Below are 144,179 nucleotides of genomic sequence, written 5' to 3'. Positions count from 1 at the left end.
AGCCTGAAGCAAACAGGGGAATTTATCAAATGCTACAAATTATGTATTTTACAATTGTACAATGATCATAATCATGTAAAATGGAGATGATGTTCAGGGCAACTGTATCTGTGTTTCCCCTCAAAGGTCCAGCAAGGGCACCCACTGGCTCCCCAACCATTGACTTTGGGGACCTGCATCTCTCTCCCTTCTGACTGGTTATGTCCAGGCTATACAGTTGCCTGCCTTCACTGTGTTATTCCCAGCACAGACCAGCTGCCAAAGGCACCTGCTTGCTTCCTCCTTCAGAGAGACTTAAAAGGTATAATTGCTACAGCTGTAAGTACCACACAGTTCTGTCTATGCAAGCCTATTTTATTATTAAGGTAAAAAGCATTACAGAGAAAACACCAAAAAACAATAAAAGAAACTACACACATGCTAATAAGTTTCATAGAGTTAACCTCAGCCCTAACATGGATTCTGGTGGGAGTCCTTCAAACCGCCACCCAAGGGGGATTCTTTGTGGTTAAAAGTTCATCACCATTTCACTCACAACAACCAGAGTCTTATGGGACCTCAGTAGGCCAAGTTCTTCCAATCCTTCCCAAAGGATTGGGGACCTCTGTGCACAAGGGGCCCTGATCAGGAAGGAGGCCCTGAGCCAGTTTAAAGCCAGGCTATTTATCCAAAAACCCCTTTCTTTGTCCGTTGAAAATTGGATTCTCCAGAGACAGTTAGTATATGCAATGGAGATGGCTTCTCTGGAGATTTCACAACATGAGTGAATTTGCTTGCTCGCCCCTGCTGTTCTCCTATTTACCCTTCTCATGGAAGTCATACAATTACTCAACAGCACATACACAAATGCATCTGAATACAATGTACACCAAAGGTATTAACCCTAATTCAATAAGGTTAACGTAATTCAATAATGTTTATCTTAATTCCATACAGTTTGTTCAGGATATTGTCAGTGTCTCACAGATGCTTACTCACCATGTGAAGCATTTTGAGATCTATGGATGAAAATTACAAATCCCCTACGTTAATATTTCACGACAATCCCCTACATTAATATTTCACTGTTCTCCACAGAACACTAAGCATTTCACAATACTGAAAGGAAAATAGGAGCACTACCCCAAAGAGCTCACAAACTAATTTCAGACATAACAATGAAGGGAGGCAACACACGCAGTGTAGAAGGGTTGAGAGAAGAAGGACAAAGGCAATATCAGTAAGGTTACCTGGTTACTCAGGGTCACTATGCTACTAATGCACATAGCATGAGAGATATCAAAGTATATAGGTGCCTAGTTTGCCAATTTCTTGTAGGTATCAAGAGGAACTCTGATGGAGCATGGTAGCCTTATGAACCAGCTTAAGTAAGGTGTTCCATCTACAAACTCAGTGTGGAATTAAACATGGAGCATCCTTGTACATCTGCAGAGAAACAATGCCAGCACCACCACCAATGCTATAGGAGACTCAGGGGTTAGTGGAGGAATAGCCACCACCATGTGGAACTAAACACAGTAGGAGCCCCATGAAAGCTCTACATGCATGAAGGGGTCCCTCCAACACTACCTCTTCTGGGATGGCAGAGATTCTCCGTAAGCATAGGGGATTCCATCACACCAACAGAGAGCTCAGCTGGGACAGTGGCAGTATACCACTTCACCAGAATCCCTCAGAATCCTCCCCACCCCCTGCCCATGTCAGGGCACTCCGCTTGATAAGGTGGTCACCCCATACAAGAGCCTTCTGTCAGGGAGACAAGCAGAGGGCCACCACTCTTTCAGGCTGGCCAGGGCCTCTCCAGACCTCAGCGCACCTTCCCCTGTTTCTGCATGGGCTGGGGTCCCATCTAGGAGGAGGGAAACCTCAACCTCCATCACCGCAACAGAAGTCTATATTTAGGGACAACAAAAGTATTTATAGTGCAAGAGGGTTGCCCCGCATTAATTTCATTTGTGGGTGAGAGGGTGTGGCAGATACAGCATTAGTTAATTTATTTACAGGCATCATAGTATTCATTTTTCATCCCCTCGACACACACAAACACACACACACACACACACACACACACACACACACACACACACACACACACACACACACACACACACGTTGAGTTAAATAGTTTGTGCAGGGGAGGGGACATTAACTGGCAACTCACAGTTCAGCCAGCAACAGACCAAGGAATGTTGTGATACCTGACCACTGGGAGATTGGGCGAGGGGAGAATGGCATAAGGCACTGATGCATTTCAATCTGGTAAGTAGACTTTGGGCACAGGTGTTGGGTAATTTTTTCAAGCCTTGCTGAAGTAGAAGTGAGACATGTATGGCCACAAAGGCTGGGACAGCAAAGTGGCAAAGGCATAGAAAGAAGGGCTGTTCAGTGTTGGAACGTTTCCAGTTATCACCTGCATATAATTTATAACAAAACATTTTCCCCAACAGGCAGTTTAGAACACAGTCCAGCTACTTTAAACTTCTCAGGCCTAAACATTGTAACTCCGATTAAAAAAAAAAAGATGCTTACTTTAGGAACCTCAGCAAGCACATGAAATAGCCCATGAAAGAGATTTGTTTAAATCTTTAAACAAGCTGTTTCTGAGTTTTAAAATGATTAGTCTTCAACCCATTTCCGAACAACCATAAGTACTGAGGTGCAAAAGATTACCCACTTCAAGATATTCTGATCTGGAGCCCCATCATCTGGGATTCTTAACAAATTAGATCTTTCTTAATTGACATAATTGCATATTTCAACTCAATTAATCACTTCATCTCTATTTAATTCCTCATCTAGATGACATAAAATGAAGGTCACAGAGGAAAAGAAGTGGATAGAGAAGGGAAAATTCCTATTTGAAGGTTTGATTCTAACCCCTGTGTTAACAGGGACCAGGTATGTGATATGAGAATTCCTCTGACCTTGTTTACACTTCTCCACAACAATGTAATAACAATGAAACAATGTAACAGGCAAGATACTTGATACAATATACAAGTGTCATACATGTAACAGTTTTAAAACACGGCATGCACAATATAATAGAACAAAGAGTCCATTTTGTCAGTCTTTTCCTAATCTTACAAAACAGAACTCATGTCAGTTATTTTTGCTACCATCCTCTTTCGCAGTTACAAATCTTCTGCATGTCAGTGTGCAAGTGTATTAACTCATTTTAAATAAAGACATTAAGCATAACAGGCACTTAGAGACACCCCTGGAGTTTTTCCAGTGTCTTTTTGTTAAGCAATATGTACCCATCAAGGAATTCAGTTATATAAGCAAACTTTGGCTTCTGTTTCAGTTTATTTGACATGTAAGTCTTGTTAGCCAGTAATGAAGTCTTCACCTTTAAAAAACAAACAGTCTTAAAATGTAAGCTTGGTAATATAAGTACAATGTCCTTTTATCAGGCTCTGGCATGCAACAAAGGTGAAAAGCTATTTCCTCTAGACAAACTCATGTAATTTAATGGCATCAAAAGTCTTCAGAAAAATGACACTTGTTTGCAGCAGGCCTGCATCCCATTAGCACAGGTGCAGTTCCCAACACACAGGACAGGTACAAGTTCCCATTTGGCAACTATCCCAATTCCCCATCAAAAGATGCTGATCTCTCCTTACCCTAGCCTTGTCTAGTCCACCCTAGAAAAATTAGCATCCATGTTACAGAACTCCAGGCATAGTTGCTGAACAGATTTAGATGACAGTGGTAAACACTTGATTCCTGTCTCTATTACAGCTTCCATCACTACCACCATTGGCAAAGCTACACCAGTGGTATCTTGCAGCCAAGAAGCGTACATAAGACCCAATGAGGCAGGACAATGGTGTAAGTACTAGTATAGACAAAGCTCAGATGTTTTACCCACCCCTCCCCCATCCTGAAAATCTGAATACTTGCCCCTGTTTACACTAGCAATTTAATACCAATATAGTACAGCATTTACCTGAATCTACATTTAAATTTTAAAGCCATAAACCACCACCAGGCCAAGTCCACCACAAGCAATAGTGTAAACCAAATGATTAAAATGTTAGCAGTTGCCAATGGCCTGAATACACTAATACTCCAACAGTTGCTGCCACCAGAGATAATGTAATGGTGGGAAGTTTTGTGGAAAATACTACTCTAGACAAAGCCTTGTACTTGTGTTACTTTCAACTCATTTCCTCACATCGCTACAACTACCTTCTTTTAGCTTCAGCTGCATAACTGTGCTTCAGGTAGCACAGATTCATTTTCAGTGGCTTCCTACTTTGTAGACCAGCACCTTATATACAGTAGCATCAGTTCCCCCCCACCCTCCAATCAATAATAGCCCTGTTGAGCCTCCTGCATTGCACTTTTACCAGCAGCCATCAATGCTTTGCTGTTCAGAGACAGGCATCTGATGCTTTCTCCCACTAATAGATGTCAATTAGGATACAGGGGAGGCATAATGGTTGTATTATGCACTCCCACAACTGGTTAGGCCCTTTATGCTAGTCTCTTGCTCCCTGGGCTGAGAGCACTGTGCAGCCAATATCCTCACCTCTAGAGAGGATATGTCTTGTGTCTTTTGACAACAACAAAGTTACAGTTGAAAGGATGCTGGCTACAATATGGAACCTCTCAAGAATCTGAACATGGACTTAAGAGTCAGATTAGGGGCTTTGAAGACTAATGTTTTAGGGAAGGAGGTGAAGGGACTTAAGTAGAGAAGATGTTAGTTAGCTTCCACAAAGCTTTAATGTGTAGTTTTGCTGACACTCTTTCCTTTCCCTGAAATACTTTGTACAATACCTTAGGCATTATGTCTATATTTTTAAAAAATGCCTCAACACCAATGCCTTTCAGTCATCGAGACCATCCTGTCTGCTCTCTCACCTAATTAAAATCTAAATTAGTTAAGTAACACAAAGGATTAATAAAAAAATATTCAGGACAGATACTTAGTCTTCTCACATTTTTTAAAGGATTGCACACCTCTATGGCTCTGCATAAATGGAATATAAATGGCTTGCCACCCCCCGCCCCCCAGAAGTTTCCCCTTACATTCTTATTTGTTATTCAATTTTTTAAGTGTAGGTAGGTTAGGGCTGGCCAGAAAAGGAGATTTCCTGTTTGCAAAAAAAAAAAAAAAAAAAAAAAAAAAAAAAAATCAGGTTTCAGAAATTATTTTGGTCTATATTAGAATTAAAACAAAGACAGTTTGAATTTTTTCCATGAAAAACAAAGCTCTCTCTCTTACATACCCATACGCAGAATAGCCAGTGCTGAGGACAGTCACCTAGGATGTGAGAGGCTCAAATTCAAACCTCCGCTCTGCCTGATTTGCTGTCTAGCTTAAAGAATATTTAGTAAGTCCCTGTTCCGCCTGATTCAGGGCAGAGACTAGTCTCCCACATCTCAGGTGAGTGCCCTAACTACTGAGCTTATCTGGTGTGTCTCTCTGGTTTTGACCAAAAATTCCATTCTAGACTGAAGAAACTTTCCTAATGAAATTCTCATAGAAATGGATTTATTTCCACAGAAAGTTTCAGTTTTGAATAATTGGAATTTTGTGGCAGAAAAACATTTAATCAAAACATTCTCCACCAGCTCTAAATCTAGATTACCAAAATACTGTTCATATCCAGTCACCTCTACTGAAACCCTACCTCATTTGATACTAATGCACAGTGGTGCTTCCTTAAGATCAAAATCTGCGTGTTGTTCTTATTCACAGAACATGTTCAATCTGGAATTTGTTTCTTTTCATCCAAATACATTATGGATTAGTATTATATCATATGAGGGGGAAATGCGGCAGCAATCTTCTTACACCATAATAGGATTTAGCCCTCCTTCTGGAGCAATTTATCTAACTTTCAGGGCCACCTTTGGGGATAGTTTACAAATGATGACAATTCCCTTACGATTAACACCTTGGCTTCTAGGAACAATTCTTCCCTATATATTCCTTCTTTCTCTACTTATGTGTCAAGCGAGTGAAAGGAGGAAGTCAGCTGCTGTTGAAGTTAAAGAGGATGCAGTAGTCATGGTAATGAGCAACTGCATCATACTCTTGAGTGACTGTAATCAAGAAAAAGCTTGAAATGAAAGTCTATGTTCCCTTCCAACCCCCTCCCCATTTGGTTTCACTTAATTACATTCCATAAAATGAAAGAACCTTCAGACATTACCAAACCAGCACATTTTCCATTCATATGGCAATATACTGTATATTAGCAATAAATCCCCAGTAATACTCAATCTGGCAAATTTCCCCTCTGATGTTCAGTTTATCCACCAGCATGATGCACCCCTTTGCGCTTTCACAGCTCCCTCCATTTGAGGATCTCAGCATGCTTTGCAAGTGCTCATTAATCTCACACCGATGGGAATGAGGTGCGGGTTGCAACCACTGTGCTACAGCGGTGATTTAAACCAAGCCCCAAGGAGGCTCCGTGGCTAACTAGAGGCCACGCAGCCAATCAACTGAACAACCAGCACTCCTGGCTCCCAGCCCCAAGACCACGGCTGTCCCCCGGAACTAAGAAATGGTCGCGATCCCCTCAGCCAGCGGGAGCAGGGCGCTGGGGATGAGCCCGAAGTAGCTCTCGGTGCAGGAGCGGTTCCTGGCCACGCGCACCGGGGTGGAAAGTCACCACAAGCAGCAGCAGGACACTAGAGACACCACTTGTTGCGACTCTCCCGGCCGTCGAAAAAGCTCCAGCTGCTCCCCAGCCCTCTTCCCCAGGCACGGGCGCCGGCGCCAGCTCCAGCTCCTGGTAGTACGCTCCAGCTCGCCGGGCCTGGACGCAGCACCGCCCCCGCGGCAACAGCGGATGCACCGCGCGCCCTTTCATGTTCTGATTTCCATGTATTTATTTATTGCGTGCAGCCGCAGGGTTGCATGAACGCTGCCTGGAAACAGCACCGGGCTCCCTCCAGCACCCGGCCGCCGCTTCCCCCTGCCCGCACAGTCTGTCAGCGGCTCCCAGCCCAACCACCAGCCGCTGCTCCCACAGGCTGCTGCGGCCGGGGGCCCAGCTCGCCACCACCCCACGGGCGCCACCGCGGAGCGGGCAGCACAAGTTGCCGTTCCCCCTGCAGGGGCAGCAGGGACCCGGCCCAGAAGCTGTGGGGAAGTTTGCCCGGCAGGACTTTACCTTCTCCTCACTCCGCGAGCAGCCTCGGGCGGCGGCAGCTGGTGCGGGAGGAGGGAGGCAGCGGCTGCCGGCCGGCGCTGTCACGCTGCAGAGCGAGGCGGTGAGGAAAGGGCCGGGCGCCGCGCGGAGGAAGGCGGGGGGAAGAGTGGGAAGTACGGTCCCCTGAGTAAATCGTGGGCTGATTGTGACGTAACAATGGTGCTAGGGACAAATGAGAAGCTGTCTGGAAGGGGGGCGCTATGACGTCATGATCGCCAGGACCAATCCAGGGTTAATGGAACGTTCGGGACTGGGGAGCCCCACAGGGACAGGAAGAGACGGGGCGGGGAGAAGGGGGCGAGGCTGACTGGCAGTGGAGTCCTGGGAGTGAAGGGCAGAGACTCGCCTGCTGACGGGCAAAGCACCGGCATGGGGACAAGTGAAGCATGAGCCCGAGGAGCGGCTGGGGTGGCGAGGTCCGATCCAGAGGAGAAGGGGGTAGTGGGGCTGCGGGAGGGACGGAGAGAGCGGCGGGGCTGGGGATCGGTTGCACCCCATTGCAGCCTTCCCCTCTAGCCCCCCAGAAAAACTACACAGCCCGGCCCGGGACCGTTATGTCTCCCATCCAGCCGGGCCGCTCAGCCCATGCCCCACCCCGTATGCGGGGCGGATCCGCGCTGAGCTCATCGCTCTCTGCTGCTGGAAACGCAAACTCTCGGCTCATCACCCCAGTCAGCCGGCGGCCGAGGCGGCCAATCAGAGCGGTTGTGGGGAGGTGCTGCCCAGCTCCCCCACTCCTACTCATTGCTATTGCGGGCCGCTGACCTGGCAGCTCCCGGCGTGGCTGCAGCCCAGACACTGGCCGACCCCCCCGCCCCCCTTGCTAGGGTGATCTGATGGCAAGTCTGAAAAATCAGGACAGGGGATGGGGGGTAATAGGCTCTTGTATAAATAAGAAAAGGCCCCGCATAGTGGGACTGATTCTATAAGATTGGAACATCTGGTCATCTTACTCCCAGTAGTGAGAGTGTGTGGCAGAGCGGGCCCTGCAATGGTGCAGGAGGTCAGTGCACTGAGCGTGGCTTGTATTCAGGACACTGCACAAGGGTTAATGACTCGTGGGCTCCTGCACAAGCGATGTCTGGAGCAAAGGGGTAACATGCAGGGCAAGGGAGGACTTTGGCCCAGCCTGGCAGTAACCATCCCATACATTCTTCTTTCACTGTCCCCTGCTGATGTTTGCTGATCACATTAGTGCTGCTAAATGGAGAGGGTTTCTAGAACAGCCTGTTATTTAGGTTGCCTGACCCTTCCCTGCCAGTGTCAGGAGCACTTGTACTCTGGTCGCTAGCCCTGCTGACACATCTACACTGCTGTTACCCTTGTTGCCTAGATTAAAAGCAAGGGTTTGCCTACCTGCACTACATTCACACCTTCATTTGCATTGTAGATGTACCTCATAAGACCTTGTTTTTAGTTGCTTATAACTTTGCTGAACTTCATCAGTTTGGACTGACATTTTTCATGCCAAGTGTCTGCCTCAGGCTGAATTTTTGGGGAAAATTTTAAACCAAAACAGTTCAGCTGTGTCTGAGAATGAGACTAGGGAAAATATATTATCTTTCCTATGTTAACTAAGTGTGACCCTTTATTTGAAAAGCTGTAGCCTGTGCACTGAGTGAGGCATAGGTCCTGTGGAGAAATATCATGTGATCATATAATTAAAGAGTGTATCATTCATATGCATAAGGGGTTGAATTCATAGGCACCTGTAATTCTGCCATTTTCTAACATTTGAGTGCTTAACTGTGCAACCTTAATCACATTACAGTAGTTTAATGTAGTTTTTGTGTAATATAATAAATACAATTCTATATAGCTATTCTTTCTCTCTCTCTTGTTACCCAACTCCTCACAAGAATATCGGAGTGCTTACAAAAGTTACAGTATCCACAGTTAAATTATATTCTGACTTTCTCTCCAGAATAGGGTACTTAATAGAGAAATAAAATTTCCCTGCCCCAGGGGTGTTGGCCATCTAAATTAGATAGTCTTTAGGACAATAAACAAAGCGAGTGAATTGGAGATAAACTAATAGTAAGGCTGTCAGTTTGTCACAAAAGTCATGGATTCTGTGACTTTCTGTGACCTCCATGACTTCTGCAGCGGCCAATGCATCTGGCTCAAGGGCAGCTCAGGCAGTCTCCACGCAAGGCGCACCGGCTGCTCTGGGTCAGTTTCGGGCCACTGCCAGCAGCAGAGTTTGGGTTTGGGAGGGGGTTGGGACATGGGATGGGGTGAGGTGGGCTCTGGGCAGTGCTTACCTGGGGGACTCCCCAGAAGCAGCTGCATCCCCCTCACTTAGCTCCCAGATGGAGGCATGGCCAGGCAGCTTTGTGCACGGCCTCCGCCTGCAGGCACCGCTGCCGCAGCTCCCATTGGCCGTGGTTCCCGAAGAGAAGCCAGCGCTCTGGGTGGAGGCAGCGTGCAGAGCTGCCTGACCACCACGCCTCCACCTATCAGTTGAGCGAGGGGAATGATGCTGCTTCCGGGGAGTCTGCCAGATAAGCGACGCGGAGAGCCCTCCTCACCCCATCCTGTGCCCCAACCCACTGCCTCCTCCCAAACCCAAATTCTGCTGCTGGGGGAGGGAGGGAGGCGCGGAGTCAGATAGGGAGCCTGCTGGCCCCGCCAACACCAGCGGGGGTCCCGGGCCGTGCTCCATCAGCCACCCCACTTCCCCCAGGCAGCCAGGCCACCCTTCCCCAGCACCCGTGGGGTCTCCAGGTAGCCCCTCTCCCAAGTTTTATTCACTGGTATTTTTAGTAAAAGTCATGAACCAAGCCAAGAATTTTTGTTTATTAAAAATACCCTTGACTAAAATGTAGCCTTAACTAATAAAGGCAGCAAAGAATCCTGTGGCACCTTATAGACTGACAGACGTTTTGGAGTATGAGCTTTCGTGGCTGAATACCCACTTCGTCACATGCATCTGACGAAGTGGGTATTCAGCCACGAAAGTTCATGCTCCAAAACATCTGTCAGTCTATAAAGTGCCACAGGATTCTTTGCTGCTTTTACAGATCCAGACTAACACGGGTACCCCTCTGATCCTTAACTGATAGTAATGTGTAGATCGGGATAGAGAGCGGGGTCGGGGGCTGCACCACATGGCTCAGCCCTGCTTTGGTGCTGGGTTGGGGGCTGCACCATGCGGTTCAGCCCCGCTGTGGCTGGGGTGCAGGGTCAAGGCTGCACCACGCAGCTCAGCCCTGCTCTGGCGCTCTGGCCAGGGCGCAGGGTTGGGGGCCAGACCACGCAGGTTGGCCCGCTCTGGCACTCCATCCGGGGTGCAGGGTCAGGAGCCACACCATGCTGCTCCCAGAAGCCACGGCATGGCCCCACTCCGGCTCCTGCACACTTCAATGGCCCCCTCCAGTGCTCCAATGGGAGCTGCAGGGGCGGTGCCTGCATATGGGGCAGTGTGCAGAGCTGTCTGGATGCGCCTCTGCATAGGAGCCTGTCTGTTACAGCTATCCCCCTACTCCATTTTGTTTCTTACAGCTGTCCCCATACTCCATTTTGTTTTTGTTCTCCTCCTGTGGCCACCCCTCCCTGGCTGTTAAGTTGTTTACCAGGGCCACTGCCCTTCTCAAAGGGAGGGCCCCTTAAGTTGTTTACCAAGAGCCATTGCCCTTCTCAAAGGGATGGCCACTTGTGCTGCGTGCTAAGTGGGACCACTGCCCTATTCAAAGGGTTGGTCCTGTTATCACCTTGTTAAACCTGGGCTTTGTGTAGAGTAGGCAGTGTCCAGAGCTGCAAGACCTAATGTGTTTTTAAGATCCTGGGCATGAGTCATAGGCCTCATGTGCTTTTGAGTCCCGAGATGTGAACTCACTCCTATTGTTCAGGACTCTGCCCAGACACGTCTCTGTGCTCACCTGCAGTTTTTCCCTGTGTCTCCTCCCCTGTGAGAGAGGGAGCCTATCAGTATTACTGGCGGGAAACTGCCTGAGTCTGCCTTTAAAAACAGGCATTTTTAAAACAAACATCGGAAAGGTTCCTGCATTGCTGCCTGGTCTGATCAGCCAGGGGTTCTGGAGGGTCCTTTCTCCGCTCTCGTTTTATTTTGAGCGTACCCCCGTTTTTTAACCCCTCCCCCCGAAGAATGAATTGCTGCCTGAGAGATCTCCTGATTATCGAGACCATACCGAGCCCTCCTTGCTTCTTCTGATGTTGTTGCTGCTTCTGCCTTTGCTGCTACCTTGGGGACTGGTAAGAATCCCTCTGTGAAACTTTCTATACTTTTATTTTATTATTTTAGCTGCTGGCTCTGTTCCCCCAGCACACAGACTCAAGCTAAACCTTGGTCTGTGTCTTAAAACCTCTCTTAAACTCCACGGCACTTTGCCCCTAAAAATAAGTTTGTGCCGCCGCTAAGCTCTGCTCCTGTGGGCTTTGCTTCGGGGCTCACTGCTTTCAGCCATATCCACTGCTGCAGCCACCATTCCTTGGCTTCCTGGGGGGCTGCCTTGGGAGCTGTATCCTGGGCACATACTACTCTGCCCTCTATGACTTCCCCATAGCATAAGGTGCACCATAGGTTTTGCTTTTTAGTTTAATAAGTCATAGTTTGCTAAGATTGTAGCACTTGTAAGTTTCACCTGCCTTGCTATAGGCTGTTTTGTTGCTCCGTATAGTTACTTGTTATAGTTTGCTTAGAATTGTGATATTTGTTATTTTGCCTAGCCGTTGATTAAGATAGATTTAAAAAAGCCATTGCCTGGTCGTATTCTGTACCTGTTTTGTTACTTTGTATAAGCTGCTTGTCATTTTATATAAATTTGATTAAGTTAGACGATAGATAAGGTTTTTGCTGTTTGAATTCATCTTCCCGCTGTCCCAATCTCTCCCTGAACTTTCCCGTGTCTGTTTTTCCCCCGCTCCAATCTCCCCCTCTGTGTACTTCCCTGTGTCTCCCTGTTGTAACCCCTTGCTGCTTCTCCCCCTGTGTAACCTCCCAAACCCTTTGCTGCTTCTCTCCCTTTTTTTTTTGGGTGTCCCTCCAGCCCTTCCTTACACCTCCCTGCTGCCTCTCCCTGTATCTCCCGTGTTCGTGCTCCTGCTTCTCTGCTGCCCCTCCCCTACCAAAGATCGCCATCACACTGCTCCGTTTGTCTTCACCCCGCTGCTCCGCAACTTCCCTGAAGTGCTCTCTGCTGCTGCAACCTGTTTCTTCCCTCAGCCGTCTCCCCCATTCTCCACGTGCCTTCCCATCACTTGCACGTTCAGCGCCCTCCCCTCTTGCTGCTCCCAGACTCCCCTTAAGTGCGCTCCAGCTGCTCTTGTCTCCCGTACGTCCAGCCCGCAGGCTCCTGAAGACTGCTCTGGGCTTCACCCCGCAGGGCTTCAGAGTCTCTCGCTGCTTGCAGCTGCACTCTCCTCTCATCAGTTGCCACTGATCATTCACTCCCCTCCCCACTCCTGTTTCTTGACTCAGCCTTTAGGTCACTCTTGCAGATTATCTGCTATTACAACCTCACAAATTAAGTCATTAATTTTCTTCTATGCTGTTACATTGCATAATTTCACTTATCACCCATATTGTATCATTGCACTGTGATTCACATCTTACTTGTGGTTATAACACCCCATTGGTCGCCTCCACTTTTCTGATATACTTTGTATTTGCATTGATGCCACTGTGTTACATTATATATATAGCTATTAACCACTTAATGCATTCTATCTGAGATTGTTGACCATTTCATATAGAAGCTACCATTTTACTTTGCATTTCTTTTTGGTACATTTTGCATTCCACACTGTATCTAGAGTTGTTCCTATATAAAGTTGAGTTGCTTATTGACTGTACTGTATCCCATTGTGCTGAACCCCACTTACTGCACCCCACTGTTAGAACTCCCTACACTGTTCAGTAAGAAGAAACCCCCCCATCATTGTCTATTGTAAACACCCTACACACCCCATCCCATCATATTTCATTGTTAAATTCCCACCACTTCCCTTTTCCTTTAATAAAGAAATTAATTGGCACCCCACCTGTGTGGTAATTGCTCCCCAAGATCCCATATACCTGTAGGCAGGGACAGAGCCGTAGAAGGGACATGCTGCTGCTTCCAGGTGCTGCTTGGGGTAAGTGCTGCTCGAAGCCTGCACCCCTGAGCCTCTCCCCATGGCCCAACTGCCTGCCCCATCCCTGATCTCCCTCCTGCTCTCCAAACCCCTCAATTCCAACCTGGAGAACCCTCCAGCATCCAAAATCTCTTATCCCCAGCCCCACCACAGAGCCTGCACCCCCACCTGGAATCTGCCCCCTTCCTGCACTCCTGCCCCAGTCATGATCCCCCTCTCAGCCCAGAACACTGTCCTACACCCCAAACTCCTCAACACCATCCCCATCCCACAACCCACACCCCTAACCCTCTCCTGCAGCCCAACCCCAATTTTGTGAGCATTAATGGCCCGCCATACAATTTCTATTCCCCAATGTGGCCTTCAGGCCAAAAAGTTTGCCCACCCCTGGTGAGAGTTTGCCATCTCTTTGGCAATAACGTAAAATACTAAAATTTGGGGATAGTGACTGGCTTGGAGACTAGAATGGAGATCAATATTTGCCTGATGTGTCTCTTCCTCCTCAAAAAGGAATTTCACAAATAAAAGTAAACGATGGCGTCTTACAGCAGCCAGCTGAAATTGAGTGAGTGTGAGTGAGCTCACCTGAACTGTTTGAATGAGTAGGTTGTGAGTCTCTGCTAGTTAAGATAAATTAAACAAAAAGTTGCACATTCCAAGAAGAGCTTCACTTTAACAGGGAAGGGAGAAAAGCAGACTTCATGAAATTCACAGAGGATCAAATTTACCTGAGAGCACTTAAATCGAGATTCACAAAGGTACTTTGTGCAATGCCTAATCTCTACGTACGCTGCTCCCTAGTGGAATTCTCGGCTGCAAATTAGGCACCCAGGCTCCCTTTTCAATACGTGCGGGGAGAGAGGCACCGAAGGAAGGGATTCTCAGTAGCCAGCAGGGAGCTGAGTTACTGAGAATCTGAGCTGAGCAGGGAATCACCTAAACTAGCTGGAAGTGCTGAGCAAAGCAGCAAGGCATAAGGCTCAGATCCTCAAAGGACGCTGAGGGATCTAACTCCCATTGATCTAGGTATTAGCCATCTGACTGACAGACCAGAGATAGATGCCGCCTTCCAGATGGGATCCTCAGCCAAGAACACTCATGAAAAATCTCTGGTTAGGGCACTTACTTAGGGTGTGGGAGACTCAAGTTTAAGTCTGTGCTTCAATGGATATTTATACAAAGCAGAACAGCTCTACCAGGAGATACTGAGAGAAGACCTGTCCCAGAATACTCAATAACCTAGTGGTTAAGTTAGTCATTGGGGATGTGAGGCTTGAGTTGAAGTCTGGAGCAGGGACAAGAACCCAAGTCTCTCACATCCTAGGTGACTGTCTTAACCACCAGGATGTGTGTACATTTTTCCAAAAAATTCTTGACCTGTTTGCCTCCAGCTGTCTTTTGTACAGATTGAAAAACAATAAAGAGTCCCATGGCACTTTATAGACTAACAGATGTATTGAAGCATGAGCTTTCATGGGTGAATACCCACTTTGTCAGACTCATGCAGGGATCATGCGTCTGATGAAGTGGGTATTCACCCATGAAAGCTCATGCTTCAATACATCTGTTAGTCTATAAGGTGCCACAGGATTCTTTGCTGCTTTTACAGATCCAGACTAACATGGCTACCCCTCTGATACTTTTGTACAGATGATATACTGCCTCCCTTCCCCCCATCAGTGGTCTGCATCCAGCCTACCTGCTGGGGGATGTGGCAAGTATTAGGTCCTTGATGTGTTCAGAGCATGCCTACAGGATTGGGCCCCATGGGCAAGGTAGGTGTATCCCCACAACCCAGTTTGAGAATCACCCTTTGGGGCCATCAGGGCATTGGCTTGTACTAGCACTCGAAGCAGCCTGTTTGCTGTGGGGAGAAGTCAGCACTTGGGTGGCTTTGCAAATGCTGACCAGTAGGAATATAGGCACCTAGGAGATTTAGGTGCCTATGGGATTAGGCAACAGTTGAGTGGCAGTTTTGAGAATGTCAGTGGCACCTAAATGAGACCTAAAGAGGCAGATAGGCACCTAAGTATCATTGTGAATTTGGGCCTTAGTTATTAGGGTGGTGGGTGTGATTAAAATCCCCAAGACAGATGGAAAGCAGTGATTTAGAAAAATCATATGTTTTTAGTGGAATTGGAGGGAAGAGGAAACCATAAAAAGGGTGGCAAAGATCAGGGGCATAGTAAAGAGTATGCTGTAGCATTTAGAAAATAATAATGGAAAATATAGGAGGGTGCAGGGGAAAATGCATTCTCCAGAGTTGGAAAGTTATTCAATAGTTACATCAGAGATTCTCAAACTGTAGTCTGTGGATCACTGGTAGACTGTGGAGAGCGGGCTGATAACATGTTACTGGCTCCTAAATACTCATACTTGATAGAAGCAATTGCTGTAGTTGCCACAATGATTTTATGCAATCATGACTAGGAGGTGAAATGATCCATGGAAATTACAGTAGAAGGGGGAGATAATAGAGGTTGTTTCACATCCACACTATTCAAAATGTTTGTGAATCTCTGAGTTAGAGGCACAGACTAAGAGGTCCAGGAGGAAGGAAGCATAGCGTCTTAGCATAGAGTCTACACAGATAAAACAACTTTAAGGGCCCATCTAAAGTGCGGGACTAGCTGGGCTAGACAATTGGATTGACACAGTTTTTTTTGTTTGGGACAATCATGTTTAAGCCTATGTCACAATTCCCTAATGGTTCTATTACATAGACTGGCAGAATTACACTTGTAAACAAACCCCAAGTTTAGTTTAAACTTTTGCAGACAAACAAGATAATAAGAATTTGGTTGGCTAGAGTGGCAAGAGTGGTTTATTTTAAACCAAATAAAAAACGAACAAAATAAAATGGCTTTATCTAAAGTAGAGTTGTAGGTTAAAGGATGTATGGGTTTTTACCCTTGGTTGTCCACAACCAGCTTTAAACTGTTTTGCCACTATGTAAGGCGGGCCTAACTCACTCAGTTTTTCAGTCCTAACTCACTCTGACAAACAATTATTATAATCTGCAAATTGACCATCAGCAGACTATTTAAAAAACAAAAACTAGGATTTGTGTGGATGGTAAGAGAGAGAGCAATTGCATCTTCTGATTATTGCTAGTTAAGAAGCTTTAAAACAAAACCTGTTACTTTGAAAACCTGCTAAAAAAGGATTTTTACTGAAGTAGTTTCACTTACATTATTTTCTCTGATTCTGTTACCCAGTTTAGATTTTGAAGTAAGCTAATAACTGATGGAGTAATTCCATTGGTACTGTAATTATAAAATGCCCTTCAGGGCCAGTTTTCAGCAACACTTTTGTCTATCATGGCTCTTAACTGGATGATATAAAGTACATGTTGGTAAGATTCCAAGTTTTATCTGCCAATTCATGTCTCAGTATTGGACTGAAATATCATTGTAGATCTCTATTAAATAAACTGCCAAAAGTAATACAGGTTTCAAATTTAGTTAGTATTTTATTGTGATGAATAGATTGCACAAGTGTAGAAGAGAAAAGGGGGATGGGTGGTATCTTCCCTTTTAAGATTCCATACGCGCACACACACACACATTCTCTCTCTCTATAATCACCTGCTCCTGCATCACTGATCACTCTTTTATTAACAGAAAAATTAAAAGGAATCTATAGAGAACATTGTCAGAGTAAGGATTTTGTCTTGAACCCTACATTCACAAGGCACATTATGTCTGAAAGACCAAGGCCTACATTTTTAAAAGCATCCAGTGACTTTGGGTGCATGACTTGAGACTTGGCCATAATTTCCAAGGAGGCGAGCTCTCACATCCCTCTTTGACTTCACCTGGAACTTGGTGTGTTCAGCACTTCTGATAAATCAAGCTCAAGACATCTCAGCTGCAGCACTTCAAACAAGTTGCCACTTAAGAAGCTCTTAAGTTTGAAATCCATTTCTTTTAGACATTGGAGGAATATTCATTTCAGCCTATGGCCCCAATCCTGCGGCTAATGAAGTCAATGGGAGTTTTGCCATTGATTTTAATGGGAGAAGGAGTAGGGCTGTTTTTCCACTTTAGCTAAGTTGTCTTTGCATGCCTACAGAACGGAACAGGTGTTTTCCCACCAGTAGAGCTAAAATTGGCTTGAAAATGTGCTTTAGATAAACTCACTCCTTGGGCCCCGGCGGCAGTCTGCTGTCTAACACATTTGTGTCTCTGGTTTATGGATGAATTACGATTCCTTAAAGTGTTACTTTCACAGCCAAAACAGCTTTTGAAATCTGAAAAATACTTAAATAATTAAGACCCAAACTAGTATTTTTTAAAATAAAAGAACCACTCCAGAGCTGCATGTAAAAAGGAGAGAAGCAGAAGGTAGGTGAGCAGAGATACTGCTTCCAAGGATAGATAGGCGGAGCCCTGTAATGCCCTCTGAGGAAGAATGAAGGTGCTAATGGGACTATTCCAATAGCAGATATATCAGGTGTGAACTCCATATCTCTCAAGTGCCCAGTCACTGTGGTACAAAAGTACTAAAATGACTCAGAACCCACTATAGTCAACTGGAGTTTTCCATTGCCTTCAATGGGCTTTGCATTAGGCCCTGTGTGCCTATGGGCTGGCTGGTTGTCTCCTTCTCCCACAGCTGCTAGCACTCAAGGGAGGGAGTGACCATTATTCGTTAGTGGAGGGAGATCCTTTTGAGCACCAGGATGTGGGAAAGTGCTAGCTCACCCACTGCTAAGCGCCACTCCTCCAGCCTAGGCAGTGTGGGGAGATAGGGGAGAGGGGTTTTGTTTTTGCTAGCAGCTTCCTAGTGTGAAAGCCCTGCTCACCCAGACATCTCTAGAGGGTGCCCAAGCAGACCTTGTTATCAATCAGAAAAAGAGTACAAGGTCATTAAAAGTGAAATGCAATCTCAGAATTGTCCGGTAATCAGAATTAAGCAATCAAACAGATTGTGGTTTAATTATTTAAGAGCTTTTCAGATTTGGAATGTAGCTTTGGTATTAAGAGTAATACTTTAACCAAAGGCTCAGGCAGAGGTCAGATTTTTGGGCTATGTATACTGAGGCATGACATCATAGGTCAGGGGTTTGGAACATGCATCACAACTGCACCATGAGTGAAGATATTACTCTTATTAATGACACGAAGGCTCCTTTCTGAAGAAATCCACTGACACTGGAGGTAGAATGCTGTGTTCAGTAAACTACTGGCACCTCATTATCAGAAAGATGTAGATGAAGTAGGAGGAAGTCAGAGCCGAGCAACAAAAATGATCAGGGACTTGGACAGACAGACTTGAGGAAGTTTTAAATAATACTTTGCATTCATATAGCATCTTTCATGCAAGAATCTCAAAGTACTTCATAAACATTAGTTCTCACAATGCTTTTGCGAAGGGCTGAGCACATATGGAAATCACGAATAAGTGATTAGTCCTTGATAAAAACAGAACTCGAGTCATGACATGCCAGCTACTGCTGTAGTCACTAGACACACTCCCTCCTTAAATATGTACTACAGAGCTTGGCTAAATGAGGATTAAGTGGGACATAATAAATAACTACTAATATTTAAGGGTCTAAATACCAAGGAAGGAGAGGAATACACCTCTATCCCGATATAACGTTGTCCTCGGGAGCCAAACAATCTTACCATGTTATAGGTGAAACTGCGTTATATCGAACTTGCTTTGATCCACCAGAGTCTGCAGCCCTGCTCCCCCGGAGCACTGCTTTACCCTGTTATATCCGAATTCGTTTATATCGGCTCGCGTTATATCGGGTTAGAGGTGTAATTTGTTAATATTAGGCAGAAATCTCTGACAATAAGAGAACCATGAAACAATCTAAAGATGTAGTGAAAGCCCCATCCCTGGAGATATTAAAAGTAAGGGGGACAAAAAAATGAAAGATATATTTGAAGGAACAACTCCACATTGGTATGGAGCTGGATTAATAGATATTTTTTCTGTTAAAATTTTATGTAAGCTTGCAGCCCTAGGCACTGCTAGATATACATGGATCACATAAATGCTAAAGAAATGTTTAAAAATATTATTATATTTTATTTGATTAGAAGGTTATAGAAATCACCATTCATTATTTGCCACTCTCCCATTTAGTCCAAAAGCCTCAATCTTGTGTTTCATTGGCTTCTGTCCAGGCTTACTTAGGCAGCTTCAGGTGTTTTATCAGCAAGGTAAGGGGGATATGATTACAGCTCCCTTTAAATCAAATATTGTACTAAAAGTTTTAGGTTTAAATTTCAATATCTACTCCCTCTACTGAATACAGTATTTTCTTCTTTTGTACCAACCAGTAATGCTTCTCTTCATGCTGTTTGTACAACTGTGTCCAACTACATAATTACTTGATCCTTATGGAAAAAGTTTCTGACCAAGTTTCTTTTTGCTTCAGTGTTTCTTGCTTGGCAGGTATTATAAATAGATGTTTGGCTGAAGTTTTGTTCTGACTATTTTCACACCACAGCACAAGACCAGCTGTGAACAAACTAACCCTCCTTTCCTAGAGATGAGCTATTTATTTTATTCCTTCAGAGTGCTTTTGCTATCCATCTCATCCCAGTGTCATTCATGGCAGGCCAGTGGCCAATTTCCCCCCCATTACAATGTACTATCATGCCCTGTCTGAATATTTTTAATACAGTCCCTGTGATCCACATTAACACAGAAACTGCTGCCCTAAGAGAAACTGAAGACTTACTGACAGGTTGTAATGGGATTTTCATTCTCACTTACTCTTTGCATCTCATCACAGTACTCAGTGCTGCAGGCAAATGATTACTTTCTAAGGCCTGGATTTCAGCTAAATATTAGATTGACCTAGCTCTGTTGCTCAAACCTGGGTTGAAATATCAAACTTACTGTGGACTCCCAGAGCCAGCTCTACCATGTAGGTGGAACAGGTGGTGCCCAGCAACAGGAAAATATATAGTTTCAAGACAACGAAAATCCAGGTCCAATAATTAAATTTGTATTTCCCATTCCTGCTAGTACATCTTCCCCTCATGTTATGTTTCCTTCCCATTTCAGACAGAAACTGTAATTAAAAACCTCTAAGTGTTGACCTTTCTTATCCTAGCCATTCAGGAGCACATACATATTTATTTGGTATAAGTGTTAGCCCTGCCACCTTGTGATTGCCTTGATCCAAGAAAACAGCAAGCTCTGTGGATCTTTCCATCAGATACCATCCCCCTGGCCCTTGTTGGCAGCCAGTGGAGCTGTCCATGGAAAATGCAGAAGGAGAATTTTAAAATGGAAGGGGTGGCTAGAGCCAGAAAAAGACAGAAGAGGCATGAAGATAAAAGAGAGGATGAAAGGCAAATAAGGAAGATAAAAACACTGAGCACTCAGCATCATGAAAGCACTTTACACAGAATAAACTAAACCTCCAACCACCCCTCTGAGATTAGGAGGTATCATCAGTAGTTTTTCTATCCACATTCTATCCACCTATATGGCACAGGGAGGTTAAGTGACCGCCCAGTGTGGACAGCACTGCATCAGCAGGAGAGCTGCTTTGCCAACATAGCTGCTGCCACTCGATGGGAGTAGATTAATTAAATCGACAGGAGATCTCTCTCCCATCAGCTTAAAGCAGGTCCACTAGAGCAGTGGTTCACAGAAGTCTTGCAGGGAGTACATTAACTCATCTAGATATTTGCCTACTTTTGTAACAGGCTACTTAAAAAGTACTAGTAAAGTTAGTACAAACTAAAATTTCATACAGACAATGACTTATTTATACTGCTCTGTATACTATACAGTGAAATGTAAGTGCAATATTTATATTCCAATTGATTTATTTTAGAATTTTATGGTAAAAATGAGTAAGTAAGCCATTTTTCAACAATAGTCTGCTGTGACACTTTTGTATTTTTATGTCTGCTTTTGTAAGCAAGTAATTTTTAAGTGAGGTGAAACTTGGGGTACGCGAGACAAATCAGACTCCTGAAAGGGGTACAGTAGTCTGGAAAGCGTGAGAGCACCGCCCTAAAGAGCTTACAGCGGCACAGCTGCATCAGCGCTGCTGTAAGCTCTAGTGTAGCCATAACCTAAGTTGGAGATGAGAAGAGGAAAGCTAAAACAGATGCTTAGGGCTCAATTCTCATTTGCAGTAAGGCCCTTTTACAGTGCTTTGCCCTTAAAAGGTGTGCAAATGTACTTTGGCCTGTCACAGGTCCTTAGTGAGAATCAGACTGTGAAACTGTATTTCAGTGAAATAAAGAAACAAAAAAAAGGAGAGAGACACATACAGGAAGGAAGTGTATATTTTTAGAGAGAACAAAAGAATGAGGTGAAATAAGAGAAGCAAAATACTTAACTTTTTTATCAAAGGGTAAGCAGTAGAGAGAAAGATCTCTAATGAACACAAGAGAGAAACAGAGAAATTAGAAAAGTCCCATTGGCTTACCCAGTCCACCTCTCTGCAAATGCAGGATCTATAGATTAGGCACTGGTATTGGCAATGTTGTTTGGTGAGATGAGTGTATCCCTCTGCTTTGCACTGGAAGGTACAGAGCTTTGGAAAATTCTGGCATTCTGTTCTATGCTTACCCACCCTCTGTGCATGTCCAAGAACCTGCTGTGATGATCCGCTAGGGCCTGCATCACTCTGAAAGCCTGGGCTGGTTGTGGGAGGAAATGGGGTGGGGGACGGGGAATGGAATGGCCATACAGGTGGAATTGATAGGTACAGCCTTTAATTGTTTATATCCCTCTGTGATATCTGGCACACTGTGCACTTTGACCACATGCCTCGGCAACAAGCAATGCATTGACATGCCAGCTTATGTGAGAACAGCACCCACTTTGGAAATCACAAAACCACATTGGTGTGCAATTAACTGATAGGGTAACCAGTTTAGATAACTCTTATCAGAGATTTTATCCTTTTGTTCTGACTCTGCAATTTTGAGGCTAATTCACCACAGAGATACAGAAAGAGCCTTTTTCCTCATTCTAACCATAATACAATCACTTTGCCATGGGTGTAACATGAACCGCCATCTGGGGGAGGCTAGCCCCCAGCCATGCCCCTTCTGCCTGAGGCCTCACCCCTTCTATGCTCCCCCGCCAGAGCCCAGAGTCCCTCCCCCCACCACGGCCACAGGCCCCCACCCGAGGCTAGAACCCCAGCCCCGGAGTGCCTGGAGGGTGGGTAGCATGACCCCAGCCCCAGCTGGGGACAGCACTAGGATACTGGAGTCACAAATGGAGTAGGAAGCAGCAAGGGAGGGGCTGGGGGGTGGAATGTGGGCAGGACCACACCTGACTATTTGGAGAGGCACAGCCTCCCCCAGATTATGGTACCTGCTGCCCATGACTGCTGCTCATCTTAGGTCGAGAACAACTGTGGTTGTGGTCAGGACACAAAAACAGTACTCCATCAGCTGAACATCGTCCTCAATAAATGCACGGATGCAACTGTTGCAGCAGGGGAGGTTACATAGCCCTTTGCCATGAACAGCTGCTCTCTCTCTGTCTCTCTGTAGGTACCTGCAGTATACCTCCACCACCTGGCTGCAGCCACTGACTGGTTTTCTAAAACCCAGTAGAACCCTGAGCAATAGCAGAGCATGCATCCTGGCCTCCTGTTAGAGAAAATTCCCTGGCAACAGTACCCAGGGATTGATGGGAGTTTGTATTGTACACCAACCCCCCAAAGGGGGATTATTGTACACCAAACCCAAACACCCAGCGAGGAGTGTGCCAGGTAGACCACAACTTAGAGAAAGCACTGCAGATGCTTCCGCAGCTAGGTCTTCGGGGGGAGGAGGGGACAGTGTCCCAATAACCTCTGAGAAACATGACTAAGTGAAGGGTATTTTACGAGGGCTGGCAGGAGAGGGAAGGTTGCAAGTATCCCAGGTACAGAGGATTACACAGTTCAAAGTGAGTAACAGTAGTTCCTGTTTGGACAGAGACAACCCGTGCCTGAAGATGGTGGGGTGCAGAGTGAGGGCAACCGACTTCAGCAGTGTTACTGAGCATGTTCAGTCTGTGTGAGCATGCTCAGTACAAGCCAAGCAACAAATCGGGGTGGGGGGGAATGTGACCCCTATGCGTCGTCTCTGTGTTTGGGTTCCTGGGCCGAACAATTGAGAGTCACAGCTCTTCAGTCCTCCTGCCTGGAGTGCCCTCTCCAGTTCAGTCTCTCTCTTTCAGCACATAGGCACTGTCCACACTTCCAGGACTTACCTCTGGCTCCCTGTGGCCATGCAGCAGCCACTCCCAAACAGCCCAGCCACTTCCTGGTTCAGGATCTTTTCCCTTACTTGGCCCGGGGAAAGGGAAGTGCAATGGGTGTGTTAGTCCTCATCTTTGCAGATCAATCACACCATCTTGCTCTCTGAAAAAGAATGCAACCTCTCATCTTGTGCTAGTCCGTGTGGAAGTTTTGGTGTCAGCAGGGGGCTCTGCATTCTCTGTGTGGCCTTAGGTTCCATCTTAACTCTGGGTCCATTATAGGTGCTCCTCCACTCTATGGGGGCAGTTCGATTGGTGGGGTGACCTCCAGCAGTTCTGTCTCTGTGCCTGACTCGGTTCCCTCTGATACCTCCCTAATCCTGTCTTCCAAGAAATGAGGCCTCCCCCATGTTTAATTTCTCATGTCAAGCCAGGCGTATCTTCTACTGCCTTTCTTTTTTTTCCTTTTCTTCATAATCATTTCTCCCATATTGTTATATTTCTATCTATGCCTTCTTTTTAAAGTTTATTATCCAGCAACACATTCACAAGACCACTGTAGTTGTAATCATTTGAACCACCATAAATACTAGGCTGAAATTATGAACCAGGGGATGCAAGATCACCACCTCCAGTATACCAGGGTATAATCCCACGTTATATAAGCTTGCTGTTCCTTTAAAACATACTTCTGTAATTTTAAATTTGTTTTTATTTTAATTACACAATAAAAAACTGGTACAAAATAGAAAAATCTTTCCATTTATCACCACAGGAAGTTTAGGTATGAAACAGAATATAAGCCAATTAAAGTAACATTCCCTGAAGTGGTCCTCAGTGCTTATTATCACCAGCATAGGCAGTTTTTACTTTCCAGTGTCCCAGCATCTCAGATCTACTGTGCAATTTGGAAACTGTTCCCTAGAGTGAACGCCCATACCAGCAACTCTGTAAGACATGACTCCTGCATGTGTAAGTGTCCCCCAGGAACAAACAGTGGTACAAGTCTGGGGCTTTCCAGACCCTGCATTGCTTTGCCACAGTATTTGAGTAGGGAAAACAAACTTCTTCCACACTGTCTGGGCTGCAGTGGTTTCACTTTTAACTTCATGATGTTGGTCCCTTGTTAATTTTCTTACCTTGCACCAACTGATGTCACCTCTTTTGTATCAAATATTTAACTTTTCTGTGGTGATAAGAGGGCCAGTTTTCTTGCTCCATATTGCTTAAGGCCGCTCTTACTTCGCATAGCATGTATCCACCACAGACAAAACATATTAATATTAAAATACATTGACTTAATATCATACTTTTAAAAAAGCAATTACATCATGTATATTATATACAATTAACAAAGCTTCATTAATGTTCTTGGCTTTGCTCATTCAAGGGATGCAGTACTTTTGCTGCAATCTTCTGTTAAAATGCTAACAGTATATCGATGTCAGCTTGGTTTGAGAATAGCATACTAATTTCAAACAGTCCAGTGTCTGTGCCAATCCTATTAAAGCTGTGATTGTACAGTGATTAGTATTCTATGGGTATATCTAAACTGCATTTAAAAACCCATGTCTGGCCCTTGCCAGCTGATGTAGGCTCTCAGGGCTCGGGCTAAGGGGCTGTTTAATTGCTGTGAAGTCACTCAGGCTCAGGCTGGAGCCTGGGCTCTAGGACCTTGTGAGATGGTAGCCTGAGCCCCACGAGTCCAAGTCAGCTGGCAGGGGCCAGCTGCAGGTGTCTAATTGCAGTGTAAAGATACCCCGTGTTGTGGCTGAAGCAACCTCAGTTCAAATCTCAGTCACAGCACCACTTTGTTGGTATAGCCTGCAAGACCTCTTCCACTTGGTTCCTCAAGAGCTCAGTTTGACTCTGAACTGGCCACTCAGGTTCCTTTGTTTGCCATACAGCAAAACTACGCTGAGTTAATCACACTCAAATGTAGAGGGTGGGTATAGGGTGTACCACATATCCAAAGTTACACAGAACTCCCCTTACTTTATACACATTTACACATCACATTACATTTCCTAGACATTGCATCACATGTTTGGGGATTGGCTTGGTTATTTTGCAGCAACCAATCTCTGTGCAGCACCCACTGCCCAGAGGCTGTCCCTGTTCAACTTTACTCTTTACCTCAAATTTATGATCCCAACTTTGCTTGCCCATTATTATCTTTTTCTTAGTAAACGGTGCCCTCGGTGTTCTCGCTGTAATCTTAGCTAGCTCAGGCTGCTTTTAGCTTATTGACCCACCTACTTAACTTGGCACAAACATTCCATTTTCAGCCTGCTGATCTAGTTACCTCCCTCGTTCTGTCTGCCAAGAAATGATGCCTCCCCCACATTTAATTACTTACATCAAGCCCAGGCCTACACATGCTAAAGGGCATACCCAAAATTGCCGACAGATTCTCCTTTTTCTTGTCTCCCATTGTTGAAAGTTGCTCATTTCTGCTCAGGATCTGTGGTCCCATCCAGAGACTGCTGTAGGGCACCCCTGACAAAGGCATATTCTCCTGAGGTATCATGTGTCAGTCTTTCAAACACCCCTGGGCTTTGTTTTGGAGCAACAGGCCAAGAAAATCCAATTGGGTGGCCTCATCCCAGCCATTTGGGCAGCTTGTTCACAATGGGTGATCCAGCTGGACCAGATGTGGCCATCCCCTGTATAAATTCCATGCATGAAGATGGGCCACTATGTCTCTCTATCTGCCGTGCCCTGTCTATCGGGGCTTAGGGGAACACAATGAGCGTCAGAGTTGATCATTTCTGCCAACCACATAACCCTTGTACCTATGGAACCTGTCTCTTGAACTCTGCCAGCCAAAGCTGTCAGTTGGCATCCCATCACTACCCCTAGTGTAATTATTGTGGCTGCTCAGTATACCAAACCCATAGGGTGCCAGTAGCAAGCCAGGTGTACCACAACATGGAGGCAAACATTGCAGATGCTTCAGCAGCTAGGCCTTGTAAGTGTTAATCCTGGTGGGTCCCCATACCCACTCAGACACATGGCTCAGTGAAAGCATATTTGACTAGGGCTGGCAGGAAAGGGAAAGGTTACCGATGCCCTAGATACAAAGTTTTACACAGAGTTCAAAGTGAATAACAGCGGTTCTGTTGACTGGCCCCTAAGGACCCAGTTGTTTGGGTGTCTAGGGGCCAAACAATTTAGAGTCAGGACCCTTCAGGCCTCAGGTGTCCTCCAGTTCAGTTGCTGTTCCAGGTACTTTTGGATTCCAGGCCAGGTTTGGTTAGTGTCTCTCATTGAGATCCTTCTGCACTAGCTCCCCGCTCAGACTCTGCTGCTGCCACATATGTCCCACACAGACTTGCACCCAGCTGCATCATCTGGCAATCACAGCTTGTTCCATAGACAGATCTGTCCACAGTTTCTGGGCTTCTCTCCAGCTCTCTGCTGCCAATTTTTCAAAGAAAGTCCAGCCACTTCCTGGCTCAGGACCAGGGAAGTGCATGGGGAGGGGGCTTATGAGCGTGGTAGTCCCCTGCTTTGCAGTTCCATCACAATTTCTCCTCCCCTAATTCTCTTCGGTTCTCATAAGGCCTTATGAAGTCGCCCACAAGTCACTACTTCAAATATCCTGGAACTGGGAGTGAATGAATGAAGGGAAGGGAGGCAAAATTGCAAGTAAAAGAGTATGGCTACTGTGGGTACACTGCACAGTTATTATTTACATCAAAGGTGCTATCTCACCCGTGGAAGTACCAATGGTTCGGTTTTGTAGTGTAGATGCAGCGTCTCTGTTACAAACGCAGTTAAAGAATGATAGCATAGATAGGGTCTTAGACAGCTGAGGGCTACAGCCAGACTTTAGCATATTGTAACATTGTTACACTGTGTTAATTCTCCTGACCTCCAAACAGTTCTCCAGAAAAAAACAATGAAGTTGAGGCCTGATAATTCTAACGTACAAACAATTTGAAAAAACAAACACAAGCAAAACAGAACCCCATTGAATCTATTCCTGTACATCCTAAAGGAGCAAAAAAAAGCATGAATAACATTGATGTTGTTTGCAGTAGACCTTTCAAATAAATGGGGAAGAGAGAGAAAAAAATATTAGATAGTGAAAGCTTGATGACTGATGAACAGGAAACCACACCCACATGACTCGAGAGAGAAAAAAGAGCAGAACTAAAAGAAATACACAGGAAAAGACCTGTACAGTAACTGGAAGGCAAAGACTTCTGAAGGACAGTAGAAGGGAAGGTGTTATGTGCCCTCCAGAAATGCAATACAAAGAAATTACGTAAAGTTTCAAGTCCAAGGGCGGTAAAAAGGAAAAAGTCCACAGAAAAAGGGAGGAAATTTGAACTGACTATCTGAACCACTGGGATCCTGCTTTAGACACCAGATAGTGTACATTTGTTATTATCTTTTGTGGCATAACAGTGGTATATACAGGATAATCTGCTTATTTTCAAACAGTAACAGAAATTCTAAGCTATAGTTACTTGGATACATACGCCTATTGCCAGTGTTTAGAGCTGCAACCAACTAAGGAGAAAAGATCTCACAAACTCCCTTTCAGTGCCTGACCCTCCTTTTCTAAGAAAGCCACATGAAAAGCTAGCAAAAAGCCAGTCTGAAATATTATCTGGAACCAACAGGGCTACAGCAACACTGCATACAACACAGCCTATCAGTTGCCAGTGACCTTGATCGTTCTCAGTTATGCTTCCAGCCAGAGCATGCTATAGAGAAATGGTGCTGCTCTGGGAGATGACCTCCTTGTGCCCATAGAAAGGGAAGTACATCCAAGCTTCTCCTGCTGGATCGCTCTGTAACATTGGCTACTGTTGTTCTCCTGCTGCTCCTGTTCTACCTTCCAGAAGCTGCAGGTGTGAGCACAAACACCTTGCAATGGCTCAGGTCTTTTCTCTCAGACCAAGCTTGGAGGATCATTATGGGATCATGGGTTCTGGAGGGGCAACAGTTCCTGAGTTTCATCAAGCTCAGTCCTGTCCCCCATGTTATTCCACTGGTGAAATAATGCCTGTGATACGTGGACAACACCCAAGTCTACTCATATGTAGCACCATCTCACAGCTCTCTCATTGCTTAGACAAAATCAGCACCTTCATGAAGAGTTAGCTGGCTAACGCTAAACCTTGGCAACTCCAAGGTGGTGCTGGTAGGGAAGGGCTTTGAAGAAATGGCATTCTCTGGAACATTGCTTCCAGCATTTTGCTGTGAATTTTTTTGTCTATTTTGTTTTGTAAGACTTGTGTGTGAAAATATTTTCTCATTTCCTAATGACAAGGGGGGGGACTTGTACTGAACAGGTCTCTGAACCTGCCTGCACAAAATGTGTGTCTGCATAATTCACAACTGTGTGCAGAGGAGAGTTAATAGGATTGAAAATATGGCCCTCTGTATTTATAAGTAGATGGTAGTTAATCAAATATTCCAGATCATTTGTGGTCATTAGCAGGGCCGGCTCTACAGTTTTCACCACCCAAAGCAACAGGCCGCCGCAGGCGGGGTCGGGTGGGGGGACAGTCCGTGTGCCCTTAGGGTGGCAGGCGCCTTTCCACGGTGGCAGCAATTCGGTGGCAGCTTCTATGTTCAGCTGAAGCCACCGTGGACAGCTAAATATAGAAGCTGCTGCCGAATTGCCACCACCGGAGAAATGCACATGGTGCCCTAAGGGCACACAGACTGCCCCCTCCTTCCGCGGCTGCAATTCGGTGCGCTGCTTGGAGGCAAAACAACAGGGACTGCCACCCCTTGCAGATTGCTGCCCCATGCACCAGCTTCAAATGCTGATGCCTGGAGCCGGCCCTGGTCATTAGAGATCACAAGGCACTTTTTGTAGGGTGCTAACTGGCATCCTGGCTATCTTCCAACTTGCATAATTACATTCTGCCTGCTCAGATTGTCCCCTGCAGTTTCATCGGGGTTTGATATCGTTCCTCATTTCCTGACTTAAACTGTTGTGCAGTGTTGCTGTGCAGTGTTAAATGGCTGATGTTTTCCAGCCAACAGATGGATTTCAGTGGCGGGAGATGCATCCTTTATCTACTTCACATGGGTGTTACGAGGGTTAGTTAGCTAATATTTGTAAAACTGCTTTGAGATTCTTGGATGAAAGGCACCTCAGGAGGTCATCTAGTCCAACCCCCTGCTCAAAGCAGGACCAATCTATAGTGGTACAAAAGTATGAGTCCAGCTATGCAAGGAGTTGAGTGCTCTCAGTTCCCAGTGTCTTCAGTGAAACCACTGAATACAGACAGATCTTATCTAGTATTAAAGGAAAAGGAACCACCATTTTAGCTCCCAGGTTTATGGTTATTAAGATGGACAGTGGTAAAACTGCTGGAAAGGAAGGACTAGTAAGTCTCAAGATGAGACAGCCTTGAGTTAATGGTGTTCAATCAGGCAATTCAAAAAGATATTGGATCAAGTTCTTTTTTCAGGTACACTCAGGTAATCACACTGTGAGGCAGGATCCATCCCATAATCTTCAAACAGACACATTAGCTACCACTGCAAACTGCTGCGTCGGAATTCTCCAAACTCTCAAGTTTTCCATGCAGGAAGTTGCATTAAAAAATAATAAAATAAAAACCAGACAGATGTGTTCAGGCAAGTTGGCCTGAAGAAGTTCATTGTCTCTCTACTTTTAATATCCAGTTGAAGCTGTTTTGTTTCTTCTGCTGTTTAGCAAGGAACAACTGCTTTAAAAAGACTGGAAAACTGGAAGAAAGCAACTGTGTTCATATGAACATGAATGTGCAAAAGAGAAACACATTATTTCTGACCAAGACCAATATGAATGCTTTTCTGTAACATTGGAGGCAAGTTGTATATTTTAAGCCATTAAAAACAACTACCTATTATTTCCAGACAAGTTTTAGACAACTATGACATCCAAGGAGGAAAGAAGCATGAGTTAATGCCTGGAGCAGGGAATGAGGAATCAGAACTTCCTGTCTTTGTCAATGATTTGCTCTTTGGCCTTGTTTAAGATAGAGTTTAAATGATCGTATTATTTAAACAATCTCATATTTCTAATTAAAAACACTTCCTTCCCTCACAGGGAAGATGTCAGAATTAATGTTTAGAAAGCACTTGGAGATCCTTAGATGAAGGGTATCTGATACATACAACATATTGTATGTGTTCCTAAAACTAATGCTGTGACACTTTACAATGCTATAAGGGATATGCTAACTCAGCGTGGTTTGCCAGGCTGCAATTGGAGAAGCCAGACATAAGATCTGGTTACAAGTTTTTATGAGTCCATAGTGTGGCTACTTTTCTGAGACCAAACGAGCTACTACTATTTATATATATATATTCTCTTGCTTGTTTTCTTATTCTCTAAGATCTGACAACTTGCTCCCAGCGTCCTTTCTATGAAAAGAGCACAACTGACCAATTCTTACTTAAACATCTTGAGCTCCTCACTAGTCTGAAGTAACAGATAACACCTGAAAAGAATAATCCAAGAGTGGTGGTCTAAAACACTTTTGGGTCTGCTTGTCATTTACACGAATATCCTTTTACACTTATCTAGCAGCATAAAGGGGCTTTCTAGGGAGAATGCATTACATTAGTGTTTTACACTACCAGGGCATGCAAACAGGCGTCATTAAAGAAACAACATCATCGTTTTGTTATTGCAGTGATTGGAAATTACCATCTTTTTTTGCATCCCTTGCAGACAGAGCAATTAAAAGAAGTTCTAGAGAGACTCAAGATGCACCCCCGAGTCTGAATTTGCAGCGGACATTGTGAAAATAAAGCTTTTCAGGATTCCTGATGTTTCTCCCCATCTCACCTGCTAAAAGAGAATTTTATTCATATATGGCATTTTGTACACTTTGGTGCATCGTAATAGGAAAAGACAGTTACCTTTTCTGTAAGTGGTGTTCTTCAAGATGTGATGCTCATGTCTATTCCACAATAGGTGTGTGTGCTCACCATGTGCACCGGTGCCAGAATATTTTCTCCTAGCAGTACCCATGGGGGAGCGCCCTAGCTACCCCTGGAGTGGCACCTCCATGGTGCGGTATAAAGGGTGCTGCGCGCTCCCTCCACCCTCAGTTCCTTCTTGCCAGACAACTCTGACAGAGGGGAAGGAGGGTGGGATGTGGAATAGATATGAACAACACATCTTGAAGAACACAAGTTATGGAAAAGGTAACTGTCCTTTCTTCTTCAAGTGATTGCTCATGTGTATTCCACAATAGGTGATTCCAAGCTATATCTGTTGAAGGTGGGAAGGAGTCCATGAACTCTCGGGATGGAGAATGGCCCTGCTGAACCTGGCGTCCTACCTGATCTGAGAGACAATCGCATAATGCAAGGTGAACATGTGAACTGAAGACCACGTGGCAGCCCTACAAATGGGAACATGGACCAAAAAGGCAGCCGATGAGGCCTGCATCCTAGTCCAGTGCACTTTCACAATTGGTGGAGGAGGGATTCCCGCCAGGTCATAATAGGTATGGATGCACGAGGTGATCCAGTTGGAGAGCCACTGAGTGAAGACGGATGACCTTTCATGCACTCAGCCAAGGCAATGAACAGTTGCAAGGACTTTCTGAACAACTTAGTCTGCTCCAGGTAAAAGGCCAGAGCCTGTCATATATCCAACATGTGGAGGTGGCGCTCCTCACTGGACGCATGGGGTTTGAGGCAGAGGGCCGACAGAAAAATGTCCTGACTCATGTGATAGTGGAGACCACCTTTGGGAGGAACGAAGGGTGTAGGCGGAGCTGGACCTTATCCTTATGAAACACCGTGTATGGGAGCTCGGAAGTTAGGGCCCTGAGTTCCAAGACCCGCCTAGCTGACGTGATCACAACCAATAAGGCCACCTTCCACAAGAGGTTTGACCAGAAGCATGTGGCTAGTGGCTCAAACAGGGGCCCCGTGAGACGGGCCAACACCAGGCTTAGGTCCCACTGTGGGACTGGGGGCCTAACATGTGGAAGAGACGATTCAACCCCTTAAGGAATCGACCAGTCAAAGCATGGGAGAATACCGTGTGGCCCTGCAGCAGCGGATGGAAGGTTGATATGGCCGCCAGGTGCACCTCGACTGACGAAGGTGTCAGGCCCTGGGCTCTAAGGTGAAGGAGGTAGTCCAGAATAAGATGGATTGAGGCAAACACCAGGGAAATGCCCCACTCATCTGCCCATCTGGAAAAACGAGACCACTTTGCCAAGTAGGCTCGGCGCATGGTGGGCTGCCTGTTTTCTAGGAAGATGCATCAAACTCCTTCTGAGCATGTAATTTCCTCCCTACCTAACCAATTAGCAGCCACGCCATGAGGTGGAGTGCCGCTAGGTTGGGGTGGAGGAGGTGGCCCTGGTCCTGGGAGAGCTGGTTTTGGGGGGATGGCAACAGCCATGGCAGGGCGACCGCCAGGCCCGTGAGGGTCCTGTACTAAGGCTCCCTGGGCCACGCCTTGTCCATCTTTATCTTTTCCAGGACCTTCCGACCAGCGGGACTGGGGGAAAGGCATAGAGAAACAGGGTATGTCTTCACTACCAGACAGATCAAAGGGCAGCGATTGATCTAGCGCGGATCGATTTATTGCATCTAGTGTAGACATGATAAGTTGAACCCCAAGCGCTCTCCCGTCAATGCCTGTACTCCAGCTCAGCGAGAGGTGCAGGCAGAGTCGAGAGGAGACACCATGGTGAGTTGATCTAAGTACATCGACTTCCTCTACGTTATTCACATAGCTGAAACTGCATAACTTAGATCGATCCTCCCCCCCCACCCAGTGTAGACCAGGCCTGGCTTGACCAGGACAGGAGGAAGGCATCGGAGATGGGGCCAGACCTGGGATAGCACTCCCCTGGAGCAGAACAGGGGACAGCGACGGTTCTGCCAAGCTGCAAACAGGTCCAGTTGGGGAGTTCCCCACACTTGGAAAAGTCTGTGCACCACCTCTAAGTGGAGAGACCACTAGTGCTGAGAGGAGAAGTCCCTGATCAAGTGATCTGCTTGTGCGTTCAGAGATGGAAGGCCTGTAGGCAAATGTTGTGAGCTATTCAAAAGTCCCACAGCCTGAGGGCTTCATGGCAGAGGGCAGAGGATCGGGCCCCGCCTTGCCTGTTGATGTAGAACATCCAGGCCTTGTTGTCCATGAGGACCCTGACCACCCAACCCTCCAGGTGCAAGTGGAAGACCATGCACGCCAGCCTTACCGCCCTGAGCAACTTGACATTTATGTGGCGGGTCAGATCCTGAGCTGACCACAGACCTTGGGTCTGAACATTTCCCACATGGGCCCCCAACGCATCAGACACCAGTTCCAGCAACAGGGCCCTGCCCCTGAATGAGACCCCTTGGAGCATGTTTCTCGGGGAGGACCACCACCGTAGGCAGTTGATCACCAGCTCAGGCACCGTGAAGACTTTGTCCATCTTGTCCCTGGCCTGGGAGAACTCCAAGGCCAACCAGAGCTGGAGGGGACTCATCCTGAGTCTGGCGTGACGGACCACATATGTGCATGCCAACATGTGACCCAAGAGCTGGAAGCATGATCTGGCTGTTGTCACTGGAAACCTTGTGACAGTGTTGATGAGTTCCTTCAGGGTCTTGAACCTATCCAGTGGGAGGGAGGATCTGGCCAATGAGGTGTCCAGGACCACCCCGATAAACTCTCTGCATTGTACCGGATTTGGTGTTGTTTACTAACAGGCCCAAAGTGGTGCATGTGGACAGAAGGAGTGCCACATGATCCCACACCTGTGACTGGGAGCTGCCCTTGACCAACCAGTCATCCAGCTAGGGGAAGATCTGGACCCCCTGGCAGCTGAGGTAGGCCATCACCACCAACATACATTGCGTGAATACCCTGGTAGTAGTGGACAGGCCAAACGGGAGGACCATAAATTGGTAATGTTCCTGTCCCACTGTAAAATGGAGGAAGTGTCTGTGCCTCTCGAATATATGAATGTCGAAGTATGCGTCCTGCAGATTGAGGGCAGCGTGCCAGTCCTTGGGATCCAGGGAGGGGATGATGGAGGCCAAGGAGACCATGCAGAACTTGAACTTCACCATATACTGAATCAGGCCTCACATGTCCTGAGCCCCCTTGTCTTTGAACTCCCCCAGTACCTCTTCCACAGCTCCTAGGCCCAGGAGCTGCCCCACGTGCTGCTCGAGTATAACCTAGTGTGAGCAGTCCCCCAAGAGCGATGGGGGAGGGGTGACTGGGCAGGGAGGAAGTAAATTGGAGGATGTAGTCCTGGGAGATGATGTTGACGACTCATTAGTCCGAGGTCAGCTGCGACCACTGTGGGAGAAAAGCACACAACTGATTGGAGAAGGGAAGCTTTATTGATGAGAACTGGCAGGGTGCTCCTGGGCGTCCCATTAAAACCTCCTTTCCCTGCTTGCTTGCCCTTGGAGGATCCAGGCTGGGGGGCAGGCTGAGACTGCCTCTGTGAGTGCCTCTTATAGTCCCGTGACTTCTTATAAGCAGTCTCGTATTTTGTCTGGGTAGCCTGAGTGGGAGTCTGCTGTGGCTTGAACTTAGGTTTAGCCAGACCTGAAACATAGAGACCCAGAATCTGGAGAGTTGTGCGGGAGTCTTTCAGGCCATGCAGCTTTATATCTATTTGTTCCACAAATAGAGCTTTGCCATCAAACAGGAGGTCCTGCAGGGAGGTCTGCACCTCGCTGGGCAACCCAGAGAGCAGGAGCCATGACACCCTTCTCAGGGACACCGCAGTGGCCATGGACCATGCGCCCATGTCCGCTGCATCCGAAGCTGCCTGCAGGGTTGCCCTGGCAGCCACTGTGCCCTCCTTCACTAGCACTTTGAACTCCTTCCTGTTGTGCTCCTGGAGAGTCCTCGAACTTGGGCAGGGAGCCCCACAGATTGAACCCATACTGGCCCAGGAGAGCCTAGTGGTTAGCCACCCGTAACTGAAAGCTTGGGGACAAATAAATTTTTCTTCCAAATGCCTCCTTAAGTCTTTATTTTTTCAGGGTAGGGGCTGGTTGGCCCTGCTGTTCCCTGTTGTTGACCGACTCGACCACCAGGGAGTTAGGAGCAGGGTGGGTGTATAAGTATTCATGCCCCTTGGTGAGTGCAAAATACTTGCATTCCACTCTCTTAGAGATGAGGACCAATGAGGCCAGGGACTGCCACAGGGCATTTGAAATTTTTGCCACCCCTTCGTGGAGAGGCAAGGTCACCCTGCCTGGTGCTGAGGAGGACTGTACATTAAACAGCGAGTCCGAGGGCTCTTCCATCTCCTCTGCTTAGATGCCACCCTTTTTAAGAGCTCTTGGTGGGCCCTAAAGTCCTCCTGTGGGATGGAGGAAAGAGGGGTCATAATCACCTCATCTGGGGAAGGTGAAGAGGCTGGCGCAGTACTTTGCGTGTCCACTGGCACTGGAGGGTCCACCACCCAGTTGGTCTCCAGGCATGGTGCCAAGGATGCACTTCCCACTGACTCCTTCCTTGAAGGTCTGGAGAGGGAGGCCGAAGGTCCTTCTGAGGCTCCAGCCACCGAGCAAGCCTCCACCAGGGGCTGTATTGGGGGCCACGGTGCCCACTGATACCATTGGGCCAGCCATGGGGCCCGGTGCCACTGCATCTGCTGTGGCACCAGTGGAGCCGGCTGTTTGGCCTTGCTTTGCCTGGCTTATTGATGGATGCCTACGAAGAGAGGCCGGGCTGACATATGATCTGCCACTGTCCCTGGACTGGGAGAAGCAGTGGCGCCGGGAGTGATGCCAACCATGGGACCGGGCTCTCGATGTGAAGGTCTGGTCCATTGGTAACAGCTGCTTTGCAATTGGTTCTGGCGGGCAGACCCGTGCCGGCGAGATGCCAGTGATCGATGCCTGGGGCTGTGGAGGCGCTGCTGTGGTGGGGTCCTGGAGTGGGACAATGAATGGGAACGATGTTGACATTCATGCCATGACTGACTGCAATAGCCCCTCCAAGACTAGGACTTTTCGCGCTATCTGCCTCAGTCCCATTGGTGTTCGCTCCTTGAGGCGGAGCAGCACCGAGAGTCTCGGTCAGACGAAACCCAACCGGACAGCCTGGTGAGCGTTGAAGGCAATCCACGTGGACTTTGCCCTGAATGGATGCTGGGCAGCAAATGGTGTTGGAAACGTTCCCTCGACCGAGACCGGTACTGAGCTGGGGGTGACTGCGGAGATCCCAGTGGCAGCTTGCCTATGGAGCATGGGGCTGACATCGGTGGTGCTCCTGGTACCGGCATGGACATAACATCCCAGGCCACCTGCAGGGTGTCCAGTGTGGAGAGCATCCGGACATCTGGGGAGGCCTACTCTGAATGGACCAGTCTACTCCGCTCGACTTGAGTCGGAAGCCTAGAGGCCAGTAGGAATTGAGGTCTGCCCAACATGGGTCTAGCCTCTGTCCCGGGTTTACTCTGATGCTGCGGCGAAGAAGGCCTCTTCCTAGCCTTCTTGGTATGCCCTGTGGATGGGGAGCGGTGCCGACTAGTTGATGGTGCCAAAGGGTCACTGTGCACTGACACCGCAGTGCCCGGTGCTGACTCGGAACAGCGCACCGGGGCCGGGGTCAGCGCTGACTCCATCAGAATAGCCCGGAGGCTGATGTCCCTTTCTTTCTTGGCCCAAGGCTTAAACGGTTTGCAAATCTTGCAGCGATCACTAAGATGGGTTTCTCCCAAACAGTGTAAACAGTCCGCATGCGGATCACTCACTGGCATAAATCACCTACAAGTGATGCACGACTTAAAACCCGGGGCAAGGGGTATGCCCCAGTCCGGGCACTCTAGCTAAACTAAACTAACTAAACAACTAACTAACTACAGGTACCATACACTGAAATAACAAACAGTTTTGGGGATGAACTACAGCAAAGCTGGAGCAGAGCAGTTCTGAAGCATCTTCACTGGCGGCAAGGAACTGAGGGTGGGGGGAGCGTGCAGCGCCCCTTATACCGCGTCATGGAGGCGCCACTCCAGGGGTTGCTAGGGCACTCCCCTAGGTGTAATACTGGGGGGAAAACTTCCTACACCGGTGCACGTGGTGAGCACTCACACCTATTGTGAAATACACATGAGCAATCACTCGAAGAAGAAAAAGGAGCTCTTCAGAAATATTTCTACTGTTCCATCCAAATTACACTAATTTCTGTTCCCCTCCCTAAGGAGTGGGCAGTGGGTTGGCGTGCTCCACTTCTACTTACAGTTAAGCACAAAAAAGGCAAATCAACAAACAAGTTTTTCTTAAAGTCAGCAACAAAGTTTATGCTGCTGTTTTCTAAATGAACCCTGAATATAGCTGTAAGGTACATAACATTGCTAATGAATGACTAAGCTGATAATAACTTGCCAGCAAGTTAAAGAAAGCAACAGAGAATCCTGTGGCACCTTTAAGACCACAGGACTCTCTGTTGCTTTTTACAGATCCAGACTAACACAGCTACCCCTCTGATACAAGTTAAAGAAGTATGGGCTGGATGAATGGACCATAAGGTGGATAGAAAGCTGGCTGATTGTTGGGCTCAGCGGGTAGTGATCAATGGCTCAATGTCTATTTGGCAGTTAGTATCAAGCGGAGTGCCCCAGAGGTCGGGCCTGGGGCCAGTTTTGTTCAACATCTTTATTAATGATCTGGATGATGGGATGAATTGCACCCTCAGCTAGTTCGCAGATGACACTAAGCTGGGAGGGGGAGGTTAGGGTGACCAGACAGCAAATGTGAAAAATTGGGACAAGGGTGGGGGATAATAGGAGCCTATATAAGAAAAAGACCCAAAAATTGGGACTGTCCCTATAAAATTGGGACATCTGGTCACCCTTGGAGAGGTAGATACGCTGGAGGGTAGGGATGGGGTCCAGAGTGACTTAGACAAATTAGAAGATTGGGCCAAAAGAAATCTGATGAGGTTCAACAAGGACAAGTGCAGAGTCCTGCACATAGGAAGGGAGAATCCCATGCATTGCTACAGGCTGTGGACTGACTGGCTAAGCAGCAGTTCTGCAGAAAAGGACCTGGGGATTACAATGGACAAGAAACTGGACATGAGTCAGCAGTGTGTCCTTGTTGCCAAGAAGGCCAACAGCATATTGGACTGTATTAGTAGGAGCATTGCCAGCAGATATTCAGCACTGGTGAGGCTACACCTGGAGTATTGCATCCAGTTTTAATCCCCCCAACTACAGAAGGGATGTGGACGAATTGGCGAAAGTCCAATGGAAGGCAACGTGACTTACGAGGAGTGGCTGAGGGAACTGGGGTTATTTAGTCTGCAGAAGAGAAGAGTGAGGGGAGATTTGATAGCAGCCTTTAACTACCTGAAGGGTGATTCCAAAGAGGATGGATCTAGACTGTTCTCAATGGTGGCAGATGACAGAACAAGGAGTAATGGTCTCAAGTTGCAGTGCGGGAGGTTTAGGTTGGATATTAGGAAACACTATTTCACTAGGAGGGTGGTGAAGCATTGGAATGGGTTACCTAGGGAGGTGGTGGAATCTCCATCCTTAGAGGTTTTTAAGGCCTGGCTTAACAAAGCCCTGGCTGGGATGATTTAGTTGGTGTTGGTCCTGCTTTGAGCAGGGGATTGGACTAGATGACCTCCTGAGGTCTCTTCCAACCCTAATATTGTATGATTCTATGATAACAGGAGAAGATAATCTGTTCCAATTACATACACCTCTCTCTGGAAGAAATCCTGCTTTCAATTCCACTGGTATAAATCTTTGGTAACTCTTTAGAAAGTCAGATTCCGACCAACACAGATGAGAGCAGAATTTGGCTCCCTGCCTCATTCTGATATAAAACTCTGTGGACATCAAGGATTAATCATAAGTGTACTCTGCACCATACAATTACAGGAGAAGACAGATTACTGCCTCAGGGTGTTCCTCATCTTCTTTGGATAAACACAATAGAAATGTTAAAAGCTCAGAAGCAAACCATGATGTCAGTAGCACTGGAGAGATGCCTGCCATTGGAGCGCTAGAGGGTCTGAAGGAGGAGAGGACTTGTGTTTGCACTTGGGAAGAGGGAGTCTGTGCACAGCAGGTAACAGGAAAAAGGCACCAAGCCAAGAGGAGAGAAGGCATCAGAGGGAACTGCTAGGAAAGAGGTTTGGGGGCTACGCTTGTTCTGAAGTGGACGCGGGAGAAAACAAGCTGTGTTTCTGATGCAAGTAAAAGCAAACTGATGAAGTGACTGGCTGTCCTTAGCCTCTCATTCCATGCACTTAAAGGCAATGCAAAGCCACCCATATAGGGCTGGATGTCTCTGGGAGGACTATGAGATCCCCTAGAGATGTCACTTCCATTATTCCCCACCAGGAGGTTTCTGTCCCTCCTTACTCCCTCCAGGAAGCTTTTGCTGCTGTCACCTTTTCCAGCTTCTTCCGCCATTTGCAGCTGCAGTGATTTGGCTGTGATGGGTCACTCTGGCCAAGAGGATAACAGGGTCATTTGCATATTCTTTACTGCCAGCACTGGCTTCACTGAGACTTTCAAAGCTACAGTCACACTCATATAGCTCATGTGTAAAAAGAGAAACTGAAGACAGCAGAGACTGGCACTGGACAATGCCCTTCTCCCAGCAGTCACAAGAAGCTGATTGTACGGGACAAACCTACCAGATGTGCCCTGCCCAGGGCTCATGCCCAGACATCATGGTTCATTGGAGAAGGCTCCTAGCTGCTTTAGCTGGGTAAATCCTCCTGGGTGGTGTTCAAGTTTTAATGCTTTATTTTGGAGGCCTTACTAGATTCAGTCATGCAGAGCAACACATCACACCCAGACCAGATGCAGAAAGTGTTGCTTCCTCCCCTCTTTCTCCCAGGGACCCAGTCTTGCTACTTTGCCACAGTTTACTCAGCCATGCAGCTGATGATTTCAGTTTTCCCAACTGGTGCTGTTGACTATCTGGCAGCGTGGGAAACCCCAGGAAAGTCAGCTGAATGTTAGTGTTGTTGGAAGAACAGAAAGCTGGTTTTTTTACTTTCACTATGCAGCAGCTTTTCCAGTCAGAAAGAACAGCTGCTGCCATCCCTCCAAGGGCCAGGCAGGGAGACAAGACACCCTCTAAGCATGAGAATTGCTGTTTGTCTTTCTCAATGGATTTAAATGCAGCTTTTCAGGCCTTATATGGAGAGCCGGACGTAAAAGGGCAGAACCTTGACCAAGGGAACTTGTCATACCCAGAGTCAAACACTGTCCTCCCATAAAGCCCAATCCTGACCCTCCCAGGCTTTGCCCATTTGCTAGAGCTGTCAGGCTTGACCATCCTCCACCGCTGTGAAATGTGACTTGGGTTTGGAGAGGGAGACGTACCATCGAAGACAGCTCCACAACCCTGGAGCTTTAAAATTCCCCTGGTCCTGTGGAGAGTTTCCTGCCCCGGAGGCAGATTTCAACTGAATGACACCGAGTTCCTGTGTAAAAGACACTTTTTTCCTGAATGTATTGTTATTATTGTCCAGGAGAGTGAAAACTGAGCAGTAGTGAGGTGAGGCCATGCATTTTATAGGGTGGAGATTGGCTTCAGTAGATGTGGGCAATGCTTTATGTATGGGCCTCCTCACCCCACCCCACCCCTGCAAAGAAAGTAACAGTGCATTAATTTATAGTAAAAGCTATGTAAAAGTATGTGCCAATCTGGGGCAGTCTTTGGGGTCCTGGATGGCACCAGTGCGCATCTTGGTGCCCCAGCGTGTGGGCATTGCTGAACAATATGTTCTGACAGTCATAAAGACGACTGTACCATTGATAAAATCAATCAAATATTGTAAAATGTATTAAAGTTTAGAAATGTGAACTTCACCTTTCCACATTAGCCCTGGGGTTCTTCCAGTCAGGTGCCTGTCTAGTCTACCTTTGGCAGTAGCAAATACCTGATGTTTCAGAGGAAAGCAAAGGTCCCCTATAATGCAATGACCCAAATGTGCAGCACTGTATGATATCATGGTAAATAAACATGTGCTAGGCCCCAATGAAGCGTTTTTCATTGGAGGTTCTCAAAGTACTTTACAGAATAGTGATGATCATGAGCCCCTTTTACAGCTGGGAAACAGGCACAGAGAGGATAAAGAGCCTGCTGAAGGTCATAGAAGAGCAAGAAACAGAGCCAAGTCTTCTGACTTCTTGGGCCCTGTCTCCACCAATAGACCACACTACTTAAAGCATACCACAGCCTTGGGGAAGAGATTCCTTTCCCTAGCTTGAGATCAGCCCGTCCTTTTCTACAGTTAAAATTGCTACCAAAATTATATAGATATAAAAATGTGTATAATACATCAAGGAAGGAACAGTACAATCATGTACAACTTACTCCCTGTGCTCAGCTACTTTGTTACATATGTTTACTCTTCTAGCTTTCCCACGTATCACTTGTTTATGCTTTTTGAAGATAAAATGGAAAAATATTTGTTTGTATTAGCTTGTGGCTTGAGATCCAGGGGAAATGTCACATGCTATCAACTGATGATGTGGCCAAATCAATGACATTGTCAAAAGCTAGACTCAAAGTTTGGAGACTGAAAAAACAGCAGCAGAACTCATGTAGCCGTACACTTGTGGGAGGGACACCTCCATTTCCCGTCACCTCAAATCTCTTAAGAGTTTGAAAACACTCGAGCTAAAATAGAAACAAACATTGGGTGGGATTTTCAAATACACCTAGGAACACACCTCCCATTGATTTCCAGGAGTCTCTTTGGTGTTTTTGAAAATCCTCTTCATGTTTCACAAACATTTGAGTTTTTCTAAATACAACATTATTTAGTGTTTGTTAAATATAGAGTAATAGAATCACAGGGTTAGAAGGGACTGCAACAGTCATCTAGTCTAACCCCCTGCCAATACGCAGGATTTGTTGTGGCTAAGCCATCCAGCCTCCTTTTGAAAACCTCCAGTGAAGAAATTTCCACCTCTTCCCAAGACAGTCTGTTCCATTGTCCTACTGTTCTTCTTACAGTTAGGAAGTTTTTTCCTGAGATTTAATCTAAATCTACTGTGCTGTAGTTTGAGCCCATTGCCTCTTGTCCTGCCCTCTGTGGCAAAAGAGAACAACTTTTCTCCCTTTTTTATGGCAGCCTTTCAAGTATCTGAAGACTGCTATCATATCCCCCCTAAGCACCTCTTTTCCAAACTAAACATACCTAGTTCCTTCAGCCTTTGTTCATAGATCTTGAATTCCATCCCTTTGATCATCTTTGTCACTCACCTGTGGATCCTTTCCAGTTTCTCGACATCCTTTCTATACATTGGTGACCAAAATTGGACACAGAACTCCAGCTAAGGCCCAACCAACATTGAGTAGAGCAGTACTATCCCCTTCCATGACTTGCATGCTGTGCCTCTGTTAACGCAACCTAAAATTGCATTTGTTTTTTTTGCAATAGCATCGCATTGCTAACTCATGTTGACATTGTGATTCACCACAACTCCCGAATCCTTCTCAACAGTGTTGCTGCCAAGCTAGTTTTCCTCCGTTCTGTATTTGTGCATTTGGTTTTTCTTCCCTAAGTGTAGCACCTTACATTTGTCTTTGTTGAATTTTATTTTGTTGTCTTTACCTCAGTTCTCCATTTTATCAAGCTCCCTCTGAATTTTAGCTCTAACCTCCAAAACCCAACCCCCACCCCAGCTTTGTGTCATCTACAAACTTGATCAGTATGCTCTCTATACCTACATCCAGGTCATTAATAAAGGTGTTAAACAACACTGGACCCAGAATGGATCCCTGTGGAACCCCACTTGAGACCTCCCTCCAATCTAATGGACATCATTCCATTAATAGTTATTCTTTGTTTACAGTTGTTTAACCAATTTATGTATCGACATAATAGTAGTTCTGTTGCGCCTGCATTTCTCCAGCTTACTTATCGGCATGTCATATGGGATTGTGTCAAAAGTGTTGCTGAAGTCCAGGTATATTATGTCCACTGCATTCCCCCATCCACCAAATCTATTACCCTGTTGAAGAAGGACATCAAGCTGGTTTGGCATGATTTGTTCTTGGTAAATCCTGCTGGCTGCTATTGATCACCCCTTCATCCTCCAGGTGTTTGCAAATTGAATGTTCTATACATTGCTCTAGTAGCTTCCCAGGTATCGAAGTCAGGTCTATAGTTCCCCAGCTCCTCCTTTCCTCATTTTTAAAGATGGGCACTACGTTAGCCCTTCTCCAGTCTTCCATGAGTTTGTAAATATTATTGCCAGTGGCTCCAAGATTTTTTTCAGCTAATTCCTTCAGTACACTGGGATGAATAGCATCCGGCCCCACTGATCTGAATTCATTCAAATTTTCAGACATGTTCTTGACATGTTCTTTACTTATTCCAATCTGCATCCTATCCTCTTTATTGTCTATGGTAACTTCACTAATCATCCAGTCACGTTACTTTTTGTGAGAAGGCTGAAGCAAAGTAGTCATTGAGCAGCTCTGCCTTCCTATCATCTTCGATTAGCAGCTCACCTTCTCCATTGAGTAGCAGACCCACACTGTCTTTGAGTTTTATTTTTTGTTTGATGTATTTGAAGAACCCCTTCCTGTTGTCTCTAGCATTTCTTGCCAGCTGTAACTCATTCTTTGCCTTGGCTTTTCTGATTTTGTCTCTACATGCTACTTATACTTCCTTGGTGACATGCCCCTCCTTCCATTTTCTGTATGTATCCCTTTTGGGGTTTAGATAGCTAAAAAGCATCTTGTGCAACCATGTTGGCCTCCTGTGGCTTTTCTTATCTTTCCTTTGCATCAGAATAGCTTGGTTTTAAGCCTCTAGTATTTTGGGAACTGCCAGTCCCCTTTGACTCCTTTTCTTCCTAATTGGTCTTTCCATGGGACTGTGCCTACTATATCTCAAAAGTGTACAGTATTTCATACTTGAGCTAACTTTAATTCCACCTAGAACCCTGGGCAATTACTTGGGCACACAGCCCATGCTGAAGCATGCTCTGTTGTGGTTTTACTGCTCCAAAACCTGAGCTAACTAGCTAGCTCAGAAATGTCTACTTGAGCTGTAATCACACCCTGTGATTGTGACATAGCCCTAGGGCAGGGGTAGGCAACCTGTGGCATGCAAGCTGATTTTCAGTGGCACCAAACTGTTCTGTCCTCAGTACAGACCAAACTGTTCTGTCCTCTAGCTGGGGTTACTGGTGAGTGTTTGAAACACAGATTCAGATATAGTAAAAGTCTACTCTCATTCCCAGAAAAGTCAGGGAACCTCACTCTTCGGAAACTGAAGTCCCTAGAAGTATCCCCCTTCCATGATTAGCAGTCTATGTCAACAGTGATCCTTTGCCCCAGTATTGTTTAAAACGGATGTGGTTTGAGAAGCATTTAAACAAGGGGATGCAATGCAGCATATGGCCTTTGGCTGATGCCACAGGGATGAGTAAAGTACAGAAACTCAGAAGGGTGAGGTTAATATTATGAAATGCCTACGATCCAGGAAGCATTGCTTCCCCTTTCTTCATGGAGTCTTTTCTGGAATGCTTTTCTGTTTTTCATTAGGCAGATATATGGCAGTCTCTGGGCATGGATTCACAATTCCCTACATGGCCAAAAAAAATATTACAAGTGCTTGGCCTCTGAGTGCCCGTGTTGTGAGTAAAGTGTATGGGATCAGATATCCCATCCTGTGTGTGGGAAATGGTCAAACATTTCAAAATGCACCCCAGCAAATGTTTTAAACGAGGGAATATGTGTAATTAAAAAATAGTTAAGGAGCTTGATTCTCTGCAGAGTCCAAACTCAGGTCACAGCTCCTGGTTTCTCAGCCAGTTAGCGCCAGGGCAAGATAAAGCTTCAGAGGGACAGCTGGGACCTCAGGGACCTTATTATTATGGGGAATGAGGCCTAGTGGGGCTCTACTCCTCCATTCCCTCTCCCCACTTCTTTCCCACACCCAGCATGACTCCTCCCTCCCCTATAAATGGGGACAAGGATTACAGAACAGGAGCCACCTCCATGTGATTTATGCCAGTGGAGATTTCCCTTATGTGGGAGTGATGCTCTAGTGGCAATCCTCAGTCACGTTCGGTTCATTTTGCCCTTCGTAATGGCACAAAGTGAACTTGGCAGACCTTGAGAATCTGGCCCAGTGTTTTTCTGTAGCTTTTATGTTACAGACCTGTGAGAGTAACGAAGGAAATCACAGAAGTGTTAGAAGCTTCTCAGCTCTATAAGAAGCTAAAAATCACCAGCCCCCAGTTTGTCAAGAACTCCATCAAAACATAATTCCTTTATGTTCAGCCCAAAGAAACCTAAAAACCCAATCTTAGCAATTCAAAGACACGACTGAAAGGTAACAGACACATAAGAAATCAATTTACCATCAAATATGCCAACTGCTTCTAGTCAGATAACGGAATTATTTAAAACACTCATCAAAATCTACAATGTCATCTTCATAGAGAGGAGCTTTCTTTTTGCCTAATTGTACTTGATAGGAAAATCATCATCATATTAAAAAAAATGGTTGTAGTTTTAATCTTTTATATTGCTTACATTTTGCCAGAAAAGACAGAGAAAGCCAGAGATGAGAAATTCGTGGCATAGTGTCAATAACTTTCCTTTGTGATTTTGGGTAGTTTTGCTAAAAGTTAATTTCAACGTTGTATCTTACCCTGGCTTCTGCACACTACACATTCCCAGAGTCACTGAGGGAGTCCTAGCTGGGGTAGATGAAGCAACCAGTTATTTAACTGGGGTAGATTTCAGAAATATATGGAATATCTTTAGGATATGTAATTGAGTTCAGGGGCTAATAGAGGCATATGTTTTAAGCTCAGAAGGGCCCATTATGATCATCTAGTCTGAGCTCCTGCCTGACACAGGCCATAAAATTTCACTGAGGGGTTCTTGCATCGAGCCCAATAACTTCTGGTTGAACTAGAGCATCTGTGAGAAAGACCTCAAAGCATGATTTAAAGATTTCAAGAGCTGCAAGCTCCACCACATCCCTTCGTGAGTTGTTCCAATGGGTAATTTAGAAAGTCTGATAAAATAACTCAGCAGACTGGAAGTTTTTTCAAATAACTCCTCCCCTGCATACCTGAGATGTAGTCTTTAATGCTTATAATGTGCTATCAGATTCTCAATGTACATGCTATAGTATGACAAGCTAGTGGCTTTGTTCCCTCCTGATCTCAGGGAAAGCGTAATGAATTGCGAAACCCATTTTCTGTTCTGTGGCAGTCTTCATGCAAGAACTAATGTAACCCACATGGCTCGATACTACAGCACTCGTTTTGGGGTTTTTTTTGCAAGGGGCAGAGGGGTTGGCTTATAGAAGGGGAGAGAAGTATTGGGGAGGAGACATGGATTTGTTTGTAATACTCTTTCTCTGCATATATGCAGGGGGACAGGACAGGGCAACTCAGCTAGAAGGGCGCAGAGGAATCTCGAAGTAGGGTAGAGGCAGTTACTGGACATTCTTGATGGCTGTTTCCAAAACTGTGAAGAAAGGTTTTCATTCAGGGGAAGCAGTCTTGCAGGTTCCGTTATTCACCATTTGAGAGCTGAGCCAATTGGAACTCAGGAGCAGAAAGGTTATTAATAGAACGAGTCAGAAACATTTTTTTAACCAAACTTACCAATTTGTGAAAATGGAAATGTTCCATGGGGCCATGTTGACTTTGACAAAATTCCACCCCAGGCAGGTTTCTGTTGGGAATCTGTCTGGTTTCCTGCCACATTGCCGGCCTGGCTCCTCATCAGCCTAAGCTTCCAGGACTTCCAGGCACTTGGTGGGTTGATGGGGAGCCTGGAAGCTCTGAGAATCCCAACTCCCAGGTTCACAGCTCTTCAATAGCCTGGGCTCCCAAGGTCCCTGCTTCTGGGACAGCCCACCTGGCAGACTACTATAGAATTGGGGCTCCCATGGCTTCCAGGGTGTCCAGCTCTAGGACAGACCACCAAATGGGCTGCCTCAGAGTCAGGGATCTCAATAGAGTTGGGTGGAGAATGGTAACTCTGTTTCACTGAGAATTTTGGACCTGTGAGGAGAGTGTGAGTGGAGCATTTGTCATCCCTACAGGCTACAGGGTCTGTGGAATTTACCTTTAGCTATCATCTGATTGCTTTAAACAGGGATTCTATCTCAGTTAAAGAGAGAACAGGGGCAATGATGAATGAGCGGATGGGGTTTATACATTTTTTACTTAACTGAGCTTATGGGGAAAAGATAGCGTCCTATAGAAGGAAAGCTTTATAGAAATACAGGGAATGGGTGTATTTTATATGCTAATTTAACGCCTGTACAGCCTCTAGATTTCTGTTTTCCCAGCAGCTGAAAAGACCAGTCAGTTACTAGCCAAAGTGTTGGAAGAATCCCTGGACTTGTGTGTTGACAAGGCTCTGAAGTGTTTAGAAAAGAACTGAGATGCTGCCATTCTTCTCAAGCTCTGAAGAATCTAGCTGACACACACTGCATAGTATGGCCATGTTATAGAGACCAGGGAACCATCTCAGAGAAGATCAGAGGGGAATATGTGTGCTGAAGTATAGACATATAAATGTTATGTTGATACTTCACATATGCAACAGAAAGAAAGTGGGGAAGTTTGTATAACAACTAGTAGATTTACTACCTAATAACTTTTGTTTAAGAATTATTCACAAGTGTTCCAAATTCTATTTACAATGTTCTGTGTGCACTGAACGTTTGTTTACTATTAAATGGTGTGGTATTCTCTCTCTGATGCTGACTGGGAACAATTACTAACTACAATCAGCTGATTGACAGGTCAGCACACTAACTAAATTATAACAACAGGGTGGCAGGGATGTAGCTGTCAAAAATGGATATTGAGCAGGTGGCTGCTGCATTTGCATGTAATCTGATCCCCTGGACATAAGTGATCACTTAAGAGTGAAGGATGTAGGTATTTAACTTGTATGACATAAATATTAATGATTCATATCAAATTATTCACAATTTATTCTACAGCATTTCCTGTAGGAGGAGAGCGAGAAAACAAACTGTCCATGTTTATGCTTGAAGCTTAGAGGGTATAGCACACTGCATACAATTTTACAAGAACTGCTGCTGCCACCCTCAGGACATTCTTGGGATCATAAGGCACCTTGAGTTTAACCTTGATTGAAAATGAAAGTAAAAAAAAAAAATTAAAAATTAAAGCTAGTGCTGTAACCCCCCCATGAAGCTGGGGAAATCAGGAGAGATTGTTATCAGTCAACTGAAATGAATCGGAATAAAACAGTAGTAAAAACAAGCTTTTGAGATTAAATTAAGCTAATCAATCAAATACAAAGAAAGGGAAACCTACTTAAAATGATCTCTATCAGCACCAATTAAAGAGATGTGGGTGACTTCCCCTATTGGCTGCAGTTTGAAACCAGTTTAAAAAGAAATTAAATGAATTCTTGACTTCAGTTAAAATGCTCTGTAGGGCCCCGTCCTTTGGAGAATTCATGTAACCATTTCTGAGAATGAAGGGAGGCAAAGCCTGCCCAAAAGCGGATGCGGGAGCAGGTGGATGGTCTGCGGCACAGTGCCCCACAGCTGCTCTGGGTCCTTAGCTGGGCTTCAGCTGCTGCCCTGAGGGACACGGGGGGGGGGGAGGGGCGGGACCCTTGCCAAAAAGTGAACAGGACAGGCCTGTCCACTTTCAAAAGTAGGAGGGCTCTGGCCCCCTGGTCCCCTCATTCCGGGGCCTCTGCTGAGAACTGAAATGGATTGCCAGAGGAATGGCTGAACTTGCATTGTGTTTATAACCATTCTGCCAGGTGGAGTCAACAGCAGCCAGAGCTGGGTTCAATGTCTAGGGCTTTCTTTTAACAACCGAAAATAGAACCACCTTGAGCTCCCCACCCAGCAATCTGGGAAAACTAAACACCACCCTGGGCACCTCTAAGAAGCAACACTTCCCCTCTGACAAGCACTGTTGTGGACGCATGTGGTAGATAGGATTTTAGACTGCTTACAGTCCTTTTTCCTTTGTAGAGAGGTGAAGTGTGTAAAGTAGATCTCCTGTCTTATTTTAGTGAAGTCTATTTGTATGGAAGTTTGGTTATTTATGAAAGTCTCCAGGTTGGAAAGCTCTTTTCTGATGTTTTCCTGTTTGCTGTATAGGATGCTGATCAGGTGGTTCCTCAGTTTCTTTGATAGAGTATGGCATAATCTCTCACTGTGGTCTGTATAGTATGTAGATAGCAATGGATTTTTCACCTTCAGTCCATTTGGTATGATGTCGATCTGTTTGCATTTGGAAAGGAAGATGATATCTGTCTGTACTTGTGCAAGTTTCTTCATGAGGTTGATGGATTTCCACTCCATACAGCTAAATGCAGTGCCTTGCATGGTGTCAAATATCAGAGAGGTAGCTGTGTTAGTCTGGATCTGTAAAAGCGGCAAAGAGTTCTGTGGCAACTTCAGGGCCGTAGCAACAAAGAACGTGGCCCCCTCCGAACATATGTCCGGGGCCCCTTACAATGCAGAAACTGGAATGCGGTATTTATTTTATACAATATACAGGGTTCATATTATGTATACATAGGCCTACAGTGTACATGTATTCCGTATTTACGCAAAGTGCTTCTTTCGAGCCTTGTTCTCCGCAAATTGGTTAATCAATGCGTCATAGTCCAGAGATCTGGCAATCTTGTTTTCAATTGAGATAACTGCAAGCGCAGAAAGCCTGTCATCTGTCATGGTTGAGCGCAGGATATTCTTGATCAGTTTCATTCTGCTGAAGCTTCTTTCAGCACCAGCGACAGTAACTGGTGTGGTCAGAAGAATTCTGATGCAAATGCAAAGATTCGGATATATCTCCTGAAGGCTGTTCTTGTATATGTACGTTAAAAAATTGTTTGCAGTGACAAGTCCTCTCTCTTTCTCGATGACATAAATAAAACGATTCAATTCCATTATGAGTTCGTTGGCATCAATGTCTCCCATTTTTCTTTCAAAATTTTTGCTGTGATTCTCCAGTTCATTTTCTCTGTGACACTGCTTCAGGCTGTTAGCGTTGTACAGAAATCCAAACAACTCATACCACTCCACGAGTTGGTCAAATCGCGACGAAATAGAAGGTATGGCCTGATCAGTGAGAACAAGAAAGAACTGCGATTTGAATTTTTCTTCGGCAGAAAGACGACTCGAATCATCAGCACATTCGTAATCAAACATTCTCTTCTTATGTCGCACCCTGGTTTCTGGAAACACCTGCTTAATACCCATATGCTCTGCTATTTCACGTGCATTTGTGACCACAGAGTTATATCCTGTATTTCGATAGTCTTCCAAAAACTTCATTGTAGCACCGACTTCTGCCTGCAGTACGTCAATTGACACATCTGGTGACTGAATTAATTTGCTGGTTTTATTGACGTGAAATAGTATATCGTACCACGTGTACACAGTCAGAACAAAAGGCCATGTAGTAACATGGTCTAAAAGTGCACCGGCTTGTTGCTGTATTGCCATCTTTCTTTTCGAGCGCATATTCTCGCAAAGATGACAAAGCATTGCACAATTCTTCAAGGTGATAACGCAATGGCTTCACAGCATCAATTCTCGACTCCCAACGAGTGTCCGATAACACTTTAACAGATATTGGCATATGTTCTTGAAGTATATCCCAATGTGAAGGTGAAGAAGAAAAGATAACGTATATTCTGTTAATCAGACCGAAAAAGTCAACGGCATATTTCGATGACTTTGCCGCGTCTGAGATCACAAGATTCCAAGTGTGAGCTCCACATGGTACATACAAGGCACAGTCATTTATTTCTAGCATGCAGGCTTGAACTCCTTTATTCTTTCCTCTCATATTTGCGCCGTTATCATAAGCTTGGCCTCTCATGTCAGCAATGTTTATTCCTGAGTTGTTTGCCTTTTCAAGAAACGCTTCCAATAAGCCCTCACCAGTTGTATCATGAACATTAAGAAAGCGAACAAATGCTTCACGAATGTTGACACCATCTTCACCGTTGCATTCAACAAAGCTTAACACCACAGACACCTGTTTTTCATGTGACACGTCGGGAGTACAGTCCAAAATAACTGAATAATATTTTGCTTTTTTAAGCTGCGCTGTGTTGGCCTCTTGAATGTTACTGTTTTGGATCTGTGGACTGAGGTACTGAACATGTGTCTCTGCCTTCTTAATCCTCTGTATAAGTTCACTGAGGACAGTATCATATTTTGCAAGCAATTTAAACAGTCCCAAAAAGTTGCCATTTGAAGGATCGCCGAGCTTTTCATTACTTCCTCGAAATGCCAAGTTTCTTTCGGACAAGAAAATAACGACATCAACCATGCGTTTGACAACATTTCTCCAGAAATCTCTTTCTTTCAGAAAAGCCTGCAATTCGAGTTGGTCAATAGATGTACGGTTTACTATGCCTGACCGAAGGTCAAACCATTTCAGCATACAGTCTTGATGACCTTTGCCTGTTTCATGCTGCTGAAGTCTTTTTGACAGTGCTTTCCAAGCAGATGTTCCATGATGTAGCGGTATGTCACCAGTGCCAAATAATTTACAACAAAAACAAAAAATGGCATCTTTCTGAACTGAGTACATTAACCATAAACGTCTTATTTTCTCGCCATTTGCCATGGTTCGATAGAAATGAGTACTTGTGAACCTCCGTCTTTCCTCGTTAAATGGAAATTCGTAACTTTCATTCTGCTGCGGTGGGCCACATGCAACAATGTCACACACTTGCCTGTCCGATATTATAGACGGCCAATCTCCTGGATCATCAGTCAGTGGTTCAGATTCAGATACTTCTTTCCCGGCAGCAGCTGGAATATCTGTCACAGTTTGTTTGGTAGAACAACTGGCTTCACCTTCGACCTCACTTGAAGCACTTCTGGATACGATTAGTCACTGCTAGCGCTGTCCGTTTCATGTGCCTGTAACTATATATTGGATTGCAGCGCAAAATACGTTGACAACTGTGGAATTTTCTCAAGTTCCTTCTCGGCATCTTTTGCTGCCTTTCATTTACTAGCTCCGCTCTTATACATTCTCTTAGACATCACAAAGCACGCTTCTGTGTTGGAAACGATAAAAAACTAAACAACTAAATTAATAACATTTATCCATCGACCGCCATTATGAACGCAAATACACATTCTTTGAATGGGTCCAACTAAAATTTGAAACTGACCGACAGGCAACTGATGTAGCCGATAGCATTATGATGTATCATAATGACTTCACGGTTTTGTCAGTAAAACCGACATGGATTGTGCAATAGCATCAATAAATGTCACTTACCTAGTTATACCTTACGTTTTTTTGCCACTTTTAGGGGCCCCCTTCCTTGCGGGGCCCCTTCCAGTCAGAGGGTACGGAGGGCGCTCGCTACACCTCTGGGCAACTTATAGACTAACAAACATATTGGAACATGAGCTTTCGTGGGTGAATACCCAATTTAGCAGAGGCATGTAGTGGAAATTTCCAGAGGCAGGTATAAATGTGCAAGCAAGAATCAGGCTAGAGATAACGAGGTTAGTTCAATCAGGGAGGACGAGGCCCTCTTCTAGCAGTTGAGGTGTGAACACCAAGGGAGGGGAAACTTTCAAACAATAAAGGTAAACACATGATAAGGGACAACCGGGAAGATGCATGCAAACACTATTTCTCAATAAATTTCTCTACATCAAGTCATCCTGTAGATCCCCGGTTCTAGCTAGTTTGTACGTACTCATGTTATTCATAACTACAATGCATGGCAATCCACATACACTCCCATCCCCACTTCATTGGAAAATCCCAGCATCATGAATTTTTCCAGTGCAGTCCCTTTGGCATTCATAATTTGGCCTTTGTGGTTCACAAGGTCTTGCATAATAGTAGAATAGTCTCCTTTGCGGTTTATGTACTCAAGTGCTCCTTGAGAGGACAAACTAAGAGCACACGAGTCCCATTAATGGCCCTGGCACATGTTGGAAACCCCATTCTCTCAAAATTAGCAATTACTTCAGGGACATTGTTTATGCCCAACACCTTTGAGTAGATCACATGCCTGATTGCCTCACATTCCTCCATGATTACTTTACCTACAGTTGACTTTCCAATGCTGAATTGGTTAGCAGTCTAAGGTAGCCAGCTTTCAGAGAGCTATATCACCCACTTCTGGACCAGTATGGCCACTCACGTTTGTGCTGTGATGCTGGAGGGTGGGGGCAAGCTACTCACAAAACTCCAGAAATGTAGATTTCTTCATGTAAAAGTTCTGAAACCAGCTTCTGGTCATCCCAGGTCTGCCTGGTGATGCAATCCCACCAGTCTGTGCTTGTGGCCTTACTCCAGACATGCTGGGTTTTTGTGGCATTATCAGCATCTACACCAAGAATCATGGGCCATATTTGCCAGGTCCATTCTTCCATGTCTGTATCATCTTCTGCCTAGTCATTCTCCATCAGGTGTCTTTAGCTGGTCAGAAACCACCACCAGTGTGTCCACCAGCATCTCATGGATTCTCTGCCCATTTGCTGAAACACAAGTGAAAATGCAAGCAAGAGACAGTCTTCAAATGGTGACTTCTCCTTGTTGCTGGCTTCAGTTGCTGGAGATTTTGCAGACCCAAAAAATGGCTTGGCAGGATCTGTTGGGAACCAGGGAGGCTGCAACAACTTTCTGCAGCATATGAAGTGGACAGTCAAGGATTCCCACAGTGCCCCACAAATCAGGGCCTAGAGCAGCCACAGCTGGGGAGGGTGCTAGGAAGCCTGGGCTAGGGTGATTTGACTTGGGTCTGCATACTGCACTATGGAGCCTGGAGCTCCAGGTTTGTGCCCTGGTCCAGAAATTCTAAACCTAGGGTCAATATGCAGTGGGGACACTCAAGCCACGGTCTTGCAAACCCAGAGTCTACAGACTCAAGTCCCACTAGCCTGGACTTGCATTCCAGTGTACACATACCATCTGTAACCTCTCTGAAGATGCTGTTATTTCCAGAGGACGAATGTTGTAACTGTGGAACATCAAAGGTAAGGGACTGTTGGGAGATTGATTACAAGGTGGGAAATTTGCTAGGGCCACTGGTAGAAGAGCGTCATTGTGAAAGGCTTGGATTTGGAAGAAAGAAAGCAGATGTCAAGAAGCCAGTCACCCATCACTATATACACTTTAGAGCTTAATAGAGCTTTCTGATTGACTGTCAATGTCAAATCCACAGCAATAACCCTCATAGACTTAAGGTCTGAAGGGACCATTAGTATCATCTAGTCTGACCTCCTGCACAATGCAGGCCACAGAATTTCACCCACCCACTCCTGTAACAACCCCCTAACCAATGTCCGAGTTATTGAAGCCCTCAAATCATGGTTTAAAGACTTCAAGGTGCAGAGAGCCTTTCAGCAAGTGACCCATGCCCCATGCTGCAGAGGAAGGCGAAAACCCCCCAGGGCTTCTGCCAATCTGCCCTAGAGGAAAATTCCTTCCTGACCCCAAATATGGCGATCAGCTAAATCCTGAGCATGTGGGCAAGACTCACCAGCCAGCACCCAGGAAAGAATTCTCTGTAGTAATTTAGATCCCACCCCATCTAACATCCCATCAGAGACCATTGGGCTTATTTACCTGCTAATAATCAAAGATCAATTAAATTGCCAAAATTAGGCTCTCTCATTATACCATCCTCTCCATAAACTTATCAAACTTAGTCTTGAAGCCAGATATGTCTTTTGCCCCCACTACTCCCCTTGGAAGGCTGTTCCAGAACTTCACTCCTCTAATGGTTAGAAACCTTTGTTTAATTTCAAGTCTAAACTTCCTAGTGTCCAGTTTATATCCATTTGTTCTTGAGTCCACATTGGTACTTTGCTTAAATAATTCCTCTTCCTCCCTGATATTTATCCCTCTGATATATTTATAGAGAGCAATCATCTCTCCCCTCAGCCTTCTTTTGGTTAGGCTAAACAAGCCAAGCTCTTTGAGTCTCCTTTCATATGACAGGTTTTCCATTCCTCGGATCATCCTAGTAGCCCTGCTCTGTACCTGTTCCAGTTTGAATGCATCCTTCTTAAACATGAGAGACCAGAACTGCACACAATATTCCAGATGAGATCTCACCAGTGCCTTGTATAACGGTACTAACACCTCCTTATCTTTATTGGAAATACCTCACCTGATGCATCCCAAGACCGCATCAGCTTTTTTCATGGCCATATCACATTGGCAGCTCATAGTTATCCTGCGATCAACCAATACTCCGAAGTCCTTCTCCTCCGTTACTTACAACTGATGCATCCCCAATTTATAACCAAAATTCTTATTAATTTCTAAATGCATGACCTTGGACTTTTCCCTATTAAATTTTGTCCTATTACTATTACTCCAGTTTACAAGGTCATCCAGATCTTCCTGTATGATATCCTGGTCCTTCTCTTGATTGGCAATACCTCCCAGGTATTGTGTATCTGCAGACTTTATTAGCACATTCCCACTTTTTGTGCCAAGGTCAGTAATAAAAAGATCAAATAAGATTGGTCCCAAAACCGATCCCTAGTAACCTGCTTTCACCCTGATAGTTCACCTTTCAGTATGACCTGTTGTAGTCTCCTCTTTAACCAGTTCCTTATCCACCTTTCAGTTTTCATATTGATCCCCATCTTTTCCAATTTAGCTAATAATTTCCCATGTGGATTGGTATCAAATGCCTTATTGAAATCTAAGTAAATTAGATCCACTACATTTCCTTTGTCTAAAAAATCTGTTACCTTCTCAAAGAAGATCAGGTTGGTTTGGCACGATCTACCTTTTGTAAAATCATGTTGTATTTTGTCCCAATTACCATTGACCTCAATGTCCTTAATTACTTTCTCCTTCAAAATTTTTTCCAAGACTTTGCTTATTACAGATGTCAAACTAACAGGCCGATAGTTACTCAGATCACTTTTTTTCCCCTTTCTTGAAAATAGGAACTATGTTAGCAAATCTCCAGTCATATGGTACAACCCCTCAGTTTACTGGATTCATTAAAAAAAGTCTTGCTAATGGGCTTGCAATTTCATGTGCCAGTTCCTTTAATATTCTTAGATGAAGATTATCTCCCCCCTCCCCCGCCCAATTTAGTCCCATTAAGCTGTTTGAGTTTGGCTTCTACCTCGGATGTGTCAATATTTACCTCCATACCCTCATTCCCATTTGTCATCCTACCATTATCCCTAAGCTCCTCATTAAAGACTGAGGCAAAGTATTTGTTTAGATATTGGGCCATGCCTAGATTATCCTTAACCTTCACTCCATCCTCAGTGTTTAGTGGTCCCGCTTCTTCACGTCTGATATGGGTGAACTGCAGTTTCTGCTATACATTTACATGATACTACTGTACTGTACCTGATTTGACCACTAGTGGGTGATGATGTACGGTAGGGCCCTTTTTTTTTTTTTTAAAGGGGGTTACTTGCAGATAAGTCATTTCTATAGTGTTCTTCAAAGTAGCTTTTTATTTAAAAATAAAATCCAGAAAATCATCAGGTTGTTGGTGTCGGTTTTTAAGCTTGAAATGCCTCTGGATTCAGACTTTATATACGAGTTTATACTCCTTTTTCAATTCTGTTCTACTGTATATACGTACTTATATGGTCCTCCTCACTGTAGTAACTGAGCACCTTCCAGTAATGCATTAAGCAACATTACTAACATCAGTTACATGTTTGTTCCTTCATCCACTCTCCATAGAGAGCGTGCGCAGAGGAGGGTTTTGGTTTTGAATATTTTTTGCACACATATTGTTAGAGAAGGCAGGTCAAAGAAATGTTCCTCGCACTTACAGAGCAGATAGATGATGATAAGCTTTGTGATGATCCTTAGTTCCTGGATGAGTTCATTTTATCATCTTAGAGCAGTACCTCAAAGTTCTCTCTGTCACACAAACAACCTTTACTCTTACTGTAGAAAGCTCCTTGGTTGAACTACTTTCCTGAGGCTTCAGCCATCCTATTATCCTAAGGTGTATCCATCTGAACAGGTGGCCATTAAGGTTTAAAAACTGACAGTTGTAGCTGGTCTGTGAGGGACATACTACAGTCCCTGTCAATTCATGGCTGACTCACTACACACTAAGCCCTGGTTACGCAACTTCAGCTACGTGAATAACGTAGCTGAAGTTGACATACTTAGATCAACTTACTGTGATGTCTTCACTGCAGTGAGTTGACTGCTGCTGCTGCTCCCCCGTTGACTCCGCCTGTGCCTCTCATGGCAGTGGAGTACAGGAGTTGATGGGAGAACATTTGGGGGTCAATTTATCGCGTCTAGACTAGATGCAATAAATTGTTCCCTGCTGGATTGATTGCTACCCGCCAATCTGGTGGGTAGTGAAGAGATAGCCTAAGGCTTTCCAGGCAACAATTTCATAACATTAACCAAAAGTTATATAAGTTGTACATAGATTCCCCAAGTTATAACATCAAGTCATCATTCAGGATGGGATGGTGTCTCCTAGCCAACCAGGGATGGTAGAACGAATTATTCACAGATGCTGCTATGCAAGAGCTTAGCGATAGTGAGGAATCCAGGAAGCACTCCTAAGCCATGGACCGAATTGAACAATTGTGGATGTGTACCTTCAACCAAAGGAGACTGCACTATGGTTGAGAACTCTTCAAAATGCTTTCCTCTGCCCACCACCACCGCTCTGTTACGTATGGGTTGTACATACGTGACAGTGTTGGGGGGCGGGGGGGGGGGGGGAGTTTGCTTAAAAAAATTATATATAAGATGTACCATGGAATCTAAACCACATTTGGTCTTAAGCCTTGAAAGATTATTTCCAACAGCACTGTGACCTAGTATCACGCTGGAGTATTTCTTCACTGTCAATTCAAGAGAGGAGTGCCACATAAATCAACACACACCTCTTCCTACTTAACTCTGGCTTTCCTTAGAAGTCTTCCACTGCTGCTTAATTTGCTAAAAACAACAATCACAGCAATGGGGAATTTCCTGAAAAGAAGTTCTTTGCTGCACGTGTGGCAAGAAAATGTTTCCACTCAGGTATGGATATTCTTTGTGTACATCCAAACAACCACTATATACTGCAAAGTTTTTATTTCCTTATTCCACAAACTAATGAGCATATCACCTGGCATCTACATCTTGATTAAAACAGGTTCACCAAAAGCAGAAACAGGCATTCTTTCATTCTCTAAAGCACACCTATTAACAGCACAAGTTCTAATACCGATACATAAAAGCTTTTTCTGGTGCAGCATCATTACAATTTCTCCATTAGTTAATTTTAAAATTATTACACCATAGATATTTATATATGCTTGTATTAAACTTTGCATAATCTACCACACAGTAAGTCACTTTTAGAAGCCATTTAGTAAACTAAATTAAAAAGTCCCCATAAATTTAGGTTATATAGAGCTGTAATGGTCAAAGTTCTAAATTATTTACAAATCTCGCTAAACTACAGGTTCCCAATTCACAAAAGGATTAGTGCATTCCATGATTTCTCTTTAGATTGATTTTATGCAGGGATTAACCCGTGCTTACAATGCTCAGTAATAGTTATTAGTAAGTTAATGTGTTGACAAGGGAAACATTTAGTAAAATCAGGGGTGGAGGAGAGCCTTAGGATAGAAAAGGAATTAATATACATTCTCATCTTGCTTTTGCGTTGCACTCTATTGACTTTAGGAACAGCAGCAACTGGAAAAAAAAATAAAGCCAAAGAGCAGCACAAAATACAGCAGACTTCTCAGCCGTTTCACCTCTCACATAAGCATTCCTTTAACATTCCAGTTCTCTCTCACTCTCTCCACGTTTAAATTGAAACACTTTCACCCATGGTAAAATCTATTTCCGGAATTGTTAGAGCACAGGAATTTACCAGAATTGTAAAACTATGTCCAGTAAAGGATGCATTTATTTCTGAAGCTTTTGTGCATGTGGTGTGGTTGTCCAAAAGAGCCTTGTCAGGCCATCCCTTCGGCTCTGCTCATCAGGAAATGAGCAGATTTTGCATATTTGAGTGAAGACTGAGCAGATTTTACTGATCTGAGGTTGATGAGTAAATACAGGTGTTGTGGTAGCCAAAGGACCGGGGCAAAGATGAACAAATAGGGAACATGTCTGTTTTATATACTCAACGGAAGATGGAAAGGGAAGTCCCAAAATTTTCTTTAAAATTAGGCAGATTAGTACATTACAGGGAACAAAAAATTACAGTGAACATCCAATATCTGGAATGCATATAATATAAAAGTACCATTATATTACATTTATGAAGTTGTTCAGGACAGTAATTTTTTTCCAGAATAAGAATAAAAAAGTTGCAAGCTGGTTCACAATAACTTAATGTTATTAAAATACACTGATGTCAGTCATAAAAATATTTTACTATTTACATGTACACTGTATGAACCTTAATAGGAATATGCCCATTTTAGGAAGCCTTGAATGAATATTTAGGCAAACTGGCCCATGTTAGGTGCAGTACTATCTGTTTTGGTCTTCACAACCTGAAACTACTGGATACACAGTATTGTAACTCGTTCTTCACTAGAATGTTTACACTTTCTACTAGGTATTAAAGCATTTCATTAAAAAGAACTAGTTTTATTTTCACTGTGTTTTATTTTCTTAAATCCTACTCCAAGTAATTCGGGGCACTCTGCCTGTTCTTGTGCAATTTGGTTGCATTTCCTAATCAGGCTGTAATTCATTTCATCAGTGATCACGCTATCTTGCTTGTAGTCAGGATGGTTTGCAATAAACTCCCTCATCCACCGAGCAACTGTCATTAATTCTCCTGAAAGGAGAAAACCGTAAATAAAAATCATATTACAGACATTTATACACTGCATTTAGCATCTACTTTATTTGGTATATTACATACCTGCAAGTATTTCTAATTACATACACACTTCATATTCATGAGCACCACATATGCTTCATAGTAAAGTCTAGCCACATAAAAAATAATAATCATGAACTCACTATAGATGCATATTGAAGGACATACACCAAGCACACTCCCGACACAGACACTAGAAGTCATACTTATCTAGAACAATCTATGTCCTAGGAGAAGTTTTACTTTCAAAGTTTCAGCAGTAAAATGTCAAGACACATTTATGAGCTTGCATAACAGAAACTATACCAGAACCTAAAAAATCAGAATGCATCAATGGGCAAAGCAGACAATTTAAGGCAGCAATTGTCAAACTCTTTACATAACAGCACATTTTAATAGAGAAATTGTCTCAGAGACCAAGTGTCAAAATATCTGTAATAACATCTTTACAGCAATCGTGCATATTAAAAATCAAGATGAGTAATATTTTTAATCTACTTTAATACAATTTAGCTGCTAGAAACAAGGAGACCCTCCAGTATGGCTCTGCCTATATTAGATATTTCCTTAGCTTTCCTACCTGCACAGTTCCATTAGTGGGAGTGCTAGGATCGACAAGCTGCTGTCACTATAAACACCGTTGTCTAACTATACCAGAGTGGGGCTAGATAACAGTGGCTAAGGTGCCAATTTTTAATCTATGCTAGTTGCTACCTCTGGTGGAACTACACCGTGGCAGCAATAGTAGGAAATTTAAGGAAGACTGTCTGGCGTAGACAACATTAGCAACCAGATAGCTGCGCATGGACCACAGTTCAGGAACTTCTGATCCATAGGACTCTAAGGAAGTACTGGGAACAACTAGGAAATTCCAGAGCTTGTGCCTAAAAGACTGCCAAGACATGTTAAGACACATATAATGTTTTTTCTGTTATAAATTTAAAATTTTTGGACATAAGTGTAATATCAAACTTTCAGTGTCATTTCAAAATCACCTGAATTCTAGAACCATAGAAACATAGGACTGGAAGGGACCAGCCATCTACTCCAGTCCACTGCACTGAGGCAGGACTAAATGTTGTCTAGACCATGCCTGATGTATTTCTTAAAAACCTCCAATGATGAGGATTACACAACCTCGCTAGGCAATTCGTTTCAGACCTTAACTACACTGATAGGAAAAGTTTTTCCAGCTATCTAACCTAAATCTCCCTTGGAGCAATTTAAGTCCATTGCTTCTTGTCCTGTCCTCTGTGGATAAGGAGAACAATTTATCACCCTCCTCTTTATAACAACCTTTTACGTACTTGAAGACTGTCCTAAGAGTTTACTACACAAGCTGATGATAGTAGCACTTCAGACTTAGAGACCAGGAGAGTGAGATGAACAGAGTTAGTTCTAATAAGGAAACAAGTACAGTATAAGTCAGCTGCTGAGTGGGTGAATGACTGATGGATGAACACCACCACCACACTCCCAAAAAATCAGCTATTCTTAGAGTTTACCAAAGCAAGTATAACATTATCTACTTGTAATATTAAATTTATAATGTAGCATTTCCAGTTCCACTGAGTCCTTATTTTCATCTTATTTTTTAAAATGCCATTTAGCTACAAGTTTCTACAGCATTTTCAAAAATGTGAATTTTTCTATGAGGTCATGAGTAGAGAGATTCATCTTTCAGTAAGACTGAAAACCAGCCCTTACATTTACTACTTAGGGTGGTTTAGAGACCAGGTGCACAAACCATGGTATTTGCACATACAGACTCTTGGTAGGTAAGTATATCTGTACATGCCGAACTTGAATAAAATGTTTAAGCCTCTCCTTTTCTCAGTGTACATGGTGCACTGTAGAAAAAACTATCAATGGGCATGAAAAATCAGCCTACTGCATGTAGGCCTGGCTTGACATGAATAATTTGACATGTATGAGACCTCATTTCTTGGGAGACCGGAATAAGGAGGTGAATGGAAACAATATCTGTCCCAGCTAAGATACGGGGGAATATCCAAGGAGCCATTAACAATGGACAAGGTAACAATGGCTAAGATAAGTAGGGAAAGTAAAGATGAGATAAAAAGTACACTGTGCATGGATACTGTGTGAACAGAGCATTCTTCACACTGATTGTTTCACACAATGTAACCAATCCAAGCCCAAAAGAGGGGATGTAAATTCAATGCAATGTGTAAATATATGAAGGAAGAGGTTTGCTGTATAACTTTGGACACGTGGTACAGCATATACCCATCCCCTATATTTGAGTGCGATCAACTAAGTGTAGCTTTGCTGTATGCAAAATAAAGCAACCTGAGACTGGAGTCAAACTGACTTATTGGGGGAACCCAGTGGAAGACGTCTTGGGGGATCCCCAACACTGCGTATCTGAAATTTTTTTTAAAGCTATAATGAGGTAAAAATAAAGGGTTTAAAGAACTTTTTTCTTTAAATAATATCCCATAAGTAGCTCTCAGTACCAAAGGACACAAGACACACAAAGACAGGGCTCCATGCTCTACTACACCATATTAATGCTAAATTATGCTGCCAGCATGATTAGCAAAATTGGTATGACACCAGAATTATGCAGCACTACCCCACAGACCCAAGTGTTGGTAAGGACTCGTGATTCAATAGGTGCAGAAAGATAACAGATTAATAATATCCAAAGTTGCTACAGTAGATTAAGTCCCTCTTTACATTAGAAATTATCTAAAAGATTTGTTTAAATGTCATACAACTGGGGGAAAAAAAAACCCAGGAAATGCACAGTCAAGTTTCTTTGCCTTCAACATAAAAACATTAGTCATACCAGAGGCTCTCTTTTTAATTAACTTCAGGTAGTTCAGAATGGTGCATCTTGTGTCCACATCCACTTCCATGTTTTCGAGGTAAGAGTTTAGAATTGGGATTAAGCCAGGAAAGACACCATCCTGCAAGAAATAACACATGACCAGTATAAACTCACTTGATGTAATTTGTGAATAAGGAAAACAGTTCAGTGTTCCAAATATCAACTACCACCACACCTTTCCATTGATGATTGTGTCTATGCTCATCAAGGTGTACTCTTCTGCATCTGTCTCTTTCCCATTCCGTGCTGGGCCACATCCATCTACAACAGCATTTCCACCTTATCAAAGAAGAAGGGGGAAAGGCAAAACAATTAACTTTGTGCATCTCTTGAACTGGTCCTTAGCAAGTAATCTGAAAGCAGTAAGTGCAATACCTTTACAAATATCTTTTCTGAAATAAAACATTCCTTGCCGAACAGCATCTCGTTTCTGGGCTACTTTCATATTTTCATCAACCTAGTAAGGAAAAAATCCCAAAGGTTATTTAACAGATGCTAGAAAACGGGCACTTTACCTACCGGAGTGTTTTGGTCTTGGAACTTCGAATTTCTAGATATATTTCTTGTTAATTTCAGTGCACTAGAGCCAGTTAAGTCCTACATACAGACAGACAGTCTGTCCTACATACAGACAGTTTTATTTCATTTTTCAAAGGTTAGCATTCTGCACTGAACCACAGAGCTCCCTCATTCATGAAAGTATAGTTAGCTGGTCAGTAAGTGGCATCAGTAGAATGGCACTGGCATGAACAGCTTGTAATTTTAGATACAAGCTGTGTCAGCTGTAAAGTGAAACAGGAACATGTGTCTTGTCGGGGGAGCTTCTTTTGATATTTAGGTGTAATTAAATGAGTACAGTTGGAATAAGAGGTTATGATTTTTTTTTCTAAAATTGGCATTTCCTGTTTCATAGTCTTCAGCTGCTGGGGCTGGAGCAGGGCTCCAACAGTTAGTCAACCTGTCCCCTGGATATTTTTAGTAAAAGTCAGGGACCGATCATGGACTTCTGTGCATTTTTGTTTATTGCCTGCAACTTGTCTGTGACTTTTACTAAAAATACCTGTGACAAAATCTAAACGTCATGTATAAGCCAACTAAAATTTTGGTTGAAAATTTTAAAATCTTAGCATCTGAATAGCCTGTGGGCAGATTATGCCCAAATTCTTCAATCAATATGATTATTGGGGAGTTAGTAATAGTCCACTTTCAAGCAGCTAACATTAGTGTAGCCTCTGGAAAAAGGAAGAGGATTTGCAACATTAAGTTTGTCTTCTCCTCTCTCAATGTGATGCAAAAAACTTTCAGCAAATTTAAAAATAATATTTAAAAAAAGTATTTTGGACAGTTGGAGAAAAATCTTTTGCCCTCTTACTTATTTTATGATCTCTTTTACTAATCAGTTTGTGTGTGTTCTGAAGGGTGTCTCATAACCGTTTTGAAAGATTAAAAGCATTCTAGGTGGCTGAAGTATAATCCCACATGACCCAAAACTAGAGATCAGTTCAAGATTAGCGCCATAACATCCTCATTCTTACAAGTAACAAAGACAAGTTATGAAGGTCCAGTAATTCTCTCTTGTGATGTCTACCAAATTGTTCAGAACTAGGTCTAGGTTCACACTGTGCATGATCTGTTTTGTAGCTGTAACTGGCTTTCATTAGCTAACTAATGTTCTTGCCCATGATTTATTAGGCACTTCGTGTTTTTGGTGGTGCTTTATATATTGCTGGCTTGCATAGTACTTGTTCATTTCTCTCTGCATAAAACTGCACACCCATGCTATTGGGTAATTTAAAATTCCAATGTTTGATGCAAGATTTCTTTCTGCTCTTTATTTGCAAAAACTGTATCCCTGCCTCCACAAAGAGAAAGAGTTTCTCCTTTCAAGTCTCAAGTGAAGACTTCAAAAAGAGAACATTTCACTTTAAAAAAAATTAAGTGCTAAAATATTAATACAAGCAATAAAATGCTAATATACATTAGGCAGGGCTGATAGCTCCACCTCTTAAGGTTGCCCAAGATTTCCTATTATAAGGCTCACTACTTTTCAGTTGCTTATAATTTTAGCAAACTGATTGGGCTGAAATGTTCCATGCGGGTGTCTGCCTCAGGATACTTTTTTTCTTTTAAAAGGGGCTTCTGCACTTTTAACCACTTGGCCCCAAAACCTGTCTTTAAGGGCTTGTGTGTGAGAGATATGGATCACTTATCCTTGATTCTTTATTACGGTATGTGCAGGGCTTCTATTTTGGGAGGTTTATTAATATCATTTTCAAGGTTTATTTTTTAAGCATTTTTTGAGTTTTATGTAGACGTCAAAAAAATCAGGAGTAAGGGGTTTTAGGGCTCTCTTTCTGTATATTATACTGTAACAAGTACTTTCTCTGTACTTCTTTAACATAGTACTGTTTCTAGTAGCATGATATTAAAAAGCAATAGGGAATCTTGAGTGCAACAGGAGGGTCACATGGACCAAGTACTGCGCTTTAGAAATCACACCGCCGTAGTCTGGATTACTGCTCTGTGTAGACAAACTTAATATAAACAACAATTACTAGTGTTTTTCTGGTGTTCATTGGATAAACACACATTTATTTTTTCTTTTACCATTGTAGATGTTTTATCAGTGTTTATTGGTTAAAGATGAAAAGAAGCAGCCCTAGATATACACAAACAAACCAGAGCGGCTAGGAGAAGAGAGCTTCTGCTGATGGGCCTCAGCTTTGGGATGAGATTTTCTCTTGGACCTAATTAGTCCCAAGACTACCGACTTTTGAAGCACATTGCAAGACGCATGTATACATTTGGGCTGCTGCAGAGTTTGGCCTGTAGGAAAAAAGTCAGCTGTGTAGGGGAGAGGGGAGTTTGGCACCCTGTAGACAATCTAATTTTGTTTTTGTAATTTACAGCAGAGGTGCCTAAAGCCTTGGAGATGCCCCCTTTTTATATAATATTAAATTAAAACTATGCATATCCCTGTTAATATTATACAGGGTATTAATGGTGCATCTGATCTTAGGAAGGACCACATTTTCATAGGAAAAATAATTTGTATTTATATATGCAAAGAACTCACTTGAAGATATTTTTGTTTTGATTTTTCACCTAATCTAGCTATATAGTATGTGGAGTTAAACTGTATTAATCTATATTTCACTATCAGTCTCCCCCTGCCCCCACAGATTTAATCTAGATGAAGAAGGATTTAGTGATGTAGAAATACTGTCCTTACACTTTCACTGAGAAACACTAGACTTTCTAACTAGCGTACAGAAGTAAAAATTAAATGTACAGCAACTCTCTTACCTTGGACAAAGGAATGAGAAAATCCAGTTTATATGACAGAATCACTCTGGTTAGCAATACCACAAACACAACATATGCAGAGTTTTCAAAGTCTGTTAACTGAACCTAGACATTAAAAAAATTGAAGTGAGTTTAGTGGAATAGGATTGATAAACAAAAGTAAACAGCTGCATAGCAAGTTTACAGTTTCGGTCAATTTTTCAAACAAGTGTTTGCAAAATGGTATACACACTATTGCATACCCAGAGTTGGGGGCTGGATGCTCAGATTACTAATTGAGAATCCAAGTCAGGTGTATGCCAAAATACGCATGCACGTCTGTAAACTGAACCCTCTAATACAAAACCAAAACCACAGTCCTGCACTTAAAAGGATGGCTAATCATGCAAAGCGTCTGAATCCCCAGGTTATTAAAATAAAACATCTTAAAGTTCTTAAAGTGTTAATCTAGAGAATTAAGTGACAAGACACCTATAAAACACAAGCACACATGGAACAGAAGGGAATGCACCAAGATCTGTTTAGTACTGACAGAAGCACAAGAGAAGCAAGGCCACCAGAAACTCAGTACAACACTAAAGCCTCGTTTACAGTTGCTTTAATATATAGGTCTGACTTTTTCCCTCTCCCTTACTCTCATTAGTGTTCTTTACTCTGCTAACGCAAATTCCCCTGCTAGTTTCAGTCCAATATTTATTGTGCATATTTGCTTAAATGCTGTTGTCCATTTCACTTCAGAAGACTAGTAATTCAGAGGGGACAAATCACACCATAACTAATAAGGTTTTGATACTAGATAGCAGAATGTCTCATACTTTTCCATTTGTAATGGGATATGCTATTAAACATATTTACTCCTTACCTCCATTGGCCTAAATTCTACTCTCCATCCAATATCTGAATTCGGAGGAGGTGGTTTAAATCTCATTGTCTGCCAGTTTGTGGACTGAATATTCTGCAAGTCACGAGCAAGATATTCTGTTACAGACAAGCACATTTCCATAATGCATATAAGTAAAAACAAAACTGGATTCTCTTCTGTCTTTCAACCAAGAGATACTCAAATGACCAAGAAACACTTAAAGAGGCTTGACCTATTTAAAGGTGGAATGAAGAGTCATCACTCTAACAACATTATGCCACACTGCCCATGAAATTCAATTCTGGACTACATCTGAATAAGGCTGAGAGTCTTTCATGTCACAGAGATCACGGCTTTCTGGGACCACCATGACTTCTGAAGTGGCCGGAATGGCTGACCACCCGAAGAGCTGACCATAGGGCCAGCTACTGGGGTGGCCCCAGGGCCAGCTGCACCGGCCACTGCTAGGGTGACCCTGGTCAACTGGCCCCAGGGACTTCCAGAGCAGCAGCAGTCCTGGTGGCGGCCCTGGAGGCCATCAGAACAGTGGTCCCTGGAAGCCTCGGAGCATAGGGCAGCTAGGGGCAGACAGCCCCCACTGGTTGAGCGGGAGCCAGCTGTCACCTCTGGGACCCCCCAGAGCAGCAGCGCCCCTCCCCCCCCGGGGCAGCTAAGATTTAGTTAGGGGTAGTTATAGTAAAAGTCATGGACAAGTCCTGGGCCATGAAATTTTGTTTACTGCTTGTGACCTGTCCATTATTTTTTACTAAAAATATCCATGACTAAGCCTTATATGAGATATTATGTACACAGATTTAGTAGGCCTTTTATAACCAGTTAAAACAGAACAAAACTAAAGATTCACACTTACATTATTAGAATAGATTACGACTCTATTGCTCAACTACTTATGCAAGATACAATTTTTATTTAATATACTACATAACATGTAGTTGCTCTACATGGCATAATAAAATGAGAGAGCACCTGACATAAAAGCTATTTTATGAAAGACGACATATGGCATTGACAGTTTTCCTTACCTAGTTAACCACTGTTTGTGCCTTTATAGTCTAATTTTTTCCTTGCTTATTTTCACGTATTTACTAATGCTGGTCTGTGTTTCACTAGGTTTAAAGTGAGAACTATTATTTGTCTTGAACGAGGAATTAAACATTTTATAAGTTCTGTAACAAAGTTCCTCCTCTACCTTGGTGGGTCCTGGGTTTATTGGCAGATTTGCTCACCTCAGTGACCTCCCCCGCAGTCTGGATCAACTCCTCCTGTGTCTGATCAGGAGTTGGGAGGTTTGGGGGGAACCCGGGCCCGCCCTCTACTCTGAGTTCCAGCCAAGGGCCCTATGGATTTGCAGCTGTCTATAGTGCCTCTTGTAACAGCTGTGTGACAGCTACACCTCCCTGGGCTACTTCCCCCAGGCCTCCTCCAAACACCTTCTTTATCCTCACCACAGGACCTTCCTTCTGGTGTGATAACGCTTATACTCCTTAGTCCTCTAGCAGCACACCCTCTCAGGGTATGTCTACATCTACAATTTTGCAGCGCTGGTTGTTACAGCTGTATAGGGCCAGCGCTGCAGAGTGGCCACACTTACAGCAACCAGCGCTGCAAGTGGTGTTAGATGTGGCCACGCTGCAGCGCTGTTGCACACCGCGGGGAAGGAGACCTGCTTGGAGGGGGGGGGGTCGGGGAACGCCAGAGCACACTGCAGGGCTGGATACCTGCTTGGAGGGGGGGGTCGGGGAACGCCAGAGCACACCGCGGGGAAGGAGACCTGCTTGGAGGGCAGTGGAGTTTGCTTGATTACCAGAGAGGCTTCCTCAGGTATGCTGGATACCTGCTTATTCCACGGAGGTCAACAAAAACGCTGGTGAGTATCTACACCTGATGACCAGCGCTGGTGATCCAGCGCTGGATCCTCTACACCCGAGGCACGACCGGGTGTACGGCCAGCGCTGCAAACAGGGAGTTGCAGTGCTGGTAATGCCCTGCAGGTGTGTACATATCCTAAGTTGCAGCGCTGTAACCCCCTCACCAGCCCTGCAACTTTGTAGTGTAGACAAGGCCTCAGTCTCAGATCCTTGTGTCTCTTACTCCGAACTCCTCACACGCACTTCCTCTCCTCTGGCTCCTCCCCATCTGACTTGAGAGAGCTCCTTTTAAAACCCAGCTGCCCTGATTAGCCTGCCTTGATTGGCTGCAGGTGTTCTAATCAGCCTGTCTGCCGTAATTGGTTCTAGCAAGTTCCTGACTATTCTAGTGCAGCCCCTGCTCTGGTCACTCAGGGAACAGAAAACTACTCACCCAGTGACCAGTATATTTGCCCTCTACCAGACTCCTGCACCCCACTGGCCTGGGTCTGTTACAGTTCATAGAAATAGATGTTTGTGTCAGTGCAATATCACAAATTACATGTTGTAAAGAACTATTTGGAACATTTGAAACTAGCTACTTTTGTTCCTAGTTCCTACCTATGCTGCTAAATTTTGCCAATATTCTTAGCCAAAAGTATTCAGCACTACATGATTAAGCAGTAAAATAGTGAGTATGCAACTATAATCGTACAGTCATTAAACTGGTATGAAACACGATACAACCTCAAAATGATCAGATTCATTTGCATCATCTAGATGTATTTTCTCTTCAAACAAAGTCAATGGGTCTCGAATAAATAAGTGTGCAATATGTTGTGCCAAAAGATGATCAATGCCTATAAACAAAAATTCAGAGATCAAATTCACCAACAGACACCAGAGATAGTAAAGTAGACCTTATTAAATGCCATGATGACTCGAGAGCCAGGAAACGCCATACTGTTCAAGGCTACCTCAACCAAGCACATCCTAAAGTGAAATAAAAGTGATCACCACAAAAATATATAAGATGATTAAAAAGAATAGGAAGATATACTATTTTCTGGTTGGAAGCACCAGCTGATGATCGGTATAGCTCCCATTCTTCCTCCGTTTTCTCTCTTCCATCTCAGTCTCCTGTTGACTGACAGTTTTGCTTGATCCAGAAGGACAAAATATTAATGTCTCTTAAGAAGTCAAATGCTCAGTTTGGAAGTTGAGGTACATTTCCCATTGCAGACCAATGACATTACCTCTAGGCCAGACTACCACATGTTTAATGAGTGCACATCTCCACTGAGAGTGCATAGTCAATGCAAAAGTATGGTAGATTAAAAAAAAAAAAAAAGCTAAAGAAAACTACAAGCATAAGACTAAACTGACTCACAATGAGTGAAACACTTACCTTCCTTTACTAGGTGCTCGTAGATTTCTTTATCTATTGTCAAATCAATGTCATTGTATTTTTCACCACATTCAGATAGATAACTGTCTATGGAATCATATCTGGATTTACTGATTCTATAATGGTTGTTCTTCAGTGGCTATATAATTTAAAAATAGAATATTTTAAGAGCTTGTAAACAATGTTGCCTTATTAATTACACTATTCTTGGAGAACTGTTAAACAGAAGTTGCTTTTAAACAATCTAAATTAAAGTTATTAAAATAAATTCAAAGGTCTTCAAAAATAAGGAAAATCATAGTGGGCAGGTACACTGAGAAGTTCCATAGAAGAAGAATCTTATGGAGTTTAAGTACATTTAGCAGTTTAAAGGGTATATAATTAACAAGCTTAATGAAAAGTAATTGTCAGTGAAAACTCAACTTTGTTTCCTCATTTATGATAATCTGAATAAAAGTCACTTCACTATATTGACTATCCTATCTTAACAGTTTAAAAGGAATTCATCTAGATAACATGGCACATTTCAAAATGGGTGGCTTGCCAAAAAAGGTATACTGTGACATCATGGTTATATTAGTATTGATAAAAACAAATACACTTGTCAGAATACTAAACAGAATTTTCTACTGGAACATTTTTATAAGTTTATATATATTTTTTAAAAATTGTAGTTCTCTAGATGGTCTCTGCTGTCCGTTCTCTGTAAAAGAAGTTCTATATGTTCAAGTTGGTCCTGCCTCAATGCAGGGGGATGGACTTGACCTCTCGAGCTCTACATTTCTATGATTCTAAGTTCTGGTGACCATATGCTTTAGCATTGCTGTCACGCTTTACAGTCTTATCAGAGACCATCTACAGAAGTACACATCATGTAATACAGGGCTACCACATACACACTGTTTTTTAAACAAATCACTTTTTGGGTTGAGGCAAAGAAAGGGAAGCTGAAGCACCAAATGAAGAACTTTCCAGGAAATTGTGAATGAGTGAAAGTGGAGTTTAAAAGGAATTCTATACTCAGCCATAACATTTGCTACTGTGGATGCTATAATAATAATTAGGGTGAAAGTCACACCTTCAGAATCACATGCCACAAAGACTACACTCTCTCTCCACTAAGTACTCAAGCTGTGATATTCAAAGAATATTTGAACTTGTATAACTAAAATAACCAGAAAATTGTTTAACTTTTACTCTTTAAACTAATATTCACTTGCCTCCAATCCTCTCTCCTCTCGTGTACGGTCATCTACCGATGCAGATATTACTCCCCACCGACAATCAATATCCGACACGTAGCCTCTGTAGAATGGAGCTGCAGCACTTAATGCCATCTAAAATAAAATCATGTCACACATGAGAAAACGGGACAAGACAAATGAACAAAATTAACACAATGTAACAAACGGTTACTCACCTTCTTGTAACTGCTGTTCTTTTGAGATGTGTTGTTCAGATCCATTCCAATCAGGTGTGCGCACACCGCATGCCTAGTTGTCGCAAAGTTTTTTCCCTTAGCAGCTTCCGTAGGGTCTGCTGCGGAGCCCCCTGGAGTGGCACCTTCATGGCGCTGGATATAGGACCCTGCTGACACAACCCCCCTTCAGTTCCTTCTTGCCAGCTACTCTGACAGAGGAGAAGGAGGGTGGGGTATTGAAATGGACGTGAACACCACATCTCAAAGAACACCACTTACGAGAAGGTGAGTAACCATTTTTTCTTCAAGTGCTTCTTCACATCGATTCCAATCAGGTGACTCCCAAGCTCTCCGCTGGAGGTGGAGTCGGAGTTAAGGAACCCCGACCAGAAAACTGCTCTGTCGAAAGCTACATCCTCTTTGGCATGCTGGATGGTGGCATAGTGAATGTTAAACGTATGCACGGAAGACCAGTGAATGTTAAACGTATGCACTCTGCAGATCTCCTAGAAGGGCACCTGGGCCAGAAAGGTGGCTGACTAGGCTTGTGCTCTTGTTGAGTGGGCTGTAATAGCTGGGGCTGGGACCTTAGCCAGCTTGTAGCAGGTATGGATGCAGTCCATGATCCACGAAGAAATGCGTTGTGAAGAGATTGGAAACCCTTTAATCTGGTCTGCCACCGCCAGAACAGTTGGTTCGATTTCCTGAAAAGCATTGTGCGTTCGATATAGAATGCTAGTGTGTGCTAGACATCCAGTGACTGAAGCCTCTGCGCCTGCGCACTAGCATGAGGCCTGGGATAGAAGACAGGCAGAAAGATGTCTTGGCCAATGTGCAATTGAGAACCACTTCGGGCAGGAAGGCTGGGTGAGGCCTAAGTTGTACTTTGTCCTTATGGAAGGTTACGTAGCACTTTTAGCTTGGATACCCTCCTGGTTGATGTGATGGCAACCAGAAATGCCACTTTCCATGAGAGATACAGAAGGCAGCATGTTTTCAGTGGTTCAAAAGGGGCTCCCATTAGCCAGGAGAGGACCAGATTGAGATCTCAAGCAGGTACAGGTGGTCGCAAATGTGGACATAGCCTTTCCATGCCCTTCAGGAAATGCCCTACCATGGGGTTGGTCAACACAGAGCGCCCCAGCTCTCCCAGGTGGAACACTAAGATAGCCGTGAGGTGTACCCTGATGGACAATCCTGCCAATCCCTGCTGCTTTAGATGCAGTAGATACTCCAGGAGGAGGAGTGGTATAGATGCCTGAAGCGTGTGCCGCAGCTCACACCAGCACGAGAACCTTTTCCACCTGGCTAGGTAAGTGGCTTGGGTGGACGGTTTCCTGCTACCAAGCAGCATCTTCCCCACCGATTCCAAGCATTGGAGCTCTCTTGGGTTTAACTATGAAGCTTCCAAGACATAAGATGAAGGGACTGGAGGTCTGAGTGAAGGAGGTGACCGTGGTCTTGTATGTTCAGATCGGGGTAGAGCAGCAGTGTGATCGGAGTGTCCGCTGATAGCTCCAGAAGTGTGGTTTACCAATGTAGGCATGGCCACACTGCGGCCAGCAGAATTCCCTTTGCGTTGTCTCTGTGGATCTTGAGCAGCATCTTGTGGAAAGGCATATGTGAGTTGGCCTCCCCAGGGTAGCATGAACACATCTGAGGTGGAGCCAGGACAGTGTTTTTGGAAAAAGCAGAACATTGGACACTTCCTGTTGCTCCTGGTCGACCTGGGGAAACCTCCACCTTTGGAAGATGGAATGTATGGCGTCCAAATGGATGGACCATTTGTGGTTGCAAAACAACCTGCTGTGGTGGTCTGCAAGCTCGTTCTGAACTCCTGGGAGACAGCCCACTCCATTCACCTGGAGGCGTCCTATACAAAATTCCCAAAGCTGGAGAGCTTTCTGACAGAGATGGGAGGAGTGGGCTTTGCCCTGCTTATGTATAACATGGCGGTGGTGTTGTCAGTCATCACTGCTATGCACCGGCCCTGCATTCTGGACTGGAAGGTCTGGCAAGCTAGTCGCACAGTTCTGAGCTTCTTGATGTTGATGTGGAGCAAGAGCTCAGTCTGCGACCACAAACCCTGTGTCTGGAGATCTCCTAGGTGGGCCGCCCAACCCAGAGCCGACACGTACGTTACTAGGGTCATGGAGCGTTGAGGGGTGTTGAAGGTGATTCCTTCGCGGACCGTGCAAGGATCTAGCCACCAACGGAGGGACTCTAGAACTCGCTCCAGCATTGTCACTACCGAGTCCAAGTTTCTTGTCCTGGGTGATAGGTTGATGCAAGCCATGCTGGAGCGGTCTGAGCCTCAGCCTGGCATGTCTGACCATGCAGGTGCAGGCTGGCAGCCGAGGAGACTCCGGCATCCCCTTGCAGTTGTGGTGAGGTATCACCTAAGAGTCTGGATGATGTCTGTGATTGCTTGGAATTGGGTCTCCAGCAGGATTTCTCTTGCCTGTAATGAGTCCAGCACCGCCCCAACAAATTCTATTCTTTGGGTCAATGATAGTGTCCAACTTGTTCATGTTGAGCAGTCCTAGTCTGTTGAAGGTGGTTCTGACTAACCGGACTTGAGACTCCACCTTCTCCCTGGAGCATCCCCGCAGCAGCCAGTCATTGAGCTAGGAATACACCTGTGAAGAAAGGCTGCGACCACAGAATGCATTTGGTGAACACTCGAGGAACCGTGATAGACCAGATGAGAGCACCGTGAACTGATAGTGTTTGTGGTCGACCACAAACTACAGGAAATGTCTGAGAACTGGATGAATGGCAATGTGAAAGTACGCATCTTTCATGTTGAGGGTGGCGTATCAGTCTCCCTTGCCCTTTAGCTCCTGAGGAACCTCCTCCACTGCCCGCCCCTAAAGCGAGGAATGATTGCACCTCCCGGATAAGGAGCTGCTCATGAGAAGGATCCCTGAAGAGGGACAGGGAAGGGGGCTAGGAGGGTGGGAAGGAACAAAACTGGAGAGAATATCCCACTTCTACCGTGCGAAGCAGCCAGCGGTCCGATGTTATTTGTGACCAAGCATGGTAGAAGTGCGACAGACCATTCATGAAGCACAGGGAAGGATCTGACATCATGGCAGGTACACCATCCTCGGAAGTCCCTTCCAAACTGCTGTTTGGAGCCTGACGATGGCTTGGTTGGGCCCTGTTCCTGCCCTGAAGGCAGGTTTGAAGACTTGAGCCTGTTATTTCTGCCCCTACGGTGGCAGAAGCCTTAGGCAGGGTTGGCACTGCCTCTGCTGCTGCAGCTGAGGTTTGAAATGCTTGCACTGGGTAGCTGGCATGTTCATCCCCAGCGACTTCATAGTTGCCCTGGAGTCTTTCAGGCTGTGCAGCTTTGAGTCGGTCTGGTTCAAGAACAGCCCTGCGGACTCGAAGGAAAGGTTCTGCAAGGTCTGTTGGACTTCAGGACATAATCCGGACAATTGGAGCCAGGAAGTTCTTCTCATTACCACCCGCGAGGAGAGAGTATGGGCAGCTGAATTAGCCTCATGAAGGGAGGCCCATAGGAGGTCCTCACTACTGCCTTTCCCTCCTCAACTATGGCAGAAAATTCTGCTCTTGACTCCGCCAGAAACAACTCCTTATACTTGGACATAGAAGTCCAATAATTAAAGTTGTACCTGCTCAGGATAGCCTGCTGGTTGGCTATCCTCAGCTGGAGGCCCCTTGCGGCATAGATCTTCCTGCCCAAGAGGTCCATGTGTTTAGCCTCCTTAGACTTGGAGGCCAGTGCCTGTTGCCCCGACGCTCCTTTTCGTTTACTGCCGAGACCACCAGGGAGCAAGGGTGCAGGTGAGAGAAAAGAGATACTCATAGCCCTTGGAAGGGACAAAGTATTTCCTCTCTACGCACCTGGTGGTGGGCGGAGTGGAGACTGGAGTCTGGCACAGGGTGTTGTTAACATTTTGGATGGTCTTTACAGCGGTAGCGTCACCCAGGAAGGACCTCCTGGGGCCAAAATGTCTACCATAGGGTCCTCTGTCTCAACCACTTCCTCCGCCTGCAGGCCCATGTTGCGGGCAATGCGATGGAGCAGGTCTTGGTGTGCCCTGTATTCAATAGGCGGGGGCCCTGAAGCGGATGCCCCTGCTACTGCCTCATTGGGCGAGGAAGATGAGGTGGCAAGTGGTGGTACAGTGTTCTCCTGGCCCTTGAGCTGCCTGGGTTGCTCCTGGAGTGTACCAGACTCCGCTACTGGCTCAGTCGGGGCAGCTGTCTCATGGGCTAGTGGCAGGTCCTGAGCTGGTTCCGATCCCACCTCTGGAGTCTGAGGGGGCAGATTCAGCTCCCTGAGGGGCAGGTCTATCTCTAGGTGACTGGGAATGGCGGAGGTCACAGACCTAGAGATTCTGGACGGGGTACACTGGACCTGATAGTTAGCCCAGTGGGTCCAAAAGGGCCATTGAAGGGGGGGGGGGGGGGGGGGGGGAAAATGCCACTGTGGCTGCCAGGCCGCATGCACATCCCTTCAGCATCTGTCCAACTTGTTCACTGTGCCTCAAATAATACGAGTCTGTGTCAGACTCTAAAGAGCCTGAGGGTGAGGACCACAGTGGTGCTCAAGCCTCGTGTGCTGGCCACCGGTGCTGAGTGGAAGATGCAGGGGACCAGTGCCACAACAATCTCATTGAGAATTGGCACCAATGGTCTGATGATGGGGACCGATGCCGGTGATCACCTGCTGGGCTCCAGTGCCGCTTGCTGGTGCCAGTCTTACAAAGGTGTTGTGGACTGATGCCAATCCATCCTCGGCACAGGAGAGATAGATCACCGTGTTCCCTCTGGACTCTGTTGTCGCAGCAACTGGGATTGGGAACAGTGCCAGGTGCGGTGCTGATCCGATGACGGAGAGTGCTGCATCATGGCGGGCTTCTCTTTGGATGGTACTGGTCTTGATGGTACCGGAGGTTTGACCTTAATAACTGGAGACTGAGCTGCAGTTGTCTCTTGATCGCTTGCTGTTTCAAATGTGTCTGGGGTGGACAGTGGTTCCAAGATCTCCACTTGGCACTGTCTTGCTGGAGAGTCGCTATGTGCCGGAGTTGATGGCGCCTTCTGGGGTGCTAGAGTTGACGGCACCAACTCTTGCTATCTTGGGTGCAGCAAAGCATCCCCTGGCAGTCCAGCAGCTCTCTGAGGAGAGCGCCCTCTCTGTCTTTTTATGCCACCTGCAGGGCACTGGGGAAGTAGACCAGTGCCAGGCTGCTGCTCCCTGTTGTGGTGCCGGGGATCACTGGTGCTGAGGGTCTCTCATGCTAGAGTCCTTCCTCAGCCCAGAGTCATGAACCGATGCTGGTATGCTCCGCACCAAAGTGCTTGGGCCCAAGCCTTGGTGGTCTGAAGACACTGGATGAAGTGAGGATTCCATGAGCAGCTGCTTCAAACAGAAACCCCACTTCTTTTTTGTCCTAGGTTTGAAAGTTCTGCAGATTTTGCAGCGCTCAGTCTGATGCGCCTCCTCCAGACACCTCAGGCAAGTGTCATGGGGGTGACTATTTGGCATGGGCTTGTGGCATGCACTGCAAGACTTAAAGCCTTGGGCTCACAGCATGTCCTGGATCCCAAGACGGCATGAGGGGATAGAGAAGATCCCGCTCACGAACACCTACAATAACTACTAAACTAGAAAACAAGAAGAGCTAGACTAGGTAACTGCACTAAGGGAGCACTTACAAAGCAAGGGAGGAGTTGCAGTTCCAACAGCCACCTCGGTAAGAAGGAACTGAAGTGGGATCAGGTCGACAGGGTCATATATTGAGCACCATGAAGGCACCACTCCAGGGGGCTCCACAGCCGACCTGACGGGAACTACTAAGGGAAAAAACTTTCTGATGACCGTGCATGCGGTGCATGCACACCTGATTGAAATTGACCTGAACAAGCACTCAAAGAAGAACTGTACAGAAAGTTTACTTTTGAACTCCTGTATACACATGCCTATAAAAAAAATCTATTATGTACTCAGAGCCCAAACTATTATTGGGGGCAGGAGTGGGAGTGATTTTTTTGTTCACCCCCATGCTGTTGCTATACCAACCCTCTGCTGATGCAGGACAAAACATTTCTTCTTCAGAAGCCATTGCCATCAACCAACCACATAGAAAGGAGGGTTATTTACCTAGTAGCTGATGTTCTCCAAATATATTGCCTCTATAGATCCACATTTAAGGAGTACAATGTGAGATCTGCAGAGATAATTTCATAATGGACAAACAAATATTGTGATACCATACTTCCACTCCTGCCAGCCAACTTAATTTGACCAACATTTTATCTTGTTAAACTCAATGACCAGTTATTACTAAGTGATTAGTTCATTTAGCCTACTCCAGGTGTATCTGTAAGTCCAAGCTGGTAGTTGGAGCCTATAATTAAGGTTGCCTAACACTCCCCATTACAAGACACTGTTTTCAGTCATTTATACAAATCTTACCAGAATTAAGCCATCTGGACTGAAAATTTTCATGCAGGGTTTCTGCCTCAGCTAAATTCTTTTGGAAAGTTTAATCAAAAACAAACAGTTCAGCATGAAAAAAGTAAGGGAAAAATACATTTCGCACATGTTGAAAAATTCTTACAACTGTTTCATTAAGAAAGTCTAGTGCTTCCTTGCTTTGGAGTGGGACTTGAAATTTGGCAGGTGCATTGCCCTAATGTCAAGAATGTGCTTTTTGCCAACCCTGGTAAAAAATTTTCATACTTGTCCAAGTTAAGCCTTCGGAAAAAAATCAGTTTACCTAACAGCCTTTCAAAACAGGCTACCAGATTCACATTTGAAAATGGAACAAAAGCTCCTAACATTTTGAAAAGGTTACTTATAAACTTTGCCCTTCATCACTCCCCCATTTGCCTTTACTGTTACCTTCTCATCATGTCATGCCTAAATTGAGACTGTAAGGTCTATGGAAAGGAGCCTTGCCTTTTGTTTATTTGCCTGATTATTTGAGTTTACTTTTTTAAAAAAAGTATATCCTGTACATGTTACAAGATTAAACGAAAGCACGGACATTTACAGTTTGGTAAAAATTACTCAAAAAAAACCAAAAATAATTTAATTCACGTGACTACTGCAGCCAAACTGTTTTAATTTCTGCCTACTAGTAGAATAAGGCACACGTGTACTATGGCAAACAGCACATTAGATTTTTTCCCAGATATACTACTGTTACTGTACAACCACCTAATGTAGCACTTTCCATATTTTCAAAACACTGGCAGAAAAGATTACCTGATGCACTAATTTATTCAGGTCTGTAACTAGAAGATAGAAAGGTCTTCTTTATAGGACATTTTAAGCTTTATGTTTTTTGTAAGTAAACAGAACTTTATCACCAAACCTGCTATTACTCACCACAATAGGACAGATTGTGGCTAGCTGATCATAAAGACATCTTGCTTCGGAAATGCTGCAAGCCTGGAATGTTACCTGTTAGAAGAAGTAGGATTATTACACAAAAGCAAGTCTGCAGGCTCCAGACCATCTACTGGAACCAGCGGTATTCTGAAAGTCACTTCCACTGTCTATTTTAATTTGTTCAGGGACTGAGGATCTTTGCTCCCAGTGTTTCCAGTAGCAACCATGTCTCAAGCTTCAACACTTCAATGTTCATTAAAGATTTTAGGTTGCATTACAAGGACACTCAGATGCTGAGCCTGTATCTAAAATGTCTGCCAGGACCAAAAGAAATTGAAGACTAACATCACTAATGAACATGAGCTGCTAATACACCCGTTAAGCAGCATTCCAGGAGCCAGCTCCCTCAAAGAAACATAGTCAGAAAGGATTAAAAGTCATAGCATTTATTTGACATTACAGGTTAATTTGTTTTTAAAGAATCCTTTAATCCAAGATCCTTGTGAGCTCCAGCCTAATTATAGGTTATTGTAAAACTGGAGGGAAATGTAAATGTTTTGGTGTAATTTAAAGTTTCTGTAAAAATATATATTTGCTTGTATTAGAGAGAGAGACCAAAACACAATTGTAAGATGATAGCGTACCACATATCTTTTAGTGCATGGTAGCAGGGTCCCTATGGCCATTTAGTGCATGGAAAGCTAGTGTGCTATAGATTTCACAGCCCTACTGGCTGTGCTTTATGTCTTCATGTAGACAAACCCTGAGTTAATTCCTCCTGTTTCTCCACTTTAAAAACTTTGTGACATTACAAAAACATGAACCATCCCCAAGATAGTTGTACTCTCTCTGTCACCACTTGAACTCAGGCAGCAGAGACTGCTGCACTAGGGGAGAGAGGGAGAATAAAATGGGATCCAGCCGGGGCAACCCCTCCCCCAACACTACATTAGACCTAGAACTGTGTACGCAAGACCACCTCAATGCTCTGGGGACACTAGCACATAGGGGTACTTCCCCCATGTGGGCCTGGGAGAAAACTGCAGAGAGGCCACCAGAAACTCCAGCTGGCGAGGGCAGAAGCAGCTAAAGTAGGGACCTTTGGGCAATGGGGAGAAGTTTCTACAGTTTTGACTGGACTGCTTCTACCCTGTGCTGACTGGTTGTTTGCTTCAACCCTCCCACTCCCCCTTCCATACAGTCTCTTCACCTCAGCTTCATTCTACATCTGCCCCTTTTACCTTCTTCTCCATTTCCCCCGCTTACCTTCCCATTCAGCTTATCCCCTCCCCTAAAAAGCCCCTAACTCTTCAATAAAAATTGTGAAACCAACTTGACATTTGCTGCCACCACACTGTTCTCTCTGCTTGTATGTTATATCTTTCCCCAACCCCACGCCTACCTTGTCTATTTAGATAGCGACTATTTAGAGCAAGGACAGTCTACTACTCTGTTTGTACAATTCCTAACACAACTGGGCCCCACTCCTTGTTGGTCCTTAGGCACTATCACAACAAATATTATTAACTGCAACATTACAAGGTTGCCAGTTTTCCTCCTGAAGAAATGACAATGGAAACTGTGTAAAATATAGACATCTTCCCCACAATCCCATGATCTCTACTACACATTTCCCTTCAAGAAACTGTAAAATAAATTTGAAAGGTTTGATAGCCTCTTTCAAAAGAAGAGTTTGGCACTGGAACAAGAGACATACAAGTTAGTTTTACTCCTGCCTCTTATTTTTTAAGAGGAGCACTCAGTGGGATCTTCCCTAGGTTACATTTGCTTGCAACCAATTTAACAGATATGGAAGTAGGATTGATTAAAATTAAACTAAAGTGATTTAAATAATTTTAAGCAAAGGAGTATCTGTAGTTAGTGAATAGAACTGATTGCTTCTGGTCACCATGTCCTTCATGATATTAGACTTAGTAGATCTCACCCTTTCACACCTAGTTTTTATTCATAGATTGGAAGAGGGGGAAACCCCCCAACTTTCCTGCATTTACAACTCCCAATTGGTTTGTTAACTTTGAATGAACTAGTCATTGAACTAAACTAGTTGAAGGGTATGTCTACACAATCAAAGAAAATCCCACAGCTTGCATGTGCCAGCCAGCTTGGTCTGCAGGGATGTTTCATTACTGTGTAGCCTTCCGGGGTAAGTCTACACAGCAATGAAACATCCCCACAGCTTGAGACCTGCAAGCTCAAGTCAGCTGGCACTGGCCAGCCACAGGTTTTGCCTTGCTGTGTGGACCTACCTGAATAAATTGAAATGAAAAAATTCTCTTTTCACAGATTCATAGACTTAAGGTCAGAAGGGACCATTATGATCATCTAGTCTGACCTCCTGCACAATGCAGGCCACAGAATCTCACCCACCCACTCCTGCCACAAACCCCTAACCTATGTCTGAGTTACTAAAGTCCTCAAATCGTGGTTTAAAGACCTCAAGGTGCAGGGAATCCTCCAGCAAGTGACCTACGCCCCATGCTGCAGAGGAAGGCAAAAAACCTCCAGGGCCTCTGCCAATCTTCCCTGGAGGAAAATTCCTTCCCGATCCCAAATATGGTGATCAGTTAAACCCTGAACATGTGGGCAAAACTCACCAGCCAGCACCCAGGAAAGAATTATCTCTAGTAACTCAGATCCCATCCCATCACAGACCATTGGGCATATTTACCTGGTAATAATCAAAGATCGATTAATTGCCAAAATTAGGCTATCCCATTATACCATCCCCTCCATAAACTTATCAAGCTTAGTCTTGAAGCCAGATATGTCTTTTGCCCCCACTACTCCCCTTGGAAGGCTGTTCCAGAACTTCACTCCTCTAAAGCTTAGAAACCTTCTTCTAATTTCAAGTCTAAACTTCCATCCTGTTTAGATCCATTTGTTCTTGTGTCCACATTGGGAGTAAGCTTAAATAATTCCTCTCTCTCCCTGATATTTATCCCTCTGATATTTACAAAGAGCAATGATATCTCCCCTCAGCCTTCTTTTGGTTAGGCTAACAAGCCAAGCTCTTTCAGTCTCCTTTCATAAGGCAGGTTTTCCATTCCTCGGATCATCCCAGTAGCCTTTCTCTGTACCTGTTCCAGTTTGAATTCATCCTTCTTAAACATGGGTGACCAGAACTGCACACAGTATTCCAGATAGTACCATTATACAAGGCATTGGTGAGACCTAACACCTCCTTATCTTTACTGGAAATACCTCGCCTGATGCATCCCAAAACCGCATTAGCTTTTTTAATGGCCATATCACATTGGCGGCTCATAGTCATTCTCTGATCAACCAATACTCCAAGGTCCTTCTCCTCCTCTGTTACTTCCAACTGATGTGTCCCCAATTTTTAACCAAAATTCTTGTAATTAATCCCTAAATGCATGACCTTGCACTTCTCCCTATTACATTTCATCCTATTACTATTACTCCAGTTTACAAGGTCATCCAGATCTTCCTGTATGATATCCCGGTCCTTCTCTGTGTTAGCAATACCTCCCAGCTTTGTGTCATCCACAAACTTTATTAGCACATTCCCACTTTTTGTGTCAAGGTCAGTAATAAAAAGATGAAATAAGATAGGTTTTGGGGCCAATCTCTGAGGAACTCCCCTAGTAACCTCCTTCCAGTCTGACAGTTCACTTTTCAGCATGACCCATTATAGTCTCCCCTTTTAACCAGTTCCTTATCCACCTTTCAATTTTCAAGGAACACCTTTTCACCTACAGAAGAGGCTACTGCTGTCAAAAGCTGGTTTAAGTCTCTCGATTCTGTGTTATCGGCTAATGCTCAGAACATGATCCCTGATAAATTTGTTACTGATTACTATAAATGGATGAAGTGATCTGACAGCAGCAGCAAAAAAGAAATGGTTTGGTGATACTGATCATCATCTTTGTTTATTATGCCAAAAGTTCTATTGAGATTAAGACGTCAGCATTAAGCCAGAAATCACCTGAATCCACTCACAAGTGGTACGCCCATAGTTACATAACATACATTAAATTACTTTAGGGTTGTAATTGTCATGTATTACAAAATACTCGTTCTTTAATTTGGCCTTGATCATTTTTAGGCATAAGCTGAGACACAAAGAGTACTGACTAATTGCTGAATCTTTGAGCACTATCACTGCGGACCTGGTTAAACACAACACTCAGTGGCACCTTACATGCTATGAGAAGTGCACCCATAAACTGAATTTGACAAGGTTGGAGAGGAAATATCTCAAGTATCCAGAAAACAAAGAAGATGATGCTGGGACAAGTGCCAGCTATGGCACTTATACTAGGTCCCATTACATGCGTTTTGAGAAAAAACTATCAGCTTCTTCGGCAGTAATCCAGAAGTCTGAAGGCATCCACTAAGCACAGTTTCAACAGGTGAGACAGGTGAGAAACTGAACGAAGCAGTTACTGTTAAAAAGAATGGTACTTGCAAAAGTAATGTTAAGTGGATACCCGAGTGTCATTTGGGTCAGATATATGACACTGCATATTACACTGAGTGCTACAATAAAGATGTGTTGCATCAAACGATAAAAGCAACAAACAAAAATACAGGATTTTACTGGTGCAAACTGTGTGACTCAGCTGGAATTCACAGACTCGTAGAAGGTCTAATGGATGAGAAAACAGTGGTGTTGGCTGATGCAGAGACTAAGTATAGAGAAATATGTGCTTTGAACAGGACTGAGGAGGAACACACACTTAGCAGAAAGGCTCTTAAAGCACTTACTGAAGATAAACTGTGGGATATGAATGTAGTTTATATGACTTCTAGATTGTACTTAGTTATTTCTGGAGACTTATTAGCTGCTGTTAAATGCCAAGAAGGAGCAAATGTCAAGACACCGGATGAATTATTCACACTGAAAACTTATTTGCATATGATAGACCAGAGCTGCTTAATATGACAAAAGCAGTCTTCAGTGAGGAGATAGCTAAAGGGGTCAGTTGAAAGGATACTTTGGGTCATGACTTGTATGAAGCCCTCAAAACCCAAAGATTTATCCAGGGCTCCATCAATCTATGGGCTCCAATCAACTAGTACAGACTAAAACTGTGCTCAAATGCAAAGAAGAAAGTAAAAGTGAAGGGGGAAGGGGCATCACAGAGCTAACCACAGGATGGGTCATTTGCTCACCTCCTAGTGGCGTTCAGATCTCAGCGTGATGTTGATTTACATGTGACTTTGGGAAAGCATGAGTTTGCTGCGGTACCATGATTGAGGCTTGAATGTGACAGAACAATGCATATGTGCAAAGCAAACTAATGCACATCTTGGACAGTCATTGTAAGCCAGTACATACAGATGTGATTGGTGCCTTATACCAGCAGAGCCTTTCAGCATAGAGATCATAGATGACATGGCCAAGGTACAAGTCTTGACAAACCAGAAACTGTTAATACCTGCCAAGATTTGACTGAAGACTTCACTGAGTCTACAAAGAAAACACTGGACCTTTGACATTTGCAGAGGAATCAATTAAAAATATTACCAGAAAGAAGAGACTCCATGGATTGCTCCTATCCAATACAAATCACTGATTCTGCAAACATCTCCAATGTCACATTGAAGAAGCTACTGTCATATTCGCACACATACCTTGCAGGAAAAAATACTCCAGCATACAAAGAATTGTTCAAGGAATTTCATTGTCACCTGGCACAATGAAACTGCTGCCTTGAACAGTTCAGTGGAATTTCTTTGTAGTTTGAGGCTAGCACTAAAATTATTTTGCATGCCATCAATGCCACAGAGAGAAGTACTATCAAACTCCAGATTTTTGCACAATACACATGTTCCAGTACTCTTGTGAGATGCTACACAAAACTTCCGCAAGATTCTGTTTTTGTGCCTCTTGCTGGGGAATAGAATTGCTGTATAAGACTCAGAGATGTTTTCCTATCACTCAGAGCATTAACAGCCACCCCGCTGCCAGGTTTCCACACTCTTTCAGGATGTGACACAATTGGAAGGTTGGCTGGAGAGATCAAATTACTTTACTGGAAGGCATTTGATTCATCTTCCAAAGAATCTCTCCCCACTCTGAAGGTGCTTGGAATGGCTGAGATGGTCACGATGAGGTCAAAAAATGCACTGGAGGTGTTTATATACCGAGTTTACCACTTGAAGACCAGTATTATGATACCTGCTGAGCTACACTGATGGACGTTTAGGCTGCTAGGGAAGAGACTGAAATCCAGGACTTCTATGGTGGCATTCTCAGAAATGCTGCCAGTTCCACGTGCAGGGCCAGGTAAGCAGGCAGAGCTTCACAGTCCCAATGCATGGCTGAGACAACAGTGTAGAGAGGAGGGGTTTAGATTCATTAGAAACTGGGGAAACTTTTGGGATGGGGGGAGCCTACACAGGAGAGATGGGCTCCACCTAAACCAAAAGTGGAACCAGACTGCTGGCACTTAACATTAAAAAGGTTGCAGAGCAGTTTTTAAACTAGGAGATGGGAGAAAGCCGACTGCGGCAGAGGAGCACGTGGATCTGACAGAGAACTTCTCTTAGAGGACAGCCTATTGATAGAGATTCTCTAGGTTATAGTCAGGAGCAGAGGATTGAAGAGGATAATGTAGGGGCCAGATCAGACAAGAAACATTCACATAAAGAATCTGACACATCAGAAAAGGGCAGACAAAAACAGTGACAAGTGCTTGTACACAAATGCTAGAAGTCTAAATATTAAGATGGGTGAGCGGGAAGGAGAGTGGCACTTTATGTGAAAGAAAATGTAGAATCAAATGAAGTAAAAATCTTAAGTGAATCCACATGTTCCATAGAATCTTTATGGATAGTAATTTCATGCTCTAATAAGAATATAACAGTAGGGATCTATTATCGACCACCTGACCAGGAGAGCAACAGTGATGATGAAATGCTAAAGAGAAATTAGAAAAGCTATCAAAAATTAAGAACTCAATAATAGGGGGGGATTTCATTCATCTCCATATTGACTGGTAACATATCATCTCAGTATGAAATGCAGACAAAATTTCTCGATACTTTAAATGACTGCTTCTTGGAGCAGCTGGTACGTGAACCCACAAAGGGAGAGGCATTTAGTCCTGAGTGGAGTGCAGGAGCTGGTACAAGAGGTAACTACAACAGAACCACTTGGAAATCATGACCATAATACAACAACATTAAACATCCCTGTGGTGGGAAGAACATCTCAACAGCCCAACACTGTGGCATTTAATTTCAAAAAGGGGAACTATGCAAAAATGAAGGGGTTAGTTAAACAGAAATTAAAAGGTACAGTGACTAAAGTGAAATCCCTGCAAGCTGCATGATGCTTTTTAAAGACACCATGATAGAGGCCCAACTTAAATGTATACCCCAAATTAAGAAACATAGTAAAAGAACTAAAAAAGAGCCACTGTGGCTTAACCATTTAAAAGAAGCAATGAGAGATAAAAAGGCCTCTTTTAAAGAGTGGAAGTCAAATCCTAGTGAGGTAAATAGAAAGGAGCATAAATACTGATAATTAAGTGTAAAAATGTAATAAGGAAAGCCAAAGAGGAGTGTGAAGAACGGCTTGCCAAAAACTCAAAAAAGTGTTTTTAAGTACATCAGAAGCAGGAAGCCTGCTAAACAGAGATACAAAAGGAACGCTTAAAGATGATAAAAAGTCATTGAGGAGAAACTAAATGGATTCTTTGCTTCAGTCTTCACGGCTGAGGATATTAGTGAGATTCCCAAACCTGAGCCGGCTTTTGGAGGTGACAAATCTGAGGAACTTTCACAGATTGAAGGGTCACCAGAAGACGTTTTGGAATTAATTGATAAACTCAACATTAACAAGTCACCAGGACCAGATGGTATTCACTCAAGAGTTCTGAAAGAACTCAAATGTGAAGTTGCGGAACTGTTAACTAGGGTTTGTAACCTGTCCTTTAAAAAGGCTTCTGTATCCTGTGACTGGAAGATAGCTAATGTAACGCCAATGTAACACTACAGGTGATCCTGGCAATTACAGACCAGTAAGTCTAATGTTAGTACCGGGTAAATTAGTTGAAACAATAGCAAAGAATAAAATTGTCAGACACATAGAAGAATATAAACTGTTGGGCAAAAGCCAACATGGTTTCTGTAAAGGGAAATTGTGTTTTACTAATCTATTGGAGTTCTTCGAAGGGGTCAAACAAACATGTGGACAATGGGAATCCAGTGGACGCAGTATACTTAGATTTCTAGAAAGCCTTTGACAAGGTCCCGCACCAAAGGCTCTTAACGTAAATTAAGCTGTCATGGGATAAAAGAGAAGGTCCTTTCATGGATTGAGAACTAGTTAAAAGACGGGGAACAAAGGGTAGGAATTAATGGTAAATTCTCAGAATGGAGAGGGGTGACTAGTGGTGCTCCCCAAGGGTCAGTCCTATTCAACTTATTCACAAATGATCTGGAGAAAGGGGTAAAACAGTGAGGTGGCAAAGTTTGCAAATGATACTACTGCTCAAGATAGGCAAGACCAAAGCAGACTGTGAAGAACTTCAAAAAGATCTCACAAAAAAGACGGTTACTCGCCTTTGTAACTGTTGTTCTTCGAGATGTGTTGCTCATATCCATTCCAGGTAGGTGTACGCGCCGCGCATGCACGTTTGCCGGAAACTTTTTACCCTAGCAACTCCAGTGGGCCGGCAGGTCGCCCCCTAGAGTGGCGCCACTATGGCACTAGATATATACCCCTGCCGGCCTGCCCGCTCCTCAGTTCCTTCTTGCCGGCTACTCCGACAGTGGGGAAGGAGGGCGGGTGTGGAATGGATATGAGCAACACATCTCGAAGAACAACAGTTACAAAGGTGAGTAACCGTCTTTTCTTCTTCGAGTGATTGCTCATATCCATTCCAGGTAGGTGAATCCCAAGCCTTACCTAGGCGGTGGGGTCGGAGTGAGAAGTCGCGGCCTGGAGTACTGCAGAGCCAAAGGCCGCATCATCTCTGGACTGCTGAACCAGGGTGTAATGGGAAGCGAATGTGTGGACCGATGACCAGGTCGCCGCCCTACAAATCTCTTGGATTGGCACGCGGGCAAGGAAAGCCAGCGATGATGCCTGTGCTCTGGTGGAGTGAGCAGTCACACAGCCCGTCGGAACGTGGGCCAGGTCGTAGCAGGTCCTGATGCAGGAAGTAACCCAGGAAGATATCCTCTGCGAGGAAATCGGTAGCCCCTTGACCCGGTCCGCTACCGCCACGAATAACTGGGGGGACTTGCGGAACAGTTTGGTCCTGTCCACATAAAATGCTAGCGCCCGACGGACATCTAGCGAGTGGAGCTGTTGCTCCCTGCGGGACGAATGGGGCTTTGGGAAAAAGACGGGGAGGAAGATCTCCTGGTTAATGTGGAAAGCGGGGCCCCCTTGGGAAGAAAGGCAGGGTGTGGTCTCAGCTGCACCTTGTCTTTATGGAAGACCATATACGGGGGATCTACTGTGAGGGCCTGTAGTTCTGACACCCTTCTAGCTGAGGTGATGGCCACTAGGAAGGTGGTCGTCCACGAGAGATAGAGCAGGGAGCAAGTAGCTAATGGCTCGAATGGAGGACCCATGAGCTGAGTTAGGACCAGGTTGAGATCCCATGAAGGGGCAGGAGGGCGGATCTGTTGATAGAGACGCTCCAGTCCCTTCAGGAATCTCGCCACCATAGGGTGGGAGAAGACGGAACATCCGTCCACTCCAGGATGAAACGCGGAGATGGCCGCTAGGTGGACCCGGAGGGACGACAACGCCAGACCCTGGGCCTTGAGGGACCAGATGTAGTCTAGAATAGTGGTGATGGGAGTCTCCATAGGGAGAAGACCTTTCTCCGAACACCAACAGGAGAAACGCTTCCACTTAGCCGAGTAAGTAGCCCTGGTGGAAAGCTTTCTACTGCCCAGGAGAACCTCGCGAACCGGGGTAGAGCAGCGTAGCTCGGAGCCTGTCAACCATGCAGGAGCCATGCTGTAAGGTGCAGAGATGGAAGGTCCGGGTGACAGAGCCTTCTGTGGTCCTGGGTGATCAGGTCCCGATGTAGCGGCAGGGCAACTGGGTTGGCTACTGAGAGGTCCAGCAACATGGGGTACCAATGTTGTCTGGCCCATGCTGGAGCTATGAGAATCACCCGAGCTCTGTCTCTGCGCACCTTGAGGAGAACCCTGTCTATCAGCGGAACAGGAGGGAACGCGTAAAACAGGTGGGTTGCCCATGGGATCAGGAAGGCATCTGCTATAGACCCTGGCTCCCGACCCTGGAAGGAGCAGAATGCTCGACACTTCCTGTTCTCCCTGGACATGAAGAGGTCCATCCGGGGACGACCCCACCTCTGGAAGAGTGAGAGGGCAACGTCTGGACGGATGGATCACTCGTGCGAGTGGAAGGATCTGCTCAGTCGGTCCGCTAGAGTGTTCCGCACTCCCGGGAGATAGGAGGTGGAAAGGTGAACGGCATGGGCTATGCAAAACTCCCAGAGACGCATCGCCTCGAGACATAGGGGAGAGGACCTGGTGCCGCCCTGCTTGTTGATGTAAAACATGGTTGTCGTGTTGTCAGTGAACACTGCGACACAACGACCTTGAAGGAGATGGAGAAACGCTTGACAAGCAAGACGGACTGCTCTCAACTCTCGTATGTTGATGTGGAGGTCCATCTCCTGAAGGGTCCACAAGCTCTGAGTTCTTTGGGCGCCGCAGTGCGCCCCCCAGCCCAGATCTGAGGCGTCCGTAGTCAGGGATGCCGAGGGCTGGGGCGGATGAAACGGGAGCCCCGCACAGACTACGGACTGGTCCAGCCACCACCAAAGGGAGTCCAATACCCTCTGAGGAACGGTGACGACCGTGTCCAACGAATGTCTGGCCGGCCGGTACTGCGCGATGAGCCAAGATTGAAGAGGCCTCATGCGGAGTCGGGCATACGCCGTCACAAACGTACAGGCTGCCATATGGCCCAGGAGGGCCAGACATGTTCGTAGAGAGGTCAGCGGGGCCGCCTGCAAGCGCAGAATTATGGCCAACAGCGACTGGAACCTGGGCAAGGGTAGCAAGGCCCTGGCCAGGGTAGAGTCCAGAACGGCCCTGATGAACTCTATCCGCTGCGTGGGGAGCAGAGTAGACTTGTCCACGTTGATCACGAGGCCCAGGGCAGCAAAGAGGCTGCTGATCCTGCGGACGTGGTCGCGGACCTGCAGCTCCGATGTGCCCCGGATCAGCCAGTCGTCGAGATAGGGAAACACGTGAATGCGGCAACGCCGAAGGTGTGCGACAATGACTGCCATGCATTTTGTAAACACCCTCGGGGCCGTAGAGAGGCCAAACAGGAGGACCGCAAATTGATAATGTCGGCGGTCGACCACAAAGTGGAGGAAACGCCTGTGCTGGGGGGATATGGAGATATGGAAGTAAGCGTCCTGCATATCGAGGGCGGCGTAACAGTCTCCAGGATCCAGGGATGGGATGATGGTTCCAAGGGATACCATACGGAACTTCAACTTCACCATATACTTGTTGAATTCCCGCAGGTCGAGGATGGGCCTGAGGCCGCCCTTGGACTTGGGGATTAGAAAGTAGCGGGAATAAAACCCCTTGCCCTTCTCGCTCCCTGGAACCTCCTCTATGGCTCCCTTGACGAGGAGCATGTGCACCTCCTGACGGAGGAATTGCTCGTGAGAGGGGTCCCTGAAGAGGGACGAGGATGGTGGGTGGGTGGGCGGGCGAAGAAAACTGCAGGCTATGACCGGCCTGCACCGTACGCAAGACCCAACAGTCTGATGTTATTTGGGTCCACGCCGGGAGGAAAAAAGAAAGACGGTTGGAAAACTGCGGGGAAGGATCCGGAGGGGAAACTGGTACTGCGCCCTTGGGCGCACCTTCAAAATGAAGGCTTAGGTCCAGGAGGGGCCTTGGCGGAGCCTTGGTTCTGCCCCGTTTGGCCACCTGTCTGCGTCGGTTGTTCCTGCCGCGGCACCTAGCGAGGTCCTGCCACGGACGGAACTGAGGATACAGCCGACGCTGCTGCTGTTGGTTCTGCTGCTGGAATGGCCTGCGCTGTGTCGCAGGCGTATGCATCCCCAGCGACCATATTATGACCTATTGTCCTTAAGGTCCTTCAGTCTGGGGTCTGTTTTAGTGGAAAACAGGCCCTGGCCTTCGAAGGGGAGGTCCTGGATAGTATGTTGGAGCTCCGGTGGAAGGCCAGAGACCTGCAGCCAGGAAATTCGGCGCATTGTGAGCCCCGAGGCAAGGGTCCGAGCGGCCGAGTCCGCAGCATCTAAAGAGGCTTGTAGCAATGTCCTCACTACTTTCTTGCCCTCATCCAGGATGGTGGTAAACTCCTGGCGGGCGTCCTGTGGTAACAGCTCTGCGAATTTCCCCGCCGCTACCCACGAGTTGAAGGAGTAGCGGCTAAGGAGGGCCTGCTGATTCGAGACCCTGAGCTGTAGCGCCCCCGCCAAATAGACCTTGCGGCCCAGGAGGTCCATCCGTCTCGCCTCCTTTGACTTGGGCGCTGGGGCCTCTTGACCGTGGCGCTCCCTGTCGTTCACTGACTGGACCACAAGTGAGCAGGGTGTCGGGTGAACGTACAGGTATTCATAGCCCTTCGAGGGGGCCATGTACTTCCTTTCCGCCCCTCGAGCTGTCGGAGGGATGGAGGCCAGTGACTGCCAGATAGTAGCTGCGTTGGCCTGGATAGTTTTGATAAAAGGCAGGGCCACTCTGGTGGGCGCATCGGCGGAGAGGATGCTCACCACCGGGTCCTCGATTTCAGAGACCTCCTCTGCTTGCAAGTCCAGGTTCTGTGCCACACGTCGGAGGAGGTCCTGGTGTGCCCTAAGATCTAGCGGGGGAGGGCTGGAGGACGAGGTACCCGCCACTGCCTCATCTGGTGAAGACGACGAGGAAATCCCCGGCAACAGAGTGTCCACGGGGGGTTCTATCTGGGGCTGCACCTCCGTCACTGGAGGGAGCTCTGGGTCCTGGTGGCTGGACCTGCCGTCTACTTCCGGGGAGGGAGGGGGTCTAGACACCATCGCCTCCGGTGGCCTGCGTTCCGCCGCAGGGTGGGGGGTAATGTGTTGTGGACCCTGGGCTTGGCGATACGCCCATGGGGTCCAAAACCCCCACTGTTGAGGCCCTCGTTCCTGTGGTGGAGGGTCCTGAAATAGGGCCGAGTGTCTGTCCTGGCCCAAGGCATAGGCGCTGTCCGCCTGAGAGGACACAGATGGTTCCCTGGAAGGCCACGGAGGTGCTGAGCCTGTTTGATAGGCGTCTTTGTATGCCGACTCCGACACTCTCCTCGGTGCCGAGGATCGGTGCCGCGACCCGTATCGGTGCCGGGATTGGGACCAGGAACGGCATGGTAGCCGGTGCCGGGATCCAGAGCGGGATCTGCATCGAGGTCGGTGTCGGGAGTGGGACGCGACCTTCGATCAGCGCGGTGCTGGGATGGCAGTGGGGACCGGGACCTGCCACCGACGCGGTGCCGGGAGGTCGACCGGGATCGGGACCTACCACCGGCTCGGTGCCGGGAGGTCGACCGGGGAGCCGAACGTCGAGGTGAACGGCTCCTAGAGTCTCGGTGCCGGCGGTAAGAGGAGCCAGACCGGGACCGTACAGATACTGATCGGTGCCGCGAGTGCGACCGGTACCGCCTGGGAGAACGGTGCCGGGACTGCGAGTGGCGCCCTGAGCGCGAGCATTCACGTCTCCGGGGCGATCGGTGCCGGGACTCTGGAGACAGCGCTCTTAGCATTGGTTTGCCTCTGGAGGTTACCCGTCCCAGGAGTGCCATCTGAGGCTGCGATGGCTCCGTTAGCGCTATCAAGTCCCGTGCTGAGGCAAAGGTCTCCAGCGTAGATGGGACTAACCGCTCGACCCCTGATCTCAAGGGGGAGCTAGGAGGGGCTGGACTCGACGGACCTTCCGGACCCGGAGTCGACAGCAGCCCTGCAGGCGGTGCCGCGGCCAAGGTAGGTGCCGGGCGTTCCACTCGGGCCTGCCTCGATGGTGTTGCAGACGCCGAGGGTTGTGGATCTGCTCCCGGTGCCGGGGATGGTCGGTGCCGGGGAGTCTTGCCAGTGCCAGAGTAGAAGTGACCGGGTGTGCCGCCGGTGCCGGAGTCAGTGCCGCTTCCATTAGGAGAGCGCGGAGTCTTTGATCCCTCTCCTTCTTTGTGCGAGGCTTAAAGGCCTTGCATATACGGCACTTCTCACTTATGTGCGATTCCCCCAGGCACTTGAGGCACGCGTCGTGGGGATCGCTAGTCGGCATCGGCTTCTTGCATGCCGAGCACTGCTTGAAGCCCGGCGAGCCAGGCATGAGCCCGGTGCCGGGAAGGGCAACGACCCACCCGCGAACAATTTAAACAACTATATATAATACACAACTAACTAATATAGTATCAAACTATCTATGAACTATTTTCAACTATGACTACGAATAGAGTACAGGAGAGCTAGGTACGTGGAGGACAGCAAGCCACACTCCACAGTTCCAGCAACCGACACGGCGGTAAGAAGGAACTGAGGAGCGGGCGGGCTGGCAGGGGTATATATCTAGTGCCATAGTGGCGCCACTCTAGGAGGCGACCTGCCGGCCCACTGGAGTTGCTAGGGTAAAAAGTTTCCGGCAAACGTGCACACGCGGCGTGTACACCTACCTGGAATGGATATGAGCAATCACTCGAAGAAGAACTAAGTGATTGGGCAACAAAATGGCAAATGAAATTTAATGTGGATAAATATAAAGTAATGCACACTGGAAAAAATAACCCCAACCATACATACAATATGATGAGGGCTAATTTAGCTAAAATGAATCAGGAAAAAGATCTTGGAGTGATCGTGGATAGTTCTCTGAAGATGTCCACATAGTGTGCAGAGGCAGTCAAAAAGCAAACAGGCTGTTAGGAATCATTAAAAATGGGATAGAGAATAAGACAGAGAATATATTATTGCTCTTATATAAATTGATGGCACACCCACATGTTGAATACTATGTACAGATGTGGTCTCCTCATCTCAAAAAAGATATACTGGCACTAGAAAAGGTTCAGAGAAGGGCAACTAAAATGATTAGGGGTTTGGAACAGGTCCCATATGAGGAGAGATTAAAGAGGCTAGGACTTTTCAGCATGGAAAAGAGGTGACTAAAGGGGGATATGATAGAGGTATATGAAATTATGAGTGATGTGGAGAAAGTAGATATGGGAATAAGTAAATAAATTTTCCTTAATACAACTAGGGGCAACCAAATGAAATTAGTGGGCAGCAGGTTTAAAACAAATAAAAAGAAGTTATTCTTCACACAGCACACAGTCAACTTGTGGAACTCCTTGCCTGAGGAGGCTGTGAAGGGTAGACTATAACAGCATTTAAAAGAGAACTGGATAAATTCATGCAGGCTAAGTCCATTGATGGCTATTAGCCAGGATGGGTAAGGAATGGTGTCCCTAGCTTCGGTTTGTCAGAGGGTGGAGATGGATAGCAGGAGAGAGATCACTTGATCATTACCTGTTAGGTTCACTCTCTCAGGGGCACCTCGCATTGGCCACTGTCGGTAGACAGGATATTGGGCTAGATGGACCTTTGGTCTGACCCAGTACGTCTGTTCTTATGTAAGCCTCCCTTGTGGCAATTTAAGGCTGCTGCTTCTTATCCTATCCTCAGAGATTAAGAACAATTTCTCTCCCTCCTCCTTGTAACAACCTTTTATGTACTTGAAAACTGTTATGTCGTCCCTCAGTCTTCTCTTTTCCAGACTAAACAGACCCAATTTTTTCAATCTCCCCTCACAGTTCACGTTTTCTACACCTTTAATGATTTTTGTTGCTCTTCTCTGGACTCTCTTCAATTTGTCCACATCCTTCCTGAAATGTGGCGCCCAGAACTGGACACAATACTCCAGCTGAGGCCTCATCAGCACGGAGTAGAGCAGAAGAATTACTTCTCATGTCTTGCTTACAATACTCCTGCTAATACGTCTCAGAACGACGTTTGCTTTTTTTGCAACGGTGTTACAGCATGGTTAAAGAAAAGAACACATCTAAAAATATCTATGAAGAAAGAATTTTACACAGGTGTAAAATATAAAAAAAAATAGCAACGGCATTTATATTTATTTACAGGTGCTCTGCAATTTGAAGTGTTCCAGAGAGCTTCCCCTAACCCTGTTCTCAGTTTTTTTTACCCCTTTCTCAGAAGTCCAGCTGCAAGCTGGGTGACTTCCACCTATTTCCTCAAAGTGTGGCCTGCTAAGGACTGACGGGAGATTCTGTTTAAGGTTTTTCACCAATCCAAAAACATACTTCAGTCCTGATTTGCATGTCCTCCACACCTTAATATAGTGGAGCTCCAACACAAGGTGCTTGGCTAAATAAAGGGGCCTATTCAGCATAATTATCAAGACACGCAAACCCTGTTCTCCAACCTTGCTCTCTTTATCAATGAAGACCATAAATGGGCCCTACGAACAATATAACCTTTCTATAAAGAAGTTAAATATTGGCAAAATTATCAAGTTACAATATAAAATTAGACAACACTGAACTGTGGACAGTCCTCAATTGGATTTTGAGAATGTATCTTACACAGCATGATGCTATTTGCAAATTTATAGGGCAGATAATGTCATTGCATTAATTTTATAACATTTTGAGACTCAGATGTATTTTTACCTGAAGGCAGCAGTTGCCCATTCCAAAACCCATGGCATCCATATATATATGGTCTGGTTTAGCTGCTTTTGCTGCTTCTCCATCATCCTTAGGAAATGTTTCTATAAATGGTGATGGAGTATTCTTATCTTTAAATACTGTGAGGAAAATACAAGTATTCAGTAAGTAAAGTATCAAACATAGATCAATTACTTGAAGAAAACTACTAGCATGTACTCACTTGGTACGTTTATCACTACTTTCTCTCCTCTTCGGTGTCGAATGTTTCTTGTCAGAGTACTAAAATTTAAAGAGAGAGTTTAGATTAAATCCTTTTTCCAGGAGAAACTTCCAAACATTTGTCCACTTAGCCTCTCACTCATTTTCATTTGTACTGTAGCAGATTTGGTCCTTCACTGAAGTCAATTCTATTTTTTCTGACAATAATATCACAAGCAGAATAAAGAAGGCTACGATCTATGGGAGAATGGGGCAAGGGAAGTTTTGTAAAAGCTAAATCTTATGCTGGAATAAAAGCCTCTGCAAAACTACACAATGTTGTCCACCTCATATAGGTTGTCTCCATGCTTGTTAGATTCCAAGATGGTTCTGATGTTTCCAAAATAATGAATGTTTGGACTTCACTTTGAGCAAGAGTGGGATGACTGTGCCAGGACTTAAGGGAAACAGTCAATTTTAAGGTAATGTACTGAATGATGTTAACCATGGGGTGGAGTCTGCCAGTATCAGGCTAAAGTTGCTGAAACTGTGATTTACCTTTATAGGTCACCTTGATAGTAAATATGTAACATTACATCGTTGTCTATGTCTCTGGGTCTTGTACAGCAATTATTCATATAGTTCTGCATTCCACTTACACAATTTTATCATAGTATATTAAATATATACATAAAGAGTTGTTCTTCTTTCTTCTCAAAACTCATTCTCACCTAAATCTAGGATGTTTGTTGATAGCTTCATCTGGAAAGAAGAGAGACTTTGAAGCACCTCCTTCTACTGGTGTCGGCTCACATTCCGGTAGCGTAAATCCAGGACATCCTAATCTATAGATGACAATTTGAGTAAGTCATAAATTAAATAGATTATAATTTTATGTTATTAAATACTCTGTGGTTAGGTGAGACTAAGATCTTAATAGACAAAGGAATAAAAATAGTGAAAAATATATATTTGCTGTAAGTATTTCTAAGGCATTTTTCAGTGTTACCTAATCACCAGTAGTCATTAACACAGAAAGGGGCCTTATGGCCGTCACTATTAAAAGGTCAGTATTTGACAACAATTACTACAATTATAGACTGTGGTTCCAGTAAGTGGAATCACATACCATTATTGTGTTGATGGATGGTAAATGTTCACTTTTTAATGGCAAACACTAAAAGAAGCCTTAGAAAATTAGTCTTCATGTATGTCATAGTATGCATTAGCACTCATGATTATTAGAAGTGAAATGCAGTGACATTCTCTGCCCTCAACTGCTCCTTTTTACGGTACTGTTTAATTCAAATTCCTAACGTAATCTGTTACAGTAGTGTTTACAACGGTTTACTTGTCATTGTTAAAGGAACAAAGTCAACCTGAAAACTTATCAATTTCAGAAGAGTAAGTAATGTAGTATCTGAAACTACATATGTCCCAGGACAGCCTGCCAATTTGTGATTTTACAAATTAAAAATGCTGTTCTCCCACCGCTGTATGAAACACTCACACAAACATGGAAAACTGAATGCACAGGTAACAGTGAAATAGACTAAACAAAGTGTTGTGAAATGCACGATGTACACAAAAATAATCCCCCCTCATCTTTCAGTTATGATAGCTTTAGGAGTTACCTATTGTCACATCCCTGGGCAACCTGCCCTTTCTGAGACCTTGAGTGCATCTCTTTTAAGTGGCAGGTCCATGCCTCCACTTCTTTGGAATAGGATCCCACAACCCAACCACTCTCAACTGGGTCTTCAGGTTATACCTTCCCAGCTGCCAACCAGGTTTCCTAGCAGGTCCAGCTGGATTTAGACTCTGCCAGAGTTCTCCTTCATGGGCTATGGTCAGTAATATCATGCAATGACTCAGAAGGAGTTTCTCTGAAACAAAGTATGATTTATTTGCCCAAACTGTACACAGAGCTCAGAGAAGTAGACTTAAAAACTAAAAAGACCTCTATGCATATGGTGTTAAATACACTTGGCATTCCCTTCAAATCTCTAGGCAGACATGATTTAGCTTTGGTATCCCCTGTCCTTTCTGGGCACCAAATTACAGCAAGGTGGCTGCAGACCCTAGCACTGAAGTCTGTCTGTCAGGCTTGCCGCATGTTAACTCTGGGTCCCCATCAGCTTCCAGATGAGTTGTCCACTCCCCTCTGCCCACCCCTTTCTGCCAGAAACACTTCTTTAAACTCACAGGGACTTTTGATCTCAGTCCTAGCCTTAAGAGGAAAAAAACATCCTAATCCATATGGTGCCAGCCAGGCAGGTTCTTCCCCTGCCTGTTGTCTTAACTCCTTTGAAGCAGGTACCTGAAAGGCTGTCTTATCTATGTCATTGTTTTACCCTTTTTTGGTACCTTAACAGCTCCCCTTTATAGCCTCCTTTGATTTGACTACATGCATTCGGTTGCCCAGGGATGTGACAATAGGTAACTCCTAAATCTATCATACCTGAAAGATGAGGGGGGATTATTTTTGTGTACATCGTGCATTTCACAACACTTTGTTTAGTCTATTTCACTGTTACCTGTGCATTCAGTTTTCCATGTTTGTGTGAGTGTTTCATACAGTGGTGGGAGAACAGCATTTTTAATTTGTAAAATCACAAATTGGCAGGCTGTCCTGGGACATATGTAGTTTCAGATACTACATTACTTACTCTTCTGAAATTGCTTTTTAAAGCAGCCCCCATGTTGTAAAAAAACAAAAAACAAACAAACAAACAAACAAAAAAAACCACACACACCCTGGCTGCACCTAAACAAGCAATTCAGCATACCTTAAGATACTCAAAGTTAAAAAATTCTTTAAGATTTGGCATAATATTTCATGTAGTGTAGCATTTGTTACAGTTTAATTTGAGACATTACAGGCTGCCTTATCAGATACAAACGTAACACTTAATACTAACTGGCATACACCACACAAAGTCTGCATGACCAGACAAACTACCACACTGAACTTTAAGAGTGAAGCCTACTGATCTGACCAGATTCAGCATCAGTCGACTCTAGTTCTGTTTCCAGCTTGGCCAATGACTTGCTGTGAAACTGGATGCAAATTCTAGCCTCTTTATGCTTCAGTGTCTAAAATGGGCATAGTAATGCACACTTACCTTTCCCAAGTGTTTTGAGTTTTACAAATAGGCGATACTACAAAGCACTACTAATTAATTTTAATAAGTACATTTCTATACCCCCTTCTTACTGCTCCTGCTTGGGAGAACTACAGCAGCCTTCATTATTTTTTATAAACTTTCCAGATGCCTGCAATTTTTAAGTGCTGCATCATCTCTACAACATCTTAGCAAAAGAAAGTTAGCTAGACTCTGCTCCACCAAACAGGACTTTAAAGGCAAGATGGCTGAGAGCCAGGATCAAAATATTAGCTTAAATGAACAAAACTAATCTTATAAATAGCTTATACTGTGTATAATTTACTAGATTCAAGTGCTAAATCCAACCAGCTTCGCATGTTACTATCACAGCCTTTCAAAATTCTATTTGCCTGCCTCCTTGGAAGGAGTAAAATTCTTGTGACTTTCTTCTTCATAACGAGAGCGGGGCTGCAGATTTGTACTTAGGCTGGTAAATTTGTGTAATCTTTTAACAAGGCTGGAATGCCAAAAATAATTCTGTAATACACCTGAGCTATCCAGTGTATAATTTTATATACATTCCTGTTAGTGCAGACATAACCAGTTTAAGTACTCCATGAAGGGAAAGTAGATTTTGATAGTATACATGTTTTAAAGTTCCTGGGACATAATTTAAAAAGCCATATTTTTGGCTCAGAACTGGGAACTTCCCTGCAAACTCCATCTTTGTAATACCCATTCTCTGAGCCAGATTTTAGGATCATCTGTTTCTGTTCCACTTCAGGAGCCACACAGACAAGGTAAACCAGAATTACAAGAGACCTCCTGTTCTACAGTGCAACAGGATTTTTTTCCCATTATTAAGAATTTAACAAAATTCTCCTCCCATGTTTGACTTGATGTGGTAACTGAAGTTAGTATGTTAGCAGATTTCCACTTGGAAACAATTTTTCTCAAGTGTAGACTATGAAGTATGTTTCTTTCTGTTTGATAATTATGCCCAAATTCTATTTTAGTTTACTTCTCCTGGAGATTCTTTTGCAAGCTAAAGAAGCAGGTATGTTGTTCATACAAAGGATAGAGGACTCTCCAGGCAGATGCCCTGTCTAGATTCATATTATCACAATCACAATTCTGTATTTGTACTTCGTTCATTTCAAAGTGTTCCTCACAATCCTTTTCTATTAGAAATCAGTTCAACACCTCAAAAAGCATCAACAGTAGTTTTCTCCTCCGCGTTAGGCATGCACGTGCTTTGTTCAGATAAGCAGTTTGGAAATTTGCTTCAGATTAGTTATGTTTAGCAAACCCCTCCATAAACCTAGGGGGTGGGGAGGAAATCCCCCTTTATTAGATATTTACTCTGCTTCGCAGATCGTTCTCTGAATTTTAGTTTATGCTGCATGTTCATTTTATATTGCAATAATTTCAGGAAATGTCTTCACTAAGCAATGATAAGCTATTGGGGAATGCTTAAAAGTGACCTACAAGAATGAAAAATTAGGCACAAGCACATCAGCATCAACAGGAAATAACTTTTTGGGAAAATCATCAAAAATGAATTATGTGACACACAACTGCACGGACTGACCTGACCAGCAAGAGCTAGAAGTGAGTTTAAATTCATCTCCTTTTCTTTTCAAACTGAAAATCACTTACATGACAAGTGTTCATCAGCCCCAGAGGCCATTCAGCCCACAGCCTTACACATGTACTTCTCAAAAAAATACAGCATCTAACCTTGGAAATGATGTCACAGTACAAAGAGCCTCATCTTCTTTCAACACAGAAGCAGCCTCCTGCCGTCGTTTCCTCATGTTGTCCTGTACAGTGTTAAATTCAGACATGGTTCCTCCATATGGCTGCCCAGGTGTCCCTTCAATCATATAACTTCCATATTCTGGACGCCAAAGTGTTGGGTGGCTGGAATGGAAGAATACCACAGTTTAAATATTTGTATGCAACTACAAAAGAGATAGATTATTAAGTATGAATTATAGGGAAGACTAGAACCTTTGAGAACGATCGCATACTTCAAAAGCCTACCAAATCTCTAACATTCTATGGAATTAGAAATTTGATAGCACCTATCTTGCAGTATGTGAGAGTAGTAGCAGTTTCTAACATTTAAGTGCTGTGTGACTGTGACAGATTTCTATTACAGGCAGAGCTAGTAGAGTCACTTGTAGTTAACATAATTATAGAAAGCGTTAGGCAAAGACCCTGTTTTCAAGTTGCTTACAACTTTGCCAAACTTCAACCATTTGGGCTGAAATTTTGCATGCTGGATGTCTGCTGGAGGCTGACAGTTTTTCCTGTTAAAGTTTCAGCTAAACTGTTCTGTTTTTTCCTCCCATGATCATATGTAGGGCAAAACAGTGTATTTTTCCCATGTTACAAAATTCTTACATCTGTTTTGTTGAGAAGCTCTAATGCCTCCACACTTTGCAGCAGAGACTTACCATGGTGTCACAGATGTGCTTTTTGCTTTCTGTAATGGTGTGCACCTACCCCATACTGGTTCAACAAGGGTTCAGCACACCCTGTGGACAGAGGAAGCCACACCTCTTCGTCCCTGCTGGACATGCTCCAGCTGGAACCAGGACATAAAAAGGAGCAGTTCAGCTCAGTTTGGGCTGACCCTTGAAGGGCATGGAGGTGTGTTGCAGGCTCCTGCAAAGAGACTGCTGGCACTCCAGGACGTAGAGGCCAGCCAGGCTGCAGCACCAACTGACCCTCAGCTGCCTAACACTGCAGATGGAGGAAAAACCACAGAACCCCCGAGACTACCGGCCACGAAAGGACTAATAGGAAGTAGCACAAGGGAACTAAGCATTGATCTGGTTGCGGAACCAGGGTTTGACTTAAGTGTGTTTCGGAAGAATCCCTGCTGAGTCAGTGGCGAATGCCCCTGCCACAAGCAGGCCTGGACCTGGTGCAGTAGGGAGGGGCCAGGTGGCTGCTGGGCCATCCCATGGACTCTGGCCGCTGGGCTGCACCGCCCTGCCACAGAGGGCTACTGCACTGACCCTGACCATTAGGCCACGCTGCCCTAGGAGCCAGGGCTGCTGTGGTGACTGGGGAGACTAGGCCACTTGGGCCACCCCACACTGTTACACTCCCTGACCGGGTGGACCTACTCCACAACACCTTTCTGGGGCAAATTTGCCCCAATCTGTCCAAGTTCTAAGCCTATGAAAAAAATCCATTTGCACACACACAAAGATTAGATAAGAATTTGGCAGTTACATTCTCCGAAGACCCCATCTGTGCTGAGCATGTTCCATACCAGGAATGCAGCAGCTGAACAGGACTTCCCGTGCAATTGCGTCTTCCGGTTCATATGGTACTGGGCAAAAAACTAAGAGCAGGGGAGACTCTCCTGTGCTTTCTAGGATCCCTCTGCTGACACCCAGGCAGGGAGGAAGACACCTGAGTAGAAAGCAGAGGGGTAGCGAATTGTGGGGCAGGGGTGGGGCCAGGTTGTGGTGCAAGGTCTCTGTAACTACTAGAAAACATTTCCCTCCAGAACCCAGAGATAGTGCATTCCCCTCTCAAAGCTTACTCTTAGCTCAAGTGCTAAAGGTCTGGGCTCTGACTCAAAGTCCAACCCCTCTGAAGACCCATACTGAAGGATCAATGTAGTTTAAACATAAAAAAAAAAAAATGCGGAGACAAATTCTAAATAATGAAATTGCATTAAAAAACCCCTGTATTAACCTATATTAAAAGAACAATAAGTTTGCAAAGTCAAGCACTCAAAAAAGTCAGGAAAAGTCAGAATTAAGGTTGCACATGTAGCCCTAATTCGAGTCCAACCCCAGGACCTCTGCCTCTTTCAGTGAACAGTCATTTAATATTCTTTTTTATTCTCAATCAGCATGAGGCTCCAGGCCTAATTTAATATATACCATACATATACTGCGCTGAATACAAAATTATTCGTTTCCTCCTGGGCATTTCTCTTGTGCTCTTAGAGTATCTGAATGCTTCAAACATTTGTCTTCACAATACCATTGTGAGATTAGGTGTTATCTTCATATTACAGATGGGGAACAGAGATTGCCCAAAAAAGTCAAAATTGTCAAGTGTCAACTAAACTTTAGGTGACCAGGTTCAAACACCTAAGGCCTAATTTTTCAGAGAACTCAGCATTTTTAAAGCACTTTGTACATTGAAAACACAAGTCCCATTCTGGAAAGTTGCGACTGAGTTGTCAGCCATAGGATCTCAAGTCGGGCACTGAGAAAACAAGGAACATGCACTTAAGGACATGTCTACATGGCAAAAAAACCAAACCCATACCTGTGGCAGAGAGTCTCAGAGCTGAGGTCTACAGATTCAGACTTGGGCTCACGAGGATCACACCATGGAGCTGAAAAAGGCTGGGAAGATGTTTGGACTCAGGCTGAAACCCACTCTGTCCCCAGGCTTCAGAGCCCAGGCCTCAATGTCTAAATGGCTTTTTAGTGCTGTAACATAAGATGAAGTCTTTAAACCGAGGCTTTGAGAGGCACTGCCAGAGGGTTGGGTTGCTTTTATTCGTTTTGGTTTTTTTCCCCCTCATTTTATACATACGCTGAAATGTTCAGTTGGCCAGAAAAGGCTGCCCAGCATCACATAGAAACTCCATAGCTGAGGCAAGGATAGAATCCAGTTCTCCAGCGTAACATTCAACGGTGAGACTACTTCTTTTTTTTTTTTAAATTCCTGCAATTCCCTGCCCAATTCACTACACATCTTCCAACTTCTGCAACAAATACTAAGACAGGAGTCCTACAGACAACAACCTCCTTCATCACGTACACCTGACTCCTGCCCAGACAACCACCCATCCTGTGTACTAAATAAGGCAGGCGCCCTGTAGAAGAAAAAAAACATATGTGATCACGTAATTAAAGATTGCACAATAGTGCATTTACACAAGGAGATAAAAAAAACTGCTACTTACTTGGGATTCACTCTTTCTCCCTTCTCTTGCAGCGTACGAAGAACTTCTTCTCCAGTTAGTGACAAACGTACTTTCTTATGCTCATGATCAAAAGCTACCAACATATATTCCACCTATTGTAAATAATGAATGAAAACACACAGAATGTTAGCATTTAGGAACATTTTTTAAAAAGCGTTAAAACAGTAGAGAAAGTTATACACAAGCTGATAAGAGCCCCTGGAATAAACAGTTTCTTTGTATAGTAAGTATCATGAAAAATTGTAAATCTATTTAAATATTAAAATAAAAGAGACTGTTAAATGCATTATACTCCTCTACCCTGATATAATGCGACCAGATATAACACGTATTCAGATAGAATGCGCTAAAGCAGTGCTCCGGGGGGTGGGGGGAAGGGCTGCGTACTCCCGTGGATCAAAGTAAGTTTGAGAGATTGCGGTAAGATTTTTTGGCTCCCAAGCCAAAAGCATTATATTGGGGTAGAGGTGTATGTTTATTATATGAAGGGAAAAATTAAATTGCTAACTGTCAAATACTACTTAACCTGGTTTCCATTTAATATACAGCTGGATTTGTTGAAAGTTCAGCTATATAGTTCTGGATATTAAATTTGATGAGTTATTGGCAAAAGTAGTTGCACTATGGATTTATTGTGAAGAGCATGTTAACGATATAAGCAAGTAGGACTGAGTTAATTCATTGTTTTAAATTTTTTCTTTCAAAAAAGGAGATGCAAACTATTGGAGACTGCTAAAAACAAAGCAGTTATTTTTATCCTTCATGTTTTTAATGAATTTCAACAGATCCCAACTAACATCAAAAAGACACTATATCATAGGTTTCCGTGAACAGCTAACGGAAGTTCTACACCCATGACACACACCAGGGTCTAGAAACAAACAGAGCTGATATTTAACTAGTTTTCAATATATATATATATATAATTTTTCATCATTCACTACCACTTCAGCTGACTTACAACCAGGCAAGAGCACCTTTAATTTTGTCCTCTTGTTTGTTCTGTAATGAAAAAATGCTGGTGGATACAGAAAAGTTATTTCCCTTCTCCCCCTTATTGCCTAATTCAGGAATCTGGGTGTGAGAGCCTCCACAAACTAAAAAGCAATTCTCAGCAACACTATCTGATTTGGAGTTTGGATGCCAAGCCATCTGGAAATGAGAGCTAACACAGAGTATCTTCTTTCCCCTTCACAGAGTCTAATCACTATTCAGCACAGCACTGTCACAATTAAGAGTTGTATGTGCATTTATGGTTCTAGCTGCAGGGAGAGTGCAACTTGTCAGTTTCATTTAACTAAACCATCTGCTGCCAGTTCTTTTACGAAGATGTCCCAATGCTCACAAATAAATCAGTATCTGGATGAAGAACTGGCTCAAATCAAACCCAGCCAAGATTTAAGTGAAGTTGGTTCAAAAACTAGCTAGGTCATTGTCCTGCTTCCCATCTAAGGTACCTATCCCCCATTCAAAGTGAGGAGAAGCCTTGAGCTCCTGGTAGATCACCAACCCTAGATGACTGGCAACTATAATATGGAAAAATATCTTCTTTCATCTTCAGCCTGTCAGACTTTAACCCCCTCCTCTTGGATGGATCGGGCTGACAATCTACACATTAGCCACCTCCTTCTAGATTACTGGAATTATCTGCACCTGGGGGTACAGGCAGAACCAATCCAGAGGATCCAGCTTGTTTAGAATGCAATAGCTCATCCTAGCATGATCGACAGCTGTGAGAACCTCTGTGTTCCAATCGCACCATTGGCTATTAGCCTTGTGTGATCAAAACCTTGAAAAATGGTTTTAAGGCCATCAACCAGCTACCTCACTGACCCTCATCTCCACTTATAAATCTCTAGGACAGCTGCATTCCAAGACAATGCAGCTAACAAGCATTAGGATGAAAAGCATGAGAGCCAGAGAAAGCATTCTTAGCAGAGAGCGGGCTGATCGCTGAATAAGTTGTCAGAGATTTCTTTAGATTTAACATGGGAGGGAGGGTAACATCCATAGAAAAAGCTCTGAGGGGCCTGAGAATTGGACTTACGATAACTGATCCGCATTAATAATATACAAATATTAATTCCATCAGTCTTAAATAATCAAATCTTATCTCAGACAGCACACAGTGGAAAAAAGAGACTCTTAAAAAACCTCTCACCCCTATGTCTTACTCAAATCCCTATCAAACAGAGGGCTTTGTGCGTGCATGGAATGTCACCAAGTTCAGACCATTTTAGATCCAGGAGGGAGAGCAAGTTCCAAGGCTGTGTAGTGCTAGCAGAGTACACCCAGTTAGCAGCCCCCTCTCTTTTATAATACAGGGGATCCAGTTCAAGAGCCATTGCTGACCTCACAGCAATGATGGCATAGAACAGGGAGAAAGGTGATCTCAGGTAGGCAAGACCCAGGCAACTTCAGCCTTCTAAGTTATGAAAACCATCTTAATCTCTACCCAGAGGACAGCTGATAGCCATGCAGAATCTGGAGCAACTCCCAGCAAGATGCCCTGCTCACTAAGTGAGTTGCGGGCATTCTTCACTGGTTTAATTCTCCAAATAATTGTAAGGTGTAGTTCTATGTGCAGTGCATTGCAAGTCAACTCTTGAGGTAACTCCCCCAAGCCTTTGTATTGCTTCTGACAGGTGCAAGAAATACAGTTCTGTATTGTAATTTAAATGAATTACACAAACTTATGTATTAATATGCCTAGCAAGGAACTTATTTGTCAAAAAATTAAAAAAAAGTTACCAGAATCTTTTCTTTGGTCTGTAATGTATCCTTGCTGAGAGAGATTTTGAAATAAATTACCAAAATAATTGTAACTGGCATGATTACAGTGCGTTATTTTGACAAATAAAGTGTGCAGTCTTGAAATATCGTATGCAGAATTTTCAATTTTTTGGCATAGAATTCCCCCAAGAGTATAATGTGCCTTTAATGATAGATTTTGCATCTGGAATCCTCCCCTCTCGCAGCATCCCAGAACCCAGGCACCAGTCAGAGCCCAAGTATCTACACTGCAATTTTATAGCCCCACACTCCAAGTCAGCTGATGTAGGCCTGCTGTGGGCATTTTACTGCAATGTAGACATATCCTCTGGGATTAAATGAAGAGGGAGCAAAATGACACTGGAAGCAGAGCATGAATAGCTTTTTCCACCTTTAGTTATTCAAACTCCATAGAGTAAGAACAGAAGATTTTATTGGCACAAGACAGATGGTATCTATGCTTACGAGAATCCAGAGGAGCATTATTTTTTGTAGAACATCCTACTATAGATGCTCACGTCTACTGGGTTAGAGCAATACAGGGAGTCAAACTTTTAAAGCAGTGTTCCTATGCATAGCTTTGGTCTAATGGAATAAAAAGACTTGTAGTTCAGTAAAACATTAATTCCCTGGCTTTATTCATTTAAATTAATATGAACTTCTATATGCCAAGTACTGAACCCAAAGAAAAAAGCATGACAAGGGTTTTATACAGACCCCACTTTAGCTCACAAATAAAAGATGAGATAGAAAATGTGTTAGTATTACGTTCACGCCACTGCAAACAGAATTCAAGTGACTATGCAGGTGGTGGTAGGGGAGCTCATGTTTTAGATAACAAACAGACTAAGCTGTAAGCGTTTGCTTATTCCCCTTCCCCTATTTACACCAGGACAGGATATTTTGCACGTGGTGTTACATGACTAGAGGATGTCCTCTGAAGCACGTACCACAAACCAGGAAGCAGGGTTATTGAAATGTAACCCTAGAGATTATAGTCATTTGTATACAGCTAAGGAAAAAAATGTAGAACATTAAAGAACAAAGAACTCCTTTCTTTGATCATTGTACCACATAACACAGAGGGGCATAATACTGTAAAAAGAGAACATAAATAGTCACATTTACAATATAAATCTAACATCAAAGGCCTTACTTATGAATTGTATTGGGTTTAAACTGAAAAGCTATGTCTTTCGTGCAATTTTAGACGTTCGTTTGTACAACTGTGTTTTCTACTCCACATAGGTTTAGTTTGTTCATGGACCAATAAAGAAACATTAGTCAAAGCCAGAATCACAACTCTGTTTTCTTTTTAAATAAAGTCTTGTTCTTGTTTGATATTGAATTTGAATTTTACAGAAATTAGTTTAGAGCAATAATCAGAATGGTCCTCTACCACAGGAGCTCCAAATAATGGATGATCAAAGCTACTATTAAAGTCTCCAAGTAGGGCTTGAAAAATCCATTCATCACTTGGTGAGAGAACCTACATCAATTTCTGACAAATTTTAGCTCTCATTGAAAAAAGTTCTAGCCTTTATGCATTGCAAATATAACCTTGCAGAAGTGAACCATTATAAACCAATCCCCTGCTGAAGCTCTTATCTGTGACAAGCAGCAGCACTAAGAAATTAACAAAGCTCTCATCAATTTCATTGATGTCATTCACAACCATGTGAACAGTAGTGAAAAACTCAGGAATAGTTTTCTAAAGCAGCAACATAAAATTAGGAGCAAAAGCAAGCACGGGGGAGAACCCAAAATAGGAAGAATAAGAACAGGGTAGAGTAATGGAACCCCTACCCTCTTCTAGTAGCTAAGAGGCTCTGGATGGGAGAAGAGGTAGGAAGCCCTTTCTTTCTCTCTTCCGTTACTTGGGTGGATACTAGGGTGGCGGGATGGGAGAGAAGCAGAGTATCAAATTTATCATATGCCTCCTAACCAGAGGAGGATGAGAGACTGAACCCTCTTCCATCCCTCAAGTAGGATTCAAGAGTGGTGCCTTCTCCTCCCCTGATACTGGGGGGCTAGGCTTCTGATCTAGGCGTTGCCATGGACTTTACCAGTGTCCCAGCTCAGTTCTTGTCTTTCATATCTTTCTCAACCTAATAGGTCACATCTTCTGTAAATCAGGTGTCTAGTAAATATTTCAAATCTGGCCTTTCTGCCAGTTTAGAGCTCAGTAATCTATACCAGCAGGAAACACTGCAGTAACACTGACTATGCAGAAATACAGCTGAGGTCAGCAACCCCAAAGTTTCACATTTACAGTGGCAAGGTCCGTTATTTCCATTTGAAGTATTCCTTCAATGTGTATCTATGGTGCTATAGTGTCTTACATAAAATAGATCTATATCTACAAACACAGAGTACCACCCCCGAAGCAGCTCACAATCTAAGGCCATGGCTACACTGCCACATGTCAGCAAAACTTATGTCGCTCGGGGGGGGGGGGGGGGGAAGACACTCTCCCTCTTCCCAGCCCGAGCAACATAAGTTTCACTGGTTTAAGCGTAGTGGGCAGAGTTCTCTTGCGTTGACACAGAGCGGCTATACGAGATCTTTTACAGTGGCGTAGCTGCATTGGTACAACCGTGATGCTGTAAGTGTAGTATAGATATAGCCTAAGACAAGACCCACAGATGAAATGAAGGGGAGGGTGGAGGCAGAGCCTAGGTGATCACAGGGACATTGGAGAGGTTAATATGTACTATGTACACATCTTGAGGGTTGAGGCTTTTTAAAAAATGCAAAATAATTAGCTTAAGCTCTTTCCTGTAGAGGGTTTTGATAAGGATAGTAAAAAACAGGAAAGGAGTGATATGCTTGAAGGTCACACTAAGGCAGATGGGCACAGAAACACCACAAGGCAAGCTTGTCTAGATTAAGATTTAAGGTGTAACACTAGCATGTATTAGCTAACACATTTCTAAAATCTAGTGCAGACTCTAGGCTTTTCAAAGTGTCAGCTAACATGTGTTAGCAGCTTTAAATCCTGGCTAAAAGACCAACATGATCAATACAGCAGATGCAGTTATACAAATGTTAGGGACATGCTAAATCTTCTGTTTGTATTGGAATAATGCCACTATCCTACTTTTTGTATTTAGTCAAACTGTGCTCGGAGAAAAAGCATGAACAAGCAGTCATGTGGCAATTAACCTAATCATTCATGAGTGCTGCTTTTCTCATGTGGCACACAAGCAAGTAGTAATTAAGACAGCTACTATTCAAGCACCATTCAAATATAGCCACCATTCGAATGGAGCTAGTCATGCTGTATTTGGCAGGGGGGCAAACTGTGAAATTTTACATGAAGGATAAGAGTTTTAAAAAAATACAGCCTGTTTTCAGAATTTTACTGCCTGGAAGGATAATTTGTAGAAGCTTAAAAGAACTGACGTGAATCAACATTTAAATTTTGTAAAAACAAGCTTTTACAAAAAACTTAAAGACCAATACAAGTGTTTCTACAAACTTAAGATGCCAAGGAAATGATTTAAAACAGCATTCTTCTGCAGCATATGAAACCAATGCAGCGCAGCAATAAGTAGAACCTGAGAATGAAAGTCAGTTCATTCATCGTCATTCTCCACACAGAGAAATACACAAAACATAAACAAAGTGCATAAACAGTGATAAACATACTGCATTTTTAAAATGCTCACTTCTAATAGCATTAGTAACATAGGTAAGATTTATTTTAGGTGACTGTGTCAATTTGTATCTTCATCTAGCTGAAGTTTTAAATATTTACATATAGATAACTAGCAGTACAGGCAATGCTATAACCAGATCAGCCAGCAATCGATGTATTCAAATATTCAGTCAGTTAGTTACCAGATGCTTCAGAGGAAAGACAAAGACAATCTGCAGGGGACCATTATGGAATAACCTACTCATATGATTAGGTTTTTTTCCTATCCCTCCCGCCCTCCCCCCCCCCCCCCAAGAGGTTGGCTAGTGACCCGAAGCATGAAGCTTTCTACTTTTTAAAAACCTTACTATTCTAATTCTGGCTATCCTTGTCAGACATGAAAGCTTTAAAGACTTTTTTCAATTCCGTTAAGTTCCTGGCCTCAAAGATACTATGTGATAATGGGTTGTGCAGGATAACTGTGTTGTACAAATAAATAAAATAAAAATATGTTTGCAGCTTTTCAATTTCATTGACTTATTATTGCAAGATGAGAGGGTTAAATATACAATTTACTTTCTCTGCACATCCTTTATTTTTTTTGGGGGGGAGGGGAAGAGGAGTTTGGTCTTCTAAATTCTTTTCAACTTTTCTTCTTATGGAAGTTTTTCCTTTATTGTCAAGTCTTCAAACCCCTTCCTTTTTTTGAGAAAGAGAGACCGAAACAAAACTCAATATTCCAAATGAGTGTAGCACAGATTTATATAACAGTATTATAATTTTTCAGCCGTATTTTCCATCCATTTCTTGTGGAGTTTAACACTGTTCACTTTCGAGGGGGGGGGGGACCACCACAGCATATGGAGCACGTCTTTACTGAGTTGTGCACGACACCCAGATTCGTTTTTCCTCAGCTGCTTCAGTTAATTTACAACTATTCAAAAATCACGTCGGCAATAATACAACTGTCAAAGACCTATTGGTTTCACTCTGCTATAGCTGCTGCTGGGGACAGCCTTAAACAGCATCTGAGGGCTGGCACAGGAGCTAGCTCCGGGAAGCACCACAAAAGCTTGGTTCCCAGAGTTAAATTATTAGAGTTTTCTTACCATCCATGCAATGAATATGTTCTCTTCCATATTTGTTGGACAACTACTAGGCAGAGACAACATCCCTTTGTAGATTCCAAGAACTACATTTTGGTAAAGAAACCAGCTTACCTTTCCCTTTCACATGGGAAGGTGTGCTTGGCTTCTTGCCTGGGTGTTGCTCTTGGCAATGGGGCCCCTCATTTTAGTTCTCTGGATTGGCTGAGACCATAAGAATGGCAATACTAGGTCAAACCAATGGCCCATCTAAACCCAGTATTCTGTCTTCCAACAGTGGCCTACACCAAGTGCTTCAGAAGGAATGAACAGAACAGATAATCATCAAGTGATCCATCCCCATGTTGCCCATTCCAGGCTTCTGGCAAACAGACACTAAGGACACTTCAGAGCATGGTTTTGCATCCCTGCCCATCCTGGCTAATAGCCATTGATGGACCTAGCCTCCATGAACTTATGTAGTTCTTTTTTGAACCCTGTTATAGTCTTTGCCCCTAATAATCTATGATTCACAACATCCTCTGGCAGAGTTCCACAGTTCAACTCCTTGTGTGAAAAAAAAAAAATACTTCCTTTTGTTAGGTTTAAACCTGTTACCTATTAATTTTGTTTGGTGATTCCTAGTTCTTGTGTTATGAGTAAATAACACTTCCCTATTTACTTTCTCCACTCCAGTTACGATTTTATAGACCTCTATCATATCCCCCCCCCCTTAGTCGTCTCTTTTCCAAGCTAAAAAGTACCAGCCTTCTTTCTCCTCATATGGAAGCTGATCCATACCCCTAATCATTTTTGTTGTCCTTTTCTTTACTTTTTCCAATACACACGCACACACACATATTATATATACACACACACAATAAATGAGATGGGGCAACTACATCTGCACAACAGTATTCAAGATGTGGGTGTAGCAGATTTATATACAAAATATTATATTGCCTTTATCTTGCATATGTATCCCTTTCCTAATGATTCCAAACAGCCGTTTTGATCACCACTGCACCCTGAGTGGATGTTTTCACAATGGCTCCAAGAGCTCTTTCTTGAGTGGCAACAGTTAATAGAGACTCCATTTTATATGTATATGTTTTCCAATGTGCACTACTTTGCATTTATCAACACTGAATTTATTCTACCATTTTGTTGCCCAGTCTCCCAGTTTTGTAAGAACCCTTTGTAACTCTTTGCAGTCTGCTTTGGACTTACCTATCTTGAGTAGTTTTGTATCATCTGCAAAATTTTGCCACCTCACTGTTCACTCTTTTTTCCAGATCATTTATGAATATACTGAACAGTACTGCTTCTAGTACAGATCCATGGGGAACATCACTATTTACCTTTCTCCATTCTGAAAACTGACCATTTATTCCTACCCTTTGTTTCCTTTCTTTGTTTCCTTTCCTACCCTTTCTTTTAACCAGTTGATGTTGAGATCTTAATCGATAACAATGGACGAACATCAACTCATTCGTTTGATGACTGGGCTCTGTGCGTCCGAAGATGACTGATCAGTCCGATTCGGGCGTGGAACTTCCCGTCACATGTCGAGCAGACATGTGATGGCACTGTTGACGATGTGCGGGCAGCTCTGGACTTGTGCAGCTCACGCTTTCTTTCAGCCTCAGCAGTACGCCTCGCCTCAGAAGTATTACTGCCTGTGTGAATGAGGCTGCGCCATGCTCATTCAGTGCGAGGGTTTCCCACGTGGCGGTGTTGATCGAGAGACTTCAAAGAGATCTTCAGCGTGTCCTTGAACCGTTTCTTTTGTCCTCCATGGGAGTGCTTTCCCTGGGTGAGTTCTCTGTAGAAGAGCTGTTAAGAAATGCGCTCATCTGACATTCTCACAACATGTCCGGCCCATCTGGTCTGGGCTCTCATCAGTAGTGTGTGAACTGACAGCACGCTGGCTCTGATAAGGACTTCAGTATCCAGCATTTGTCCTGCCATCTGATTTTTAGAAGCTTTCGCAGACAGGAAATGGGGAAGTGATTGAGCCTTCATGCATGACTCTGACAGACAGTCCACGTCTTGCAGGCGTACAGCAGAGGTGGAGGCACCGCTGCTCGGTAGACCTTCAGCTTCGTTGGTAGGCTGATCCCTCGACATTCCCAGACATTGGAGCGCAATCGGCCAAATGCAGAGCTGGCTTTAGCAATTCTGCAGTCTACTTCATCGATTGACGCTGCTCGGGAAAGGGTACTGCCCAGGTACGTGAAGCGGTCCACTGCCTGAAGTCTGTCCATTTACAGTGATGGACGGTTCTGAGTACGGAGCGTGGGGAGCTGGGTGGTGCATGACCTCGGTCTTCTTGATGTTAATGGTGAGACCGAAGTTGTTGCATGCAGATGCCCTCCACACGCAGGCGGCAAGACTGGTTTGACGAAAATGATGCAGAAATCCAGGCCTTACCTGCAGAGAAGCACTACCCGCATCGTGCATATCAGAACGACCCATCCTCAGCGGCAAAGACGACCGCCTAGATCAATGCTCGCAGAACAGTACAGAACCGACAGCGCAAAAGGCGGGACTTGTGGCTGAGCGCCAAAGCAGATGAAAAAACCAATTACTGATCCATGAGAGGACCTTCTCTCTTATCCCATGACAGTTTACTCTGCCTAAGAGCCTTTGGTGACGGACCTTGTGAAAAGCTTTCTGAAAATCTAAGTACACTATACCCACTGGATCACCCTGTCACACTGTACCCCTTATTCTTCACAGTGATATTATATATAGATATATGATAAACGCAGAATTATGATGCAATTTATGCAAGATGGGTCATGTGAGGGGTCATGTGAGATGTCATTTGAAAAGTTATGATTTGCTGAATATAATTATATTTGTATGCATGGATCATTTCTGTACCTGAAGTTATGAATATTGACTATGTATCTGTATTTCAAATGTAGTTACATCTGGGTAATGCCCACTAGACAATCAGTCTATATATAGTTGGTGGGGAAGGGCCTATGGAGGGCAATGAGCCATTAGGAAAAAACAGTAAGCCTTAGGAGAGGCTTATCTCCCACCTGGTGAGCCTTCCTGTGAACACTCCAAACAGCCTGAAAGTAATGGCTGCTAAGACTCTACAAGGACATGTAACCAGGCAACATGATTCTTGACTCCATCTTGTGGAGTCAAGATTTTTCCACAGATTGGTCTGGGAACCAAGCTTTGGAACAAAGGCTCCCGCCCTATACAAGAGCTATATAAAGCAGGGAGTGACACCTGTAGTTCTTCGCTCCCCACACAAGGCGACTCCTGGAAACACCTGATTAAGAGAGACTGAACTGGGGGAAGTGCTGAGCCCAAGCTAAAGGGATTTCTAGCCTGTTAATGAAATACCTGGGGATTCCAAGCTGTAAAGCAAGTGCAGCCTGCCCCCTTTAGAATCTGCAGCCTGCTTGTATCATCTCTCAGGATGAGAATTTGCTAATTCATATCCAATCTATTTAGTATATTAAGCTTAGTTTGCATTTATTTGCTAGATAAGCTGCTTTCATCTGTTTGCTATCTTTTATAGTTAATAAACTTGTTTCTGCTTTATCTAAACCAGTGAGTTAGAGTGAAGTATATGGGAATTATAGCTCAATGGGTAAAGACTGTGGCATATTCCTCTCCCCATTGAGGGAGGGGGCAAACTTTATCATCTTACGCTGTACAGTTCCCTGTGCAGCGCCAGACGGTATAATTTTGGGTTTATACTCCCAAGGGGATGCGTGCCTGGGGAGCTGGGAGTTACCATACCTGTAGCCTTCCTATTCAGGGGCTGGTCAGAGAGCCTGCATGTGACTGCAGCTGGGTATGTCCCTACCTGTATGAACGCTGGTGAAAGTGCAGGCTGGAGGGTTTTACAGCTTGTCACAGCAGTACTGTCTGAGAGGGAGCCCAGGCTAGTGGGTCAGGTGGCTCAGTGTTACCTCAGTTCCAGGTAGCACCCCAGGGAAAATCCATCACACAACATTGTCCACATGCTTGTTGACTCCTCAAAGAATTCTAGTAGATTGGTGAGGCATGATTTCCTTTTACAAAATACATGTTGACTCTTTCCCAATAAATCATTTTCATCAATGTGTCTGATAGATATAGATGAAGCTGACGGAACAATGTAGGAAAAAAAGGAAAGGTTAAGATGATGAAATACAATGTAGAAAAATATACACCATGAAGAAGAGAGAGGGGGTCAGGAAGAAACAAAGTCTACAAAAAAATCAGGAGAGCACACTTTTTTTTTTTTTTTTTTTTTTTTTTTACAGCTTAAAAAGAGCTGACTGAACATTAAAATTAAATACAATGCAAAGAGTACACAACTGTTTTATTATTCATTTAAATTTTAAAAAAAGAGTGTGGTGGCACAGATTCTTCACTGTGGCTAATATACTTAGCTGCTAGGCAAGTTTTCAAGCCGTCCAGATTCATACATCTTTTCTTTAAAAGGAAAATGACCCTGTGAAAACTGAATCCACTTCATTGTATTCTATGCCTAAAAACTGACACTGGCACGACTTGCACCCAATAGAAGGGTCATTGTGTCTAATTTCAAGAAACAAGCAAGGACAGAATAGAAATTGCAAGCAACATTGCCATTTCATTCACATTCTTGCACATAAATCATTATTGCTTTCTGCAGCTTTCATTTTGACCAAAAACATTACCCCTTTGCAACTTTTATACACACTGGTGCATCTCCTTCCTGTTCTGGTGCTGCATCTTACTCCCTTTTCCCATCTCTCTTCTAGGGCTTGGCTACACTGGCACTTTACAGCGCTGCAACTTTCGCACTCAAGGGTGTGAAAAAACACCCCGAGCGCTGCAAGATACAGCGCTGTAAAGCCTCAGTGTAATCAGTGCTGCACTGCTGGGAGCGCGGCTCCCAGCGCTGCAAGCTACACCCATAAGGGATGTGGTTTACATGCAGCGCTGGGAGAGCTCTCTCCCAGTGCTGGTGCTCCGACCACACTCACACTTCAAAGCGCTGCCGCGGCAGCGCTCCTGCAGCAGTGCTTTGAAATTTCAAGTGTAGCCATACCCTCAGTCACTCTTTTGCTCACACCATTCACTCCAGGTCTGGCATGGCACAAGGTCTGAAAACCATCAATCACTTTGTTCTGTCTTGCAGCAAAGTGGACTGCAGAGACAAACTTAAATAAAATATATGCAGTAGGGTTTCACTTTGTATACCCAAGTGCATGCACAGCACAAAGCAATGGAACTGAGTCTAGTGGCCAAGAAGCCAGCCATTTCACTCTTCAGAATCCAACATAGGCTGCAAAAGTTAAACTTCATATGTGTGCTTTGAGTTGCAGACAGAAAGATGAACTGGAATAGAATGAGAGACTGATAAAGCAATACAGTGTACAGATACCTTTTCAGGATGTTAACTGTGGAGAAGCCAGAATATGGTCTACCTTACCTCCCTGCAGCGTAGTGTTGGTCTTTGCTGCTGTGAGGGTTCAGTTGTTGGAGCAGTGGGCTTTTTTTGGGGGGGGGGGGAGGGGAGGAGGAGAAGGAAAGAAAGAGGGAAGCTGCCTGGCAAAGACATGACTGAGTATCATCTTAGCCTCTTCCAAGATAGTAGATTACCAGCTCAAGAGGTCAGAGCCAATGCTTTCACCTTTCAAACTTGCTACTGAAAGGTGGGCAGGAACATTGTGGAATTACACTGGGAGGGATATAGCACTACATTAGCTATGTTTAGCTTTGTTCAGAACAAGCGGATCACAACGGTGGTGTGAATGCTGTTTTATGTCCAGATACCTTCTGCCTGATGTTCAGAGGTGGAAAACACTGTCATTTCCAACTGAAGTCAGGGGAGCCATTGGTGCTTAACACCTTTGTAAGCCAAGTGCATAGTGTGCTACAGGTATGCTATGTTACGACAAAATGACAATGTTCTAGAAAGGACAAGATGTTGGACAACTCTACAACCCCAGGCTACAGGTTCTCTCTGCATTCACAAGCAAACAGTGACTCCACTTTGTGAAAAGGAATTTTGGAGATGAAGGGAGAAGGCATCTTAAATATTTCTATCTGCCTGTGGACAAGAACAGATAGGATCTGCAGGTAATGACCTCACTGTTCCAGACATAGAGCCGGGCAGGCAAGTATATCTTTGATAGTATTTTTTATTTTTAAAGGAAAAGAGAAAAAGAAAGAAAGCTATTACTCAACTGTATCTCAGAAATGTATTTTATAACAGTTTTATTACAGCAGCCCTGACTGTATCACTACAGTTAAGTGAGAGTTGTCATCGCCATTATTAATTCCTATCTTTAAGGGTTTACAGCCAAGGCAATAAAAACATTTTTCAAGCTATAATTTGGTATACAGGGTCCAAGTCCACAGCACTTTCTTTTGTTAAGTTTAAAACAGGGTTAATTCTTCTGAGTTCAACATAAGATGCCACAAAGCCTTCCACAATCTTGGCTATTTGATCAGAGAAATCTAAAAATCAAATTTATTTTTCAACTAGTCAGTGTCTAATACAAATTAACTGTTTTACAAGCTGAAAAAAATATGGAAGCAAAATAAGTTACTGTTCTGTGTGTGCACAGAACCATAAATTCAAATCACAAATTTCACCAACTAATGTTTGACAGATTCCAATGCCTTTTTGAGCCCTTAAGACCCAGCTTACAATATGTCAAGACAGAACTATCTTAACATACATTGATTGATAGTACTCTGCCAAGTAAAATAGTAGATGTCACTGCATTATGTAGCAACGGTAAACAAATAACAGCAATGAAATAATGAATAATCTTTTCTGATTGAGTTGAGATAACTCCTGCTTGCTCTATAAAAACATTTTTAAAGAAGTCACAGGTATTAACCTGCTCTCTGAAAGGCACAACATAATACAGTACACAAATCTATATTACTACATCTGGGGCAACAGGTCAGTACAACCAGAAAGAGGGAAAGTTTGTTGCCTATAATTCTGCTTCCCTGAAGGCCTATACAGCCTTCTCGGGCCTACATTTTAGCTCTTTAGCATTAAGTTGGTAGAACTCCCCTAGATCTTAAGATTTTGACCCTTGAGAACATCAGCAGCCAAGCAGAGGGCAAGCCATTCCCACTACTGGACATCATGCATTGCATCTGCCAAGTATAAAAGTTGCCCTCAGATAGCTCCAGTCAGTTCTTCTGATGGTAGAGGAAACTGCCAGAAAGAAAAGCTAATTTAAGACTGGGGGGGGAGGGTTGGGGGGGGAGAAAGGAAAACCTAAAAAAAAGATGTAACAGAAAACCTAAAAAAAAATAAATTTAACTTTCATACTAAAAAGGCGTGAGGTCTGCTCTGCCAATCATGGACAGTTGCATCCAAAGAAGTGGGCTGTAGCCCACAAAAGCTTATGCTAAAATAAATTTGTCAGTCTCTAAGGTGCCACAAGTACTCCTGTTCTTTTTACGGATACAGACTAACAGGCTGCTACTCTGAAACATGGACAGTCTGTTCACAGTGGTGCTCTCTTTCCAGGCCAGAACTGGCAGCTTCTGTCTGGTCATCAGAGAAAGAACATTAAGAAGGGCTACAACCAAGAGCGGAGAAAAGGAGACCCTTACATTCCCTCAGCAGAGAGGGCAGTCTCTTTGCCCAGCTATCTTCAAGGGGCTCAAGAGCTCATTCTCATGCTTACAGGACTTCCCAAAGGAGGTACAATCAAAAGCCTTCCTGGATTGTTTACATAAAACATGGTGGCCCAAGAGTGCACTTGCCCCATGACCACCTTTTTGGATACAAGATCTCTGACAACTGCCAGTGTGCACAGGGCTGCCCTAACCTCCAGAGCATTTATAAGCCATTAAAAACAAAATTCGTTCATAATGGAGTCCTTCCCAGGATGGATTATACCCATGGTTACTGTGCTTTGAAAATCTATTCCTAATAGCAGACTGGATCTCTCTGGTTTGACAGAGATCTAGCAAAAAAGCTTGAGGTGCAATGCAAGAATCCCTTGTCTATCTTGCTTCCACTGGGATGTCCAGGTCTCCTGGGGTTACCTCTTATGGAGATGTACTACTCAATAACTACAGATAATGAGACCAAATATTTGTACTATGGTTCAAGCTGTGACCTGCTAGCTCTTCCTTAACATTTTTTGACAGAATGGTGGCATCCTAGATCCCACCGTGGGGCAGGGAAGCCTTGACTTAAGTAATAAGAGTTAAGTGTCTGTGCAAGAGATATAAATTTCTCAAACGCTGGTCCAAGGCTGTGGAATTAACTCCTCCAGGAACTGAGAACTATCACAAACCTCACCATCTTCCACTCCAAGTACAAGGAGCACTTCTCTGACTTTATAAATACATAGAAACAGGTGTATTTAAGAACAAAAAAAACCTACCAAAACACTTCTTGGTACATGGGCGGGGATGTGAGAATAAACATCACCTTGCTTAATGAACGACTGGAAGATGCTCATAGTATCTGAGCATGAGTGTGGTTTAACTACCGGAGTACAAAACAGATGATAGAACAGAACCTATACAGAAAAGCATCTAACAGTGTCTGCAGGGGCAAATTGGGGTGGTTCACCATGACCCATATGGTAGGGAAAATGACACTCATTCTACCTCTGCCACTAGTGCACTCAAGACTTTAAAACAGGGGTCAGCAACCTTTCAGAAGTGGTGTGCCAAGTCTTCATTTATTCACTCTGATTTAAGGTTGTGTGCGCCAGTCATACATTTTAATGTTTTTAGAAAATCTCTTTTCATAAGTCTATAATATATGAACTATTGTTGTAAGTAAATAAGGTTTTTAAAATGTTTAAGAAGCTTCATTTAAAATTTAATTAAAATGCAGAGCCCCCCTGGACTGGTGGCCAGGACTCAGGCAGTGTGAGTACCACTGAAAATCAGTTCCCGTGCTGCCTTTGGCATGTGTGCCGTAGGTTGCCTACCCCTGCTTTAAAAGAAATCTTGAAGAGTGGTGGTGTTCCATCAATCTCACGCTCAGAAGCTAAGACCCAAAGGAAAAATTCTGACCAGATGGTCTCCAGGAACCTAACACTGAAGTTAATCTCCTAGGCGCTGACCAACTCCCCCCTTACAATTATCCACTCCTGACAATTAAGTCAGAGGCTTAATATGAGTTTAGGTTTTTAAGACTCGTTTTTTAAAGCCGAACGGTGCACAACATTTTTTGGCTTTAAAAAGGCAACCCACGGCAGTTGCTGTGAGGTAGCAGCGCCCCAAGTACCACACGTCTAGAGATGCCCCGGGAAAGCGTTTAAACATCACTCTGGCCCGGAGCGCACACTGCAGGGGGAGGCCATTAAAACAGCGATGGAGAGTTACCTCCCCGCCACCCCGCATTAGCCCCACGCTGCTCCGCACCCCCGCCTCCCGCTCCCGGCCGGCAGCCCCGGGGCTGGAACTCCGAAGCCGCCTCCACCCCCGGGGAAGGAAGCGGGACACACACGAAACACGCAGCGAAATCAAAGGCGCCGGGCGTGCGGCGACCGCTGCCTGCCGGCCCCCGGGGCTGTAGACACCAAGGGCAGCAACCTGGCCCTCCGCCCGCCAGGTCTGTACCCGCCCTGCCCCCAGGGGGCGAGCCGCTCCCGGCCGGAGCCCACACGGCTCCCGGGAGAGCAGCTGACAGGCAGAGAGGCGGCCCCCCCCGCCGCCCGCCGCTCACCTCGTCCCCCCATTTGAGAACGTCCTTGTGGCGCTCGGCCACGGCGCGGTAGATGTGCAGGAACTGCAGGATGCCGTGTCTGCGCACGTGCTCCGCGTGCCGCTGCGTCTCCTCCCAGCTCAGCGGGGAGCCCTGCGACAGCAGCCCCATGCCGAGGCCTCCGCAGCCGAGCCGAGCGGGACAGGGCAGGGGGGCGCGGGTGGCCCTGGGCTCTCGGAGCGGCAGGTGCTCCCAGGGAGACGGAAGCGGCGGCTCGGACGCAGTGCGCGGCAACGGCGGCAGGAGCCTTGTCCCGGCGTAGCACGTGACGGGGGCGGGCGGCGGCTCGCGTCAGGCCGTGACTCAGCACTTTCCGCCGGGCCCTCCCCGCGCCCCGCCTCTGGGCCGCCCGTCACCCCACGGGGAGGGCCCGGCGGACACCTACCGCCCCCGGGCTGAGGGGACCCAGGCTGGAGGCGGAGCCCTGCCGCCCGGGAACTTCCTGCGCCCGCGTCTGGGGCAGGGCGCCCCCGCCTCGCAGCCCGAGCCCCGCTGTGCAGCCCTGCACGTGGCGGACGCGCTTGCCAGGAAAGGGCGGCTCTGAAGTCCGCCTGCTCCGGCGGATTGCTCGGGAGCCCGCTGGGCTCGGGCGTCCCCATCTGCGGTCACTGGGGCGGGGGCTTTTCCGAAGTAGCGTCTCTTCCCTTGGGAAAGACGGGTTTCTTAAGCTTCACCGATTGTACCAGCGGTCTCCAGCGTCCACACACCGTGGGTCCGGTCGGCCCCGCACTGATCTTAATCACTTGCTAGTGATCCCAGCTAGTGTATGGCACCCACCAGCCCTCTGGGGCAGAAATCCTATTAAAATAGTTTTAAATAAAGAGACTCCCTGAGCTAGCACATGCTAAAGGCTCACACGTGAAATGGATTACAGCAGTGCTACCCAGTGGTTTAGAAGCCGAATTGGGGTCGGTACCCAAAAGAGCCACAAGTAGTGTGAATTCTTTGTTTCATCTACTCTATGGTGCTACCAGTTCCGGCACAAGGGCGGCTAACGGAAAGGGGTGGCATGTCCGGCAATTCGGCGGCGGGTCCCTCTCAGAGGGAAGGACCTGCCATCTAAGAATGAAGCGGCGTGGTAGAGCTGCTGCCAAAGTACCGTCGATCACAGCACTTTTTTTTTTTTTTTTTGGCCACTTGGGGCTGCAAAATAGCTGGAGCCAGCCCTGGGTACTACTCCTGGTTAAACAGTATGACGGGAACTATTTGGTTTGTTTATACATAAAATTCTCAGAGCAAATACTTTAATAACTTTGTACAAACTGATAGCTTAATTGGTTAGTAACAGTCACAGCTTCCTGTTTGGTTCATAGCTTAGATTGGTTAATATGAAATCAAGTGATTTAATATATGCTGCAAAGACCTCAAGTGCCACCACTTGCAGCTCATGAGCCTCAGTCTGAGTATCACTGGAGTACAGTGTGTATGTGCAAAAGAACTAGTGAAGAAGGTTTCCAGGCAGCTTTCAAGTGGCTTGCGTGGCATAAAGAGACATGTTTAATCACACTGTCTGTTTAACCCCTACTCTGGTCAGACAGCTGAATGGTGTATGGGTATATAGGTACAATCCACTTCTGTCAGTATTTTTTAATTCTTTTGGGAAAACGTAATCTGAGTGAAGCATGTAATTAAGCAGGAACTCAAACTATTTATGGAGAAATAAGAATTTATACTTAAGTGTGTCCCATCTTTGCATATTGTTTGGTTTTACAATAATTCTTTGCTTCACATTATTTGCAATGGAGTCCAGAGTAGTACAGTTAATGTAAAGGGCTTCATTACTCTTTATACTATGTACCTGCTTACAGTGGCAAACTACTACCATGTCCCAGTGAAGTATGTTACCTCAGCAGAGCTAGTCAAGACAGGGCCATCCCTAGCCATTTTGGTGCCCTACGCAGCCCCCCCAGCCTCTTCAGGGGTGGCAGGAGCAAGCTTGGGGGACAGAGGGGAAACCACCCCCCAAGCACGCACCAGCAGGGCAGGGCAGAGCAGAGCAGAGCAGGTTGAGGCCGGGTTGCTCCACTTCCTGCCGCCCGGTGATTGCAGGGCAGCCCAACTCTGCACTCCAGGGCTTCGGGAAGTGGAGTGACCTAGCCCCAACCCGCTCCACTCTGCTCCCCTGGCTTCTAGCCTTGGGTGGCAGCCACCTAGTGAGTGCAGGGCACCCAACCCTTGCTGCGGAAATGGGGCTGGAGCAGAGCAGGGGTGGGAAGAGGTGGGGTGGGGGCAGATCAGTGTCATGGCTTTGGAAGAGGTGGGGTGGAGCAGGAGTTGGAAAGGGCAGGGCAGAGCAGAGGCTGGAGGAGCACGCAGCTGAGTACTTTGCATATGGGTAGGGTTGGCCCTGAGTCAAGATCAACCCCAGCTGGAGGTTATAACGGTAATCTTAGCTAGCTTCATCAAGCTAAAAACTACCAGGCCTGGATCTCCAAAGGGACTTAGGTATTGCAATGCCTAACTTTTAGTCACATAGAAAAATCAAAGGCATGCCACTGAACTCCATAAAGCCTGAATAAGGTATGTAGCTCCTTATACAATGAATGGGGAGAGAGGCACCTAAAAATACAATCCATAACAGCCAGCAGAGTAGGCTAGGAGAGATGGTTCTCAATCTTTACCTTTCTGAGCTCCGCCATGCTATAAAAACTCCACAGCCAGCCTGTGCCACAGTTACTGGGTTTTCTGCATATAAAAGCCAGAGCTGGCATTAGGGGGTAGCAAGCAGGGCAATTGCCCAGGACCCCATGCCACAGGGGCTCCCATTAAGCTACATTGTTCAGGCTTTGGCTTCAGCCCCAGGTGGCAGGGCTCAGAGCCCTGAGCTTCAGCCCATGTGGTGGGCCTTCAACTTTCTGCCCTGCTTGGTGCTTCCCCCCAAAACCTGCTCACAGACTCCTAGTTAAGAACCACTGGGCTAGGACCTGCCTAAATTGGCCAATGAAGATGTTGAAGAGAGGGTTTATGCTAAGCCCCACACCTCTCACAGAGGTGCTCGAAGATGGGCTGCACGCAGGCACCTGTAACTGCTTGTGAGCCACATCTGGGAACTCCTCTTTTGGAGTCAGGCAGTTTAGGTACCTAAGTCCTTTCTTTTAAGAATGGGTTAGGCATCTGCCTCTCTCCACACCAAACAGATGGAGGAGGAGGTGGTGCTTCCCTCCATCCACACAAAATGGCCACCAGAGAAGATGATGCTCACCTTAGCCTTTTAGGCCAGTGGTTCAAGCATTCACCTGGGATGTGAGGAACAGCTTCAACTGGAAAGACTAGGGCCTGGTCTACACTACACTGTTAAACCGATTTTAACAGTGTTAAATCGATTTAACGCTGCACCCGTCCACACTACACTGCTCTTTATATCGATTTAAAGGGCTCTTTAAATCGATTTCTCTACTCCTACAAAACGAGAGGAGTAATGCTAAAATCGATATTACTATATTGGATTAGGGTTAGTGTGGACGCAAGTCGACGTTATTGGCCTCATTATTTTACAGTAGCTACCCACAGTGCACCGCTCCAGAAATCGACGTTAGCCTCGGACCATGGACGCACACCATCGAATTAATGTGCCGAGTGTGGACGCACACAATCGACTTTATAATATCTGTTTTATAAAATCGGTTTAAGCTAATTCGAATTTATCCTGTAGTGTAGATGTAGCCTAAGTAAGTCTTACACCAAACTATCCGATAGTTCTGTAGTTAGAGCCTGCTTCTCAAAGGTGAAGGAGGTCCCCTGTTCAAATCCTTTCTCCCCTGCTGTCTGAGATGAGGGGAACTGACTCTTGGGTTTCTCACATCCCAGGTTATTGTGCTAAATACAAGACTAAAATTTATAAAGGAGACCCTACACCACCCAGATTTTGAATGGAATGCAAACTAGTAGGTGGTCTTTGAGCACAAAAGTTAGGTAGATGACCTCTTATCTTCTTCCAGTTCATGCATCACCAGGGGGCTTAGGCACAAGGTATGTGTCCCTTGATTGGGGCAGCAATGCTCATGCTCAGAGGCAGAAACTTAGGTGTCTAGGGAACTCATACTGAAAAATTTAGGCATTAAGGGAATTTAGGTATCTACAGGGTTAGGTAGCAGCCAAGCAGGAGTTTTGTGGATCACAGTGGAGCCTAAAACTGGGGGCGAGGCACGTGAATACCATTCTGGATCTGGGCTCCTGTGCCTTGACTCCACTACAATTTTACAGTGAGACAGCTAACTATCTCATTATAAAAACACACTCTTTTTTAGTAGTGAAGCTGTAGTATCTGTAATCAGCAAGCACACAAATACTTAATATTTTAAAACTCTGATATTTTCCTGAATAGGTGTGAACCCCAACAACAAATGTGTGCTACTACTTGAGAGACAAGTAAAACACAGTATATCTACCTATTTTATCAGGGTTTCAGAGCAACATGCATCATTGTAGTAGCTCAGCGCAGTTTTGCCAACTCACAATTTTATCGAATCTCATGATATTTGGTGTTTTTCTTAATGCTCCAAATCCTGGGAACACGTGAATATATCACAATCTCAGATTTTATTTTTTTAAAAAGTTTCTAGTCCTTATTGTTGCAGAGTAAAATTTGAAAAAGTGTCCATAGTGTATCTGAAAGGCTCAGAAAGCACAAGGTAAATACACAGTAAAATCGCCTATGGTGTTTGGTGGGTGTCGGAGATTTTTCCTTTTATTTTAGATTAAATGTTCTGGAAATAAAGGCAATTATTTAAGATAAAATATTCTTGTGAGTTTTAAAATAATACACACAATTTAACACTTCTGTATGGAATGGTGTTAGACATGGGATGGCTAGTTTACTTCGATGCCTACAGTTTCCTAGACGGAAGAGGCAACTCAAATACTGTCAAAACGCCTCGATTTATAGCCCACAGACACCTGATCAAAAGCGGTTGCTTTTAACTACTATTATGCTAAGCATAAAGGTAGTTTATGTCTCTATCTCTTTTGCCAGTTATGAGGGAAAACTTCTTGGTTTTCCATTATAAATAATGTACCACTTCTTAAGTTGACCATACTACAAGTAGTGTAAAGCATACATACAAGTGCAGATGAGTGGTAATTGTATTCAAATACTACAAAGATGACTATGGTATAAATGCTGAGAGAGACAGATTCTGAAAATGAAATCTTGAATCCCAGGGGAAAAAATAACATTAATGATCAGTCAGAAGGATACAAAATGCCAAATAGCACTTTGCATTAAAAAAAAAATCTTGTCTGCTCAGGAATGCTGTTCTTAGTGATGTATGTTGTTGGGAATACATAGTATACTTATAATTAATCAAACGTAGCAACACAGTAGAAGGAGCAGAGATCATATAAAATATGCCAAATTTCAATTTTCTTATGTCTGCATGAGTGTGCAAAATAAGGTTGCTGGACTTTAGTTTAAAAAAAAAAAGAAAAGAAAAAGGTGGTTTTTTCTCCACTCTCATACTCAGAACTAACTGAACTGTTTTTCTTCAGACTTTTAATAAGAACAACAAAGAAATCACCTTCAGGTAGAGCTTAAGCAGGGAAAATTTAAGCCTAAAAGACAATTTTTGAGAAAGTTATGAGCAACTGAAAATAGAGCATGATAACAGAAATCGTTAAGTAACCTTAATTATAGTGGTTACTGCTGGTTTCGCTATAACGTGTTTTATCTTGACAGTGTTTTTTTTACCTGACAACTTAATCTACATCAGTAAAAAAATAACAATTATAAACTTGTACCAAACAGGATGTTAAATAACATGTTTAAATATATTATTTAATTTGGATTATCTAAAGCAGAGGTAGGCAACCTATGGCACGCGTACCAAAGGCAGCATAAGAGCTGACTTTCAGTGGCACTCACACTGCCAGGGTCCTGGTCACCGGTTTGGGTGGCTCTGCATTTTAATTTAATTTTAAATGAAGCTTCTTAAACATTTAAAAAACCTTATTTACTTTACATACAACAATAGTTTAGTTATCTAGTATAGACATATAGAAAGAGACCTTCTAAAAACATTACAATGTATTACTGGCACATGAAACCTTAAATTAGAGTGAATAAATGAAGACTCGGCACACCACGTCTGAAAGGTTGCTGACCCCTGATCTAGAGCCTATTCAAGGCTCTAGATACCTCAGATTATGTGTAACCCTTCTGCCAGGTGAAGCCAGCAGCAACCAGGGCTGGGTTCAATATCTAGGGTTTCCTTTCCATCGATACAACACAGAACCGTCTTGAGCGCCCATCCAGTAACTTGAGAAAATTACACACCACCTCTGGGCGCCTCTGAGAGGCAATACTTCCCCACTTGTAAGCACAAAGTCCCAGTGTAGAAAAGAAACTTTTAATAAAAGGAGGGAAAGAACTTGGAGTTAATTTGGGAAAACACTGCAAACAGTGTTCATAAACATAAACCGTGAGTAAAAGACCCACCCCCAAGTAGGATGGGCAGTGCCCTTTCCCCCTCAGATTCTTCAGACCAGCAACCCAAAAGTCCCTTTCACATGCCTGGCCTTTCTCTGCATGCCACTCATAGTTGCTGTCCTTGGTCAGTGCAGACCCAGAGTTCAGACATGCATCTGCAGAGTTCACCTTCCACCCTAGGTGAGGGGTAAAGAGGTATTTTACTTGCTTCGCTGACCACTCACTGTGCCGCTCCACCAGCCACCCTGTTGGCTACTCATCATGCCTCTCTACCACCACCTGGTGGCAGCTCATCACACCTCTTCACCGCCACCCTGCAAGGTACTCACTTGCCAGCTGACTGCCAGTCATCTTCTACATTTCTGCTGTGACCACTGCACATTAGTTTCTCTGTGATTTTTCAGCTCTTTTCCAGGCTAAACAGAAACACTGCCCTATCTCAAGTAATTACACTTCCCAATAATTTTAGTTCTTAGCAGACAAAGCAGAAACACAGTTCTGCAAGAAGTTGTTTCAGCTCTCATTAAACAGCTAAAGTAACAAATATGGCTCCTAATAAAGCCTGTTTAGTACTATTTTTTTAAACAGTGGGGAAGAACATATTAAGCCAGTCTAGAAAATACCCCTGGAGAATAGGTTATACAACTTCTGTACCCCCTCTTCATTATTGTCCACAGGGCTCTGACTTTCCTAGGCCCTGCTTAATGAGGCTTTTTCAAGTGAGGGTGCCCCTCCCTCATTTGGGACAGGTTAAGCACAGTCCGGCTTTCCTATATTCCTATAATAATTAGAACATTGGTAACCATATTGCACTACTCCTGCATTCAGTACACAGGCCATTTGTACCCTACACCAGCCAAAGTTGATCCTTTGATACAGCTGTAAATGATGAATATATAAACAGAGCAGGAGCAAACTATTTACATAGACACACCCATAGTCTCTTCCCCTCCCAGCTAGCTGTCAGGGAAGCATTCATTGAGACCTTGCTTACATATGTAAGAAACACTATTATACACTTTTGTCAATATAGTTCAGTTAATCAAGTATCCAGCAACACAATTTATCCAAGAATGGGCTGCACCACAATTAAAATACTCTACTAACCCCAACAACTCCAGCAATACTGTCCTAATGCATATAAGCCCTTCTCTTATAAACCCCTGCTTTTCCTAAAGCTCTGTAAAAAAAAAATAGCATGGTAAATGCTGTGTAATCTTGTAAACAAGCTAATTTCCTTAGGAATGAGGTATAAAGTACTTTGCCTTACTCATTTTTTGTCATCTGCTTTGCAAACCTGTTTATATCTCTTCACTTTCTCCAGTATTTCTGCTCTTTCACTTAGCAAAGATTTTTAATAGGGCTGTCAATTGATCGCAGTTAACTCACATGATTAACTCAAAAATTAATCATGATTAAAAAAAATTATTGCAGTTTTAATTGCATTGTTAAACAACAGAATACCAATTGAAATTTATTAAATATTTTTGATTTTTTCTTCATTTTCAAATATATTGATTTCAATTACAACAGAATACAAAGTGTAAACTGCTCACTTTATACTATTTTTATTACAAATAGTTGCACTGTAAAAATGATAAACAAAAGACAGTATTTTTCAATTCACCTTGTACAAGTGCTGTAGTGCAATCTCTTTATCGTGAAAGTGCAACTTACAAATGTAGAGTTTTTTTTGTTACATAACAAAACAAAACAATGCAAAACTTTACAGCCTACAAGTCCATTCAGTCCTACTTCTTATTCAGCCAATCTTTAAGACAAACACCTTTGTTTACATTTACGGGAGATAATGCTGCCCACTTCTTATTTGCAGCATCAACTAAAAGTGAGAACAGGAGTTTGCATGGAACTTTTGTAGCCACCATTGCAGGGTATTTAAGTGCCAGATATGCTAAACATTTTTATGCCCCTTCATGCTTTGGCCAACATTCCAGAGACCATGCTTCCATGTTAAAGACGCTCATTAAAAAAATATGTTAATTAAATTTGTGACTGAACAAGTTGGGGGAGAATTGTATGTCTCCGACTCTATTTTACCCGCATTCTGCCCTATATTTCATTTTATAATAGCCTTGACTGATGACTCAGCACATGTTCTTTTTAAGAATGCTTTCGCTGCGGATTTGACAAAACGCAAAGAAGATACCAATGTTAGATTTCTAAAGGTAGCTCCAACACTCGACCCAAGGTATAAGAATCTGAAGTGCCTTCCAAAATCTGAGACGGATAATGTGTGGAGCATACTTTCAGAAGTATTAAGAGAGCAACACTCTGACGCAGAAAGTACAGAACCCGAACCAGCAGAAAAAGAAAATCAACCTTCTGCTGGTGGCATCTGACTCAGATGATGAAAATGAACACACGTTGGTCCACACTGCTTTGGATTGTTACTGAGCAGAACCTGTCATCAGCATGGATGCATGTCCTCTGGAATGGTAGTTGAAGCATGAAGGGACATACGAATCCTTGGCGCATCTGACATGTAAATATCTTGCAACGCCATCTACAACAGTGCTATGAGAACACCTGTTTTCACTTTCAGGTGACGTTGTGAACAAGAAGTGGGCAACATTATCTCCTGCAAATGTAAACAAACTTGTTTGTCTGAGCGATTGGCTGGACAAGAAATAGGACTGAGTGGACTTGTAGGCTCTAAAGTTTTACATTGTTTTTTTAACGCAGTTTTTTTTCTTTGCACATAGTTCTATACTTATAAGTTTAACTGTCATGATGAAGGATTGCACTATAGTACTTATATTAGGTGAATTGAAAAATACTATTTCTTTTGTTTTTTACAGTGCAAATGTTTGTAATAAAAATAAATATAAAGTGAGCACTGTACACTTTGTATTCTGTGGTATAACTGAAATCAATATATTTGAAAATGTAGAAAACATTCAAAAACATTTAAATAATGGTATTTTTAACAGTGCAATTAATCACAATTAATTTTTTTAATTGCTTAATGTGTTTTATTCCAGTTTCTTAACTTCCCTGCTATTGTTTTGGTGTAGTTTTCAAAGGTGCATGCCAGGTTCTCAGGTACTTTCAACTTATCTGAGTTCCTCTACACTTTTTCTCCAGTGAGATCAAATAGTTTTCAGCAGATCTGTCTTTCTGTTATTTATTTCACAAATTTCCTGTACAGATGCACTATCTACTGAGGTAGTGCTGTTGAGATGCCTAGAAAAAGATATGACCAAGTATAAGGCTGAAAGAAGTCATCTATCTTTGTTTTCCCCCTCTTGTTATTGTAACACATTTTTCAAGCAGGTTTCTATAAGGATTATGTTGTATCAATAGATTTGCTACTCTTCTTGGTTCAGGGATCATTCTGGTAAACTGAGACTTCCATTTTCCTTGTCAACTCTGCAGAAGTTTAAAACCAGACAGAGAAGTTCTAAGTGGCACCTGGAGCTCATTAAACTACAGCAGGCCTTCACAACTCGTAAAGCAGTGAGGGCCACATTACTCCAAAGAAAACAGCTGAGGGCCAAAAACCCCCAGTCCCACGGAAACACCCCCCCCAGCACCTCCCGGCCCCGCGAAAACACCCCGCCCCAGCACCACCCAGCCCTGCAGAAACAAACCATCCTTCCCCAGCTCTGCCCCACCAAAACTGCTGTGGGCCAAAAAGGAAGGTTGAGGGTGGGGAGGTGATTCTTGATTTTAAATCAACCAGGGGCTCCCAGTAGAAGAGGTGGCTGGGAGCCCTCAGGGGCAAATTAAAGGGCCCGGGGCTCCAGTGGCTGGGGGAACCTGGAGCTTTCCGGGGCTGGGGCAGGGATTTAAAGGGCCCAGAGCTCCTGCCACTGAGGGGAGCCCGAGCCCTTTAAATCCCAGCCCAGCTCATCCGCTGGAGCCGCGGCCGAGATTCAAAGGGCTCTGGGCTCCCCGCCGCTGCAGCCCGCATGGGGGTGGGATTCTAAATCCCATGCACAAGGTGCTCTGCAGGCAGCCCAGAGCCTTTGACTCCCAGCCGCGGCTGGGATTTAAAGGGCTCTGGGCTCCCCCCGCTGCGGGCAGCCCAGAGCCCTTTGAATCCCAGCCACGGCTGAGATTCAAAGGGCTCTGGGCTCCCTGCCGCTGCAGGCAGCCCAGAGCCCTTTGACTCCCAGGGAGTCAAAGGGCTCTGGGCTGCCAGCGGGCCATATGTTGTGCAGGCCTGAACTACAGAGTGCCCATGCAAATTATAAAAAGCAGTAGAAGAAGGTGTCTTGAATGTATAAGGAGGGCTCTGACATGAGGTTTATTTATATCTCCCAAAGGGGAGGAGTTAGCACTTCTTTTTTTCTGTCTTGGTAGTGTGTGGTTCATGCACCTTGAACAGTGGTCCCCAATATATGGGCTGTGCCCCCTTAGGGGGCACAAAGGCACGTGCAGAGTGGGTGTGCTGCGGGGCCCAAGCCAGCTCCCACTGGGGACAGGGAGGGAGTGCCACCCAGTGCCGCTCTGCCCCTAGTCCAGCTCCACCCCCTGCTCTGCCTCCAGCCCAGCTCTACTTTGTCCCCAACCCAGCTCTGCCTTCATTCCCTCTCCATCCCCAGGCCAGCTGCACTTCTAGCCCCTGCTCTTCTTCTATCCCCAGTTCAGCTCCCAGCTCCACCTTGAATCCAATCTCCTCTGCTGAGCCAACTGTGCAGTAATGAGAGGAAGGGAGGTGTGGAGATATTCCATTACGTGGGGGCAGCGGGCACATCAGGAAAAATTTGGGCACCACTGCCCTAGAAACAGTAAAAGTAATAGAAGAGACCCGTGTAAACGTGACACATACCTGAGACTTCTGTGCTTCTGTCTAACCCCCAAATTACTTATATATCACCATCTTTATTTTTTCTGCTTCATACTGGAGAGCCAACTAGTGTTATTAATTATGTATTGCATTTACCTGTTCCTCTATTTGTTTAGAATTAGCTGTGATAGATATTGCAACCCCATGCAGTATCTTTGAGGACCATTATATTACATGGGGGAGGCTTACCACAGCTCCTACAGGCACTAAAAACCAGTAGGAGGTAATTAAGATGAGTCCCTCATCTTAAACAACTCCAGAGAAGTTCCATCCCCTGGTTTGCACATATTGGGTCAGGCTGGATTTTCAGAGACTAGGGAACAAAGGAAGGGATTTTAGTGTAAAAACTGAACTGACTCATGGCCTTCTTTCTGATCCAGCAAATAGACAGGACCTGTCCAAGGAGGTCTGCAGCCCCTGCAGAAGGGTTAAAAAGATTTTGCCCTATTAGGGTCCCATAAGACTGAGGGGTGACCTTTGGTAAGTATTTAGCACATGTATAGGATTTTTTTTCCTATATTTTCTCTGTAATTTTTTTACCTTATGAATAAATGTGCTTGCTTAGACAGAGCTGTGTGATAACTTGTAACTGCTGGCAAGACCCTGTTCTTAGCCCCCGGAGAGAAAGTAGCACAGGCGCTGGCCATTTGGCAGACTGGCTGGCTTGCTGGGGAATATCACTGTGTAAGGCAGGGCCTGTGCAGTGTTAAAAAACACATTCAGAAGAGAGCGGTACAAGGCATTCTTGTGCAGAGACCTTGATATCTGTAGACCTGAGGCCAGACTGGGCACTGCTGGAGTGAACAATGGAGTTGGGGTTACAGATGCAGTTACCCTGCATTTACTTATTCTTCTATTGTTTAGACTTAGCTACAAAATATTCTTTGTTATGTAGAAGAAAAACTAAGTTTGGTACTCCAAATGGTTACTTAGATGATTTTTAATACTAAATACTAGGATTAATTCAGATCTCCAGGAAACACCTCCCACTCCTTATCTAAATTTATGTTGCTAAATTGTGCCCACTTCGTCTTATGCTTAGAGTTTCTTCATGAGTGACCAATTTTAGCACAGTATTAAATAGTTCTACAAAACATTTTAAAATATAGCATAGCATAAAATAGTCAATTTTTAAAATGAAATCAAATTAAAGGCCTAATAATCTGATACTTAAAAAGGAATTATTTATTGAAAAGTTGAGCAAATTAAAAGCTGAAACTTTCCAAAGAGAATGATGTTTATTCTAATGAAGAAGCATCACTTTTGAATGAAAAGGAACAAGGTCTGTTTTCATAAAGCTTTAATTTTCCCATTGCAGGCAAAACCCCTTTTTTAGTGTGATAAAATTGTTTGTATAAGAGTGAAAACAGAGCAAAAGACACAACAAAGTCTATTCCGGAAAATAAAAATATTTTAGGAAACGTACCGAAGTCAGTTACACGATCATAAGAGATTTCACTGAGCCCTGCCTTAAAAGCTATTAGACAATTCAGAGAGAACAACCTGCTTTGATCTTTGTGTATTTAATTATATGAAATGTCCAAGCTTAGGAAACTCTTAAAGGAGCTGTGGTCTGCTAATATGACACTATGTGTGACAAAGTGGGAATGTTCTTAATGTTTTCTCTGAATAATGTGTGTGTGCCTCAGTTTCCCCTATGCCTTTCTTAAGTATTTAGGTGGTGGGATAAGGGTGTGTGATTGTTGCAGAGCCTTAGAGGGCCAGTGTGATGCTGTTTGCACAGAGAATGGCTGACACCCTGTCTCCTGGCAACTGATGGCCTGGGCCCCTACCCTGCAAAGGTGCCAACTGAAGGTGTTGGAGAACAAAGAGATCAGGTGGCCTCCTGGCCCAGGAAATAGACAAAGGTCAGAGGAGGGGCTGGAGGGGGTTTCAGTTTGGAGCTGGCTGGGGAAAGAGATGGAGGCCCAGACCCAGGGCCTGGCCTCCCTGCCCCCAAGATGGACCTGACTTAGGGGTCCTGTTTCCTGTACCTACAAGCTCTGTTTTGGACTGTGTTCCTGTTGTCTAATAAACCTTCTGTTTTACTGGCTGGCTGAGAGTCACGTCTGCCTGCGGAGTTGGGGTGCAGGGCCCACTGACTTCCCCAGGACTCCCGCCTATGCAGATTCGCTGTGGGAAGCGCACGGTGTGGGAAAGGTATGCTGAATGCTCCAAAGTCAGACCCAGGAAGGTCGAAGCTGTGTTAGATTCTTGCCCTGGAGACAGTATGGTCACAGAGCGGAGGCATGCTCCCCCAAAGTCTTGACTGGCTTCGTATGGAGTTGTTCCAGAGCATTGCCCGGTGACTCCGTGACACCATGTTACGACTTAGGAATGCAGCGTTGAAATTCTGCAGTGTGGGTTCCTCCTGTTCCACTATTTGAATGTGTTAATGATGCTCATTCGTTGTGTTGGACGAGTCTTTGGATATAGATTGCAATTGTTACAACTTGGCCAAAAAGACAATCCTCATGTATAAGAGGTAAACAAGAAAACAAACTTTGTAAAAAACAGGTTTTACAAAGGACCTGGTCTTATAAAAGACAGTGAAGATGTTCCTTATTCAAGATACTCCAAAGAGTATGGTGTGTACTTAGCGATAAGGTGAACCCTCCCTCTCCTTGGAGGGAAAAAACATGGGTACTTGGAATGTTTTAAACCTTTTGTTTATTTCTTAAATGTTGAAATTTAATGGGGTATAATTGGATTTAAGATTCTCAGCATTCATTAATTGGCCTGTTTTAAGATAACTCCATATTGGCTTCTTCTAAGTAACTAATTTTAATATTTGATTTGATTTCATAGGTTTAGTAAGATTACTTTCTTTGCCCATCTATCAATAGGGCAGGCGGTTATTAAGTAAAACCTGTCTAATTATTATTGTCCTTAAACAAATTGTTTTGCTCATACTGAAACAGTTTAGTGCTCTAATAAGATATTCAGACTGGATTCACAATAATTTTAGGAAACAATATACTTTTCCCTGCTTCCACAATTTCAGAATATATGAAGGGGACAAATTTGTCAAATTTTCTGCTTGAATTTGTTTGTCATCAGGCTATAACTCAACACAACCTGTATTCAACATAGCTGATTATGGCCAGTGATGAAGACTGTTGATGCCTCCCCTTGAGAGGCATCCGAAAGGAGGCACCACTGAGGTCTGTACTAAAAATACCACTTCTTGATGTTGAAAATCTTGCAAATTATTGACCTGTACCAAATCTTTTATTTTGGGGAAAGAACAATGAGAAGGTTTTGGTGAAGAACTTTATTTATTTTCAAATTAGCAGGGACAATTTTTATCTTTGTATCTTAAGAAATCAGCGGATCTTAAAAAGTAACAGAAGGGATGACCTAGAATCACCTTTTCTGGTCACAGTTATTGCAAATCTGAATCATCACACCCTCGTGCATAAGTTCTTCAGTCAGTAAATTCTGTCAATGGTCAGATGTGTGCGAATCTGATTGAAATTCACAGGAGTTACAAGTGCTTATCAGAGAGCAGGATTTGTCCTTTAGTCTCTTAGGGCCTGAACTGAAGCTGTTGACTTCAGACGTTTTTGGATTAGGTCCTTGGAGAGAAGATCTGGTTCTGATCTCATGCCAGTTCTACACTGCTGTAACTCTTAATAAATTCAGTAGAGTTATTTCTGATTCTCACTAGTGTAAGATCAGCATCAGGCTCAGTTTTTTCCAAAGGGTATGAAGAATTAGAAGAAAAAAACTCTCCGTTTTTTTTGTTGCTATTGTTGATTTGTGGTGATTTTTTGTTTGTGTTTTGTTCTAGGTACAAACAAAAGTTAAGTCAGGCATTTCAGTTTATAAAATTCATTTACATGTATGGGCAAGATGAGTGGTAAGAAGGTTTTTTGATATAATTGTCTTGAATTAACATGTCCATTCAGCAAAGAACTTGTATTTCTAGTTTTTTATGGGACCCACCCATTGCCTTGTAACTGAGTACAATACAGAATTTCATGAATACCTGGCAAGATCTGGTATGCACAGACACATCATCAGCCCCACTCAGTGTGGACAGAAGATACACTGGTCTGCACCTGCTCTTTTTTAGACACAGCAGCCACTAATGTCTGTAACCAGCTTACTTTATGTTTTTTAAACTATAATCTTCATTGGCATTTCCTACAGGAAGGGATAAGATTTAATTTGCTAAACTATTACATCTCAGAATTTTTCAATTGCTCTGCACTGACAATAATGCCCATCTCAGTGCCCTATTCATCTCCTCCTATTCCTATCTATGGCTTTTTACATGTCCCCATCTATTCATGGATGTCCTTCCCATCCCAATTTGCCAAGCAATACTCTCCCCTCATTTTGGTCTCTCCTGAATATTCTCTTCTTCTGTGATAAGATATTAACCACTAATAAAATGAACAAATGAATCCTCCAAGTTATTCCCTCTGAGAGTTTCCCAGTTTATCTTGTCTTCTCTGTGTCTTTTATACTGAAAACTCTTACGGTAGGGATTATCTTCATTTTTTCTTATACACGGCCAATGTGATCTTTGGTATGTCAACAGGGGAATAAGTGAACAGGATGACTAGGGAGGTGATTTTACTTCTGTATGCAATATTGGTGAGACTGATATTAGAGTAATTCAATTTTGGTTTCAACATTTTAAAAAATGTTGAAAATTTGGACAGGGTGCATAAAAGAGCTACAAAAACGATATGAATGCTGGAGAAAATGCCTTACATAGTGCTCTTAAAGTGCTGCAATCTGTTTAGCTTATCAAAAATGATACATGCATACAAATAGGATAATTATATTCAGCAAATCATAACATTTACAATCACATCTCACATGATTTATCTTGCATAAAATATGTTATAATTATGTCATAATCATATCATAATAATATTACTGTGAAGAATATGGGATAGAATGTCACATGACCTATCCTCTATGAACTTATCTAATTCCTTTTTGAACCCAGTTAGACTTTTGGCCTTAACAACATCCCCTGGTAATGAATTCTCAGGATTGACGATATGTTGTGAGAAAAAGTACTTCCTTTTAGGTTTTTTTTTAAACCTGTTGTCATTAATTTCATCAGGTGACCCCTAGATCTTGGATTTATGAGGATGTAAGTAACACTTTACTATTCACTTTCTGTATACCATTCATTAATTTATAGACCTCTTTTATATCTCCACTTAGTAGTCTCTTTTCTAAACTGAACAGTCCCAGTCTTTTAAAGCTCTTCCCTTCTGAAGCTGTTCCATACTGTTAATCATTTTTGTTACCTTTCTCTGAACCTTTCCCGATTGAAATATATCTCTTTTTGAGATGGGGCAACCAGAACTGCATGTGGTACTCAAAGTGTGGAAGTACCATGAATTTATATAGTGGCATTATGATATTTTCTATTTTATTATCTATTCTTTTCCTAATGGTTCCTAACATTCTGTTAGCTTTTTTGACTGCTGATGCACGTTAAGCGGATGTTTTAAGAGAACTATCCACAATGACTCCAAGATCTCTTTCTTGAATGGTAACAACTAATTTAGACCCAATCATTTTGTACCTGTAGTTGGGATTACTTTTTCTTATGTGCATTACTTTGCACGTATTAACATTGAATTTCATCTGCCATTTTGTTGCCCAATCATCCAAGTTTAGTGAGATCCCTTTGTAACTCTTTGCAGTTAGCTTTGGACTTAAATATCTTGAGTAAGTTTGTCTGCAAATTTTGCCACCTTACTGTTCACCCCCTTTTACAGATCATTAATGAATATGTTGAACAGCACAGGTTCCAGTACAGATCCTTATGGGACCTTTTTTACCTTTCTCCATTATGAAAACTGACCATTTATTTCTACTCTTTGTTTCCTATCTTTTAAGCAGTTACTAATCTGTTAGAAGACCTTCCCTCTTATCCTGTGACTGCTTAATTTCCCAAGAGTCTTTGTTGAGGGACCTAGTCAAAGGCTTTCTGAAGTCTAAGTACTTTATATTGACGGGATCACCCTTGACCAGAAGCTTAACACCTTCAGAGAATCCTAATAGATTGGCAAGACATGATTTTCCTTTATAAAAGCCGTAATTGACTCTTCCGCAACACACCATGTCTAGCTATGTGGCAGGTAATTCTGTTCTTTACTATAGTTTCAGCCAATTTGCCTGGTGCTAAAGTTAGGTTTACTGGTCTCTGATTGCCAGGATTACCTCTAAAGCCTTTTTTAAAAAATAGGCATTAAAATAGCTACCCTCCAGTCATTTGGTACAGAAACTGATACAAGTGATAGGTTATATACCACAATTAGTGGTTCTGCAATTTCATATATGAGTTCATTCAGAACTCTTTGGTGAATACCATCTGGTCCAGTGACTTATTATTGTTTAATTTATCAACTTGTTCCAAAACCTCCTCTACTGACACCTCAATCTGGGACAATTCCTGCGATTTGTCACCTAAAACAGATAGCTTGAGTGTGTGGATCTCCCCCATATCATCTGCAATGAAGACTGATGCAAAGAATTCATTTAGCTTCTCCACAATGGACTTGTATTCCTGGACTGCTCCTTTATCACTTGGATCATCCTGTGTCCCCACAAACTGTTTGGCAGGCTTCCTGCTTCTGATGCACTTTAAAAAATTGCTGTTAGTTTTTGTGTCTTTTGTTAGTTGCTCTTTAAAGTCTTTTTTGGCCTGTCTAATTATACTTCTACACTTGACTTGTCAGAGTTTATGCTCCTTTCTATTTTACTTGTAGGATTTGATTTCCAATTTTTCAAGGATGCCTTTCTTTCTCTAACCACCCCTCTGTTGTTTGGCTATCATGGCATCTTTGGAACTCTAGTTTTGGGGAGGGGGTAATAAATTTAGTTTGAGTCTCTATTATTGTTTTAATAGTTTTCATGCAGTTTGCAGGCATTTCAACCTTGCAATGGTTTCTTTTTATTTCCATTTAACTAGCTTCCTCATTTTTGTGTAGTTCCCATTCTTAAAGATAAATGCTACTATGAGGGGTTTCTTTGGCATTTTTCTCACTACAAGAATGTTAAATTTAGTTACAACGTGGTCGCTATTTCTGAGCAGTTCTGCTATTTTCATCTCTTCGACCAGATCCCATACTCCACAAAGGACTAAATCCAGAATTACCTCTCCTCTTGTGGGTTCCAGGACTAGCTGCTCCAAAAAGCAGTAATTTATCGTGTCTAGAAATTTTACATCTGCAACCCTTCCTGAGACAACATATACCCAGTCAATTTGAGGATAGTTGAAATCCCCCATCGTTATTGTGGTTTCTGCCTTTGTAGCCTCACTGTGTCCCTAGTCCTAGCCCTTTATATTGCTGGTATTGTAACACGATGACAGTGGTGGGGCATCAAGGCAATTGAGAAACAATGATTTTGGATGTTAATGTCATCTTTGGATTCAACACTGTAAGCCTTGTGACTCAATCCCAACTCAGAATTCTGTCCTCTTCTGTTTTTTCTACCTCAGATTTGTGATTTTATTACTTGTTTCATAATATAATGAACATAGGAGTCACTAATGTCAATGCCACGTGAAAAGAGTAGAATCAAACATGATTCATAATGAGAGTACATTGGTAGGAAATAAATGTTTATGACCAAGCTTCATGCTCCCCTCTGATTCTGTGAGTAGGAGAGGGCCTTCACTGGAGGGGTTACAGGCTTAGTGCTGAGGTAACATAACCTCCCCCCTGGACCATCCCACAGAAGGTATTTTGCAGGAATGCTGTGCAGTTCCAGTTCTGCAAGTTGAGAGGGGTAAGTAGTCTGGCAGATTCTCTTCTCCAGGCCAATGGGGTAAGCCATCCCAAGTCACTGTTAGAGTTGGCAGTAAGCCCCCTCCCGGGGGGTGTCTTTAGTCCGGAAAGGCCCTGGAAGTGTGGCTTCTGCAGGAACTGTGCTTTCCAGGAGGTTGTGTGGCAGGTCAGAAGCCCCTTGACTCTGAGAGATCCCAGAAGTCCATGCACACTCCAAATCCTCAGTGGAAGAACTACAAGGAAACTGTTAAATTGCTGTAATTTTGGCTGTATTGTTCTATCATTCATTTTAGTTATTTCAATATCTGGTGTTAGTAAGTATGTCATTTTAGGTTTGATTTTTTTATTTAGGCTGAATTTGGGATAAATACGTTAACTTTCAAAAGAGTCCCTATAACATGCAAAGGAAGGGGTCTGAATATGACAGGAATTAAATTAAACTCTAACAGAAGTTGGATTGTTATGGTGACATTTTGTTTCACACTTGCAAAGTTTCTGGCGCTCGATTATAGAGAGAATTCATATTGGCATAAGTTTCACAACTCTTCAGAGACACGAAGAAGCAGCCTGGTGCCTGAGATATCTTGGGGTTTTGGCTTTATTGACTTGTGGCCTGATTCTGCCATCCCTATTCATGCAAAACTCCAATTCATGTCAATGGGCCCTTTGTTGTTTACTGGACTCTTCAGGCTCAATTATGCATGGATTCACCCACCTCTTTCAATGTGATGGATGAATTCAGCTGCATTGACTTCATGATCTGGCCCTTTGTTTGTCCTTGTTTGTGTGTTAATAAAAACTTGTAGTGAAGAAAGTTCCTGGATGAGATGGCTTCTTTAGAATCCCAGACTGGACTCTTGAAAACCATCTAGCTGCTTTGTGACAATACTAGTGCAGCTTTGTACAGAATGCGTATCTTTCTGTGTAGTAAATGTTATGTTTGTTCTATCATACACACACAGAGAGAGGTTAGTTGTACTGTGACATATATTGCAAATTTATTTTGTGCAAGATTTCAGAAAGGAGTTTAAATGAAACAGTATGAAAAGAGTGCTGATGTAAAATGCAGAAGAAAGGGGCAACTGTGATAGATTTCCTGTGCTAATTTGTACTCTGGCTCTCAGTTCCAACTCTCAGTCTCAGTTTAGTAATTTTCCAGGTCAGGAGAGAACACATGAGTCTTGGATATTCCACTGAATAAACTGTTTGTATTTCTTTTCTCCTTATCTCCATTGCTACTAGGATGAGACATACAGGGTGTGCTATCAAATTCCGGGTACATGATTTAGGTGATTAATTGATCATTTAGCAATTGGGGCAACTACTAATTTCCCTGCCTTTGAGAATAATATCAGAAAATGACAGCATGAGATAAGAAGAGGGATCAAGTTTTGTATACTTGGTGATTGTTAGAGAGGTCTAATTTGGAACTCCATTTTGAACCTCTCCTTGCCCCCAGAGTTCTGATGTGTTTGAATATGGGTCAGCTCCAAAGCAAGATGCTGTTGTAACTATAATGGTAGGGAATTTCCTGTACAGTCTGAAATAGAGATTTCCTGAGAGCTTGGATTTGTTCTGTTTCCCTTTGTGTGTTTGTTTAATTCATTATGTAACAGCCTTTTGTGTTTTGCAGTTCTGCCTCCTTTAGCCATTTAACGGTCTTACTGTGGTTTAGATTTTAAAATAGTTTGCAGTGGGGACTGTTAATGCTTATAAGCTCCCTTGTGTTTAGATTGTCAATCACATAACAACCAACCAAAGAAGAAAAAGGCTGAAATGACAATGTGTACATGCTGGGAACACCCAGAGCTGTGAGCTACTGTGTTACCTCTCTGCCTCAGCAAGAGTCAGCTTTGCTGGGAATTAGACTGTGTCAGCAGCTCCCTGCCTCCTAGGGTTGCCAACCCTCCAAGATTGTCCTGGAGTCTCCAGGAATTAAAGAGTAATCTTTAATTATTGTTTGTCATGTGATGAAACCTCCAGGAATATGGCCAGCCAAAATTGGCAACCCTATGCCACACCAGTCTGTTTTCCTCACCAGAAAACTCCTAAAGCCTCTCCCAGCCCAAACGTTGCCTAGCTGGTAACAGTCAGTCAACTCCAGCTCCCAAGCTCCACAGAGATGTTTCTATCAGGGTACATTCACAGAAGATATTAAGTTTGCTGCTCTTTTAAAGAGTTAGCACATTGCAGCTAATGAACTTCACTGGGGTAAACACACCTCTTCCTTCAAACATGGTTAGGCTTCAACTGGAGTATTGTGTCCAGTTCTGGGCACTGCATTTCAAGAAAGATGTGGAGAAATTGGAGAAAGTCCAGAGAAGAGCAACAAGAATGATTAAAGGTCTTGAGAACATGATCTATGAAGGAAGGCTGAAGGAATTGGGTTTGTTTAGTTTGGAAAAGAGAAGACTGAGAGGGGACATGATAGCAGTTTTCAGGTATCTAAAAGGGTGTCATCAGGAGGAGGGAGAAAACTTGTTCACCTTAGCCTCCAATGATAGAACAAGAAGCAATGGGCTTAAACTGCAGCAAGGGAGATTTAGGTTGGACATTAGGAAAAAGTTCCTAACTGTCAGAGTAGTTAAACACTGGAATAAATTGCCTAGGGAAATTGTGGAATCTCCATCTCTGGAGATATTTAAGAGTAGGTTAGATAAATGTCTTTTAGGGATGGTCTAGACAGTATTTGGTCCTGCCATGAGGGCAGGGGACTGGACTCGATGACCTCTCGAGGTCCCTTCCAGTCCTAGAGTCTATGAGTCTATGAGTCTATGGCACTGCGGTGTTTATTAACAGCTGCTTATTAACAAAAGGACATAGGTTAAGTGATACCAAGCAGCAGGAATAAAGATAAAAATGGTTACAAAAAGAGGTGGAGATATGCTTTCTAATGGCGAAGACCTACCTTAACAAGAACAGTCTTTGTTCAAGGTATTTTCCTCACCTTTCTCAGCAGTAGCTGGCTAATTCTTAGCCAAGATCCCCATACAATCCAAAGCGGTGGTTTCCCTTGTCTCTGCAGGTAAAGGTCGTTGAGTGTATTCTTATATCTCAAAAGTCTGCCTTTGATCCCATTGGGTTCAGTGTCTTGTCTTCCACTGGGTCGACTCCACCTTGATTAGATGTCTCCTAGTGGGTTCCAGTGTGATGCTTCCTGTTGCAGTTGTACAATGTAAATGTTCTCTTCCTGTGGCAGCAGCCACCGCTGGAAGTGAATAGCCCACTGAATCTGGCCACATCCGGTTTGAGGAGTTGGTGGAGAAAAACTGTTTACCAACTGCCCCGAAACACCTTTTGCTCGCAGACTTTACAGTAGAATATCAGTGAGGACAGCAGGAGAAGACTTTAAAACATTCTCAGAAATTACAGCGATGAGCACTCAAGAAACGCCTGTAAGTAAATGCACATACACAAAAAGAAGCCTGCTTAGGGACATAACATTTCTCCTAAATATAGTTCTGTGACAGCTGTTTACTGAAAACAAATTAATATATAATAATGTCGTCAGTGTGATGGACAAACAACAAATTGTCTGTCCAGCAAAAGATGCTGCAACAGCAGCTTGTATATCAAGTGGTGGCCCTCTTGAGACCTCCCACAACAATTAGGTCTTCTTTGTTGGTCCCCTAAATACAGCTTCAGCTGGACTGATCTGACTTACAAAGATGGGGGTTCAAAAA

General features: G+C 44.1%; 2 protein-coding genes across 4 annotated transcripts in view; both read right to left on the bottom strand.

Moving 5' to 3' along the window:
* ELOVL5 (ELOVL fatty acid elongase 5) overlaps positions 1-7,293 on the bottom strand; it is a 59,260-nt gene extending 51,967 nt beyond the window's left edge. The window contains exon 1 of the mRNA XM_050950971.1: positions 7,140-7,293. The gene's annotated coding sequence lies outside the window, so the exon portion shown is untranslated. The remainder of the gene's footprint in view (positions 1-7,139) is intronic.
* A 51,148-nt stretch (positions 7,294-58,441) lies between these two features.
* Positions 58,442-121,729, bottom strand: GCLC (glutamate-cysteine ligase catalytic subunit). Of its 3 annotated transcripts, XM_050950751.1 has the most exons (17): positions 121,452-121,729; positions 104,264-104,376; positions 102,562-102,744; positions 101,053-101,235; positions 96,937-97,050; positions 96,228-96,286; positions 96,008-96,144; positions 79,330-79,404; positions 71,758-71,874; positions 70,538-70,676; positions 69,877-69,989; positions 67,262-67,354; positions 66,400-66,504; positions 63,469-63,550; positions 63,269-63,372; positions 63,052-63,172; positions 58,442-60,191 (listed from the first exon to the last, which is right to left on the bottom strand). In XM_050950751.1, the coding sequence occupies exons 1-17, from the start codon at positions 121,599-121,601 to the stop codon at positions 59,983-59,985; spliced, it is 2,097 nt and encodes a 698-aa protein (XP_050806708.1). In that variant the 5' UTR covers positions 121,602-121,729; the 3' UTR covers positions 58,442-59,982. The 3 variants fall into 3 exon arrangements, with proteins under 3 accessions (XP_050806708.1, XP_050806709.1, XP_050806710.1); XM_050950752.1 differs by lacking the exon at positions 102,562-102,744 and having other exon boundaries at positions 58,443-60,191; positions 121,452-121,728; XM_050950753.1 differs by lacking the exons at positions 102,562-102,744; positions 104,264-104,376; positions 121,452-121,729 and adding an exon at positions 103,891-104,093 and having other exon boundaries at positions 58,443-60,191.
* Between the last annotated feature and the right edge of the window lie 22,450 nt (positions 121,730-144,179).

This window comes from Gopherus flavomarginatus, chromosome 4, assembly GCF_025201925.1.
Source record: "Gopherus flavomarginatus isolate rGopFla2 chromosome 4, rGopFla2.mat.asm, whole genome shotgun sequence".
Classification (NCBI taxonomy): domain Eukaryota; kingdom Metazoa; phylum Chordata; order Testudines; family Testudinidae; genus Gopherus; species Gopherus flavomarginatus.
Note: the sequence above shows the minus strand (reverse complement) of the source record. Positions and strands in the feature narration are given on the sequence as shown.

Bases quoted from the DNA above. Each gene is read 5' to 3' on its own strand.
- GCLC (XM_050950751.1), bottom strand. From the start codon at position 121,601: ATGGGGCTGCTGTCGCAGGGCTCCCCGCTGAGCTGGGAGGAGACGCAG. The intron at 70,677-71,757 runs GCAAGTGAATAT...TAAATTATATAG, and splicing joins GAGAGGAGAGAGGATTGGAG to CCACTGAAGAACAACCATTA. The intron at 63,551-66,399 runs GTAAGAGAGTTG...TTTCCTTACTAG, and splicing joins TTCTCATTCCTTTGTCCAAG to GTTGATGAAAATATGAAAGT.